The 144,179-nt window shown below is 39.3% G+C and overlaps 7 protein-coding genes, 4 long non-coding RNA genes, 1 other non-coding gene and 4 pseudogenes across 13 annotated transcripts; 6 read left to right on the plus strand and 10 right to left on the minus strand.

Annotated features, from left to right (window-relative positions):
- Positions 1 to 4,170: 4,170 nt before the first annotated feature.
- LOC148293705 (uncharacterized) lies at positions 4,171 to 6,317 on the plus strand. The gene is made up of 4 exons (XR_015836500.1): positions 4,171 to 4,359; positions 5,870 to 6,001; positions 6,076 to 6,133; positions 6,224 to 6,317. It is a non-coding gene; the product is annotated as an uncharacterized LOC148293705 (long non-coding RNA).
- A 3,654-nt stretch (positions 6,318 to 9,971) lies between these two features.
- LOC148293706 (small nucleolar RNA R71) lies at positions 9,972 to 10,078 on the minus strand. The gene has a single exon (XR_015836838.1). It is a non-coding gene; the product is annotated as a small nucleolar RNA R71 (small nucleolar RNA).
- A 10,567-nt stretch (positions 10,079 to 20,645) lies between these two features.
- LOC148293707 (F-box protein At2g26160-like) lies at positions 20,646 to 22,172 on the minus strand (annotated as a pseudogene).
- A 167-nt stretch (positions 22,173 to 22,339) lies between these two features.
- LOC148293708 (uncharacterized) lies at positions 22,340 to 23,484 on the plus strand. Its single transcript, XR_015836502.1, has 2 exons — positions 22,340 to 22,979; positions 23,268 to 23,484. It is a non-coding gene; the product is annotated as an uncharacterized LOC148293708 (long non-coding RNA).
- Positions 23,485 to 23,591: 107 nt separating this feature from the next.
- LOC110763177 (cysteine-rich receptor-like protein kinase 29) lies at positions 23,592 to 26,801 on the minus strand. The gene is made up of 8 exons (XM_088254770.1): positions 25,806 to 26,801; positions 25,406 to 25,549; positions 25,164 to 25,294; positions 24,853 to 25,063; positions 24,489 to 24,726; positions 24,234 to 24,384; positions 23,861 to 24,132; positions 23,592 to 23,793 (listed from the first exon to the last, which is right to left on the minus strand). The coding sequence occupies exons 1-8, from the start codon at positions 26,623 to 26,625 to the stop codon at positions 23,721 to 23,723; spliced, it is 2,040 nt and encodes a 679-aa protein (XP_088110896.1). The 5' UTR covers positions 26,626 to 26,801; the 3' UTR covers positions 23,592 to 23,720.
- Positions 26,802 to 34,435: 7,634 nt separating this feature from the next.
- LOC148293709 (uncharacterized) lies at positions 34,436 to 35,787 on the minus strand. Its single transcript, XM_088254570.1, has 2 exons — positions 34,791 to 35,787; positions 34,436 to 34,473 (listed from the first exon to the last, which is right to left on the minus strand). Exons 1-2 carry the CDS (start codon positions 35,785 to 35,787, stop codon positions 34,436 to 34,438), a joined length of 1,035 nt encoding a protein of 344 aa, XP_088110696.1.
- Positions 35,788 to 38,850: 3,063 nt separating this feature from the next.
- Positions 38,851 to 39,826, minus strand: LOC148293710 (cysteine-rich receptor-like protein kinase 26). Its single transcript, XM_088254768.1, has one exon. It carries the CDS (start codon positions 39,819 to 39,821, stop codon positions 38,997 to 38,999), a length of 825 nt encoding a protein of 274 aa, XP_088110894.1. The 5' UTR covers positions 39,822 to 39,826; the 3' UTR covers positions 38,851 to 38,996.
- A 2,635-nt stretch (positions 39,827 to 42,461) lies between these two features.
- On the minus strand, positions 42,462 to 52,107 carry LOC110767919 (uncharacterized; annotated as a pseudogene).
- A 3,700-nt stretch (positions 52,108 to 55,807) lies between these two features.
- On the plus strand, positions 55,808 to 56,596 carry LOC148293711 (uncharacterized). The gene has a single exon (XM_088254571.1). The coding sequence runs from the start codon at positions 55,808 to 55,810 to the stop codon at positions 56,594 to 56,596; it is 789 nt and encodes a 262-aa protein (XP_088110697.1).
- Positions 56,597 to 57,133: 537 nt separating this feature from the next.
- On the plus strand, positions 57,134 to 67,278 carry LOC148293712 (uncharacterized). The gene is made up of 4 exons (XM_088254572.1): positions 57,134 to 58,483; positions 58,726 to 58,937; positions 59,248 to 61,165; positions 66,985 to 67,278. The coding sequence occupies exons 1-4, from the start codon at positions 57,134 to 57,136 to the stop codon at positions 67,276 to 67,278; spliced, it is 3,774 nt and encodes a 1,257-aa protein (XP_088110698.1).
- Positions 67,279 to 85,345: 18,067 nt separating this feature from the next.
- LOC110774559 (protein CYSTEINE-RICH TRANSMEMBRANE MODULE 6-like) lies at positions 85,346 to 85,638 on the plus strand. Its single transcript, XM_088254769.1, has one exon. The coding sequence runs from the start codon at positions 85,357 to 85,359 to the stop codon at positions 85,579 to 85,581; it is 225 nt and encodes a 74-aa protein (XP_088110895.1). The 5' UTR covers positions 85,346 to 85,356; the 3' UTR covers positions 85,582 to 85,638.
- Positions 85,639 to 89,991: 4,353 nt separating this feature from the next.
- Positions 89,992 to 102,485, minus strand: LOC110746239 (cysteine-rich receptor-like protein kinase 6; annotated as a pseudogene). Its single transcript, XR_015836497.1, has 7 exons — positions 101,469 to 102,485; positions 91,892 to 92,035; positions 91,654 to 91,785; positions 91,346 to 91,556; positions 90,979 to 91,216; positions 90,724 to 90,874; positions 89,992 to 90,620 (listed from the first exon to the last, which is right to left on the minus strand). The product of XR_015836497.1 is annotated as a cysteine-rich receptor-like protein kinase 6 (transcript).
- Positions 102,486 to 104,930: 2,445 nt separating this feature from the next.
- Positions 104,931 to 106,459, minus strand: LOC110745359 (F-box protein At2g26160-like; annotated as a pseudogene).
- Positions 106,460 to 106,626: 167 nt separating this feature from the next.
- Positions 106,627 to 108,302, plus strand: LOC110756128 (uncharacterized). Its single transcript, XR_015836501.1, has 2 exons — positions 106,627 to 107,266; positions 107,976 to 108,302. It is a non-coding gene; the product is annotated as an uncharacterized LOC110756128 (long non-coding RNA).
- Positions 107,736 to 110,851, minus strand: LOC110745360 (cysteine-rich receptor-like protein kinase 29). Its single transcript, XM_021945442.2, has 7 exons — positions 109,933 to 110,851; positions 109,529 to 109,672; positions 109,287 to 109,417; positions 108,976 to 109,186; positions 108,612 to 108,849; positions 108,357 to 108,507; positions 107,736 to 108,255 (listed from the first exon to the last, which is right to left on the minus strand). The coding sequence occupies exons 1-7, from the start codon at positions 110,768 to 110,770 to the stop codon at positions 107,926 to 107,928; spliced, it is 2,043 nt and encodes a 680-aa protein (XP_021801134.2). The 5' UTR covers positions 110,771 to 110,851; the 3' UTR covers positions 107,736 to 107,925.
- Positions 110,852 to 128,138: 17,287 nt separating this feature from the next.
- LOC110747321 (uncharacterized) lies at positions 128,139 to 130,742 on the minus strand. Its single transcript, XR_015836499.1, has 2 exons — positions 130,326 to 130,742; positions 128,139 to 129,885 (listed from the first exon to the last, which is right to left on the minus strand). It is a non-coding gene; the product is annotated as an uncharacterized LOC110747321 (long non-coding RNA).
- Between the last annotated feature and the right edge of the window lie 13,437 nt (positions 130,743 to 144,179).

Raw genomic sequence — 144,179 nt, forward strand, 5'->3', positions numbered from 1 at the left:
AATTCCAACTCATCAAACGAAAATTCTTCTTTTGAGCATTGATTGAGACTGGACTGGTACTGATTTTGAATTTTGAGGATTGATTGAATATTAAATCATTTTTATATTTTATATTTAGCTCTTTTCTTCTTTTTTCTCAGGATTTAGCTCTTTACTTTGGTTTTTTGATAAGAAAGTTTTTAATTTTAATGTATTATATAAGAGAGAGAGAGGGAGAGAGAGAGAGAAAACGTGTGCAAGAAGCTTAAGTTGGACTTTTCTCTCTTTTTTGCCATTGACAAGAGAGAGAGAGAGGTGGGTGTGGCCCTGTGGGGTAGGATGGAGCAGTGGGCACATGCATCAGTGCCTACGTTCACAACTATTCACACGGTACAAGTCCGTGCCTTTAGAACCACTCATTAAACGTTGGAGAAAAACTTCCCTGGCACGGGGATACCAGCGTCAGCCATCCACGTAAGTATCCCCTGCCAATTAACTCTTGACAGCTGTCAAATACTTTTGAGGCTTCTAAATTTTTCTTTCACGCCTGCACCATCGTCCCTGTTCCCCTCTGCAACTCAAAGCCCTCTTTTCTCTCTCATCTCTCCCTTTCTTTCTCTCTCTTCTAACCGATTCTCCCTTTCATCTCTCCCTATCTTCCCCTGAAACTCAAATCCCCTTTCTTTCTCTCTGTTCTCAGTGAGTCTCCCTTTCATCTCTTCCTCTCTTCCCCTGGAACTCAAATCCCTTTTCTTTTCATCTCTTTCTCTATTCCCCTGGAACTCAAATCCCATTTCTCTCTCTCATCTCACTGACGCTCTCTCTTTCTCTATTCGCGTCGTCAATATTGGAGCCACACCTCAAATATTTATTTCGCTACATGTGTAATACTGTTTTCTTTGAAGAGGGTTAAAAAATTTCTTTCACTTCTTTCTTAGAATTGCATTATGGGTTTCTGATAATTGGTTAAATTATTCTTTGAATTTCTTCTGTGATATATGGGTAAGTGATATCTTTCTCGAAAATTTGGTTATGGTTGTATATATCGGTGGTTTGCATTATTCTTGATAAAAATTGATATATTTTTTAATTTGTATTGGAAATCAAAGGGAGAGATTCGACCAAGAAAAAAAGATAGGGAGTGATACTGATAAAGAGAGTTGGGAAAGATAAAGAAAAGAGAGATATGAAGGTGAGATATGAGAGAAAAGCAGGGGGTTTAAGTTCAAAAGGGAATACGGATGGAGCGAAGGCGTGAAAAAAAAAACATTTTGAGTGAGAGGGAGAGAGAGGTAATTTTAGTTGTAGGGAAGAGAGGTTGAGATGAAAGGGAAACTCGGTTAGAAGAGAGAGAGGGAGAGATGAGAGAGAAGAAGAGGACTTTGAGTTGCAGACAGAGGGGAACAAGAACGATGGAGTAGGCGTGAAAAAAAAAAATTAGAAGTGTAAAAAGTGTTAGATAGCTGTCATGAGTTAATTGGCCGGGTATACTGACTTGGATGGCTGACCTGGCATCCCCGTGCCAGGGAAGTTTTTCTCTAAACGTTGGCCACATCCATTTGTATTTGTGTTAACTACGTAATCGGGGTCAAAGGAAAGGAAAATTCCACAAAAGAAAAGGTGACGTAGTTTTGATCGAACTTTTAAATCCATTTGTATTTGTGGTATATTGATTGTACCAGTACAGCCACTTATCCAAAGGCTGAATTTGCATTTTAAAAATGGATGACTGAGATTGAATGACTGAATAACCTATTCAGCCCATAGCCCTTTGTTATTGAACACGGGAGTCATATGTGACTATGAGAAAAGGTAACATAACCCACTGGCGGACCCATAAATTTTTTAACAGATGTGCAATATTGACTAAGTATGAAAAATGGTTTTTCAGAATAATCATTTTCTCAAGATAATTTTTGACGGCTTTTATTCCTTACACATCAAATAAGAAAACTTGATTTAATTTAATGGGATTTTAGTATGAAGTATATATTGACTTAATGAGTTATCATTTTTAGCTTAAATCGTATTTTGCACTAAAACCGATTTTTCATATTTTGATTTGGTGGGAATTTGATTTTTCTAGTATTTTTATTTGAATCTAAATAGGGTGTACTTCCTTATTTACATTGTAAACTTAAGTAAATGAAGTAATATAAAAATAAATGAAAGTAAAAGGACAAAGACATTTACTTAAATGTTGAAAATGGAAATAAGGTAATCTGTACACCAGTTGAGCAAATGGGCAATTTAAAGCACCTACAATGGTTTTTCTAGCGAGAGGAGGTGCAATGCAGAACCCAGACGCACGCAATAGATCCGCCACTGACAGAACCCAGACGCACGCTCTGGAGGTTGAAGACGACGCTCGCTCCAACTCTTAATCTACAACAATTAGTGAAAAGTGCAAGAATAGTTGTATGTTTGATGATTACACGCAATATTAGAAGAAGTCTCAAATTTTAATTCTCTTGTCATGTTGATAAAAAAGAAAAAAGAAAAAGAGAGAGCATAATACAGATATTTTACTTTTTAATTCCTAACGTGTAATCTAGGTCATGGGAAAGGAAAATTCCACAAAAGAAACAGTTATATACTTTTGGTAAAATTTTCCATGACAAGTGCTTTATGCATAGGAAGTTGATGAGATTGGGAAAAGATAAATTTTGGGACGTCATACATCTAACTTTATCAGTGGGTCTAGATATTCAATCCCTGAAAACGAAATAGATTTGAAGCTGTCCCTTCCCTCCAATTTTTCCATGCCTACAATAATTTATGAATTAGAATAAATTAATTCGAGATAAAAATTTGTTTCTTTCATCGCATTCAATTTCACTAATATATAAATACTCAAATAGCTTAAAAGATCCTCTACATTCTCTCCACAACGAAAACTACTATTTTTCTGCCCATTTACAATCTCTAAAATCAACTCGCCAAAACTATAGACATCGGACTTAACAGAAAACTGCTCATGCATACATACTCTGGAGCCATATATCCAATATATATACCAATAAGAAGGTCAACATTGACTAGCATGGATGAAGATTTTGGAAATCATTGATATATCATGATATGAGTAAAATAAAAGCCACATATATAGCATGGTTATGTACTTACTAGGTCCCCACAATTCAATTGGTAATGTCATGTGTTTGGTCAAGCATGAACGATCTTGCGATGCCAAAATCAGAAATTTCGGAGTTTTTTCAGTTTCTAAAGAGATGTTACTGGCTTTCATGTCACGGTGAATAGTTCTAAGGTGAGAATCTTCACGGAGATAAAGGAGCCCATGCACAATGCCGACTATGACTTTGTAGCGCATATCCAAATTCAGTTGTGTGCACTTGACTCGATGGGCATAAATTTATGATTAGTGCCTACGTTCACAACTATTCACACGGATAGAAATACGTTGGGCATAAGTTCGTGCCTTTTGACAACAAAAAACATAAAATAAAATTCCGTGCCTTTAGAATTCCCTGCTTGACCAAATCCTGCCAATTCCAATTCATCAAAATACTTCTTTGACCATTTCACACTGTTTTAATTAAAATGTAGATGGAGATTGGACTGGTACTGATTTTGACTTTTGAGTATTGATTGAATATTAAACCATTGATTGAAACAGGAGTGGTTGATGACCAACTTTCTTTCCTCTCTATTGCTTTTTCTTTCTGCAACCAAATTAAACGTTGGCCACATCCATTAGCATTTGTGTTAACTACTGCGTAATCTGGGTCAAAGGAAAGGAAAATTCCACAAAAGAAAAAGTCAGATACAAAAGGTCGCTCTGGAGCCATGCCCAACCTGAAACTACAGTTGATGATATTGCCTCTCCCATAGTATTGGAAATAGCTTTTTTATTTTTTGAAGCCTGCTTTGCATTGGGTTTCATTGACAATTTGTGAGGAACCAGAAGCTAATATTGTTGAATTGCCCTCCTGTTTTCTTGTGGAATATTCCCCTTCCAGCAAAACCGAAGAAAATTATGAATTTCTTTTTCCTTGTATGGCTCAACATATGATCCAATTAAATTGGAATTGGCTCCAAAACCAATAAGCTGGCAGCCTAGCATACAACATAGTAAATTCAGGGCACCGTGCACCCATGCACCATTTGTTGTTTATGAAGCATGTGCAGTGCACATGCCAATTAATTTGTAAAAAAATAAAAAGAAAACCTGCTATAACTGGTGGAGGTAATAGGTTTCTTCTGTGATATTTTAGCGCGCTTTTCCTCAAACTGGTTCAGAACTTCAAAACCCAAAAACCTCTCCTGCATATGGCGATCTCCTCCATGTATCTCCTCCAGTGATCAGTTGATTCCTAAGGTTGAAAACATTGGGTAGCAGTTGATTTGAAGCGTTTTAAGGTTAGTATTGAGCAATCTCAGTTATCTGTTGCTAAGCCCTAACTAACCTCACCTCTTTTTAAGTTCATTATGTTTATGGGTAAACATTAATCTCATCTCTCTCTTGTTAAGCCCTAACCAATCTCAAGAATTTTTAGGTTAATTTCTGTTTAGGGGTAAACCTTAATCTCACCTAAGTTTTCTACCAAATTTGAATTGAATTTGTGTGGGTGGGTAACCTTATTTAAAATTGTAAAATTTGAATGGAAGTTGCATCGTAATTTATCTTTTATACAGAGAAAAAGCAGTGTAAAATTATGCACAAGAATTTCGTTGGATGTATAGAAGATGATTTATTGGAGCACGAATATACAATTGCATAGGGGTCATGCAATTCATAGCTTTCTGTTTGTCAATTGGCATATGTGTTGGCATATTACTATCCAATTGAGTTTGTTTGATATGATTGGCGAGAATGCAATTTCATATATGGTTCAATAAACGTCCGTTTGATAATTGGAATATGAGCAGACATGTTATTATTTTAGTTTATTCGGTATGACTGACTAAAATGGAATTATATTGGGTTCATGCAATTTGTTTGTATGATTTGGCAATTGAATATGAGTTGACATATATTATTTGGTGAAGATTCCTCCATTGATTGGTAGCTATTTACTTAAGGTTTAAAGCACTTAGTTAGAAGTTTTGTAAGGGTAGTATTGAAGAATCTCATTTTATCTCTTCATAAACCCTAACCTTTTGTAAAATATGACTTGTGTTTTGGTAAACCCTAACCTCACCTCTTTAAGTTTATTTTTGAAAACGTAATATGAATTTCATTTTTGTGGGTGGGTAACCTTATTACAAATTGTAAAATAGTCATTACAGTCAGTAGGCTAAGAACAACCATTAAAAGTGTTTCGTGATGCGTCATAATTATATTGGATATGTAGAAGGTGATATAGTATAGCACAAAAATGCAATTGTCTAGGGGTAATGCAATTTCATTGCACCTGGTTGGCAATTGTCTATGAGTAATGCAATTTCATGCAGCTAGTTGGCAATTGACTAGGGCTAATGCAATTTCATAGTACCTCGTTGGCAATTGACATATACATGTTATTTTACGATTGTTTATTTGATAAGACTATTTTTTGTTTTGTTTAATGTGTTGTGTTCTTTGATGTTCGAACTATGGAATGGATTGAAAGATTTAAAAAATAATGGGTTGAAGTTAATTTCGTTCACATATTATTAAACATTGCATGAGAACAAGCATTGAGATTGTTTTGGATCCCTGAGAATTACTTTGAATGGGAGATATATTGAAGCTCAAACATGCAATGCCTAAGGGTCTTGCAATTTCATATCTCCTCACAAAATATATGAGTTCAAATATTATTTTCCCATTGATATGAGTTGACATGTTATTATTTCATATAGTTTGACAATTTGCATATGAGTTGACATGTTATTATTTTTTATTGAGTTTATTTGATATATTAAATGTTTTTCTTGTTTAATGCAGGCTCATCATTAATTGGACTTATGAAATGGTGAAAAAGAACAGTGATGTGCATAGTAAAGGCAAAAATCCAAAAACAACAAAAGATGAGTCCAAGATGATGATTCATCGCAAGACCGGTTACTTTAACTTTCTGTAAGTGTTAAACGGCTCTTGCAGTATATTAAGTACTTTTTATAGGACTAACTAAATGTGAATGTTTTAAATAGGAAAATAAAGGGCGATGAAATGAAGCAACAAAAAATAGTGGAGAAAGTGGATACAAAGGTGATAAATTGTAAACAATACATTTAAGTAGAGACGTTACAGTTCACAACTTATAATGAATTGATTGAATTTTATTATTTTCTTCCTCAGACGAAGAAGGAAATCGCAAATATGTGGCAAAAGTTGGATGCTACTCAGAAAGCAGAGTATGAATCTAAAACAGCTTCAACTAACACATCGAACAATTGCAAGAGCATAGTTGCAGTAAAATCTTTCTGCTTCCTCAAATTTTGCAAACTCTCTCTCCGCTAAATCAGCAATCGTCATATTTTGGAAGTTTAACCCATCATACTCAAACTGTCCGCTTTTCTCAGTAATTTCTTCTGTTCTACTGTCCAAAATCTGTAAAGATTGGGCATTTTCAGTTTCTTCAAGTGACTCAGCCTCTGCAAAATAACCTTCACTGTTAGGTACAGAGTTTTGGCCCTGAATTCCATTCGTTTTACTTGCTTCTGCATCCATTTCCTGAAAATAGGCAACATGTCTTCCATGGCATAATTAATATGAACATAAATGGATACACATCAATTGCATTTAGTAGAAATATAAACATACAATTAAATTATGAAGGAGTAGTCCTTACTGAGAGATTCTACATTTCATACTTGTGCACATATAATGGCAATTGCGCGACAAGAATGCAAAGAGACTATTCTGTTTGTCAGTTGCAAGACTATAATGCAATTAGACGTAACTGTTTGTCAATTGCAAGACTATAATGCAATTAGACGTAACTGTTTGTCAATTGCATTCACAAATCACATATGTTCTCAAAATGCAAGAGGCTACCAATAACATGGCAATATGGATACAATCATTGCAAAATAGGACTAACCAATTGGTAATTGGATTCAAAATGATATATTGAAGTACCTCTTACATTTCCATTACCAAAATGCAAGGCTACAAATATCATCCCATTTGCATTACAATTAATAAATTCTATCTAATGTTTTTCGAATGAGTCACAAACTTTTCAACATCAACAATATGCCCAACATTAAAGAAGAGAAAGATATTGACATTGATCATATTGTGTTTCTTGTCTGTCAAATAACTCAAATTACAATGGTTTTCTTTTCAGCAAATCAAAAACCCATTTACTTCTGCTTAGTTGCTGTTAAGCTCATAATTTCATACATATACATGCCCAATTTACTTACTTATTTTGCTTAGTTTCCTATAATTCTGAGTTAGTTGCCTCTATTTGTGTGTTTTATAGGCCAAAAGAGCAAGAGAGCATAATTCATGCAATTCAAGCATGTTAAGGCCTGATTTGGATGAATGGAAGAAGAGCTTAAAAGACAAACTCATTTTGGCTACAGCCCCCTGCCAGTCCAGTTCCGTAGGTCATATTGCAAGCTTTGTTTCAGCAACATACACAGCTCGGATGAGGCAGCATTCTTCATGAAAGTTGTTCCAATGGGTGTGTACTATAACATATCCACAATTCAGCCCCATTGGATAAATCTAGAGTCCGTTACCTAGCAAACACAGAACCATGCTCAGGATGGATTTTGACAGCAAGCAAAACTGAGTTAGCAATTTGTTTCGGCCTTAACTTCCTCCTCCGAGCTTGGATTGGGCCAATACTTGTGTGGTTGGATCATACACATTCTAAACTTCACAATGGACATCTTAAAGTCTTCATTTGATTCAGCCTAGCCCAAGTTGTAAGCCCTTGAAGTTGCTGGTCATGCTGACCTCAGGATGAGCTGGTTGGAAGCTTGGTCATGGTGAGCTAGGCATGAGCTATTGTAGCTGGTTGGAAGCTTGGTCATGGTGACATGAAGATGAGCTAGGGCTGCTGGTGGGATTTATTGGTGAAGTGCATCAACCAATTCAGATTTTATAATGCAAGTGTTGTACGCATTAGTGAAGTGCATCAACCAATTCATCTTTTATAATGCAAGTGTTGTATGCATTAGCCATATTGAATTCAGATTTATCACTCCCCTCTCCCTATAAATACCACATCCATTCCACATTCAAGACACAACAAATCCTAGGATTCACAACCCCACAATTCACTCCAGCCATCCTCAAACACTCTCAAAATCCCAAACACTCCAACAATCACCAAAACAACTCCAGCAAACCTCTCTTCCATTTCCCTACGAATTTCATCTTCCTTAGCCATCACCACTCACTCAAACTCATCCCAAATCACCTCCATATCCTTCATACATCTTTCTAGAAGTGGGGAAGCTCTTGGAGAAGCATTAGAAGTGGAGAAGCACTTGGAGAAGCCTTGGACACCACAAGAACTTCAGAAAAAGGGTTTTTCTACTCTTATTGCATTCATTATGTTTTCTCATTTCTGTTCAAGTCTCTTTTCCATTATGAGTAGCTAAATCCATAACTAGGGCTTCGATGTAACCTAACATGAATATTCTGGGTTTATAAGTTTGGAGTTTCAAGTTTGATTCATGATTCATGTTCTTATTCATTATGCTTATAAGTTAACATGCTTGTTTGGATGATTGATCACCATTAGAACTTGTTTGTTAACTATCTTGGTTTGAATTAAGAGTATACACCATGCTTTAATTCGAATTGAACTATGAATAGGAAGAGTATGTATGGACATTCGACAACAGGGATTAGATACATACTTGGTTGTTTAAAATGTTCTTCTATGCTTAATGGGTTCCTAATGCTTAATTTTAGGTTAGACAACAAATGATCAAATTAGGGAATTAGGAACACAAGGTTATGACCACACACCATGGCTTAATCATACTTTAGCTAGAATCAATCTTTGAATCTGAATTAGACTTGTTACTTGAATCTTTATAACCCAGAATTGAATTGTTATGGTGATTCGAATGCCCTAGTCTCAAAATCTGTTTTCCAACTCTTAAAACCACTCTTTGTTACATTAGTTTACTTGTTTTTGTTTGCAATTTTATTTTGCTTCTTTTGTTCAACAATCACAACCACTCTTGTTTTAAATTCTGTTTTAGACATAACCTCCTACTTTCTTGAATTTGGTAATCTAAGTACATAACTAATTTGAACTTCTCAGTCTTCGTGGGTACGACCTCGTACTTGTCTTGCTATACTACTAATTGCCCCGTACAATTGCGAGTTAACATATTATTAACAACAAATTTTGGCGCCGTTGCCGGGGACTGAACGAAAGTTCTTCCCTGGTTATGTGCCCAAGGTTACCCTATTCTTTTTAGTGTTTCTAATTAATCTAATTTTCTGTTTCAGGTAGTTTATGTCTAAAAAGCCATTACTTGAACAAGTGAGGTCTTCGTTCCAACGTTCTAGATCTTTGAACGCAGGACCATCATTGCAACCCAGACGAGTGACCTCTGAAATTCAGAATCGTCTAGAAAGGGAGTTGTCAACTGCAAAAGAGCAAGCTCTTGCTACATTTACAAGTCTTGCTCTCCACACTGAACTTCCTGGTTCTTCACTTTCAAATTCGGAAGCATGTTCAGACCAAGAAGAAGAAGAAATGATGGCTGCCATTGAGTTCATGGGAGAACTTGATATCCCAACAATTCCAGCATCTCCTTCAAGCATTTTGCTGCCCACTGTAGCTCGAAATTATGAGCTTAAATCTTCTCATCTTAATATGCTGCCTTCCTTTTATGGTTTACCTAATGAAGATCCATTGACTCATATAAAGGATATTTTTAATGTTGTGAGTTCTTTTCCCTTGACAGGTGTGACAGAAGATCAACTTCGAATGAGAGTGTTTCCATACACTTTAAAGGATAAGGCGAAGTATTGGTTGAATTCTTTGAAGCCTGGTTCACTCACTAAATGGTCTGCCATTCAAAAGAAGTTCCTGGAAAAATACTTCTCCACGCAAAAGACCGACATGCTTAGGGACAAGATCTTGTTATTTGCACAGCAAGATGATGAATCGTTTTGTGAAGCATGGGAGAAATTCAATGGGTTGCTCAACCAATGTCCTCATCATGGGATTCCATTGAAGCTTCAAATGCGTATGTTTTATAAAGGACTAACCCCTTCTAGTCATAATATAGTCACCAATTTTGCAGGTGGTTCTTTTAAAACCAAAACTCCAGAAGAAACGTACGAACTCTTTGAGGAGATAGCAATGGAGACCCAACATACGGATACAAGAGGTAAACGTGTTATTAGTGGTTCTAATGATGCTTCTAGTGTGCAGATTTCAAAACTGGAACAAAAGCTAGATGCTCTTCTTGCATTAAACTCAAGAAGCCCTCCGAAGGAAGTGTGTAGCATTTGTGAATCTCATGACCATGCTACCACAGCTTGTCCACTTGGGGCTGGATATCCAGAATTTGTGCAAGAGCAAGCTAAGTTGGTAAATTCCTACAACCAAGGTCCAAGAAATGATCCATACTCTCAAAGTTATAATCCAGGTTGGAGGAATCATCCAAACTTTTCATGGAGAAATACCCAGAATCAAGCAAATCCCCCTTCATTCCAAAGGCCACAACAATCATCATCATCATTGGAAGATATAGTGAAGCAGATGGCAATCAACCAATCCAATTTTCAGCAAACTACACAAGCTGCCATCTCCAAATTGGAAGTCCAATTAGGCCAAATAGCTGCTGAAATAACTCAAAGAGTGCCTGGGAAATGGCCAAGCCAAACTGAGATCAATCCAAAGAACCCAGAAGCCAAGGCCATTCATGTGCTCAGATCAGGTAAGATCATTGATAATAAAGATGATTCTAATCTTTCAAATGATGTTGTGATTGTAGAAAATGAAGAGGAGGAGACCATGGCCACGGAAGGAGAACAACTCAAAACTTCTCAATCTGCTCCTAAGGCCAAATCAGATTCTCAGAAATCCGATCAATTCCAATTGCATAAAAGGGATGACAAATTTGTGCCACCACATCTTCAAGAAGATAGATACGTGCCACCCGCTCCATATGTTCCACAGATTCCATTTCCAGGCCGTCTTAAGAAAGCAAAGCAAGATAAGGCTTTTAAAGAGATTTATGATATTTTGAGTAAAGTTAATATCAATTTGCCTTTGCTTGATCTTATTGAACAGATTCCTGCATATGGAAAATTCATCAAGGACTTGAAAACTCACAAGCTCAATTTCGCTCCAAATGAAGGAGTAAAGCTCGACCAGAATGTAAGTGCTGTGTTGCAAAGGAAGCTTCCACCAAAACTAGATGATCCTGGCAGCTTTGACATTCCCATTAACATTGGAGGCAAGAAGGTTGGAAGAGCCATGTTGGACTTAGGAGCAAGCATCAATGTTTTGCCATATTCAGTTTATAAAGAGCTTGGCTTAGAAGGGATGAAGAAGACTTCAATGCGACTTGAACTAGCTGATCATTCTATAAAATATCCAAAAGGTATTGTAGAAGATATTCTAGTTCAAGTTAATACACTAATTCTCCCTGCTGATTTTGTAGTGATGGACATGGAAGACAATCCAAATGGAGATCGTGTTGATCCCATTCTCCTAGGCAGGCCATTCATGGCCACTGCAGACACAATCATCAAAGTGAAAGATAGCACCCTCTCCATGACTGTTTTGGGTGAAACTGTTGAATTTAAAATGCTTAATGCTCTATCTCAACCTTCTATCTCTCTTGATTCTTGCTTTTCAATTGATGTTGTGGATCATGAGGTTTCTTCCATAATTTTGCAGAGAAAGTCTAATGATGCTCTAGAAGCTGTCTTAACACAAGAAGAGGAAGATCTTTGTGAACCGGAGTTCCAAGAAGTGGTGGCTGCCTTAGAAGTGTTTCCGCCATACCCACCATCCTTTAGGCCACCAATCGAGCCTCTTGGACAATCATCCACGAAATTGGAGCCATCCATTGTCATCCCACCAAAGCTAGAACTTAAACCTCTTCCTAATAATCTTAAATATACATATTTGGGTGCTAACGAAACTCTCCCTGTTATAATTGCTGCAGGTCTCTCCTCACATGAAGAAGAGAGCTTAATTAAAGTTCTAAAAGAGCATAAAACAGCCATTGGGTGGACCATAGCAGACATCAAAGGAATTAGTCCAAGCATGTGCATGCACCGGATTTTAATGGAAGAAGACAGCAAACCATCTCGTGATGCCCAAAGGAGGCTAAACCCCAACATGAAAGAGGTGGTTAGAGCTGAAGTTTTAAAGCTACTCGATGTAGGAATCATCTACCCAATTTCAGATTCTAAGTGGGTGAGCCCTGTGCAAGTTGTTCCAAAGAAGTCCGGAATCACCGTTATGAAGAATGAGAAGAATGAGCTAGTTCCTACACGAACTGTCACTGGTTGGAGAGTTTGCATTGATTACAGGAAGTTGAACACATCCACTAGAAAAGATCATTTCCCCTTGCCTTTTATTGATCAAATGCTTGAACGTTTATCTGGCCATGCTTACTATTGTTTTCTTGATGGTTTTTCAGGTTATAATCAAATTCCCATTGCTCCGGAAGACCAAGAGAAAACCACATTCACATGCCCATTTGGTACGTTTGCTTATAGAAGGATTCCATTCGGTTTGTGCAATGCCCCAGCAACTTTCCAAAGATGCATGATGTCAATCTTTTCAGATATGGTGGAACGATTCATTGAGGTATTTATGGATGATTTTTCAGTTTTTGGTTCCTCTTTTGATAATTGTCTTCACCACTTGTCTCTAGTGCTTAAAAGATGCCAGGAAACAAATCTGATTTTGAATTGGGAGAAGTGTCACTTCATGGTGAGACAAGGCATTGTACTAGGCCATGTGATTTCAAGCAAGGGAATCGAAGTGGATAAAGCCAAGATCGACCTCATCTCAAATCTTCCACCCCCTACCTCTGTTAAAGGAATTAGAAGCTTTCTAGGTCATGCTGGATTCTATAGAAGGTTCATCAAAAATTTCTCAAGCATTACAAGGCCATTGTGTAATCTCCTTGCTAAGGATGCTGTTTTTGAGTTTAATGAAGCTTGCATGGAAGCTTTTTCTACCTTGAAGAGGGAGCTAACTTCAGCCCCTATTATCATAGCTCCGGATTGGTCTTTACCATTTGAAATAATGTGTGATGCCTCTGACTTTGCTATTGGTGCAGTTTTAGGTCAAAAGAAGAACAAGCTACCCCATGTGATTCATTATGCTAGCCGGACCTTGAATGATGCTCAAATCAACTACTCCACAACAGAGAAGGAGTTGCTTGCTGTGGTTTTTGCTTTAGAAAAATTTCGTTCTTACCTTGTTGGTTCTAAAGTAATTGTTTATTCTGACCATGCAGCCCTTAGATACTTGCTCACTAAGAAGGATGCCAAACCACGTTTGATTAGATGGATTCTCTTGCTGCAAGAATTCGATTTGGAGATTCGAGATAAGAAGGGATGTGAGAATGTGGTAGCTGATCATTTGAGCAGAATTGTGGTTGAAGAAAAAGGAGGAGTTGTGCTACCCTTGAATGAGACTTTCCCTGATGAACAACTATATGCTGCCCAAGTCAAAGAGCCATGGTATGCTGATTTTGTTAATTATCTTGCTTGTGGTGTTCTTAGAAATGATCTAACTTCTCAGGACAAGAAGAAGTTCTTTTCCATGGTGAAACATTATGTCTGGGATGAACCTTTCTTATTCAAGCATTGCCCGGATCAACTCATCAGAAGATGTGTTCCAGAAGAAGAGCAAGAAAGCATACTTAGGCATAGCCACGAATTGGCTTGTGGAGGTCACTTTGGAGCTAAGAAAACAGCACTTAAAATTCTGCAATCTGGTTTCTTTTGGCCCACTCTATTCAAAGATGCGTTTAATTTTTGTGTTAAGTGTGATAGGTGCCAAAGGATGGGGAACATAAGTCGCAGGAATGAAATGCCATTGAATAACATACTTGTTGTGGAGCTCTTCGATGTGTGGGGTATTGATTTCATGGGACCATTCCCATCTTCCTTTGGTTATACTTACATACTTGTTGCTGTTGATTATGTGTCTAAATGGGTGGAAGCCATAGCCACCAAAACCAATGATTATAAGGTGGTGCTGAAGTTCTTGAAGGATAATATTTTCACAAGGTTTGGTACTCCAAGGGCTGTCATTAGTGATGGAGGCAGCCACTTCTGTAACAAGCCATTCGAAGCACTCATGAAGAAGTACAACATCACCCATCGAGTCTCTACACCATATCATCCGCAAACTTCTGGTCAAGTGGAAATAAGCAATAGAGAAATTAAGCACATCCTGGAGAAGGTGGTGAACAATACAAGGAAAGATTGGGCAGCTAAGCTCAATGATTCATTATGGGCTTATAGGACTGTATATAAGACTCCCATTGGAATGAGCCCTTATCGTCTTGTGTTTGGGAAAGCTTGTCACCTGCCAATGGAGCTTGAACACAATGCTTTTTGGGCCATCAAGAAGTTAAATTTTGATCTAGACAAGACAGGCCATGCAAGAAAGTTTCAGCTCAATGAATTGGAAGAAATTAGACATGAGTCTTATGAGAATGCAAAGCTTTACAAAGAACGAACCAAGAGTTACCATGACAGAAACATTCAACGGAAAGAGTTCTCCAAAGGTATGTCAGTTCTTTTGTTTAACTCACGTTTGCGTCTCTTTCCAGGAAAATTGAAGTCTAGATGGCAAGGCCCATTCACCGTGGTCAAAGTTTCTCCCTATGGAGCTGTGGAGATTCAAAACCCTAAAGATGGCTCGACTTTCAAAGTAAATGGACAACGTTTAAAGCCATTCTATGAGGGAGTTTCAGCTGGCATCCAAACTGGCCATGTGGTAGATCAACTTCCCTTCGTACCATCAACTTAGCTGATTGCACAATGTCTTGCCAAGACAGTAACTAAGGCGCTTCTTGGGAGGCAACCCATGTGTTCAAGAAGAAGGTGCTTGGTAGCAATCGACCTAATCGCATCAAGGGGAAGCATTTCAATCCTTTCTCTTTACTTGTTTTGTTTTTATTTTAGTCATTTTAAGTTTCTGTTCCTTTTTATAAATAAATAAATATAAAAATAAAATAAAAAAATTTCATATAAGCTAACTTTTGGTAACCCCAGTGAGCACCTCCGTCAATACAGTGTCTAGGAGTTCTTTAGGCGACACCTTCGGTGTCTAAGAAGTTTGGGTTTTAAGCGGGACCATTGTGACCCCTCCAACCTTCCCGGATCCCCTGGCTGTGTTTTCTGAGGCCCTTAACTGGTCATCCATGAGTTGCTTATATATTCATTTTTTTTTAATTTTTATTTTTCCTAAACCTTCTTCTAAACTTTTCCCTTTATCATTTGTTTGTTCTCAATCATCTTTTGTATGCTTTCACATTGAGGACAATGTTCAATTCAGGTCTGGGGGGAAGGTTTTCAATTTCAATTTTCTTATCCATTTGTGTTTTCAATTTTCGTTCTCTTGTCACTATTTTTTTTATTTTTTTTAAAGAATGTCATACAATCAATGCTATGGAGCTGCTATTTGAGGTTTTCATATCAGAATTTTGCACTTCACAAAGCTTTTGCTCTTAGAATTCTGGTGGCTAAAGTACCATGCTCAAATTCTTGAAGGAAAATAGTGGAGACTACCCTAGTGAGCTATATCGAGCCTAATTGCTTTCTTGAGAGGGTTTAAAGTGTTCTATTTCTCATCCATACTTATTTTCTTCAATTCACTCTAATTGATCTCATCATTTCATTTTGATTGAATACGTCGATGATTCTCTTTTACAGATATCATGTGCTTGCTCTCATTCATGAATGAACTCATTGAAGTGATGCTAGGCTATGTGTGTATAACTATTCTATGTGCTTTCTTTTCACCCTACCCATATGTGTGTTCCATTAGCCCTCTTGAAGCCAAACACTTAAAGCCTTTTTCTTCTATCACCCTCATCATTTCCCTACCTTTGTATCTCAATCTGAGATACTTGACCTATTGTAGCCATACCCTAGTAACTTAGAAATATACCAAGGTTTGCCAACATAAAGTTTGAAGCAAGGAAGTTGCAGCCATGTACCTAAATAAAGATGATGTGAATCTGTGCAATGAAGTTAATGAAGATGCAGATCAAATCAACGAAGATGAAAGTGTTTCGATTTGATCTAAGTGTGAAAAATAAAGTCCATGCCAGGTGATACCATGAAGTTTGCTGTCATGCCAATCTAAATCAATGATACCTTGCAGATTAATGAATCATGCAACCTTGGTGTGTTCTTAAGTTACTTGTTTTTCCTTCCAATTCTTCCATTTCCCCTAAACCTTAGCCTTTCATTACAACCTTGTGAAAGACCTAGCTGATCTTTGAGGATGTATTCATGGGTGCTGGTATGTATATGTGTATCTATTTTCTTAGTATTTGATTCCTTTCATGAGATCTAACCAAATTTGTGCTTCTATTTCATACACTCACTTATGCTCTCTTGAGAAAATTAAACCATAGGTTCTGAGTGATTGAGTGTTATCTGTGAGAATTAGAGTCGAAGCATGTTCTCTATTCAAGGTTTGAGTATGCTTGCTTTGAAACTGTGTGCCTTTGAGCTATAGCTTCCACTTGTACACACTGATTGATGACCTATCTTGGCAACTCTATGGTGTTGGAGGTATGACTAAAGTTTTCTTTCATTTTCATTAGTTGATTTCGAAGTTTATTTTTCTAACCACTTTGTTTTGTAGACTCAGTAAAGCGTTTGTGGGTATCGTATCTGTTAAACCCTCAGGAGACACAACTCCTCCTACTAGGGATGCCTAGAGGTTTAAAGGCTTGTTGCATTCGCTCAATGCAATCGAGTTACCTACGAAAGTGGTCTAGTTAACTTCTTATTTTGTTTTTATCTTTGTTTTTCTTTTGTTTTGCTCGAGGACTAGCAAAATCTAAGTTTGGGGGTGTGTTAAGCTCATAATTTCATACATATACATGCCCAATTTACTTACTTATTTTGCTTAGTTTCCTATAATTCTGAGTTAGTTGCCTCTATTTGTGTGTTTTATAGGCCAAAAGAGCAAGAGAGCATAATTCATGCAATTCAAGCATGTTAAGGCCTGATTTGGATGAATGGAAGAAGAGCTTAAAAGACAAACTCATTTTGGCTACAGCCCCCTGCCAGTCCAGTTCCGTAGGTCATATTGCAAGCTTTGTTTCAGCAACCTACACAGCTCGCATGAGGTAGCATTCTTCATGAAAGTTGTTCCAATGGGTGTGTACTATAACATATCCACAATTCGGTCCCATTGGATAAATCTGGAGTCCGTTACCTAGCAAACACAGAACCATGCTCAGGATGGATTTTGACAGCAAGCAAAACTGAGTTAGCAATTTGTTTCGGCCTTAACTTCCTCCTCCGAGCTTGGATTGGGCCAATACTTGTGTGGTTGGATCATACACATTCTAAACTTCACAATGGACATCTTAAAGTCTTCATTTGATTCAGCCTAGCCCAAGTTGTAAGCCCTTGAAGTTGCTGGTCATGCTGACCTCAGGATGAGCTGGTTGGAAGCTTGGTCATGGTGAGCTAGGCATGAGCTATTGTAGCTGGTTGGAAGCTTGGTCATGGTGACATGAAGATGAGCTAGGGCTGCTGGTGGGATTTATTGGTGAAGTGCATCAACCAATTCAGATTTTATAATGCAAGTGTTGTATGCATTAGTGAAGTGCATCAACCAATTCATCTTTTATAATGCAAGTGTTGTATGCATTAGCCATATTGAATTCAGATTTATCACTCCCCTCTCCCTATAAATACCACATCCATTCCATATTCAAGACACAACAAATCCTAGGATTCACAACCCCACAATTCACTCCAGCCATCCTCAAACACTCTCAAAATCCCAAACACTCCAACAATCACCAAAACAACTCCAGCAAACCTCTCTTCCATTTCCCTACGAATTTCATCTTCCTTAGCCATCACCACTCACTCAAACTCATCCCAAATCACCTCCATATCCTTCATACATCTTTCTAGAAGTGGGGAAGCTCTTGGAGAAGCATTAGAAGTGGAGAAGCACTTGGAGAAGCCTTGGACACCACAAGAACTTCAGAAAAAGGGTTTTTCTACTCTTATTGCATTCATTATGTTTTCTCATTTCTGTTCAAGTCTCTTTTCCATTATGAGTAGCTAAATCCATAACTAGGGCTTCGATGTAACCTAACATGAATATTCTGGGTTTATAAGTTTGGAGTTTCAAGTTTGATTCATGATTCATGTTCTTATTCATTATGCTTATAAGTTAACATGCTTGTTTGGATGATTGATCACCATTAGAACTTGTTTGTTAACTATCTTGGTTTGAATTAAGAGTATACACCATGCTTTAATTCGAATTGAACTATGAATAGGAAGAGTATGTATGGACATTCGACAACAGGGATTAGATACATACTTGGTTGTTTAAAATGTTCTTCTATGCTTAATGGGTTCCTAATGCTTAATTTTAGGTTAGACAACAAATGATCAAATTAGGGAATTAGGAACACAAGGTTATGACCACACACCATGGCTTAATCATACTTTAGCTAGAATCAATCTTTGAATCTGAATTAGACTTGTTACTTGAATCTTTATAACCCAGAATTGAATTGTTATGGTGATTCGAATGCCCTAGTCTCAAAATCTGTTTTCCAACTCTTAAAACCACTCTTTGTTACATTAGTTTACTTGTTTTTGTTTGCAATTTTATTTTGCTTCTTTTGTTCAACAATCACAACCACTCTTGTTTTAAATTCTGTTTTAGACATAACCTCCTACTTTCTTGAATTTGTTAATCTAAGTACATAACTAATTTGAACTTCTCAGTCTTCGTGGGTACGACCTCGTACTTGTCTTGCTATACTACTAATTGCCCCGTACAATTGCGAGTTAACATATTATTAACAACAGTTGCTTCCTGGGCTGCATTAATTTCTGCTTAGTTTTTCTGGTTTTCTTTTCATAACATAATTACTTGATTTCATAGAGGGAAAATTACCCATAGAAATAGCTGGTTTTCTTTGAGCAGATCAATATAGCAAAATGTTATATTGCTGGTCTTTGGGAACTCAAGTGTGGACAAGGATAATAAAAATCATGTGGTAAATTTTCATTTTCATTTTTTATTTTTGTTAAACAAGAGAGATACCATCAAGAATTCAACATTTTAATATATGCTTAGAATACAAAGATTTTTTTTTTTTTTTGGGGTTCTTTTTTCGGGATTGAAAAGTTTGGTGTCCTCTTTGTGCATGCTTAAACTAATAAACTTAATCACTCAATCAGTTGTTGGGTTTGATTATTGAGAAAATTACAGAAAGCTGTAGGGAAAGCACAGAATCTTGCAACAGCCAATCCAACCGACCCCATTTCCATTCATATGGAAAATGCAAGCTTAGAAAAAGCTGGGAACTCAAGTATGGACAAGGATAATAAAGCTATTAATTTTACCTTTGCAATGGCCACTTAAATTCGTTTCAGCAACAGCAACTCGTTTCCACCGATTTTTTGTGAACCACGCAAAATGCCCAGCCACCGAGATTTAAGATCTTCTCAATTCATCTCCAGAATCAAGCGATTCAGATGTAGGGGAAGAGAGGGAGAGATGAAAGAGAGAGCGCCGTTCTTGGAGAAGCCTCAGCAGCAGTTCACGATCTTCCCTTCTCCCTTTCTTTTTCTGTTTTTCTTTTCTTGTTTTCTTTCTCTTTTTCTGTTTAATTTTTATTTTATTCACTTTTACCTACACCAACCCTTTTAACAGGTTACCAGCAGTCAATGGTGTGGATTTAACCCTCATCTCCACTTACTCATCCAATGGCTGATATTTTGGGCGCATGGATACACCACGCCCATTGTAGAATTTTCCGTAAATTCAGTAGCAAAGTGGCACTATGCTATCTCAAAAAGTCATATATCAAATGTCAGAAGTTTTGTTTTCTCTGTAGTGGTAAGCCAAAATAAAGAACCCCACAGCTAGCCACATTGCTTTCTCTGTAAATGTGGCCATCCACCACTTTCCTACATATCATTCAAATTGCTTTCTTTCTTTACTATTATAAATAGTGAGTATGGTTTTCCCAACAGATATATAGTGGTCTATATTCGAATATAAAGACTTGGTGAAAATTAGACTACTGCCATATAAACTTTGCGTCTCTTGTATTTCAATTCACATTAAACTTCCATTATCCATCTCAAGAGCTATTCATTATAATTTGTCAAAACATAGAGAATATTGAGAGGAGAGAGTGGAAAGTGTAGAGAGAATGAGAGTTGTAGAATATTTTCTGATTTTCACTTATGTTTCATTACTTACAATCAACACATATATATACAAGTAATCAAGCCCACAATGTTAGGCAAGCCCCCAAAGTTAGGCAACTTGGAATTCCCAAGGTCAAGCCTACAAACATTGTAGGCTACCAAACATTGTAGGCTACCAACCTAGTCAAGCCTCCAAACATTGTAGGCTACCAAACATTGTAGGCTACCAACCTAGTCAAGCCTCCAAACATTGTAGGCTACCAACTATTGTAGGTGCCAAACTACTCCTCATTAATTGACTATTGCTAACATAATTTATATACAGAGTTGCGGTGTAAGAACATGTTGCTAAAATGCGTTGCGGTGTAAGAACATGTTGCTGTGTTAGTTTTATTACCATCTTCAAGGGTTATACAGAGTTGGAAGCTCAATGTCCTTATAAGAGATGTTTGGAGCTTACATTTAGAATGGCAAACAAATGAAAATAGAGCTTGAAAGAACAAAACTGGAACTATCTTTTCACACCATAGAGGGCAAGATCCAAATTGCTGGTGGCATGTACTTCTGCGAACGATCTAAGCAGTAATGTATTCCCATGCTTCTGTTTTCCAAGTTGAAGACACCCATGTCATGAGGCCCTTTAGGTTTATGGCATTCTACATCCACACAATCATCAGTGAAGTATATGGAATTTGGCTGACAACCTGGAAAGTCCAGCTCAAAGACACACATGGATTGATTGGTACCCAAAAACAGTGCTTCATTTCCAATACTTTCAATCTCAACCCATCGGGGTCTCTCCCCATGAGCACAGAACAACTTGAAAACCTTGAAGCTCAGAATCTCCGTAAAACGATCATAACCATTTACTCGTTCAAACTTTAACCTTTCAAACTTGAAAAACTTGAAGTTGAGAGACTTCATAAACCTCTTACAATAATTTACTCGTTTGAACTTCCTAACCAGCAAAGATCTCCCTGGGATGATTGCACAAGGTATGTTTTATTGTCAGTGCCTGGATCCATTGGCACAACTAAGCTTACATGGGGTTTAGTAGAGTGTTCCCTGCTAACATTCATCGAAAAAACACTACCACCCAAACTAACACCTAGAAACTGGCCTTTATAATAAATTACATCATCGAATCCAATCACTTGATCTATGCTAGTCCAAGCATCATCCCCTGATTTAAAATGGGCTATTTGTTTCCCATAGCCATCATCATAGATGACCCATACTTCATAGTCATTAGGAAGAAAAGAAGGGTCTGCAGACAATACAACTTTATTAATGTAGTAATCACATCTATAAGCCGTCGATCTCCAAGTGGATTTGGGGACTGGTGGAAGGCTAATGGCACGCCCGGTAAAAGGGTTTAAGAGGGTAACTACCAGATTCTCATCCACACAGGCCAACCAACCATGGGAAGAACCGCAGAGCCTTTTATTGTAAGGCACATGCAACTCAAGTCTTACCTTGTGTCACACTATACAAGCCACGCCTTTCGCTGCTACCGTGTATGGTGGGAATTATGAGCATAGGAATCTGCTTGTGACATGATTTGATGCGCTGCTTCATACTATGTAAAGCGACTGATTGCCAATGCTTGCAAACCGCACTAAATCGGATATAGTCAGAGATTGGGATCAACTTTTCTAGAATCAAATCCAGAATGTTGCTTGGAAGCCGTGCCCAGCCTGAAACTAAGGTTGGGGCATCTTCCATTGTGCTACATTTGACTTATTTAGGTGGCTAGCTTGGAATTGGTTTTCATTGACAATTTATGAGGAATCAAGAGGCTTTCCTTAGGCTACAGTTCCTCAGGCATGAACATTGGTGAGCTGTCCTCCCCAGTTACGACATTAGAATATTCCCCCTTTCCTGCAAAACCGATGAAATTGTGATTGTTTGATATACGGTCATGTTTGATTTAGAATCCTTTTCCTTGTATATAAGATTCAACATGGGTCATGTCTAATTTAGAATTTTAGAAGGTTCCAAAAGTAGCAAGAAGAATCATAAGCCTGTGACATAATAATAAATTAACTAATAACTAGCTTCACTGCATAAGGTTGGAGACGGCATCATAAGCCGATCGAAAAGCTCCCTCTACCCCGTCTGTGTAGAGAGGTCCATCAAAGACAAGAAGAATCAACTAACCGACTAGGCCAAATCTTTTGTCCCCAAATCTCCATCCATTCACCCCACCCCTAATCACACCAATCCCAACCCTACACGTGACGTGGGTCACCATTTCCACAGTAACCCTTCATTCTCAATCCAGCCTTTAGTCAACGAAATCTTCTTCCCCTTCTGTCTCTAAACATAAAACCTCTGATTTGTCCTTCTGCCCTTGGTCTGAGAACCGAGCAGAGTGCTCTGTTTTCAGTCCAAACAGAGATTGGAAAATGAAAACAGAGGTTGTGACATTTTTGTTGGTGAACCTAGCAAGTAGTATGCAGAGAGCTGACGGGTCGTTGTTGCCAGGGGTGTACAAAGAGGTGGGGGCCACTCTGCACACCGACCCAACTGGGTTGGGCTCACTCACTCTGTTCAGATCCATTTTCCAGTCTGCCTGCTACCCACTTGCGGCTTACCTTGCTATGCGCCACAACCGAGGCCATGTGACCATGTCATTGCTCTTGGTACCTTTCTCTGGGCTGCTGCCACCTTCCTTGTTGGCTTTCCACCCACTTTCCTTCAGGTCTCTCTCTCTCTCTCTCTCTCTCTCTGGTTTCTTATTTTCTATGGTGTTTTCAAGTTGCAACTTTCTTTTCAAAAATGAAATATGGAATAATTATTTTGGTCATCTTTGAGGATCTAAGAGAACCCATGATTTGGATTGGTTAGTTTAGTTAGGCTAGTGATTTTGTTAGTGTTTTATGTTGAGTTGTTTCTCAAATGGGCAATACAAAATGCTGTTTCATGTCTTGTCCAATAATGTTTTTGGGCAACTGTGGAGTTCAATCTTTATTGGTGGCTCAATGGACAGGGATTTTATTGGTATCAATGCTTCAAATTAAGGATTTGGGGGGAAAATCATTGAACTCGGCAAACTTTCAAGTTTGAAGAGAGCAACCGGGGTACAGCAAACTTTCAAACTTTCATATTAGAGTGTACTTTATTGTTTTTGTGAAATTGTGATGATTCTGTCTGATGGATGTCCTTTTTACAATAATGGGGATTCTGGATAGTTTACAATTAGAAAAGTTTTGAGGAATCAAGCACATTGATGTACAAGAGCATAGAAAAGTAGGACACTTTAAGGAATTCAAAGCAACAATCAAAGCAACAATATAAGTTTGAAGACGGCATAGAAAAGTAACACTACGAACTTTAAGATATCTTAGGAAAAATGAAGAACCACTACATTTACAAAAAGATAACTACATTTATTTAATAAATTACATTACAATTTCAGAAAGCGGCATGTCCGATCCAACCACTAGCGAGGATGTGGTTCGGTAAAAGTCTCATATTCCATTACTTTGACAGGGTTACTCTTGGATCGATTTGACCTTGTTGCCCCTGAATTATATTCAGATTGTAACGGCATGTCCATTCCAATGCTCGGATCGATCTGACCTTGTTGCCCCTGAATTATATTCAGATTGTAACGGCATGTCCATTCCAATGCTGTTATGCAAATAAAATGCAGGTTGGGAGGGCACTGGGAGAGTGAGGGAGTAGCTATTCAGCATGAGAATAACAGAAGCCATTGATGGCCTATCAGCCACATTTTCTTGCACACATAATAATCCAATGTGGATGCATCTCATTATTTCTGTTCTTGAACCAGTCCTTAATGTGGGATCTATTAGATTTGAAGCTGTCCCTTCCCTCCAACTTCTCCAGGCCTGCAATGATTTGTGAATTTGATCAGAGATAAGTTTTCTTTCTTTGATTCGTTGAACTAAATTGTATTGAGATACCAAAACTATATTATATTTTCACTTACGAAGCTTAGAAGATACTCCTCATTTTCTCCATGCTGGAAGCCACTATGTTTTTGTCCACTGACTATCTCTAGAACTAACACGCCAAAACTGTAGACATCGGACTTAACAGAAAAGTGCCCACGCATTACATACTCTGGAGCCATATACCCACTGCATATCAACAAAAAGAATGTCAGCGTTCACCAACACATATGGAAAGGAAATTGTTGACATAACAAACATAGGCCCACAGGCAGTTAAGTGCATATTCTTACTAGGTCCCAACAATCCGACTTGTATTGCCTTGCGTTTGATCAAGCACGAACAACCTTGCCATGCCAAAATCTGAAATTTTGGGGTTCATTTCTGCATCTATCAAGATGTTACTAGCTTTGAGATCACGATGAATAATTTTAAAGCGAGAGTCTTCATGGAGGTAAAGGAGGCCTCGAGCAGTGCCTACTATGATTTTGTAGCGCCTCACCCAATCTAGTTGTGCACGCTTTGTTGGGTCTACAAATATATTAATGCAAAATCAAGATTTCAATTACAATGTTTGCTTGCATACATGTCACACAATTGGAATTTTATAATACACATTCGAAGTTAAACGAAAACAATGCATAATTCTAGACATACCAAATATGATGTGATCGAGACTTGCATTAGGGACAAATTCATAGACAAGAAGCCTTTCACTTCCTTCTAAGCAGAAACCTAAGAGTCTAACTAAATTCCGGTGTTGAAGTTTAGCCACTAACAAGACCTCATTTTTGAATTCTAAATCTCCTTGCCCAGAATTTGTAGAGAGCCTTTTTACAGCTATATCTTTTCCATTGAGAAGCCTACCCTGAAAAAATATATAGGTACAGAATGAAAAAACAAAAATGAGATAAGTGGCATTCAAGAAATATCAAAGTTACAAGTTCTTGGTATTAACTTGTCATTACCCTGTAAACAGATCCAAATCCGCCCTGTCCAAGTTTATTTGCTTCAGAAAAGTCATCTGTGGAAACTCTAATGGTGGCCAAGTCAAATTGCAAGGATTCTGCAGATCCAATTTCATCTGTATCGTCGCCGCCTGAGGAACAATTTAACAAAAACTAAATTAAGCTGTTGTAGCATAATAAAATCTAAAAATGCCTATCAAATGGAATAATATGATTAATGTTCACTAGAGTTGCCTGCTTACTTGGAAGTAACTTCTTAGTTTCAAGTTTTTTCTTTGTCCTCCTTACTCTTAAACAAATGCAGAAGAATATAACTATTAGTACCACAGAAACAACAATTGGCACAACAATAATGATGACAGTCCGAGATCTACGACTCTTCGATCCTGCAAAAATCAGAAATCTCATTGGCGTTAATTTGAATACATACATACATCTGTATATGAACCTAACAAAATATGCATTAGAAATCTCTTTGACCAAAATTGTTGTAGTGTGAATTATAGCAATGGTGCCTGAACTTGTATATGACACGACTACATCAACAAAAACTTGAATTGAGATAATCAAATGTAACTCGTGTACAAATTCATGGACAATTGCTCTAATTAAGCGAACTTTATTTGTTCAAAGCATATGTACCTCCTGTACTGGTTGATGGTGGCGGCGGGGATGACGGCAACGGCACCACAGTTGTAAGGTCATAGAAGCGATTGACTTCATACCTAACGGTACAGCTGGGGTTCTGAACTCTACAACCTTGCTTCCTGTCACAATATGCTGTGATCTCTCCCATAGCAGCATCCAAGCATTCACTGCAGGCCTGCTCGGCCAAATCCGGCGTGCACTGCGCAAGTCCATATATTGTTTGCAAATTGGGAGCGGTTTTGTTCCCTACCGCGAACTTCCGAAGAGAACCGTTCGCCGCAGCTTGACCACTTAGGTCTTTCAGCAGCTTCCTCATCTCTTGAAAAAACCCGTCGACGTCGGAGGAGGACAGGTTGTGTATGTTCCACCACAACGGGAAAACAGGGTCCTTTTCCATGGCGCCGTAGATGGAGCGGTTTGCGTAGCGCAGCATGCACTCATCGTAAAAGCCGATAGCTTCCTTCGGATTGTGACAGACCTGTGTGAGCTTTTGTGTGGAGTTACTGATGCAGCCACTGCAAGTGTCCGCCATGACATCGCCTCGACAAAGAGCGATTGCGTGGACCTGGTCGGCGTTTTCTCCAAAGGAGGAGTTGTAGAAGCCGTAGCCATTGCCATTGTTGGAGGGGGAAGAAAGAGAAGAGAGAAGGGTGTTAAGGTTTGTTTGGTAGGTGCTGCCTGTGGTATAGTTGCCTTTCTCGTAGAAACAGCTATGGCTTGGAAACTCAGGCTGAGCAAGGGATTGAGAACTTATTATTAACAGAATGGGAGAGAGGAAGAAAACAAATCTTAAAGAGGCCATTAATGGCTCCATTCTGTCTTGTATATTATTGTTGGTTAAGATCAAAACTGTATTTATATACTTTATTTCTCAAATGATATATGTCATGTAATAAGACTCAGACCAAATCCTGCCAATTCCAATTCATCAAAATACTTCTTTTGAGGATTGATTGAGACTGGACTGGTACTGATTTTGATTTTTGAGGATTGATTGAAACGGGAGTGGTTGATCAACACACACCATTTAATATTGATCGACACACCATTTAACGATGACGTTTAAGTGTCAACTGCCACTATGAGGAGAGGACCAACTTTCTTTTCTCTCTATTGCTTTTTCTTTCTGCCCCCAAACTTGAATATAATTGCAGAAGCACCCTTGTTCACGTGGGTGCCCTCTGGATCAAAGGTCATTCAATCATTCATTCTTCATTCAAATGTGTGGACAATTTCATAGAATTCACGTGGGTGCCCTCTTGAATATAATATTAAATCATTTTTATATTTTATATTTAGCTCTTTACTTTGGTGTTTTGATAAGAAAGTTTTTAATTTTAATGTATTATATAAGAGAGAGAGAAGGAGAGAGAGAGAGAGAACGTGTGCAAGAAGCTTAAGTTGGACGATGCAGCAGTGGGCACATGCATCAGTGCCTATTTTTTCACCCAGATTATGAATTTCAACTGACAAAAGAGATTAGTGCCTACGTTCACAACTATTCACACGGTATAAGTCCGTGCCTTTAGAGCACTTATTTGATTAGCAAGTCAAGTAAACCGGGATTATCACCTAGTATGTAGTCCACCTGAAAAGCATACTTATTTCTCAAAAAGAAAATGTAATTTATTTCTCAAATGATATATGTCAAATCAAAGGAATGGCTTTTAGAGATGATGATGAATCTTGTGACTCCTCCAATTGACGCAATTTCGTTGAGTTGTTGAAGACTTTTGCAAGAATGAATGTAAACATTGAAAAAGTTGTGTTATAAAATGCTCCTTTAAATGCCCAATATATTTCAAATAAGATCCTAAATATATATGCTACCAAAATGAGAAATATGATACACAATGAAATTGGGGAAGATGAGAAATTTTGTATTCTTATTGATGAAGCACTTGACGACTCTAAGAATGAACAAATGACTATTATCCTAAGATTTGTTGGTTGTGATAAGCATATTCAAGAAAGGTTTTTTGATATTGTGAGCGTTCATGTCACTAACTCCTCATCGTGACATCAATATTATTTATAAATTTTGAAAATATTTTAAACCGAATATTAAACAGAAAAACGTAAGTTCTTCATGTGTCGAAATTCCTAACAAAGGGAAGGGTCATGTCAAGGCAAGGAGATATTGCAAGGAATTTTCTGCTGTGGACTAACTGCTTCTTTCTTTACCAACTTAATTAAGTGGGCATACGCTTAATCCTGGTCAAAGGAATGGAAACTTCTAAAAATGAAAAAAAGATTAAAATGTAGTGCTTTCTTCCAAATCTAAAGCATATGAAGTTTATGAAATTGGAAACATCTAAGCTGAAACTCAACGTCCATTTAGGGATACGAGGTCAAGTCAAGCATCTTTTTTGTTTGTGGAATGTGCTAAGTGCCCTTTCATTTTCTTTTCTCTCTTTTTTGCCACTGACAAGAGAGAGAGAGAGAAAGGGAGGTGGTGGGTGTGGCCCTGTGGGGTAGGATGCAGCAGTGGGCACATGCATCAGTGTCTATTTTCACCCAGATTTTGAATTTCATCTGATAAAAGAGATTAGTGCCTGCGTTCACAACTATTCACACGGTATAAGTCCGTGCCTTTAAAGCAGTTTTCTACTAGTGGGACCAACTTTCTTTTCTCTCTATTGCTTTTTCTTTCTTGAACCACTCATTAAACGTTGGCCATATCCATTTGTATTTGTGTTGACTACGTAATCGGGGTCAAAGGAAAGGAAAATTCCACAAAAGAAAACTTGACATAGTTTTGATTGAACTTCTAAATCTACGAAAATTCTATCATACGCTAGGAGCATGGATGCGCCCAAATTTCAGCCATTTAATCACTTTGAATCTATTTTAATCCCCAACCCGAATCCTCCGAATATATATTTATATAAATTTTTTGATGAGGTATATATATATATATGTATTATAGTATATATAAATATGTTATTAAAGTGATTGTACCGACTAAGTTTTATATTTTTCATTATTATATTATATACTTATATAATTTATACAAATCTTAAGCCACACTACTTATTTATTTAGTTAATTTTCAGTACATATATGAACATTCTTATATTGTCTTATAGTATATATTATATATATTTATTATCTTGCCTTAGTACTTTTTTTCTTTCAACAAAGTAGTTATATATTGGTTATTCCTTTGGAGCGGGTCGGGGAACCCATTCCCCAACGAAGGTGGGGATGAGGGAAAAAGCTAACGGGGATGGGGATGAGAATTGCATACCCACCCCCAATTCGACCCATTGCCAACCCTATATACATATATATACTCAATTACAATAGGACTCAATAAATGGGTAAGTAATCAAAATCTTAACTAAATAAGGAACCAAAATCCTAACTAAATAAATATTATAAACCAATCAAATGCCTTTTTTGTAATTTTCTTTGTAGGAATTAAAGTTGAGTAACGAAGAATGAATCTAGATTTTTATATAAATTTAGCATGCCTACTTCATATATATACATATATATATATATCCTCATCCTATATTCATTCATTCTCAAAACTTAAATTTCAAGTTTATATAGCAAATAATTTACATAATGTTGATAAATCTACTCACAGTTGCGGTGCTCTTCTCTCATATCGTTAGAGATAGGTTTGATACGGGCGATGCTTGATGAGGCATCCCATTGGAAGAACCCAATGATGAAGGGTCTTGATGCCTTCAAACGCAAGCATGGCCCCCTTTTGGTGGGGACGGTGGCTCCACTGCTCCTGTGTATGGCAATTGATTATGATACTATACAAAGCTGTAAAGCATGTATTGTACGACTTCCAATTCTACCACACCGTCATTGTATCTATTCTCTTTTATTCTTCTAAGTTCTATATACATATACATTTCTCAAATAAATAATCTACGATTTTCGTCTTTCTTTTTGTTCACATGGATAGAATTCATGTGAACAAAAAAGATATAACTCCGCATGTTAATACATGTATATACATATATTATCTTTTTGTTGAAAAAAGATAATATATGTTATTAGAAGATATCACTCCACATGGATAGAATTCTCAAGAAAAACATCAATAAACAAATTGTTAGGGACCCCCAAATCCTTCCACACACTTTGATATTGTTACATATATGTTACGCCACGTACTTTAAATTGCATGATGAAAAGTTCAACATTAGTTGATTAGTATGGTATGGTATGGCACGAAACGATTTTCTTGTATGATCGATCATGTCAAATCTCTATTATCACATATCAAGTTGTAATTATGTATATAATTTTCTCATTTTTCTCAATGTATATACTCCAATACGTAGTTTTCCTTTTTACCCCTTTACCTTGAGTTTCTAACATATATATGCGTGTGGGTGCAGCGGTTTTGTTCAACCTTGTCTTGCTGATGGCCAATGTATACAAAACTTTAAACAGAATCAAAGCCTCATCAGAAGAAGAACATAATAATGCTATCTTGAAGGCAACACTCAAAGAAGAATAATTATAGCGTCTACATATCAAGAAAGAAAACAGTTTGAGTCGTTTTTTACTTAGGAGGTGTATTCAATTAAGATTTTAAAAGAGTTTAAAAGAGTTTAAAAGTTTGGGTGTATTCAATTCAGATTTTAAAAGAGTATGTAAAAGTTTGGGTGTATTCAATTCAGATTTCAATTGATAATAAAAAAATACATCGAAATCTAGGTGTATTCAATTATGACTTTTTAAAAGTCAAACAAAATTTAGGTGTATTCAAAAAGTAATTTATTTTGAAGGAATTAATAAGTTGCCCGATTTCGTTAGAAATTAAAGTGGCAAGTATATATAGAAAAGGCCCTGACAAATCTTATGTCAACCCTAGAAACTTTCAATGTGCTCTACGTTTTCCCGTCCTTGAACGTGTGTGCTTGTCAAGTGGAGGTAAAAATCTCTTTTCTTTTTCAACGTTTTCGCATATGGATGATCTTTCATCGTGTGTTTGAATATTTGTTGATTTTCTACATCACCATATTTCGATGAACAGTAGCATATATATATATCGATGTACATCATAATATGAACAGTTGCTGCTTGAATGGTTGTTGTTGTTGCCATCGTCATATATAGATCAACGTCAACATATTTGTTGCTGTAAATATTTGCTGCTGTACATATTGCTGAACATCAACACATTTTTGGTTGCTCTTATTATTATTTTTTTATACTATTTTATCATATATAGGGTTTAGGGTTGCTGTTATTATTATATGTTTTTGGTTGCTATTATTATTATTATTTTTTTATTTGCTGTTTTTTTTTTTGGTTTCTGTACATCACAGCCTTCTTCATCGATCTATAGCCATCCTTTTTTCTTCATCGATCTTGCCTTCAAACGCAAGCATGTCAAATGCAGAGTAGTTTTATTTCAATATTCCTCCAAATGGGGAGGTCAATATATATACACATTACAAAGTGAAAGTGCTCCATAAAAGTATGGAGATAAAGATAAGCTAGTTGTCTAAATCATTCCTAACACATGCTAACTGTCTGCCATAAAACAATATTCTCTAAACAAGCTAACGTGCCCACACGTGTTGACCATACAACCATATTTTCCAACTCATGCCAACACTCCCCCTCAAGTTGGTGCATAGATGTCTCGCATGCCCAACTTGTCAAGTGAGTTGGAAAATGCAGTGGTGGAAACAGCATGGGTCAAGATATCAGCTAACTGGTCTTCTGTCTTCACAAATGGCACATCAATAATATGAGCTTCCAACTTTTCTTTAATAAAGTGTCTATCCACTTCCACATGCTTGGTACGGTCATGTTGCACAGGGTTGTGAGCAATAGCAATGGCAGCTTTATTATCACAGTACAATGACATAGCAACTCTAGGTTTGTAACCTAGTTCTTTCATCACATTCTTGACCCATAACAATTCACAAATACCTTGGGCCATCGCCCTGTATTCAGCTTCAGCACTCGAACGAGACACAACCTTTTGTTTCTTACTTCTCCAAGTAACCAAATTTCCACCAACAAAAGTAAAGTAGCCAGAGGTAGAACGCCTGTTAGTATTATCACCTGCCCAATCAGCATCAGTATATCCTTCAATAGTTAAGGATTCATTTTTGGTAAATATAATACCCTTTCCAGGAGTACTCTTCAAGTATCGTAGAATCCTGTTGACAGCATCCATATGTCTTTCACTAGGAGCATGCATGAACTGACTAACAACACTTACAGCATAAGCAATATCGGGTCTAGTATGAGAGAGATAAATTAATCTACCCACCAGTCGTTGATATCTTTCCTTGTTGGTGGGAACATCACCAGGATTTTCTTGTAACTTATGATTCTGTTCAATTGGAGTGTCAGCTGGTTTGCACCCAAGCATACCTGTGTCAGTTAAGAGATCTAAAACATACTTCCTTTGGGAAAGAAATATGCCCTGGTCTGATCTGGCCACTTCTATCCCAAGAAAATACTTTAATTCTCCCAACTCTTTCATCTCAAATTCACTTGACAGATATTTCTTCAATTTATCAATTTCATCATCATCACTTCCAGTCAATATCATATCATCCACGTAAATAATTAAAGCAGTTACCTTATCTTTCTTATGCTTCAGAAATAATGTGTGATCTGAGTTACTCTGTTTGTACCCAAACTTCCTCATTGATAGTGCAAATCTTCCAAACCAACATCGAGGAGACTGTTTTAATCCATATAATGCCCTTTTTAACCTGCATACCATTCCTGTCCTTTCTGGAACACCTGGTGGAAGATCCATGTACACATCTTCTTTCAACTCCCCATGTAGGAAAGCATTCTTAACATCATATTGCAATAGAGGCCAATCATAATTAGCAGCTAAAGACAGTAATATACGCACAGTATTGATCTTAGCTACAGGAGCAAAAGTCTCATTGTAGTCTACACCATATTTCTGAGTATAACCTTTAGCAACCAGTCTAGCTTTGTACCTCTCGACAGAGCCATCAGCTTTATGTTTGATGGTGAAAATCCATCTGCATCCAACAGTCTTCTTTCCTGGAGGCAAATGAACCACATCCCATGTTTGATTCTTTTGTAGAGCCCTCATCTCCTCTGCCATAGCTTCAGTCCATTTAGCATATGCTAATGCATCCTGCAACTGTCTTGGAATAGATACAGTAGATACTTGATATAGGAACGACTCATATGACTTGGATAATCTATGGGTTGACACATGATTACTGATGGGATATTTGGCTTTAGCATTTAGGTCTGCAGTATATTGAGGTTTGGGTTTACCACGGTTTGTTCGAACAGGCAATTGATATTTTGATGGTTGAGACTCAAAATTGTTATTTAAATTACCTAAAACATCATTAGTTTCAGGAGTTACCTCATGTGGGACCTCTCGAGTAGGTTGGATGGGCCGTGGAGAAAGAGGGGAATAAGATGGTGTTTCCATGGTGTTTTCAGTTTCTGGTGTCTGAAAGTTGAATTCTTGGTCATCAATGATAGCCTCAGTGTGAGCTTCAGCATCCACACATGGGACAGAATCCGAAGCTTCAGTTTCAACTTGAGCATCCAGACATGGGACATTATTAGACTTAGATGCAGAAATTGTAAGCCACTCATGGCTATTCTCTTCTACACCATCATTCTCCCCCTGAAGAGGAGAGCCATCAATGGAAAAATAGGATAAATCCTCATGAAATGTGACATCCATAGTAACAAACATCTTGCGAGTAGGCGGGTGATAACAACGGTAGCCTTTCTGATGGGAAGCATAACCCACAAAAAGACATTTGATGGCACATGGGTCGAGTTTACTTCGCTGATGAGGAAGTACATGAACATAGGCAACACACCCAAACACCTTTGGAGGAAGGTTAGTGACAGGAGGCATGGTCTTCATTTTAGCTTGAAGAACCTGAAGCGGGGTTTGAAATCCAAGTACACTGGAAGGCACTCGATTTATCACATATATAGCAGACTGCAATGCTTCCCCCCATAGATACTTGGGAACATTGTGATGAATCAGAAAGGCTCGGGTAACCTCCAAGAGTTGGCGATTGCGACGCTCAGCAACACCATTTTGTTGTGGAGTGTAGGGACATGATGTTTGATGAATCATTCCTTGGGAGATAAAGAATTCAGCAAGATCACGATTAACATATTCACTGCCATTGTCAGAACGCAACACTTTGATAGTGGTAGCAAATTGAGTTTGAACCATCGTACAGAATTCCTTAACAATACGACTCACATCGCTCTTGTGTTTGAGCAAATAAATCCAGGTGATACGTGTGCAGTCGTCAATAAAAGTCACAAACCATCGCATACCACCACATGTAGTAGTTTGAGAAGGACCCCAAACATCAGAATGGACCAAAGTAAATGGCATCAATGCCTTGTTATCGCTCGAGGAAAAAGTAGTGCGATGACTTTTGGCGAAAATACAAGTCTCACATGTAGAGCATTTAAACTCTTTATTACAAGAAGCAAACAAAGAAGGTAAAAGGTGCTTTAAATATCCAAATGATGGGTGTCCTAACCGTTGATGCCACAACCAAATCATCTTCTCATTCTCCAGAACTTGCTTATTAGCTTGATGTGCAACAATGTCTGAATTTGAACCATGAAAGTACCATAAATCCCCTCTCCTAAAACCACGACCCACCTCCTCCTGAGTGTGAAGATCCTGAAAATAACAATGTTGTGGGAAAAAATGGGAAGAATACTCTGCCGTAAGTTTGGACACAGATAATAGATCCTTATCTAATGTAGGAACAAGAAGGACATTAGTTAAGGTCATGGAAGGGGTAATTTTAACAGTGCCAATGCCAGTGACAACATTTGTTTCTCCAGTAGCAGTTTTCATGATATATTTTGAACATGTGGAAGTAAAGGTAGTGAATTTCCTAGGATTATTAGTCATATGATCAGTCGCTCCAGTATCAACTACCCATGCACTATCACAAGCAGAAGTAGAAGTACATAAAGCATAACTAAATTTACCTTGCTTGGCCTCCTTAGTGGTTACATCACCTGATTCATCCCCAGTGGTTTGAGTGGTGACATGAGCAGCACTGCTTCTATGTTTCTGGGCAATCAAATCATCAGCCCATGCAGGTCGTCCATGAAGTTTCCAACACTTATCAATAGTATGGTTTTTACCACAATAAGTACATTTGTGCTCATCTTTAGTAGGAGATGATCCATTGTGCTTGACAGAGGACTGTAACGGTGCAGAGGATCTCTCAATGACTGGTTTTGAAGCAAAGGCTGGTTTAGGAGGGTGTGCAAAAGAAGTACGATCACGATCTGGTCCTTGGAATCCCTTGCGTGCAGCCATGGCACTTCCACTAGTCTTCTCTTCACTCCACATGGTTTTTAGTCGGACATCTTCTTCACAAATCATAGCATAAGTTTCTAAGACATCAGGAAGAGGATCAGAGCGGAGCACATATGCACGGGCTGCATCAAGATGTGAATCCAGCCCTGCCAAGAAGATATATACACGGAAATTTGTGACAGTTACCAAATGAGTGCAGAGATCAATTTCATTCTTGATTTGAGGTGGATTGATAGAATCAAGTTCTTGCCAAATGATTTGCAATTCCTCATAATAAGCCTCCAGGGTGCGTCCTGCTTGCACGGTGTTGACAGATCTCTTGGTCAACTCATAAATCTTTGAGGAGTTATTACCCACAGAATAAGTTTTCTCTACAGCATTCCAGATTGCTTTGGCAGTAGCAAGACGATCGAACAGAGCACGGACATGTTTTTCCATGGCATTGAGAAGCCATGTTTGAACAGTACAATTTTCTTCTTCCCAATCTTCATAGGCATCAACATCTTCCTGTTTAGGAGCTTTCTTGGTACCAGTAATATAGCCGAGCTTCTTCTTGCTGGCTATGGTCATGCGAGCAGCACGAGCCCAGGAATCATAATTGACTCTTCCAGTCAATTTCTCAGGAGCAATTTGGAAGTTTTCAAATTTATCACCAGCCATAGGTAAATGAATAAAGAATATTATTCAAAAAACTTTGGTTTGAAAAGGGAGACAAGGTTGTCTCGGATGGGAAATAGAAAGATAAAAAATTATGGGAAAAGGAGAAAAAGGTTAATATAGTTTATGGGAAAGAGAAAAGTAAAGAATGATGGGCATGTGGGAATGTGGAAAAGATAAAATAAGATAATATAAAGTTATGGGAATGTAGAAAAAAGAGACGGAGAGAAAGAGTTTGGTAAAGAGAAGAGGATTGGATCAGTTAGACGGTAGCAGCAAGCTATAGAGCAGTTCTGGCAGTGGGTAGTGGGAGAGTTTAGATATGCAGTGGGCAGTTGGATAGTTTAGATATTCAGTTGGCAGTGGTAATCTTTTCTGGGTCTGGATATGAGTAATAGCAGCGGAAAACAAAATGGTATGGAAAGCTAGGATAGATCAGTTCAGGTCTCAAGAGCTTAACGCTCTGATACCATGTCAAATGCAGAGTAGTTTTATTTCAATATTCCTCCAAATGGGGAGGTCAATATATATACACATTACAAAGTGAAAGTGCTCCATAAAAGTATGGAGATAAAGATAAGCTAGTTGTCTAAATCATTCCTAAATCATTCCTAACACATGCTAACTGTCTGCCATAAAACAATATTCTCTAAACAAGCTAACGTGCCCACACGTGTTGACCATACAACCATATTTTCCAACTCATGCCAACAAAGCATGGCCCCCTTTTGGTGGGGACGGTGGCTCCACTGCTCCTGTGTATGGCAATTGATTATGATACTATACAAAGCTGTAAAGCATGGATTGTACGACTTCCAATTCTACCACACCGTCATTGTTTCTATTCTCATAGGTAATTCTCTCTTTTATTCTTCTAAGTTCTATGTACGTTTGTGTGTGTACGCATATGTATATACATATACATTTCTCAAATAAATAATCTACGATTTTCGTCTTTCTTTTTGTTCACATGGATAGAATTCATGTGAACAAAAAAGATATCACTCCACAAATGAGTATGGGTTTTAGTATGCTACTTTGTTAACTCCGAAAACTTGAGGGCGTAGCACGTAGTCATTTTCATCATCTTTGTTCCCTGTGCTCAGGCACCTTCTTTTGTATTTGTTGATGAAATTGTGTCAATTGAAAAGCTCCCTTCTCCTTTCTACTTTTGTTCTGTGTTTTAACTGCTGCCCTGTTCTTCCTTATGAGTTATCAATCTAGTGGGATGATGTTTCTTTCTGGATAATGAATGATCATTTATATTTCCCCTATTTGGTCTATCTCTGATGCTGTGAATTATTTTCTGAGAATCAAGTGCCACAAATTGAAGAACAACTTCAAAACATATTTGTTGGAAGTCAATTTTGGTGTGGCATAGCTGAGAAGAGAAAAAAGAGAAACTATACCAAGTATTAGAGCTCAGTTTTTGGCCTTAATTCAGTGGCTCGGACCTATGATTACTTTCCAATAATGTTGGCTTCTGGTTCCTCACAAATTGTCAATGAAACCCAATGCAAAGCAGGCTTCAAAAAATAAAAAAGCTATGTCCAATACTATGGGAGAGGCAATATCATCAACTGTAGTTTCACGTTTGGCATGGCTCCCGAGCGAGCTTTTGTATCTGATAGAAAGAGATAAAGGTTCCATCTATATGCAGCCATAACCAAGTCTAAGAGAATATGCCACATGGAAGTCTACCACACATAAAACCTTCTCATAATTCTCTAGAATATTTTTTTGACTTGGTAAAGGTATCATCATGTAACTGAAGGAAACACTGCCTCACTGTTAAGCACCTAACTCTAGACAACTTATAAATTGTAGCACGTATTCTCAGGATTTCACTATCAATAATGAACAGGACGTTAAGCCACTATAGATTTAATACAAAACTAATTTCAGGATGTCTTTGACTACATAATTGAAAAATTATTTCAACTTTAAATAAATCATGGACATTAAAAATAACCATTCTTAATTTTTTTCTACTTTGTTTTGGCCAGATATAAAGTAAGTCTTAGGGGGTGTATTCAATTGAGATTTTAAAAGACTATTTAAGGATAAAAAAATCCAGTGGATTTAATCAGAATGTAATAACTTATAGGATTTTATTGATGGATTTGTATAATCAGGATTTTTAACTTTTGGATTTTAAAGATTATATCATATGATTTTATAAGATTTGAAAGGACCACATGGATTTATATTGTGGCCTGACTAAATAGGGCTATAGCCCAAATCAAAATTTGAAACTTTTTTAAATATCGAGCACGATAGATATAGTGAACCCAGAATTTCATACCCTTAAAAGAAAAGAAAAAAGGTAGCCCATGCATTATCCACAAGTACAGCAGCCGACCTTGACAAAAAGGTGTTTGCTCCCAGGTAGGCCTGAGCGCGAATCGGTTTGGAAAGGTAGAGGGCTCTTCCGTTAACCAAACCAAAGACTTCGGTAGACCATTTTCTCTTCCGTTAACCAAACCAAAGACTTCGGTAGACTTCGGATCGGTTAACCTAACATTCGGTTCAAAACGGATCGGTAGGCCAGTAGCACCGTAATAAAAACATACTAATAAAAATACAATTTATAATAATTTCACATAACATAAGTTCTTGAACAAATACCCAAATTATCAAATAACTTAGTTTTAAAGTTACAAACGAACATTAAAACTACATAATAAAATAGCAAATAACGTTACAAAACAATAAGAAATTAGTTTAAACGCTTCAAAGAACCAAAAATTGCAACATAGAGGCCTAGTAATCTTCAATCCAAATCTGATTTGTGTACTACTGTCAAATAACAACAAAGTTAAGAATAAATATCAAGTACATAGGCATTTATTTGGGATAAAGGAATGGCATTTGTTGAAATATCCACAGTTTGTGCAGAGGTTGGTGTAGGAGTTGAACTTGCATTTGACATAGGACTAGTAGATGAACTGAAGGTTCTTGCAATTGAAACACAAATGAATTAAATTAAATAAAAAGACATGAGTGATATTACATATAGCTCTCTGCAATTGAAACTAAAGATTAAAACTATAAATTATTCATTCCTTACAATATTTAAATACTAAAATTCCTTGTGCACATTTGAAAAGTCAAACATATATTCCAATTCATATAGCTTTAATCATGCTGTACCAAAAAAGAAAGACGAGAAGTTGCAGGTCTATGCAACTTTCATCTCCTCTTAGTTTTTCTCATGTACTGGTTGATGGTGGAAGAGGACTAGACAGTGGCGGCGGGGATGACGGCAACGGCACCACAGTTGTAAGGTCATAGAAGCGATTGACTTCATACCTAACGGTACAGCTGGGGTTCTGAACTCTACAACCTTGCTTCCTCTCACAATATGCTGGGATATATCCCATAGCAGCATCCAAGCATTCACTGCAGGCCTGCTCGGCCAAATCCGGCGTGCACTGCGCAAGTCCATATATTGGTTGGAAATTGGGAGCGGTTGTGTTCCCTACCGCGAACTTCCGAAGAGAACCGTTCGCCGCAGCTTGACCATTTAGGTCTTTCAGCAGCTTCCTCATCTCTTGGAAAAACCCGTCGAAGTCGGAGGACGACAGGTTCTGTATGTTCCACCACAACGGGAAAACAGGGGTAGTTTCCATGGCGCCGTGGATGGAGCGGTTTGCGTAGCGCAACATGCACTCGTCGTAAAAGCCGATAGCTTCCTTCTGATTGGGACAGACCTGTGTGAGCTTTTTTGTGGAGTTACTGAGGCAGCCACGGCAAGTGTCCGCCCTGACATCTCCTCGACAAAGAGCGATTGCGTGGACCTGGTCGGCGTTTTCTCCAAAGGAGGAGTTGTAGAAGCCGTAGCCATTGCCGTTGTTGGAGGGGGAAGAAAGAGAAGAGAGAAGGGTGTTAAGGTTTGTTCGGTAGGTGCTGCCTGTGGTATAGTTGCCTTTCTCGTAGAAACAGCCATGGCTTTGAAACTCAGGCTGAGCAAGGGATTGAGAACTTAGTAGTAACAGAATGGGAGAGAGGAAGAAAACAACTCTTGAAGAGGCCATTAATGGCTCCATTCTGTCTTGTATTGTTGGTTAAGATCAAAACTGTATTTATATACTTTTTATTGTAGCAACGGTCAAGAAAAGATTTGTCGTGTGAAATTTTTCCAAGATGCATTTAATGAGGGTTTTCTAATATTTGAGCAATTGAGCGTGAGATTTTGTTTTTCATTGAAAAATAATTTATTTATTTTTGGTCAAATGTACTTTCCATTAAACAACAGACAATATATCAAGGTGAACATGACATACTTTTTCTCTAACAAATAGAGTACCCGGAATATTTGTTGTGCAAGAATAATTGTCTGTCTGATCATTACACGCAATATTAGAAGAAGCCTCAAATTTAAATTCTCTTGATAAAAAGAAAATTTAAATTCTCAAGGTTAACACCTAATTTATTTTGTATCAATATTCCAAGAACATCATTAATTGGATGCAACTTTTTTGGTTGAGTTAGTTGGATGCATTATTTTTGCAAAATTAAATATCTGAGTATATATAAAAACAATCGTGTACCACTTTACTAACCACATTTTTATCTTTCAATGAAAACAATAAATTTCAAAAAGACAAACCAAAATTTTAATTTGACCCTAATTGTCATTATGGTGGTTTTGCTGCTAGCTGGGTCACATTTGCATATGACTCTGTTCTTTAAAGAAATTGTACTGGTCATGTACGTAATAAATTTTCAACTATAATTTTTATTCTACTTTTTGCAATTTGATCTTTTTTATTTTATTTTTGTCATTTGATAGGGAGGGAAATGGGGGCGTATTATATTGGGTTGCCTCAAGATTATCTTTTACGTGAATCGAACTCCGGTGCACTCAGGGCCAGTCTTTAGATTTTGAGGGCCCCGTGCTAACCTTAAACTGGAGCCTCACATAAGCTAACACAAACTTACACCATTACGTAATGCCATACAATAAATGTTTTTTTTTTCTTAAAGTAAAAATCATCATCAATTAGCATGCAAATTACAAATTAAATCATCTTTCATTATATAACCAATCAACATGATAATGGAGTAAGTCATTTAGTATATATAAATTGAAATTTAGAGACATACTTGAATTTCAATTTAGATTTAAATCTGACTATTTTCTTTTGAGTGACATTTATCAATTTTTTTGGTCGATTTTTTGTGTTGAAAATCCTTGAAATTGAAAAAAAAAATTGTCAAAGGATTAAAAAAGAGAGCCAAGGAGAGATATTGGTGATGATTATTACTTACAGAAAATAACGTGTTTGCCTTTTTAATTATTATGATTATTAATTGTTGTTACCAAAAAAAAGTAAAAAAGAACTAAAACTATGATCTACACAAGCGGGTTTTGAAGTCGCGCGCTGAATGGAAAGTTGAGGCCCTGCAAACCAACACAACTAGAAATGTCTTTGTGTGAAAAATTTGCTCGCTTAGTATATATATAACATTTATTAATATATACATATATTTTACACATTAAAAAATTCTACGCATATGTATATACATATACATTTCTCAAATAAATAATCTACGATTTTCGTCTTTCTTTTTGTTCTTATGTTGAGAAAAGATAATATATATTATTAGAATTCTCAAGAAAAACATCAATAATCAATTTGTTTAGGGACGACCCCCAAATCCTTCCACACACACTGGGAGAGGCAATACCATCAACTGTAGTTTCACGTTGGGCATGGCTCCCGACCGACTTTTTGTATCTGATAGAGAGATAGAGGTTCCATCTATATGCAGCCATATGCCACATGGAAGTCTACCACACATAAAACCTTCTCATAATTCTCTAGAAAAAAATTTTGACTTGGTAAAGGTATCATATCATGTAACTGAAGGAAACACTGCCTCACTGTTAAGCACCTAACTCTAGACAACTTATAAATTGTACCACGTATTCTTAGGATTTCACTAACAATACTGAATAGGACGTTAAGCCACTACAGATTTAATACAAAACTAATTTCAGGATGTCTTTGACTACATAATTGAAAAATTATTTCAACTTTAAATAAATCATGACACTAAAAATAACCATTCTTAATTTTTTTCTACTTTGTTTTGATCAGATATAAAGTAAGTCTTAGGGGGGGTGTATTTAATTGAGATTTTAAAAGACTATTTAAGGATAAAAAAAATCCAATTGATTTAATTAGAATGTAACGACTTATAGGATTTTATTGATGGATTTGTATAATCAGGATTTTTAACTTTTGAATTTGAAAGATTATATCATAAGATTTTATAAGATTTGAAAGGACCACTTGGATTTATATAATAGGATTTATATTTGGGCCTGACTAAATAGGGCTATAGCCCAAACCAAAATTTTAAACTTTTTAAAATATCTAGCCCCATAGATATGGTGAACCTAGAATTTCATACCCTTAAAAGAAAAGAAAAAAGGTAGCCCATGCATTATCCACAAGTTCAGCAGCTGACCTTGACAAAAAAGTGTTTGCTCCCAAGTTGTGGCTTGATATTGATGTGTCATTTTACGGGGTTAGAAGAATGCGTTTCCTTCAAGGATGAAAATAGGAATGACAACATTCAAGGCTACAATAGTGCATTCTCATGGATGACAACCAACATAAATAAAAGCAAATATTCGAAGGTAGAAGTCAATGAAATAAGCTAGTCTATAATTGTTCTTGAGGTTCCCCCACCCCCCACTTCATTAAAAAAACAAAACAAAAATCCGTTGGTTCAATTGGAAATTCATCAAAACAACACTCTTTCCGAAGAATGTTATGTAGTGCTACACATGCCAACACAAGCTCTGCTTGTGTCTTAAATAGAAATGGAAGCGCTGGCTTAAAAATTATGAACCGTGATTTAAAAATACCAAATATCCTCTCAATCACATTCCGCAAGGACGCATGACGAAGATTGAACAATTCATTTTCACTTTGAGGGTCATTACCATGACCTGCAAAATCTTAGAGATGATATCGCACACCTTGAAATGAAGCTAAAAATTGGCGCTGATTAGGAAATTCACAATCCACCAAGAAATATTTACCTAATTATTTATACTATACATATAAAATTAGTATGAAAAGTTAAAAATAAAATAAAATTATCATTTAAAAAATAAGTACTTACCTTGGGGCACTTTAAGTCCGTTCCTCCTTGATAAAGCATCACTTAGTAGCTTTGAATCATTTAAAAAATAAGTACTTACCCTAGGGCACTTACAAGCTGCTAATACATTTTGTGATATCTTTCCATGACGATTACGATAGCTGCTTACATCTTGTCCCCTCACCATTGTCGGAATATGTGTACCATCAATAGCTCCGATGCAATCCTAAAATTATTCATATGTAAATATAACTATATTATGAAAATACATATTATAATAATGACAATTATAATTACAATATTAATATAATTAGATAATCATCACATATCTTGAGCAAAGGGTAAAATTTTGTGCTTTCCCTTATTTTAGGGGGCACAACGGGTCTTGGTTTAGCCATCAAATCAGATGCTACTGAGTTCAAGGCCTTCAAAATCTTGTGAAAATTTTCACTTGCAGCAAATTGTGATCGGCCAAATATATTACGAATTACACAATATCTAGTATTTTGGCCGACGATTTGTAGGAACACTTTAAGCATTTCTTCAACATAAATAAATCTTGTATCCTCCAAAAGTGTTTTTTCTCTAAGAATAGTGCATAACTTCCGGAATACATTTTGTATACTTGCCGGAAGATTGCAGGATCATCATTCAATGCTTGATGTATATAGTCATATCCAATGCTAATAATTCATCGTTGAGTTAGTGGACGTTCAATTTGTTCACCATGCATCATAATCAGAAATTGATTTAGCACATGTATTACTCATAAATTGCCATCACTAAAATACTATTGGCTTCATCAAATTCTTCATCAAATTCTTCTTTATCTATTTCGTCTTCATCTATTTCTTCGTCATCAATTTTTTCTTCTTCTATGTCATTACCTTCATACAGCTTGATTGTGACATTACCTGCCAGTTAACCAAAACTCATAAGACAAGTTTCAGGTGAAATTACTATATCGCCTATAATATTCAGAATTAAGAACTATTGAACATCTTCATTCAATATGAACAAACATGACTTGCACCACGATTGCCGCTGCATTACATATGAATAAACAGGACTTGCACCACGATTGCCACTGCATTACAGAATCAACGGTAAACAAACAATATTTTGAGAACTTTATGACCATGAATTGTAGTCTCTGGCAGCCTATAGATTTTCCTATTGACACTTGGGATTGACACATATCCCTGAATAACAGAGGAAAGCTCTGTGTCTGTGATGGTACTTTATGTTAGGCAAAACATAGTCCAAAATAGACAAAAGCATTGCACAACCCAGAAATTAGTTCACAAAGCTCAGTTGATAGATTTATGAAGCAAGTAAAATCCAATCAAATTGCAAATGAACCAAAAGCATATAACCACAAGCATTCAATTAGTTTAATCAAATTACAACCAAAATAGTTCAACCAAATTATAACTTAAAAAGTTCAACCAAAGTATAACCAAAATAGCACAAACAAAATATAGTTACAAAATCCAAGATGATCAAAATACATTAATCATCCTAACTTGAAGACTATCTAAAATGAGCGCTCTTCGAGTGACATCTTCGGAGATTGGTATCAACTTATCTAGTATCAAATCTAGAACTTGGCTTGGGAGCCATGCCCAACCGGAATCAAAGGTTGATGATAATGCCTCCGCCATATATAGTTCTCGTTAATTTCCACACACTCAAAAAATCAATAGTTGTACGTATTTGTAGGCCTAGGCTTTGCCATTTTATATAGAAGTAGTCCCAACAATCCTAAACCGCGTAGAAAACTATCACATAAAGCGTCTCAATCCTAGTTTGATTTGAAATATCAATCCGAAACCAGAGGCGGATCGACGTTGGGACAAGAGGGGGCTCAAACCCCCTTGGAATGCTGAAAAATTGGGAAGGGACTCCATGAAAGCCCCCTTAGACTGCTGCTGGAAGCCCCTGCACACCAACTGCTCTACGAAATTCCCAGCCGAACTCTTCCTCTGCTGCTGCGCATTGCGCACGCTGCGCGCTAATTTTTTTTCAAAACCTGCCTTGCCAAACGACGTTGTTTGGTCCAAGGCTCAGTCAATTTTTTTTTTAATTGACCTGGCCTCAAAACGACGTTGTTTTGGGCCAGGTTTTAAAAAAAAAAAAAAAAAAACAGCATCACTTACACCCGATTCTGCACAGCAGCTCCAAACTCTTCATTTCCAATTTCACATCTTCATTGCCATATGTATGTGTTATTATTCTGGTCTAATTTGTGAAACAGCCTGCAAATAAAATCAGGAAACGACTAAACTAAAGATAGAAACCTGGAACTTACCCTTGTATATAAGTCTGAAGTTGATCTGGAAATTTGACTTTTAGTGACGAAAAATCTGAAGAACACCGTCGCAGAAAATTTTTAGCGACGAAAAATCTGATGAACATCTGTCGCTAAAACCTTTTGGTGACGAAAAAGCTTCAAATTTCTGGGCAAAACAGCAGCTGGGTTTTTATAGTTCAATTTGTTTATGTTATTCCCTTCCATTTTCAGTGCTCGCCTTTATGTTATTCCCTTTCATTCATGCTTCCTCTTTTTCTAGCCTCCGCCATTCATGCTTCCTCTGTTTAGAAAAATTTTGGAACTTTTACACTAAGCCCCCTTGGCCACATAATCCTGAATCCGCCACTGAATGAATGGTATGTATCCAGAAGATTGCATTACTTGGTACTTGGTTCTCTATCCTCATATAAAAACAGGTGACACTGGATCTCAATCTCCCATGATGCACCTAAGTCCCTATATAAATGATGAGCATCCAAAAGTTTGAATTGATCTGTTATGTGTAAAAAAAGCCTCTAATATTAATCGTTAATTAAATATAAATATTCAATTGATATACTTGTAACCAAGCAAATCGGTAATTAAGTAGTGTATAATATTTTCCTGATAAGTAAAAAAAAAAAGTAGTACAATCCTCTCCAAACACTAATACATACAAAAAGTTAACAAGACCTACATCCGATTAGAGTTAGAGGGGAATTAGTTGCAACTATTGCAATCTACCTGACATCTCGAAAATTAGGGAACACAGTCATGCTTGGGACTTTCGAACATTGGATGGTTGGACAGGTCAGTTCTTGGGTTAGGTTGGATCTCTGATCAAAGACCCGATGATTGCCAACACCATGGTTAGGGTCACTTCAATATGCAGGGTTTGGTTTGTATATTTGTGAATGCATCCCTTCCTAGTTGTAAAGTTGCATTATTTAATAAACCAACTTGCCACATTTGTGGAAAAGAAGGCCCTTCACTTTTTGTTTGGTGACAAATTTCATCAACAGAAATGGATTGGTATTGAAATTTGCCAACTAAAATGGTCAAGCCCTGTTAAGACTTATGTGGCAATTTCCGAACGACAAGTTGCTTAGGAACATAACTAGCATGCCCTATTTCATGGGGCACCTGAACCACCTATCCAGACGGCATGTCGAATATCCCAAAAGCAACCAGATCACTATAACTCACAAAAGTCACAACTTATAATCCTAGTACCATACTCACTCAACAAGATGAAGAAAAAAAAAAACTCAGTAAGACTGCTGAGGTTGCAATGCATATATATCTGACAGTTTAGCATTGAAGAATCACTTATGTTTCACGTAACCACCCAAGAAAAGCAAATGATTTAAACAAAGTAATTAACAAATAACAAACAGTAAAAGTAACATTAAACTGATGATCAAAAATAAAATTATGCTAAGAAGTGATATGATGGGTTAAATTCAAAGTAAGAGGAGGGGCAACCTCATAGCTGGAAAAGATTGTTGGCTGGAGTTGCTTTATGTCAAATGCTGGAATGACAACGTTAGTTAATGTCTGGTCTGGTATAGTTTTTTGTCACCAAGTTTTTGCCCAACCAAGTCATCATGTAGGTACGTTCCATTGTATTTTGGTCATGCTCTAGAGCTTTGATAATCTTTGTAGTATGAAAAAAATACTGGACAGTTGTTGTCTAAAAAATTAATAATGCTTATATCAGAATCTATTTTTACAACAATGTTCTATATCAATATTTAACAAAAATTTGACTTTTAACTTGTAAACATTACTGTTTTTGGGGGAAGATTTTGGGGCAGTGGGTAAGCAAGACCACCAGTGCGTGTTCCTGCAATCACATCGAAATAATTGGTGATTCTTGCATCTTCACATTGAATATCAATCTTTAGGTGATGAGGTTTCCATAGGTTGGGGCTTGCAAAGGTATACTATTGGTTCTGTCCATGAGACTAGAGAGTTTGATATGCACTATATGTGTGTGTGTGTGTGTGAGAGAGAGAGAGAGAGTCTAAATTCTGGAAGAGGGTTTAGACAAATATATAGCTAGAGTTCTTTGGTGAGGTTTCCTTTGACAGAAGTTCAGGAGGATTTATAAACTCCTACACTTATTTTCCGAGAATCAACCAAGTAAATGGATATAAATGTGATTCAAATTTTGGAATCAGTTCTCTAGTTTCTTGGATATAGTTGGATAGCGTGGAAAATGTTCATTTGTAAATAAATCTTGTATCCTCCAAAAGTGTTTTTTCTCTAAGAATTGTGCATAACTTCCAGAATATATATGGATACATTCTATATACTTGCCGGAAGATTGCAGGATCATTATTCAATGCTTGATGTATATAGTCATATCCAATGCGAGTAATTTGTCGTTGAGTTAGTGGATGTCCAATTTGTTCACTATGCATTATAATCAGAAACTGATTTAGCACATGTATTACTGCATAACTTGCCATCACAAAAATATTAATGGCTTCATAAAATTCTTCATCTATTTCATCTTCATCTGTTTCTTCGTCATCAATTTCTTCTTCTTATATGTCATTACCTTCATACATGCTTGATTGTGACATTACTTGCCAGTCAACCGAAACACATAAGACAAGTTTAAAGTGAAATTACTATATCGCCTATAATATTTGGAATTGAGAAATATTGAACATCTTCATTCAATATGAACAAACAGGACTTGCACCACGATTGCCGCTGCATTACAAAATCAACGGTAAACAAACAATATTTTATGATCATGAACTGTAGTCTCTGGCAGCCTAAAGATTTTCCCATTGACACTTGGGATTGACACATATCCCTGAATAACAAAGGAAAGCTCTATGTCTGTGATGGCACTCTATGTTAGGGAAAACATAGTCCAAAATAGACAAAAGCATTGCACAACCCAGAAATTAGTTAACCAAGCTCAACTGATAGATTTACGAAGAAAGTAAAATCCAATCAAATTGCAAATGAACCAAAAGCATATAACCACAAGCATTCAATTAGTTTAATCAAATTACAACCAAAATAGTTCAACCAAATTATAACTAAAATAGTTCAACCAAAGTATAACCGAAATAGCACAAACAAAAGTATAGTTACAAAACTCAAGATGATCAAAATACATTAATCATCCTAACTTGAAGAGTATCCAAAATGAGCGCTCTTCGGGTGACATCTTCGGAGATTGGTATTGTCTGCCGCGCAAATCTCACGGCCTGGGGTTCTGGGCCGAGGGGATGTGCGTTGACACGCGGTTTCCTGCTTTTAGGTGCGGTGCTGTTGTGCGCGGGCGTGCCAGCACGGTCTATTGTGCGTCGAGTTGGTTGATGGGGATAGAATGGTTAAGTGGTGTACCTGTTTGAACTCGTTTTCTAATCAAACGATTGTAGCCGAAAGAGGAACTAGTCTCGGCTGTTAGGTTCACGGCCTGAACTACAAGGCCGTTGAGTGATGGTGTTGGTAGTGGGTTTAGGGCGGTGCTCTGGCGCGTTGCTCGGGGAGCGACGGTCGTATGATATATGGGGTGAGTGAACGAACAACAAGGATGGTGCTCCGGCGCCTTGAAAATCAAGGGTCGTATGATATATTTGATGAATGAAATTTCCTTACAGTCTAACACTACTCCTAGGAAAGCAAGTAAAGATATTGAAAGTGCATTACAGGAAAAATAAGTTGCTCCGTGGGAGGCTTTGGTTTGGTGTTTGAACCCGTTGAATGTAGATCGAGCCTTATATTTATAGAAAGAGTTCTTGGAGGAGTACTCGAAGCTGAAAACCCTCATGGTGGAGCCTGATTAGAGCAAGTGGGTGTCTAATCGACATTTGGGATCGTGAAGTATGGTGGTGTGACCCTTTAAATCCTGGTGAATCTCGGCCGCCGCCCTGATCGTGGGTTCTGAGCTTCTGGCCGTGGAGACGCATTTATTACTCTGATAGCTAGTGACCTAATATCTCAAGCTGCCAGAATTCTTGTGAGAATGTCTACGTCTAATTACTTTGATCCTCATCACCAAATCCTGACTTCAATCACTTCCCACCTTCCCTCATGCATTAAATGCTTATTTGTGGCCAGTGGGTTTGCTGCATTAAACAGGCACTACTTCATTAAATGAAGCATGGGACCCTGTTGTCACGTGATGATTCGCATTTAATGCCTCTGGCTGTGATTTCGTTCGGCCTCGGCCTCGGCCTGCACTCGAGGCCGAGATGATCATGCCTTTGCATTCTTCTTTTGTCTTCAGGAAGGCAAAGCACCTTGTTGAAACGCTGCGTTCCAGTTTTACGAGCAAATGCCAGGGCCGAGAAAAGGGGCTCCTTCGGCCGGCTCATGGCTGTGATTTATTAGGCACAAACATTGCCCCCACATCCCTGGATTCTTCGGCCTCGGCATGGGTAGGGGCCGAATGGATTCCAAGGGATGGACCCTTTGTATTCCTTCTGAAGTGACTGACAACTGGGGCATTAAATGCGCAGGCCAGTCGGCGCATTTAATGCCTCAAGCACGTCGTGTAGGCCATCATTGCCCAGGGCGTCGCTTCGCCTCGTCCAGTGAAACGACGGTCTCTGGATTTTCGACGCGTCATCGTGCTTTCAATTCGTACGAGCCATTATTTTGCCCTGCTAATCGAAATGTCGGCCGCCATGTCTCTGTCATAATTTCGCGTGCTCTGAGTGCGCTGTCAGGCCGTTTTATCTTTCGAGAATCATACTCCTGTGTTTTGAACTCTAGCGCCAGTATAAAACCCAAACTCCTTCGCATTTTCCTTCACACTCCCAAAATCTCTGAGTTCATGTTCTTTGAAGGTTCACACTGACTTTCCCCAGTTTTCTCAGCCCTCTTTTCATTACTCAGTGACCTTCCTTCTTGCTTTAATCACTCTGGAGCCCTCCTTCGATTCCTGGGCTTCGTTCTCCCTTATTTCAACCTGCCCTAATGATCCTCATTGCAGACTCCTCGAAACCAGGGAGCCATATCTGCTGAGTCTCATGACTTGGCGATTTGGCCTGGTCCAGATGACTTGGCAGTTTGATGAGGGCGAGAGGACCTGGGATGATGACCCCATCGTGGCCGAATTTATGCGGCTGGGTACCCTGGTCGCATCCATGGCAGGAGTAACGGCCCTTACCATGGCTAGAGTGATGGCTCCTATCATAACCGGAATGACGACCGCTTACCATGTCCAGAGTGATGGCCGCTTCCACGGCCTGAACGACGGCCGCTTCCACTGCCGGAATGGCGACTGCTTACCATGGTTGGAATGGCAGTTGCCATTCGTGTCCGGAGTGGCGGCCCTTGCACTTTCCATGGTCTGGAGCGAAGCCCTGGTTTTAGGCTGGCCGTGGCTGATGGCGATCTGAGTGGCGAAGGTCCTGCCTTGGGGGAAAGCGTCTGGTTGTCTAGCAAGAAGACAATGGAGCCGAAGCGCGTAGATTTAGGATGTGATTTTTCTTATGTGTGTTTGTACTCGGCCATGACCTGGCCGTTCCTTTGTAAACGTGTCCCCTTTTTTGAACTAAATGAATAAAATGAAGTATGATTTCCTTTAGTTTGTCTTTGTCGTGCAGCATACTCTACTTTTGAAATTTTGTAAATCTCATAACTCTTTCACGGCCGTCTGCCATAATGACGGGGCATATCTCTTCAAATATTGGCCGTTGATCGGCAGGTTGCCATACTAGGAAGCACGATAATGAACGGCCCTTCCCAATTGGGCGAAAACTTGCCGAACCGAGGGTCCTTTGTCCCAATAGGAAGCATGGCTCGCCATACTAGGTCGCCTTCGGCGAAAGCTTTTTGTTTAACCCTTTTGTTGTAAGCCCTCGCCACAATTTGCTTCTGTGCCTGCATTAGGTTATAGGCATCGAGTCTAGATTGCTCCAAATCTTCCAACTCTTGAACCATGGCTTGTGCATAATTCCCTTTTTCTTGTTCAGGTTGTTCGGCCACACGAAGAGACCGAACCTTTAACTCCATTGGGACGATGGCGTCATGATCGTAGGTTAAGGCGTAAGGGGATGTGCCCGTGGCCGACCGCTTTGAGATTCGGTAAGCCCAAAGAGCTTCGGGGAGCAAGTCGTGCCACGCTCTAGGTTTCTCCTCGATCATCTTCTCAAGGATGCCCTTAATTACTTTGTTACTTGCCTCGGCTTGTCCGTTAGATTGAGGGTAGTAAGGTGTTGAGTGGATCAATTTGATCCCCATTTTCTCAGTGTACTCCCGTGTCTCGGCCGATGCGAATACCGGGCCATCAAGTAATCGTCTAACCGGCTTACCTGGGCTTTTTCCTCAGTCGTCAGGCCAAAGATAGTGTCCGCCGGAGTCACAGTAAAATACTGGCAGAGATACTCTAAATCGCCCTTGCTGAAAGGGACTCTAGCTTCTGATCCGCTGAGTGCGGGCTGGTAACTTGGCAGACCTCTCGCTCTGGCTTCCCTGTTTGCCTGGTATACGGCCTTAATGGCCGAGTCAGAACTGCTGGTGATGAGGAGCGCTTCCGCCTTTGTGTTCTTGAGGGCCAATTCCACGATTTCACGGCTCTCAGGGGTCATGCCGTACAGATCCGTGGCCGAATGGTCCTTATGGAATTCTTTGAGAAAGGAAAGACCGTTGGTCGAAAAAGGGGGGTCCCTCCCGCGGTAGATGTCGACGATACCCTCGTCTGTCCTCTCCATGACCGTGGCCTTTGGCTGAACTGAACTGGCCGATGATCCGCGGGGGCTCTCGCCTTGCTTAGGGCGCCACATCCTCAAAGGCTTGGTGCTGACTGTTTTTACCGCCGGGGGAACAACCGATTTGGATGATGACCCGTCCGCAGTCGCCACTTTTTTTTGGCGCTTGAAGCCTTCGGCCTCGGTTGTCTGCACTCTGGCCTGCGGAACCTGTCTCTGCATTCTCCTCAGCTGGGTTTTCGTCAGCGGTTCGGCCCTGCCCCCAGGCCGTGCATGGTACCAACGGTCATCTTTTATGACCGGTGGTTTGAAAGTTTTTATCGACCTAGGGGCGGCCTCTTCTTTGTGGCCCACCGAGGTGCTGGGGGTTTGTGGCCCCAACCGGCTGAAAACGGCTCGGCTAGCCGGCCGTCGGTCGTATTGGCCATCGAATTTCTTTATGGTCGTTTGAGATGGCTCGGCGGCCTTCCTCTTGTTTTCCTATGGCCTGGGTTGGCCGATTTCATACTTGCATTGCTCTCAAAGCAATGGTCTTGATTCGGCCAATGATCCCTTTTCCTTCGCCGTCCAACGAGCCTCCCCTTTTCTGGCTGGGAGTTGGGCGTCGACCATGTTGACGACAGGTGGAGGGAACGGCCTGGAGTCAACCTGCATGGCCGCATTCTCCGGAAACTGAAGCTTCTTCTCGTCTATCAATTTCTGGATGACGTCTCGCAAGACAACGCAGTTGTTGGTGTTGTGAGACAAAGAACTGTGGTATTTGCAAAAATGTTTTCCCTTTGAGCTCTTCGGGTTTCGGAATTTTATGGCCGAAGGACAATTTGACCTTTTTCTCGGCCAACAGCAGGTCGAAGATAGCCTCGGCCCTCGTTAAATCAAACGTGTAGGCCTTCGTTTCCCGTGTCGCGAACTTGGCGTCGGGTATTTTTGTGCGGCTGTTGTCAGTTTTAACAAGCCCTTTGCAGACGAAGGGTTTATATATGTTGACTTCGGCCGAGCTCATCTCTACCTCATCGCTCTCGGCCCTTGCTGAGCCGTCTGCTTTGGCGTAGCTAACGATGGGATTCCTGTAGTAGGTCCCTTTTGAGGCCGTCTTCTTCTGCATCTCTTCCTTTAACAAGGACGCATACCTGTCCACCTTGTTGGTCAAGTCATGCATGTCCCGGAATTCGATTCCCTGAAATTTCTTCCGGTATTCGAATTCCAGTCCTTCCTCGGCCATCTTGACGAACTCCCTTTCTGGCAGGTTCGTGCGGCACCAATTCCTACATGTTTTGAATCAGTGTAGGTAATCGCGAGGCGATTCGTCCGACGCCTGGCTCATCCTTGCTAGCTCGGCGACCGTTATTTCTCGGTTGGTCTGATAGAAATGTTCGTGGAATACCCTTTCCATATCAGACCAATCCCTTATTAAGTTCGGCGGAAGGTTTATAAACCACGAGAACACAGCGCCGGTCAAAGAATGAACAAACAAACGGAGCCTCTGGGCGTCCGAATCGGCCTCTCCACACTGGGCCGTGAAACGGCCTATGTGTTCAATGGAGGAGGCCTGCCCATCCCCAGAAAAAAGCATGAATTCCGGCAATCGATAGTTCCGGGGGAGAGGGGTCCGGTCAATTTCTGGCAGGTATGGCCTCATATATCTGGGCGCGTCCGGCCGCCTCTGAGCCAGGCCGTCTTCGATCATCCGCGCGTGACCTGTAGCACCTCGTTCTGTGGCCTTATCTGCTGGGCCATTTGAACAAGGGGCTCGGCCGGGATGACCGAGCTGGTCGGCGCCAGATGAGCACCGTGGGTTGGGCCAAGGTGCGTATGCGCTGCCGTTGGAATGGCCGACCCGTAGTGAAGGTGAGAGCCCAATGGACACGACGACACCTGCAATGGTGGTGAGACGGTCGGATTGCCCTGACCGTACTGTTGTGATGATATAGCGGTCGCGTTGCTTGGACCAGGATGGGTGTGGACGGCCGCAGTATGAATTGGGCCGAGCGGGTGGCTCGCAGGATGCGCGAGGCTGCCGTGCCCTAGTGATACGGCCAAAGCATGGAGCGGTCCGCGCGCTGACTCTGCCGAGTAGGTTGGCCCAGAATTCGCCCACGTGGGCTGGGACTGCCCCCAGCTGTTTGTCGGTGGCAGAGAATGCTGGCCGTAGCCTGATGCTTGGGTGTGGGCCGAGACGCCGAGGCTGCTGCTTTCGCCGTAAGGCTCGATTCTCTCGCGCTCTTGGCTCCTCGGTCCGGCTCTAGGAGGTGTCGCGGGCGAGGCTACCGGCATCCTCTCCTGAAAAAGCATTCTCAGTTCTGAAGAGAACCTGTCCATTGCGGCCATGAAGGACGTTTCTATCCTGTAGGCCTGCTTGGACATCAGCTCCTCCACTACTGCCTGTTCCTGCATGGACTCGGCCGTGCGATCCGTCGTTACTGGAACGCCGGTCGAGATCGTGACCATTTGTTCGGTCTCGGTGATAGTGATTGGCGAAGCGGACTCAGGAGTCTTAGAAGTCATTTCGACTGCTTTGTTTTTGAGCTTTGCCTGTGCCCTAGTTTCCACCATAAGTTTTTGACAAGAGTCCCACCGGGCGTGCCAAAAGTGTCTGCCACGCAAATCTCACGGCCTGGGGTTCCGGGCCGAGGGGATGTGCGTTGACATGCGGTTTCCTGCTTTTGGGTGCGGTGCGATTGTGCGCGGGCGTGCCAACACGGTCTAGCGTGCGTCGAGTTGGTTGATGGGCATAGAATGGTTAAGTGGTGCGCCTGTTTGAACTCGTTTTCTAATCAAACGATTGTAGCCGAGAGAGGAACTAGTCTCGGCTGTTAGGTTCACGGCCTGAACTACAAGGCCGTTGAGTGATGGTGTTGGTGGTGGGTTTAGGGCGGTGCTCCGGCGCGTTGCTCGGGGAGCGACGGTCGTATGATATATGGGGTGAGTGAACGAACAACAAGGATGGTGCTCCGGCGCCTTGAAAATCAAGGGTCGTATGATATATTTGATGAATGAAATTTCCTTACAGTCTAACACTACTCCTAGGAAAGCAAGTAAAGATATTGAAAGTGCATTACAGGAAAAATAAGTTGCTCCGTGGGAGGCTTTGGTTTGGTGTTTGAACCCGTTGAATGTAGATCGAGCCTTGTATTTATAGGAAGAGTTCTTGGAGGAGTACTCGAAGCTGAAAACCCGCATGGTGGAGCCTGATTAGAGCAAGTGGGTGTCTAATCGACATTTGGGATCGTGAAGTATGGTGATGTGACCCCTTAAATCCTGGTGAATCTCGGCCGCCGCCCTGATCGTGGGTTCTGAGCTTCTGGCCGTGGAGACGCATTTATTGCTCTGATAGCTAGTGACCTAATATCTCAAGCTGCCAGAATTCTTGTGAGAATGTCTACGTCTAATCACTCTGATCCTCATCACCAAATCCTGACTTCAATCACTTCCCACCTTGCCTCATGCATTAAATGCTTATTTGTGGCCAGTGGGTTTGCTGCATTAAATAGGCACTACTTCATTAAATGAAGCATGGGACCCTGTTGTCACGTGATGATTCGCATTTAATGCCTCTGGCCGTGATTTCGTTCGGCCTCGGCCTCGGCCTGCACTCGAGGCCGAGATGATCATGCCTTTGCATTCTTCTTTTGTCTTCAGGAAGGCAAAGCACCCTGTTGAAACGCTGTGTTCCAGTTTTACGAGCAAATGCCAGGGCCGAGAAAAAGGGCTCCCTCGGCCGGCTCATGGCCGTGATTTATTAGGCACAATTCACGGCTGCTTTCAACGGTGTCTGTTTCATCACACGTACAGTGTGGAATACGGCGGAACTATTGTTCAAGCGGGTTTTGGGTGTTGCCTTCGGCGTACAGGGGGAAGCACTTTTGTTCAAGCGGGGTTTGGGTGTTGCCTTCGGCTTACACAGGGAAGCATTGAGTGGATGATGGCGGCTGTTGATGAACTGGTATCAGGTCTCACCTCTTCCTTGGCAATTTCAGAATCTGAATCAGTGGAGGTTGTCGGGTTAGAGGATCTGGGAAACTTGAAGGCTGAACGGTTCTTGCTTGTTGGGAAATTGCTCACTTCAAAGGCGTTTCATAAGGAGGCTTTATTTGGCACGTTGAAGAGGATTTGGCATACCAGGGAGGAGTTCACTGCGGTGTCTCTGGACGACCCCAAGAGGTTCTTGTTCTCTTTCAAAACAGATTTCGATAGGAAGAAGGTGATGAGGGGCTCCCCTTGGACTTTTGATAGGGCGCTGTTGCTACTGGCGAGCACTGATGGTGAAGTGGATCCTATGTCCGTTTCGGTGGATTCGCAAAGTTTTTGGGTGCGTGTGCGCTGTATTCCGCTGATTTTTCTGACCCTGGCCATGGGAGAAAAACTAGGTAATTTTTTGGGTACGTTCTACATGGTGGATCGTGGCTTAAATGGAGACTGCTTGGGGAGCTTTCTACGTATCAGGGTGGGTTTGAAAATCAATGAGCCGCTGAAACGATGTGTCACACTGCGTTTGTCGGCAGATGAACTGGCAAAACAGTATGAAATCGAATATGAGCGGCTCCCGTATTTCTGTTTATATTGTGGGCGACTGGACCACGTGGGTGCTGCATGCAGTGTCAAGGCCTCAGGGGCTATTGAAGTTGAACAATACAGACGGTGGAAAACGATAATGAAGGATGTGTATAGTATCCGGGCCTCAGTTAACAGGCCAGCGGCTAGGTTTGTTTGATGACGAACCTCAAAAGGATGACACGGCTTCGATGCCGTCCAAGCGTACGGGGGTGGTTCGATCCTTCGACGACGCCTTTGACGGGCAAGGAATGATGAAGATGGATAGTGGGATGGATTGCCCCTTGGCGCAAGTCTTTAAAAGGCGTCGAGTGCACAAGGAAAAGGAGGTCACGGTCTCCTCACAAGGGGCCGATGGTGATGTGGTTGGCCACAGGGAAGGTAGGGTGCATCTGAACCAAGGGGTCACTGAGGCTGCGAGGTCGGATATGGGTCCCCTGCGGCTGGATGAGGATATCTCACAGATTCTTCATACTGCTCCAAGGCATTTGGACAAGGGCAAAACAGTTTTGGGGGAAGATATCACTGCGGCTTCTGCTATCTTGGGGCCGCCAACCTCATTCTGCAAAGGTAGTATACGACGTGGCTTTCAGCGAGGCCGTGCCAGGCCTCGGGGGAGTCCGGTGATGACTGATAATACATCTGGTGCTAAGCGCACACCCGTGATGGGTCCCGGGGGTCGGGCCCATCACGAGCAATGACAATCTTATGCTGGAATGTTCGGGGTCTGGGCAACCCACGAACATTCCGAGCTCTGAGATTCCTTCTCAGAGATAAAAAGCCTCGTATCATCTTTTTGTCGGAGACCAAAAAGACGGTGCGCCAGATGGAGTGTGTGCAACGGCAGTTGGGTATGATGGGGTGCTTCAGTGTGGGAAGAGAAGGAAGGGCGGGGGGTTTAGCTTTGTTATGGCAACACGGAGTGGAAGTATCTATTCTTTCTTCTTCTCCAGGGCATATTGACGCTATTTTAAAGGGTGTGGATATGGAGACTTTCCGCTTTACTGGGTTTTATGGTAATCCTGAAACGAGGTTACGACGGCACTCTTGGGATTTGCTACGACGAATTGCAGGGACTGTTCAAGGGCCATGGCTTGTAGGTGGGGATTTCAATGAAATACTTGAGGCTCATGAGTACTTGGGTCGCCGTTTCCGACCAATGTCACAAATGAGGGCCTTTCGGGAAGCTTTGGAGGAGTGTGGTTTGACAACTATTCGGTTTCAGGGGTATAAGTTTACATGGTCTAACCGGTGGCAAGGTGATGGGAATGTAAAGCTTCGGCTGTATAGAATGGTGGCTAATGGTGACTTTGTTAGGACCTTTCCTGAGGTCACAACGCATCATCTGAATTCTATGGTGTCTGACCATCTCCCTTTGTTGTCATATTTGAGACCAAGTACTTGGGCACGGACGCATAAGCGGTTTTTGTTCGAGGAAATGTGGACTACTGTTGAGGGTTGCCAAGATGTCATTACGCATGCTTGGGAGTCTGAGACTGGAACTGTCGTGGAGAAATTGAAGGCATGTCAAGGGCCTCTGCGGACGTGGAATAATGACCATGTAGGCCGAATACCCACAAAGCTCCGAAGTCTGCAGCGGAAGTTAGATGACACCCAAAGCAGAAGGTCTTCTCCAATAGTTGAGGCTCAACAGAGAGATATTTGTAGGGAAATGGATGTGTTACTAGAACGAGAAGAGATGTTGTGGAGGCAGAGATCGCGGGTCTCATGGATGAAATATGGGGACAAAAATACTAGATTTTTCCATGAACATGCAAAAATGCGGGGACGACGGAATCTAATTAAGACTATTGTAGATGATCAGGGGATATGGCGTACATCTACGGAAAGTATTGGCATTGTTTTTTGTGATTATTTTCAAGGCTTGTTTGCTTCAAATGGACTTCATGAGGCAGGGGCAGTCACTGAGGTGGTCAAACCGATACTCACTCAATCTCAAAATTTGCGCCTCAACCAAGTTTTCTTAAGGGAGGAGATCGAAACTTCTTTGGGTCAAATTTTCCTACTAAGTCTCCAGGAGTGGATGGTATGTCGGCACTGTTTTATCAGAAGTATTGGGGGGTGGTAGGCAATGATGTGGTAGGGTACTGCCTTAATGTATTGAATGGGGGTGCCAGTGTGAAAGCAATTAATCACACACTTTTGACGCTCATTCCTAAGGTTGACAATCCGGTAAAAGTTACGGAGTTTCGGCCGATTAGTTTGTGTACAGTAATCTATAAGATGATTTCCAAGACTATAGTTAACAGGTTGAAGCCTATTATGCAGCTTATCATCTCCGAGTTTCAGAGCGCGTTTGTCCCTACACGGCTGATTATGGACAACATTCTTGCTGCTTTTGAAAGCATCCATGCTATTAAACGGCGTGGTGGGAGTAAGCTGAAGAAAATGGTACTAAAGCTGGATATGTCTAAAGCTTATGACAGGGTGGAATGGACATTTATTGAGGCTATGCTTAAGCGTTTGGGCTTTACCGATAGGTGGGTGGAGCTAATCATGGATTGTATATCCACTGTTACATACTCTGTTCAAGTTCGGGGGGTGGCGTCGGGACTGATTGTGCCATCAAGGGGGCTGCGTCAGGGAGATCCTCTCTCTCCTTATTTGTTTTTAATTTGTGCGGAGGGACTGTCTGCTTTGCTTTCTAACGCACTCAGAATCAAGCGTATTAGCGGCATTTCCGTGGCTCAGGGAGCACCTACTATTTCTCATTTATTTTTTGCAGATGATAGCCTATTTTTTTTGTAATGCCCATCTTGCTGATTGTGCTTATTTGCTTCAAATTCTCAGCATGTATGAGAGAGCATCTGGTCAGAAAATAAATTTTGATAAGTCTGCAGTTTGTTTTAGCCCCAACACTGATCCGGTGATGAAGCAACTGATTGCTGAAATGCTTGGAGTGCCGATTGTTATATGTCATGAACGCTACCTTGGGCTGCCCACCTTAGCTCAACGCAGTAAATCCCGGATGTTTAATCATGTGCGAGAACAAGTGTGGCGCAAGCTTAATACTTGGGATACGAAGTTGCTGTCAGAGGCGGGCAAGGAGGTCTTAATTAAGGCGGTTGGTCAGGCACTACCTACTTATACAATGGGAGTATTTCAGCTGCCAAAATCTTTGTGTCAGGAATTATCTGCTATGATTGCAAGGTACTGGTGGGCGAAGAGTGGTAGGAAAGGAATTCATTGGTTGGGTTGGAGAAAATTGTGTAAACCAAAATGGCTGGGAGGCCTTGGTTTCAGACACTTTGAAGCTTTTAATAAAGCCATGGTCGCAAAACAGGCTTGGCGAATTTTAGAGAACCCCACCTCTCTGGTGGCTAAGATGCTTAAAGCCCGATATTTTCCAGATGATGATTTTATGCAGGCTAGTTTGGGGAGTTCGCCGTCACTGATATGGAGATCTATTCTGTGGGGACGTGAGGTTATTGAGGATGGCTTGGTTTGGAGGGTGGGCAATGGAGCTTCTATCCGTGTTCTCCAAGATAAGTGGATTCCAAAACCTTTTACGTTTAAACCATTGATGACTAGAGGGCTGGAGCAGACGTCTATGGTCTGTGACCTTCTAACGGCTTCTGGATCTTGGAATTTGCCACTGTTAGAGCAACATTTTAGCTTGGAAGATCGGGATATCATTTCTGGCATCGCTTTGGGATCAGTTTCACAGCTGGGTGACAGCAAATATTGGTTTTTCTCAAAGAACGGGAAATATTCCGTTAAAACTGGGTATCGTGTGGCGGTAAGGCAGTGCGATGAGGATTTTGGAGTGGGAGGATCGGATCAGAGTGCTCAAGAAGGCTTCTGGAAGCGAATTTGGAAGCTAGCTGTCCCCAACAAAATTAAGATGCTGCTGTGGCGGGCATGTACTGAAATTCTGCCAACTGCAGTCAATTTATTTAAGAAAAGGGTGCTTCCGTCTCATGTGTGCTCAAGGTGTGGGAACTATCCTGAAGATGCTTTCCACGCTTTGTGGTCGTGTAAAATGAGTCAAAAGCTATGGAAGTGTACCCATTTCATCCGGCGAATTAATATGGCGGGGGGCACCTTCGCTGATGCTTTTGAGGCTGTGGCTTCAATGCTGTCGAAAGCTGACTTAGAGCGCTTTGCTTGTTGTGCGTGGAAACTACGTAATGATTCTTTGCATGGGAAACAGATTACACGGGTGGATAATATGGTGGAAAACACGATGGAAATGCTGGAAGTGTTTAAATCTTATGAGGAGCGGTCCAAGCTCCCCCTCGTCTCTCCGCAGGCACATTGGTTGAAACCACGGGTCAATACTCTTCTCCTTAACTGTGATGGGGCTGTGGGACGTGAGCAAGGTGATCGGGGTCTGGGGGGAGTTTGTCGTGACCACGCTGGAAACTTTATCTGTTGTTTCGCATCGTTTGGTCCACCTGGTTTGGATGTTTTGGGCACGGAGTTGGTGGCTGTCCGGGAAGGGTTATTGGTGATGGGATACATGGGTTTTACTCGGTTTACCATTGGTCTTGATTCTCAAGAAGCTGTTTCTATTCTTAAAGATGGTTTGGATTGGTGGAGTAATATTGGTAATGTGGTGGAGGATGTTCGTCGGTTAATGGTTGATCGAGAGGTGGCTGGAGTGTTCTACCAACACCGGCAGGGTAATGGGGTGGCACATAGTCTAGCTCAGCATGGGTTGAGAGTGAGATCTCGCCTTTTTTGGAAAGACCGTGCTCCTCCATGGGTAAGCATTCTTTTAGATAAGGATATAGCTATGGTGTAATTCATTGTTTGTTTTTGAGATGCGGTGGTACTCTTTTTCCTTGACCGGATTTTCCCCCATTGGGGGTTTTGGATGACAAGGTTTTAATGAGGCCACACTAACGCTCTCCATTCATTTGTAAACGTTATCATTGGTTGGTGCTACGGTTGAATGAATCTTTCTATTTGATCAAAAAAAAAAAAAAATCTAGAACCTGGCTTGGGAGCCATGCCCAACCGGAATCAAAGGTTGATGATAATGCCTCCGCCATATATAGTTCTCGTTAATTTCCACACACTCAAAAAATCAATAGTTGCACAACTTGCACGTATTTGCAGGCCTAGGCTTTGCCATTTTATACAGAAGTAGTCCCAACAATCCTAAACCGCTAGAAAACTATCACATAAAGCGTCTCAATCCTAGTTTAATTTGAATTATCAATCTGAAACCCATAGTATATTGTTAAGCTCATAATTTCATACATATACATGCCCAATTTACTTACTTCTTTTGCTTAGTTTCCTATAATTCTAAGTTATTTGCCTCCCTTTGTGTGTTTTGTAGGCAAATAGAGCAAGAGAGCATAATTCATGCAATTCAAGCATGTTAAGGCCTAATTTGGATGAATGGATGAAGAGCTTAAAGACAAACTCATTTTGGCTACAGCCCCCTGCCAGTCCAGTTCCGTAGGTCATATTGCAAGCTTTGTTTCAACAACCTACATAGCTCGAATGAGGCCACATTCTTCATGAAAGTTGTTCCAATTGGTGTGTACTATAACATATCCAAAATTCAGCCCCATTGGATAAATCTGGAGTCCTTTACCTAGCAAACACAGAACCATGCTCAGGATGGATCTTATCAGCGCGGAAAATGAGTTAGCAATTTGTTTCGGCCTTAACTTCTTCCTCCGACCTTGGATTGGCCCAAATAACATATGGCTGGAAAGAAGACATTCTGAACTTCAATTTCGAGTGCTTAAAGTCCTAATTTGATTAAGAGAAGCCCAAGTTGTAAGCCCTTGAAGTTGCTGGTCATGCTGACCTCAGCATGTGCTGGTTGGATGCTTGGTCATGGTGAGCTAGGTATGAGCTATCATTTCTGGTTGGAAGCTTGGTCATGGTGACATGAAGATGAGCTAGGGCTGCTGGTGGGATCTATTGGTGAAGTGCATCAACCAATTCAAGATTTTCTAATACAAGTGCATCAACCATTTCAGATTTTATAAAACAAGTGTTGTATGCATTAGCCATATTGAATTCAGATTTTCACTTCCCCTAGGCCTATAAATAGGGAAGTTCTCTAAGCTTGTAAACACACCCCAAGGGGGGGGAGCTCTCAAACACTTCTCTAGAGCTCCCTTCCCTTCTCTCCCTCAAATTCTCTTAGTTTTGCTTTCTAGTTCTCAATTCTAGCTTTCTTTAATGTTTTCTTAGTTGTAATTTATTTTTCTTTGTTATGTAAATTCTTTTCTTAAGTTTTCAAGTTGAATTAGTTTCCAAGTTTCAATTATGGTTTTTGTTCTTATTCATTATGCTTATAAGTTAATATGCTAGTTTGAATGATTGATCACCATTTAGGCTTGCATGTTAGCTATCTTGGTTTGAATTAAGAGTATACACCATGCTTTAATTCGAATTGAACTATGAATAGGAAGAGTATGTATGGACATTCGACAACAGGGATTAGATACATACTTGGTTGTTTAAAATGTTCTTCTATGCTTAATGGGTTCCTAATGCTTAGTTTTAGGTTAGACAACAAATGATCAAATTAGGGAATTAGGAACACAAGGTTATGACCACACACCATGGCTTAATCATACTTTAGCTAGAATCAATCCATTAATCTAAATTGAACTTGGGAACTTATTTGCTTGAGTTACTTATTTCTTTCTTCCTTGTTTTATGTTCTTTGTTTTTGTTTCTATTTTGTATAGGGAAACTAAATTGGATCATTCAATCACCAATCCTCGTGGGATCGACCTCGCACTTACATACGCTATACTACCGAACGGCTCGTGCACTTGCGAGTATCACAAGTTGAGGATGCAGTTTAATCCATTTTGGTGCAGCTGGTATCTACGCAACATATATCAATATCCATAAGGTTTGCTTTTATCCGTTTGGAAATCAAAGAGTTCAAACCCCACCAATAGTGTTTTTCTTTTAATTGATGGGGTTTGAGATTCGAATTTGGAATATTGGGAAGATAAGCATCACTAAACTAATTGCTAGTTATTGAGACTTTAAACTTTTCCTTCCTTTTCTAAGTCAAACTGATATTGTTAATTACATGTTGTGATTTCTTTTTAATAGGATTTTGTCTCATGGGATGGCCTCTTTATTTTAAACCAATGTAGGAAACTAGCATTTGTGAAAATTTTAATTGGGAAATTTGCATAAATACCACCTAAACTTTTAGGCATGTATGCCAATTATAATGGTTGAACAACTAATGAATGGCATGTATCCAGAAGATTGCATTACTTAGTACTTGGTTCTCTATCCTCGTATAAAAACAGGTGGCACTGAATATCTATCTCCCATGATGCAACTAAGTCCCTATATAAAAGATAAGCATCCAAAGTTTGCATTGATTGATCTGTTATGTGTAAAAAAAAAGGCTCTACTATTAGTCGTTAATTAAATATAAATATTCATTTGATATACATGATTGTAACTAAGCAAATCGGTAATTAAGTAGTGTACAATATTTTCCTGATAAGTAAAAAAAAAGTAGGGCAATCCTCTCCAAACACTAATACATACAGAAACCTAACAAGACCTACATTTGATTAGAGTTAGAGAGGAATTCGTTGCAACTATTGCAATCCACCTGACATCTCGAAAATCAAGGAACACAGTCATGCTCGGGACTTTCGAATGTTGGATGGTTGGATAGGTCAGTTCTTGGGTTAGGTTGGATCTCCGGTCAGACTCGTTGATTAAGCCAACACCATGGTTTGAGGGTCACTTCAATATGCAGGGTTTGGTTCGTATTTTTGTGAATGCATCCCTTCCTAGTTGTGAAGTTGCATTATTTTTACCTGGTGGCCAGTGGCAGGCTCAGTTCCGCTAGTGGGGATTAGTCGAGGTGTGCGCAAGTTGGCCCGGATACCTCATGGTAATTACCAAAAAAAAAAAAAGTTGCATTATTTAATAAACCAACTTGCCTCATTTGTGGAAAAGAAGGCCATTCACTTTTTGTTTGGTGACGAATTTCATCAACAGAAATGGATTGGTATTGAAATTTGCCAACTAAAATGGGTCAAGCCTGTTAAGACTTATGTGGGAATTTCTGAACGACAAGTTTCTTAGGAACATAACTAGCATGCCCTATTTCATAGGGCACCTAAACCACTTGTCTAGACTAGACGACATGTTGAATGGCCCAAAAGCAACCATATCACTATATCTTACAAAAGTCACAACTTATAATCCTAGTACCATACTCACTCAACAAGATGAAGAAAAAAAAAACTCAGTAAGACTGCTGAGGTTGCAATGCATATATGTCTGACAGTTTAGCATTGAAGAATCACTTATGTTTCACCTAACCACCCAAGAAAAGCTCATGATTTAAACAAAGTAATTAACAAATAACAAACAGTAAAAGTAACATTAAACTGATGATCAAAAATAAAATTAAGCTAAGAAGTGATATGATGGGTTCCATTGTATTTTGGTCATGCTCTAGAGCTTTGATAATCTTTGTAGTATGAAAAAATACCGGATAGTTGTTGTTTAAAAAATTAATAATGCTTATATCAGACTCTATTTTTACAACAATGTTTTGTATCAATATTTAACAAAAATTTGACATTTAACTTGTAAACATTACTGTTTATGGGGGAAGATTTTGGGGCAGTGAGTAAGCAGGACCTCCAGTGCTTGTTCCTGCAATCCCATCGAAATAGTTGGCAATTCTTGCATATTCACTATCCAGTTTCTGCAACATGATCAAACAAGAGCCTCAGGTTGAATATCAATCTTTAGGTGATGAGGTTTCCATAGGTTGGGGCCTGCAAAGGTATACTATTGGTTCTGTCCATGAGACTTGAGAGTTTGATATGCGCTACGTGTGTGTGTGTGTGTGTGAGAGAGAGAGAGAGAGAGAGAGAGAGAGAGAGAGAGAGAGAGAGTCTGAACTCTAGAAGACGGTTTAGACAAATATATAGCTAGAGTTCTTTGGTGAGGTTTCCTTTGACAGAAGTTCAGGAGGATTTATAAACTCCTACACTTATTTTCCAAGAATCAACCAACAAGTAAATGGATATAAATGTGATTCAAATTTTGGAATCAGTTCTCTAGTTTCTTGGATATAGTCGGACAGCGTGGAAAATGTTCATTTCTAAATAAACCTTAGCATCTTGTTACAGGATATGGTTAACTCCATGAGACTCCTAATTGTAGAATTGTAGGTGAGACTCCATGAGACTTGCACGTGAAAATGTGAAGCCATATTGGAGGGTAATAAACATGATGCTGGTTAGGCCAATCCCTTAAATCAAACCTGTGTTAAGCATGCAGCCAATACTTTAACTTATTATACATTTCAAGTTTTTTTTTGGTGCTTCTACATAGAATGAAGGCACATCATGATATAAGATTCCTTGTCAAAGGATTAAATCTTTACGCGTTATGATTTGATTCATGGGAGATACATTGTTTAAGTCACTTTCAACGTGAACGCATTGTTTAGGTTGACATATAAATAAAATGAAAACAAAGCTTGAAATTATTCTACCATGTGGAACAGGTAACAAAGAACAAGTGGAACCATCTTTTCACACCATGGTGGGAAAAATCCAAATTGATGGTGGCATGTACTTCTGTGAAGGACTTGAGCAGTAGTAATTTGTTCCAAATTTTCTGTTTTCGAAATTGAAGACTGCCATTCCAAGAGGCTCTTGAACTTCATCATAAGCAACACCCACCCATTTATCAATGCAGAAGTATATGGAATTCGGATGACAACTGGGAAAGTCTAAAGCTGAGACACACATGGAGTGATTATTGCCACCTAAGAAAAAAGCATCGTTTCCAATACTATCAATCTCCTCAATTCGTTCGCTTCCGATTTTATCCCCACAATCAGAGAACAGCTTGAAAACCTTGAAGCTGAAAGTCTCAGTAAAACATTCAACATAATTCAAACTTTGGAACTTCCTAACCAGCAATAGATCTCCCCTAGACGATTCCACAAGATATGTGTGGGAGCAAATTTCCTCCCACGGGAATATTCGCCTAAAGATTCCTTCGTCTTCTAGAAAGAAGATGGTGGCTAGGGTTTGTGAAGGATAATTTCTGCAGAGTTTCAGTAGGAATTAAGACGTACCTTAACCCTTGTGTGTAGCTAGGTATTTATAGGAGCCTCGGAGGCTAGGGTTTCAGAGGAATAATTCCATAGATGGAAAGGAATTATTCCTCCCCTATTAGGTGAGATTTGATTAATTAGGGATTTGATTTATCTGATTTAAATCAAATCCCTAATTAGGGTAGGAATCAAATCAATCCCCATTTTAATTAGGTAATTGCCAATTTAATTGGGTAACTCCCAATTAAATTGAGTAACTCCCAATTAGGTCAAATAATACCCAAATGGAAGGAATTATTTGACCTAGGGTGATTTAATTCGGTTCCCACAAATGCCCCCCAGCTTCTGCATGGCATGTGGTGGCATGTAGGAGATGTGAATTATCTGTTGGGCTGTCCAGCTGTAACTGGGCTTCCTTCTTGGATTTGGGCTCCAGAGTTGAGGAGGTATTTGACTTGCCAATTGGACTTTGGCTTGGGCAGTCTAGCTGTAGATCTGCCCACGATGAAGTCGCAGTCTCACGATCAAGGAATACGTCTCCACAGCCAAAGCAGCCGAGACCTTCTTCTGCCACGAGCAAGTCTTCCTCAAGGAGGGCCTCGTCTGCTGAGAATGTCCTTATGGGAGTTGCTTCTGCCTCATTTGCTAGGATCAAGCGCCTCGTTAGCGTGAATAGTAAGCATGTCAATAGCATACAGGAGGTTCGGGATATTCTGCTCAAGTCTCCGGTTGAACTGCCCAAAACCAGTGATCTGCCTTATAAAGAGGCTGCATAGAAGCAAGGTTTGGGTTGCCTGCACTAATCCGGGGATCAAACTGAGAAGACTGTGCCTCTATTCAGCAGTCACGACTCGTCTGCAAAGCCACGAACAGTGAAGTGCGGAGCTGACTCAATGTTGCAAGTTGTAGCCAAGAGAGATAAAAAGTCGTCTGCTCGAGCAAAAAGTCCTTCAGTTGCGCAAACTACCGATTCGGAAGTCGGTGAGAGCTCTGCTGGTCAAGTTTGACACTCATGTTGAAGCCACGGAGGCATCCAAGCATGAAATTGCTGCTAATGCATACAAGCTGGGATACTTGGACTGCAGAAACGGTGCTCCTCCTTGTTGCTCTCTCGAACATGAAGATGGTGAGTAGCTCTATCTTGACTTGCCCCTGCTCAAAGTGAGCAGTTCAATGCTGTGGATGTAGAAGCAGTTGAAGAGCAGGTAGCTGATGAAGCTGCAATGCAGGAAGATGACGCCAAAGGTGGCGCGACTGATGAGATTAGGGCAGATGCGGAGGAGGAGGCAACTGGGGCTGCCGAGCAGATGATGCCGGTTGAGCAGAATCAGGCTCATTTCTTGTTGAACTTGGCTGGTTGGCAGCTTTGTAATGGAATTTTCAGTTGTCTTTCAAACTTCAATTCTCATTGTATCTTGTAAGTGTATGTCCGGAGACATAGCGCTTGAAAGAGACTCCATTGAGTTTGTACTCGAGAAGTAGCTTGCCTACAATGGAGGTAAGGCTTGTAGCGTGTGTGCGTATGTCGGGGACATAGCGTTTGTAAAAGGCTCCATTGAGTTCGTGCTTCGAGGAGCAGCTTGTCTGCAATGGAGGTTCCATTGAGTTCGTGCTTCGAGGAGCAGCTCGTCTGCAATGGAGGTGGGGCTTGTCGCCTGCGAGCGTATGTCAGGGACATAACACTCAAAAATTTCTCCATTGAGTTCGTGCTTCGAGGAGCAGCTTGTCTGCAATGGAGGTTCCATTGAGTTCGTGCTTCGAGGAGCAGCTTGTCTGCAATGGAGGTTGGGCTTGTCACCTGCGAGCGTATGTCGGGGACATAGCACTCAAAAAATTTCTCCATTGAGTTCGTGCTTCGAGGAGCAGCTTGTCTGCAATGGAGGTTGGGCTTGTCGCCTGCGAGCGTATGTCAGGGACATAACACTAAAAAATTTCTCCATTGAGTTCGTGCTTCGAGGAGCAGCTTGTCTGCAATGGAGGTTCCATTGAGTTCATGCTTCGAGGAGCAGCTTGTTTGCAATGGAGGTTGGGCTTGTCGCCTGCGAGCGTATGTCAGGGACATAACACTCAAAAATTTCTCCATTGAGTTTGTGCTTCGAGGAGCAGCTTGTCTGCAATGGAGGTTGGGCTTGTCGCCTGCGAGCGTATGTCGGGGACATAGCACTCAAAAAATTTCTCCATTGAGTTCGTGCTTCGAGGAGCAGCTTGTCTGCAATGGAGGTTCCATTGAGTTCGTGCTTCGAGGGGCAGCTTGTCTGCAATGGAGGTAATTTGTGGGACATAATGCTCGGAAAAAATACTTCATTGAAAAGCTTGCTTTTGTATTGATGTCGGTGTGACTACATTGCTTTATTGAATAAAAGAAATGGACAACATAGATAACATCGAAAGCAGTTTGTCTTCAATGGAAGTGAGGGAGGCCTGTCGCCTGCTAGGAGCCCAGCTGGTGAGCGAAGGGCTTCATGGATAGTATCTCCGAAGGTGGTGTGCATTCCATTGTCTTGGAATTTCCTTTCCTTCTAGAGTGTCTAGGGTGTAACTTCCTCTGCCCCCAGGTCGGCTGATCACGTAGGGGCCTTCCCAGTTGGGCTTCATCTTCTTTGACCCTTGCCTTGGTGCCGTGATGAAACTCTTTCTGAGCACAAGGTCCCCAGGTCGAAACTGTCTGACCTTGGCCTTCTTATTGTAGTAGGGTGTCAGCTGCTGCTGGTAGGCTGCCACTCGGACAATGGCCTTTTCTCGTTCTTCCTCAAGCAGATCAAGGTTGACTTTCATCTGCTTGCAGTTTTGGTCAAGACTGCCCACCTCGATGCTCATGGAAGGGACTGTGATGTGTGGGGGGATGATTGCTTCTGTCCCATAAGCTAGAGAAAATGGTGTCTCGCCAGTTGATCTCCTTTTGGTTGTGCGATAAGCCCACAGGACTCCTGGTAGCTCGTCAACCCATTTTCCTTCTGCGCCTTCCAGTCTTTTCTTCAGGCAGTCCAGCACGATCTTGTTGGACGCCTCTGCTTGGCCATTGCCTTGCGGGTATCTGGGAGTTGACAGGTGCTGTTTGATGCCATACTTCGCAAAGAATGCGGTGATCTGCCTGCCTACGAATTGCGTACCATTATCAGTGACTATCGATTGCGGGCAACCGAATCGGCAGATGATGTTCTTCCATATGAACCGTTCGACATCTGCCTCCTTTGTAGATGATAAAGCCTCGGCCTCGATCCATTTGGTGAAGTAATCAGTGGCCACGATCATCATCTCCTTTTGGGCTGGTGCCATTGGCATAGGTCCCACCAAGTCAATGGCCCATTGCACGAATGGCCATGGGCTGTTCTGTGGATGGTACTCTTCGGCTGGCAAGCTGGGGATGGGCTTATAGCGTTGGCATCGATCACATCTTTGAGCATACTCCGTGGAGTCTTGGCGCATGGTAGGCCAGAAGTAGCCTATGCTGAGAGCCTTCTGGGCAAGCGATCTGCCCCCAGCGTGATTTCCACATTCGTCGTCGTGTATTTTGCAAAGAACCTCGAGGGTCTGTGGGTACTTGATGCAAGTAAGGTGAGGGCCGGAGTATGATCTGCGAACAAGCATGTCACCTTTCATGTAGTACCTCGCAGCCTTCTGTTTGATTTTCCGAGCCTCGGACTTGTCATTGGGTAAGTTTTCGTTAACCAGGTAGTCAATGATGGGGTCTTGCCAGCTAGGACCCTCGTCGATCTGCATCAGGCTTGGCTGTTCTGCCTCTTCTATGCTTGGCTGGTCAAGGTGCTCGACCGGGATAGAGCGTCTGAACTGGGTATCAAGCGCTGATCCTAAGCTCGCTAGTGCGTCTGCGTGTGCGTTCACTGCTCGAGGCACTTGTTGGATGGTGAAGGTAGGAAACGCCTTCAACAGCTCTTGGACTTTGTCAAGATACAAGATCATCCTTGGGTGCTTCACCATGTATTCTCCTGAGGCTTGATTTGTGATCAGCTGGGAATCTAAGTAGATGGCCAGCTTCTTGATTGACAGCTCCTTTACCAAGCGCAGGCCAGCGAGCTATGCCTCGTATTCTGCCTCGTTGTTTGAGGCTGGGAAGCCAAGCGTGATAGCTTGCTTCAATAGGGTTCCATCCGTAGTGATGATGACGACGCCTGCTCCAGCTCCTTTTTTTGGTTCGACGCTCCATCTACGCGCAACTGCCACATGTCTCTAGGTTGGTCAGGTTCAGCGGAGGTCTTGTCTGCTCTAGAACTTTCCTTCTTTTTGCTGACCAGCTGATCGGTTCATAATTGTATATTATTTCTTACCCTTCTAGCTTATGATTTGGTTATGTTTTTGAGTTAAACTTGTGCTTTTAATCCTTTTTGTGTTTATCTTTCAGTTAATTGAGCTTTAGGTAACAATGATGGCTTTGGAGAACATAATTCATGCAATTCAAGCATGTTAAGGCCTAATTTGGATGAATTGATGAAGAGCTTAAAGACAAATTCATTATGGCTACAGCCCCCTGCCAGTCCAGTTCCGTAGGTCATATTGCAAGCTTTGTTTCAGCAACCTACATAGCTCGGATGAGGCCACAATCTTCATGAAAGTTGCTCCAATTGGTGTGTACTATAACATATCCACAATTCAGCCCCATTGGATAAATCTGGAGTCCGTTACCTAGCAAACACAGAACCATGCTCAGGATGGATCTTATCAGCGCGGAAAATGAGTTAGCAATTTGTTTCGGCCTTAACTTCTTCCTCCGACCTTGGATTGGCCCAAATAACATATGGCTGGAAAGAAGACATTCTGAACTTCAATTTTGAGTGCTTAAAGTCCTAATTTGATTAAGAGAAGCCCAAGTTGTAAGCCCTTGAAGTTGCTGGTCATGCTGACCTCAGCATGTGCTGGTTGGATGCTTGGTCATGGTGAGCTAGGTATGAGCTATCATTTCTGGTTGGAAGCTTGGTCATGGTGACATGAAGATGAGCTAGGGCTGCTGGTGGGATTTAGTGGTGAAGTGCATCAACCAATTCAAGATTTTCTAATACAAGTGCATCACCCATTTCAGATTTTCTAATACAAGTGCATCAACCATTTCAGATTTTATAATTCAAGTGTTGTATGCATTAGTCTTATTGAATTCTGATTTTCACTTCCCCTAGGCCTATAAATAGGGAAGTTCTCTAAGCTTGTAATAACACCCCAAGGGGGGGAGCTCTCAAGCACTTCTCTAGAGCTCCCTTCCCTTCTCTCCCTCAAATTCTCTTAGTTTCCCTTTGTAGTTCTCAATTGTTGTAATAAGATCATTCTATTAAATTTTCTTTGTACTAAATATCAAACACTTTTCCTTTCTCTTCTTCTAAATTCTTCAAATACTCTCTTCTCCAAACACTTCCCAAACACTTCTCCCATTTCCTTCATCAAATTCTCTAAAGCTTTCAAACACATGTTCTTCCAAAATCCTCAAAGTTCTCAAACATCTCTCTACTTCCCTTCTCTTCCAAAAGTCTCCATGTCTCAAACACTTCACAAACACATTTCTCTTCCTTCCCTAAGTTCTCAAATTCTCCAAGTTCACAAACATCCTCCAAGTTCTCAACCACTCTCTTCCAAATTCTCAAAGTTCCTAAACACTCTCTTCCAAAATCCACAAAGCTCTCAAAACACCTCTCTACTTTCTTCTCCAAATCCTCCAAGTTCTCAAACACTCTCTTCCAAATTCCCCATGTCTTAAACACATTCCCTTCCAAAATCCTCAAAGCTCTCAAACACATGTTCTTCCAAAATTCTCTAAAGTTCCCAAACACTTTCTTCTCCCTCCTCAAAGTTCTCAAACACTTCCTTTCTTCCTCAAAGTTCTCTTAGTTTCCTTAATGTTTTCTTAGTTGTAATTTATTTTTCTTTGTTATGTAAATTCTTTTCTTAAGTTTTCAAGTTGAATTAGTTTCCAAGTTTCAATTATGGTTTTTGTTCTTATTCATTATGCTTATAAGTTAATATGCTAGTTTGAATGATTGATCACCATTTAGGCTTGCATGTTAGCTATCTTGGTTTGAATTAAGAGTATACACCATGCTTTAATTCGAATTGAACTATGAATAGGAAGAGTATGTATGGACATTCGACAACAGGGATTAGATACATACTTGGTTGTTTAAAATGTTCTTCTATGCTTAATGGGTTCCTAATGCTTAATTTTAGGTTAGACAACAAATGATCAAATTAGGGAATTAGGAACACAAGGTTATGACCACACACCATGGCTCAATCATACTTTAGCTAGAATCAATCCATTAATCTAAATTGAACTTGGGAACTTATTTGCTTGAGTTACTTATTTCTTTCTTCCTTGTTTTATGTTCTTTGTTTTTGTTTCTATTTTGTGTAGGGAAACTAAATTGGATCATTCAATCACCAATCCCTGTGGAATCGACCTCGCACTTACATATGCTATACTACCAACGGTTCGTGCACTTGCGAGTATCACAAGTTGAGGATGCAGCTTAATCCATTTTGGTGGAGCTAAATCTACGCAACACCAGCTTCTCTTCTTCGGCCGATGGCGTGAATTCTGCGACAAAGTCTGCTAAAGCCCGGGCTTTTATTGCAGTCTTCGGCCGGTAGAGGAGGTCGTATTGGCTTAATTCTATAGCCCACTTCATGAGTCGTTGAGATGCGTCAGGGCTGTGCAGGATTGACCTCAAAGGAAAGTCGGTCATGACGATGACTTGATGAGCTTGGTAGTAGGGTCGTAGCTTTCTCGCGGAAACTACAAGGGCCAAAATGAGCTTCTCCAATTTTGGGTAGCGAGTCTCTGCATCGAGAAGGGCTTTTGACGTGTAGAATACTGGATGTTGGGCCCCCAGTTCTTCTCGGATGAGAGCTGAGCGGATGGCTGAGTTGGACACTGCCAGGTACACGAACAAGTCTTCACCAGCAACTGGCTTCGAGAGTAGGGGGTGAAGTGAGGTAAGTCTTTAGATTCTGGAAAGCTTCTTCACACTCCTCGTCCCATTTATCTCTTTGCCCCTTCTTTAAAGCCTTGAAGAATGGTCTGCACTAGTCGGTGGATCTCGAGAGGAATCGGTTGAGGGCTGCTGCTCTGCCCGTCAGACTTTGTATTTCCTTTATTGTTGAAGGTGACTTCATCTCGAGAATGGCCTTGATTTGGCGTGGGTGCGCCTCGATACCTCGTTGAGTTACTAGGTATCCCAGGAATCGGCCGGACGATACATCGAACGTGCACTTACTTGGATTCAACTTCATGTGATACTGGCGGAGCAGGCTGAACGCCTCAGTGAGGTTCTTGATGTGGTCTGCTCGCTTAGGGGCTTTGACCAGCATGTCATCCACGTAGACTTCCATGGTTTTGCCGATCTGCTCCTTGAAAATTTTATTCACGAGCCTTTGGTAGGTTGCTCCAGTGTTCTTCAGCCCAAAAGGCATGACCTTGTAGCAGTAGGTCCCTCTCTCTATGATGAAAGAAATCTTCGCCTTGTCATCCTCGTACATTAGGATTTGATTATAGCCGGAGTAGGCGTCCATGAAGCTGAGCAGCTGATTGCCGGAAGTTGAATCCACGAGCTGGTCGATTCTCGGCAATGGGAAGTTGTCTTTAGGGCAAGCTTTGTTGAGGTCGGTGTAATCGACACAAACTCTCCATTTGCCCTTTTCTTGTTTCGCCACCAGTACAACGTTGGCCAGCCACTCTGAGTAGGAGACCTCTTCAATGAAGCCGGCAGCTAGAAGCTTATCGATCTCGGCTTCGATGATTGCAACTCGCTCGGGAGCGAAGTTGCGTCTCTTCTGCACCACGGGTTTGCTGGCAGGGTTGACAAGGAGTCGGTGGCAGATGATGTTCGGGTCGATGCCAGGCATGTCCGACGACGACCATGCGAACATGTCTTTGTTCTTTTGGAGGAAGGTGGTCAGCTCCACCTTCTCGTCTAAGCTTAGGCGCGAGCCAATCCGCGCTTTTCTGTCTGGCTGGTCAGGATCGAGGGGTACTAACTCAACGTCTTCCTCAGGCTTCCAACCTTGTTCAAGGGAGCCTTCCGGGCAGATTCCCTCATCTCGATCCTCCTTGTCTGGATTCTGGCGCGAGCCGATCTGCGCTTCTTTGTCTGGCAGGTCAGGGTCGAGGGGTACTAACTCAACGTCTTCCTCAGGCTTCCAACCTTGTTCAAGGGAGCCTTCCGGGCGGATTCCCTCATCTCGATCCTCCTTGTCTAGATTCTGGCTCGAGCCCATCTGCTTTTCTTTGTCTGGCAGGCCAGGATCAGGGGGTACTAACTCAACGTCATCCTCAGGCTTCCAACCCTTTTCAGGGGAGTCTTCCGGGCGGATTCCCTCGCCTTGATCCTGGCTCCTTAATTGCTATTTTGAGGTAGCAACTTCCTTCCCGTTCGGGCTTGCTTGTCTGCTGGGAGTGTTTCCTGCCTCGTCAGTAGCCTGCATTACTGGTGTGAATTGCAGCTGTTTGCTCTTCTTGAGTCCTTGGGCTGTGCATCTCCTTGCCATGGCTTGGTCACTGTTGATCTGTCCGATCCCGCCACCAGGGATGGGGTAGCGGATCTTCTGGTGTAGAGCAGATGTGATGGCTTCGATCTTGTTGATCCACGGTCGGCTTAAGATTCCGTTGTAGGGGGAGATCTCGTCAATGACCATAAAGGTTTACGAGCAGACCACCGGGGGTGAGTGGATGTCAAGGTCAATCGTTCCCACAGTGATAGATGTGGCCCCATTGAAGCCGGTGAGTGACCTAGCAAGTTTGTTGATCTTGGGCTCCAATCCCATCTGTTGGATAACAGATAGTTGCAGGATGTTGGCTGCGCTTCCCTCATCCACATGAACTCGCTCGATCACAGCTTGTTCAATTTGGATGCAGATGACTAGGGCATCATTATGTGGTAGATCAAGCCCGATCAAGTCCTTCTTTTGAAAGCCGATGATGGGTGAATCTTCAATGACTGGATCGATAGTTAGGACTTGGGAGATATAAGTCGCCTGCGCGATCTTTCTCTTACGCTCCTTGGTGGTAAGTGTTGCGTAGATACAGCTCCACCAAAATGGATTAAGCTGCATCCTCAACTTGTGATACTCGCAAGTGCACGAGCCGTTTGGTAGTATAGCATATGTAAGTGCGAGGTCGATCCCACGAGGATTGGTGATTGAATGATTCAATTCATTTTCCCTACCCAAAACAGAAATGAAAAAGAAGGGAAATAAATAAAACAAGGAAGAAAGAAATAACTAACTCAAGCAGATAAGTTCCCAAGTTCAATTAGATTAACGGATTGATTCTAGCTAATGTATGATTAAGCCATGGTGTGTGGTCATAACCTTGTGTTCCTAATTCCCTAATTTGATCATTGGTTGTCTAACCTAAAATTAAGCATTAGGAACCCATTAAGCATAGAAGAACAATTTAAACAACCAAGCATGTATCTAATCCCTGTTGTCGAATGTCCATACATACTCTTCCTATTCATAGTTCAATTCGAATTAAAGTATGGTGTCTACTCTTAATTCAAACCAAGATAGCTAACATGCAAGCCTAAATGGTGATCAATCATTCAAACTAGCATATTAACTTATAAGCATAATGAATAAGAACAAAAATCATAATTGAAACTTGGAAACTAATCAAACTTGAAACTAAAGAAAAGAATTTACATAACAATGAAAATTAAAGTAGAACTTGGAAAGACTTAAAGGAAAATTTCAGCACAAAGATCTCATTATAACAATTGAAAACTAGAAAGAGAAACTAAGAGAATTTGAGGGAGAGAAGGGAAGGGAGCTCTAGAGAAGTGTTTGAGAGCTCCCCTCCCCCTTGGGGTGTGTTTACAAGCTTGGGAAACCTCACTATATATAGGCCTAAGGAAGCTGAAAATCTGAATTAAGTATGGCTAATGCATACAACACTTTGTTTTATAAAATCTGAAATGGTTGATGCACTTCACTAATGCATACAACACTTCCATTATAAAATCTGAAATGGTTGATGCACTTCACTAATAAATCCCACCAGCAGCCCTAGCTCATCTTCATGTCACCATGACCAAGCTTCCAACCAGAAATAATAGCTCATCCTGAGGTCAGCATGACCAGCAACTTCAAGGGCTTACGAATTGGGCTTCCCTTAAGCAAATTAAGACTTTAAGCACTCAAACTTGAAGTTCAGAATGTCTTCTTTCCAGCCATATATCATTTGGGCCAATCCAAGGTCGGAGGAGGAAGTTAAGGCCAAAACAAATTGCTAACTCATTTTGCGCGCTGATAAAATCCATCCTGAGCATGGCTCTGTGTTTGCTAGGTAACAGACTCCATATTTATCCAATGGGGCTGCATTTTGGATATGTTATATTACACACCCATTGGAACAACTTTCATGAAGAATGTGGCCTCATCCGAGCTATGTAGGTTGCTGAAACAAAGCTTGCAATATGACCTACGAAACTGGGCTGGCAGGGGACTGTAGCCAAAATTGAGTTTGTCTTTAAGCTCTTCATCCATTCATCCAAATTAGGCCCTAACATGCATGGATTGCATCATTTACTATCCAAAGCCCTCATTATTACCTAAAGCTCAATGAACTGAAAGATAAACACAAAAAGGATTAAAAGCACAAGTTTAACTCAAAAACATAACCAAATCATAAGCTAGAAGGGTACAAAATGATATGTAAATATGCACCGATCAAATACCCCCAAACCTAGATTTTGCTAGTCCTCGAGCAAAACAAAAGGAAAACAAAGATAAAAACAAACAAGAAGTTAACTAGACCACTTTCGTAGGTAACTCGATTGCATTGAGCATATGCAACAAGCCTTTAAACCTCTAGGCATCCCTAGTAGGAGGAGTTGTGTCTCCTGAGGGTTTAACAGATACGATACCCACAAACGTTTTACTGACTCTGTAAAACAAGGTAATTAGAAAACTTAAAAGATTGTTAGTCCTTAAGCAAAATAAAAAACAAAAACAAAAAAAAATAAAAATAAATAATTACATTAACAAAAACAGAACAAAACAAAACAAAAAAAAATTACAAAAATAAAAAGAACTCAAAACAATCTTTCCGAACATTTTCTGAAGAGAAATGACTCATGCACATGACTCAAAAGTTTTAACAATAAAAGCTCAATTTTAAACATTATTCACAAAGCGGCAAAGTTCAAAACATAATATGCTCAAAGTGTGGTAGTGTGATAGCCAAATGCAACAAATTCCCCAATCTTAGTTTTCACACAATTTCAAAAATCATACAAAGCACAAGTTCAACTTCAAATCTCACCAAAGTTGTCCTCTCACAAATGAATCACTCGGAAGAAGGCTACAATGCAATACTCAGTTATAAACATGAGGTTAGAGTTAAACCATAAGGACTTAACTCGAAATAAAAAGATGAAGGACTTGCATTAATATAATCTCAAAAAGGATGCCAAACACTTAAAAGTAGAAAAATGAATGCAATTCAACCACATGACATTTAAGATCAATTTAGGTCTTTAGCATAGGTTGTAATGGGGCCAAGGGTGTAAGGTGAGTAAGAAATGAAGGGTATGGATAAAACAAAGTCCAAGAAACTCAAAATATAAGAGCATAAAACAATTGTTTACAAGACTTCGAATCATCACGATTAGATTTTTTCTTTTACACGATCAAAACTCCTTATACCTTCATTTACAATGATTCATACTCCTTTCCTTGAATTGAACAAACACCAATTTATTTTGAAGGCCCAAAAATGAAACCCAAAAATGAAATTTCATTCAACCACCACTTAATCACAACTTTTCTCGTTTCTTTCACCAATTGTGTGATTTTTTTTTTCAATATGTAACACCAATTCCCAAACTTAGTATGAAAAACACATCCCAATTAAAGCTCATGAGTTCCTTAGAAAGGTAAATATTTGTTTTTCAGGCTAAGGCGAGGAAATATAATTGGTAAAATAAAAGAAAAGGTTTACATGTAGGCTCAAAATGGTTAACAATGGAAAGTCATGCTTAAACATGCATAAGGTTAGCTTGAAAGGCACAAACGATCCAAAGAGGGCCTTAATATCATTTCTTAAATGTCATGAGATCAAATTGCAAAAGAATGAATGACTTTTAAGTGTTCAACCAAATCAATGAATAATGAGATCAAACAACAACTTAGATGACAAGAAATTAAGAGTATGTGTATATAACACTCATGAAATGAAGTACAAGGCTCAAAAGCTCACATTATATGGTTATATAAGTCTAATTTATGATTCATACAATTCTTTAGATCATGCAAATCCTTTAATTGGAAAATTATGAAACAAATGGCAAGTGCAAAGAAGGTTTCGAACATGTCATGCTAGAACGATGCCAAATTAATTAATTAATTAATTATTATTTTTTACAATAAAAATTTACAAGGAAAAAAAATAAATAAAATTCAATTTTTTATTTAAGTCATGCAACATTTATCACATCAAATGTGTTCGGAAAGTGACTAAACAAAACAAGATTCAAAACAAGAACGAAATTTAAATTTTTTTTATTTATTTATAATTTTAAGAAAAACCAAGTTTACTTGCTAAACTCCAATACCCCCAAACCTAGAAATGAGCATTGTCCTCAATGTTTAAAAATTAGCCACAAACAATGTCATAACAACAAATGAAAGGTATTAAAGCAAAAAAAAAAAAAAATCACAAAATCACAAAAGAAAACAAAAACAAAATAATTATAAAATAAAAATTACAACACAAACAAACAAACAAACAAACAAAAATGAAACAGTAAACCCTAATCACACAATTCTGAAACCCAAAAAAAATTTTGAAGCCCAAAGCCCACAATTTTGAAACACAAACCACGGTGAATTTAACCCACTTTGAAACCCAAACTAAAGTGAAACCCGACCCACAATTTGTTTTCATTTCCGGCTTTTTATTATTATTTAGTTTTGTAAAAACAAACTATCGAACCGTGATTAGCAACACAAAGAGCGGGATTTTAACATGGGTCATGATGTCTCGGTTCAGTGTAAGGGACCAACAGACAGGGCGAGACACGTGTCGACGCATAGAGGCGCCGCAGATTCCACAAGCAAAAATTACGGGCTCATGGAAAGGCGCGAAGACTTTACTGAACGCGTTCGTTCAGAAAAGACACGTCGTGATAAATGAGTTGGGTATGGTTGGAAGGCGAGAAGGTTGTGGGACTCAAGGAATGCTGGAGATTCAGAAAATGCTCAGATGCTGTAATGGCTAGGGTTTGTCAAAGACTAAGTCTATAAGAAAGGGTGAAAAAAAAAAAAGCAAACTCAGAAACACACAAAAGAGAAAAGAAAGAAAGAAGAAAAGAGAGTGAGAAATCAAATGGCCTCTAACTACCCATTTTCGTTGGATCTCAACCTAGCTCCACCGACTCAGACACGAGGCCAAGCAGCGGCACCAGTATGGATGCCCTACTTTGCTTCCGCACGGGGGCCTGTGACAGTAACTGACTCAATACTCCTGGACAACGATGTTGCCATTAGAGTGGCTAGAAATCTGGTGACTCCTAAAGATATACGTGTTCTGGGGACAAGGGATGACAACCGGGTCGTGAGCGATGCCCTGGCACTGAGCGTGCAGAGTACGGCAACAGTCGCAAGTTTGGGTCATCGCCTACTTGCGAAGTCCCATGAGGTAGAGGTGCTGAAAGGTCAGTTGGCGGCAGAGCGAAGTATGGTTGAGGAGTGTCAGACTGCTATAAAAAGCTTGAAAAGGGAGAGGTCAAGGATAGTGGAGGTGAATCGACACCAGCTAGAAGTATTGCGGGACGAGAATAAAAACCTATCAAAAATGGTAGAGTTGTACTCTCGCGACATGCGAAAACAGCTGGAAGACCTAGACCGACCGGGTAAACGCAAACAAGCAGATCGCGAGAGTAGTTACGCTCAAGCTAAGATTGCGATCTTTGGGAGCTCAAGTGATGAGCCCCAAGAAGCTGTGCGTGAAGCCCCGGAAGAGGACAGCCAGAGGGCCAAACTCAAAGCTCCAATGGTCGAGACACCAAGCACTGAGAAGAAATGATTTCCTACTGCATTATTGTTGTTTTTATTTTATTTTGTTGTTTTTGTATTTTCGTTATTTTGTTTCGGAAATAAAAGAGTAAGGTTGCAGAAAGAAAAAGAAAAAGAAAAAGAAAACAAAGACGACAAACGGAAAAGAAAACACATTTCCCAAACTAAAATAAGATAAAGATGATAGCCGAAAGGGAAAAGCAAAAACACAAAGCTCTAGAAAATGAAAGTAACGGGCAAAAACATTAAACACCAGAAAACACGGAAAAAAGAAAAGTAAAGTAAAAGTAAAGGTGCTCCCCCTTGAAGCGATTAGGTCGAGCATGCCCGGGAAATCCGAAATGGTGTTGGCTCTCTCTCATCAGCATATGTCTATTTAAACCACACTTCTGCAAGCGGATGATACCCAGCATTTCTTCCTGCAACTCAAGGAAAAACATCAAAAAATCCAGAAACAGAAAAAAAAATGGCATCCTCATGCACTCACCTTGATGATCTCAACCTTGAGCTCTCACTTGCACCACCGAATGCCCAGACAAGGGCTCCTCCAAACACTGTCTTTCCAAACTCCACATATCATCACGGCACGGCCTCAAACTTTGCTGAGGCAATACCGAATTTTTCTGAGGCACTGTCGAACAGAGCAGTGCGGCTAGGAGGCATGATTAGCAGCAAGCTCACCCCGACAGATCATCTGCATGTGGCACAGAGGTCTGATAAGGCAGCGGTAGAGGAGTCCCACAATTTAACTGTGCTCCACGCGGTCTCCGCTACCAATTTGGGCATGCGATTACTGGCGAGGACAAGGGAGTGTGCCGCGATGAGCGAGGAAATAGCTTCCTTGAAGGCTATGGTGGCGGACTTGCAGAAGCGGCTCTACTGTGCCAATCAGCACGTGGAAGCACTGCAAAAAAAAAATGAGGACCATGTGGAGCTGCTGCAGATTCTACAAGTGCGAGAAAATAGAGGCAAGCCATGATGATGAAGAAGATGAAGAATATTTCTTTTTTTTGTTTTTTTGTTTTTTTTTTTTATTGTTTTTGTTTTTATTTTGTTTTTGTTGTTTTGTTGTTTTTTTTTTTTTTTTTTTTTTATGCAATGTTTGAAATAAAAATGTGTTTTAACACTCAGAAATAAACTAACCAACCAAACCACGTAAATAAAAACATAAACTAACTTACGAAACAAAAACAAAAACAAATCAAAAACAAAGACTCAACAGAAAAGAAAACAAAGAAAATAAAAATAAACTTAATTTAAAAACACACGAATATACAAGCAACTCACGGATGACCAGTTAAGGGCCTCAGAAAACACAGCCAGGGGATCCGGGAAGGTTGGAGGGGTCACAATGGTCCCGCTTAAAACTCAAACTTCTTAGACACCGAAGGTGTCGCCTATAGAACTCCTAGACACTGTATTGACGGAAGTGCTCACTGGAGTTACCATAAGTCAGCTCATATGAAAAATCTTTTTAAAATTTTTAAGATAAGAAACAAAAACAAATTAAGATAAAATGGAACAACAAACCATAAACGAAAATGAACTAAGTACTCTAAACAAATTCAAACAAACAACATAAATTGTTGTACTAAAAGAAACAAACCAATAAACCAAAGAAAAACACAAACAGCACTTTCTATCACCCGTTTATCACCATTTGGACAGATTCGTTTCTCTGTTTTTCAGCTTCGACCTGTGTTCAGTTTTTAGGCTATAACTTTCCAACCGTAAGTCCAAATTTCACGTTCTTTATATGGTTGGATTCAGCACAGAAAAACAAAGAACTCAACGCAGACCAAAAGGTAAAAACAATGACGTAAATAAACATAATTCAAAGAAGAGAAATGATTGAAATGCTCCCCCTTGAAGCGATTAGGTCGAATGTGATGCACTTGGAGGTCGCGACTTCTCCCATTGCTCCACACTTCCCATTCTTATGATTGAGGTTGCCATCTCTCTCCATTTTTATTAAGCTATCATAAATTGCTAAAACAAACACACAAACTTGAAATGGAATTAAAAGGATTATGAAATAAAAACTAAAATGAAAAGGAAAATCAACACACATCCAATTCCATGCTTCAAAGCAACAAGCACCAATGGTTTGTGTAAGCTGGGACTTAAACCCAGTTCTCTTGCTTGTTGGGCAATTGTCCTTTTCTGTTGGACTACAAACACAACTTGTCCATTAACGTCATTAACTTTAAAACTTGAAATTATCTAGAAAAACATGAAAATGAAAAATAAAAATAAAACAAGTAGGGAAAAGAAATAGAACCAAACTATGTTGCCAATCCCCGGCAACGGCGCCAAAAACTTGTTGCGTAGATACAGCTCCACCAAAATGGATTAAGCTGCATCCTCAACTTGTGATACTCGCAAGTGCACGAGCCGTTTGGTAGTATAGCATATGTAAGTGCGAGGTCGATCCCACGAGGATTGGTGATTGAATGATTCAATTCATTTTCCCTACACAAAACAGAAATGAAAAAGAAGGGAAATAAATAAAACAAGGAAGAAAGAAATAACTAACTCAAGCAGATAAGTTCCCAAGTTCAATTAGATTAACGGATTGATTCTAGCTAATGTATGATTAAGCCATGGTGTGTGGTCATAACCTTGTGTTCCTAATTCCCTAATTTGATCATTTGTTGTCTAACCTAAAATTAAGCATTAGGAACCCATTAAGCATAGAAGAACAATTTAAACAACCAAGCATGTATCTAATCCCTGTTGTCGAATGTCCATACATACTCTTCCTATTCATAGTTCAATTCGAATTAAAGTATGGTGTCTACTCTTAATTCAAACCAAGATAGCTAACATGCAAGCCTAAATGGTGATCAATCATTCAAACTAGCATATTAACTTATAAGCATAATGAATAAGAACAAAAATCATAATTGAAACTTGGAAACTAATCAAACTTGAAACTAAAGAAAAGAATTTACATAACAATGAAAATTAAAGTAGAACTTGGAAAGACTTAAAGGAAAATTTCAGCACAAAGATCTCATTATAACAATTGAAAACTAGAAAGAGAAACTAAGAGAATTTGAGGGAGAGAAGGGAAGGGAGCTCTAGAGAAGTGTTTGAGAGCTCCCCCCCGCTTGGGGTGTGTTTACAAGCTTGGGAAACCTCACTATATATAGGCCTAAGGAAGCTGAAAATCTGAATTAAGTATGGCTAATGCATACAACACTTTGTTTTATAAAATCTGAAATGGTTGATGCACTTCACTAATGCATACAACACTTCCATTATAAAATCTGAAATGGTTGATGCACTTCACTAATAAATCCCACCAGCAGCCCTAGCTCATCTTCATGTCACCATGACCAAGCTTCCAACCAGAAATAATAGCTCATCCTGAGGTCAGCATGACCAGCAACTTCAAGGGCTTACGAATTGGGCTTCCCTTAAGCAAATTAAGACTTTAAGCACTCAAACTTGAAGTTCAGAATGTCTTCTTTCCAGCCATATATCATTTGGGCCAATCCAAGGTCGGAGGAGGAAGTTAAGGCCAAAACAAATTGCTAACTCATTTTGCGCGCTGATAAAATCCATCCTGAGCATGGCTCTGTGTTTGCTAGGTAACAGACTCCATATTTATCCAATGGGGCTGCATTTTGGATATGTTATATTACACACCCATTGGAACAACTTTCATGAAGAATGTGGCCTCATCCGAGCTATGTAGGTTGCTGAAACAAAGCTTGCAATATGACCTACGAAACTGGGCTGGCAGGGGACTGTAGCCAAAATTGAGTTTGTCTTTAAGCTCTTCATCCATTCATCCAAATTAGGCCCTAACATGCATGGATTGCATCATTTACTATCCAAAGCCCTCATTATTACCTAAAGCTCAATGAACTGAAAGATAAACACAAAAAGGATTAAAAGCACAAGTTTAACTCAAAAACATAACCAAATCATAAGCTAGAAGGGTACAAAATGATATGTAAATATGCACCGATCAGTAAGCCCGGACTCCTGGGAGTCAGCTAGAATGGTGTTGATCGATCAATTTCCTTGTGCAGGGCCTCGTCCGTGCTTCCTTTAAGTTGGAGACTTTGGAGTCGGTCATTCACCAACTTCTCAACATCTTCTGCCCGCAGGGCTGGTGGTTCGGGTCAATGTCTTCAGTGTCTCGAGCGCCGCTGGTTAACTTCCTCCTCGGTTCCCAAGGGTCGATCCTCTTGGTTGTTCTACCCGTGGGGCAGATTAGGAGATTGAGCTTGTGAGGAGTCCTCTACGGCTTGTTGACGTGTGTTGGTCCTCGAGCGGGCTGGTGAGGGTCGATTGTTGCGCTCGTCACGCGATTGTTCACGAACTCGAGCTCCTTGTGAGCCCAGCCTGGATTGGTTACTTCCTTGTGGGCCTAAGCGGGCGTGGACATTGGACTGTGGGCCCAGCCTTTCGCGTACATTGGTCCTTGGACCTAACCTCGAACGGATCGTCAACCGGCTCAGAGTGCGACTTGCAGATGTCTGCGTCTCGTCAGCACGATCTTGTTCTCTCCCCTGCCCGTTTGCCCTTGCCTGACCAGCTTGGGACCTCTCGAACTGCTCGCTGACATGCTCGTGTGTCCTCCTCTCCTCGTCACGGGGTCCAAGGTTAGGGCCTTGGTTCAAGTTGATCTGCCTGAGTAGCTGGCCAATCAGGTTGTTCTGATCGTCGACTCTTTGTGGTTGCAGAGAGGCTTCCACCACGAAACCGTGAGACGGGCCCGTCGTGGTGGTGTTACTCTTCGAACGTCTTGTATCGACCATGGTTGATTGGAAAAAGTTGTGGAAAATGAATACTTTGAAGGCCCTTAGAAATATTATTCAAAGATGAGTTCATCAACTAACTCTGGAGCAGCATACCCTCCCCCACCTTGTTCTACAGCGCCGGGTCCTTATCATGTGCAGGCTCCACCACCTGCTGGTTATCCAACAAGAGATGCCCCAAATCCCCATGGACATGGAGCTGTAGAAACAAAGTCAAAAGGTGATGGCTTCTGGAAGGGATGTTGTGCTGCCTTGTGCTGCTGTTGCGTTTTGGATGCCTGTTTTTGAGCATCATCCAGGAGATTCTTGAATTGAGAGCCCAATAATCACATATATCTTTCATTTGTGAACTCTATTTTACACACATTTATTTCAGTTTTAACGTTGTTATACTTATATGAGGAAGGGACCATGTCGATTTCCCATTTAGTGATACTACGTACCGATTGTCCAATTCTTTTTATTGTATAATGATTCTTATAATAAAATTTCTTCATTTGCAGCTAATATTGTTGAATTGCCCTCCTGTTTTCTTGTGGAATATTCCCCTTCCAGCAAAACCGATGAAAATTATGGTTTTTCTTTTTCCTTGTATGGCTCAACATATGATCCAATTAAATTGGAATTAGCTCCAAAACCAATAAGCTGGCAGCCTAGCATACGATAGTAAATTCAGTAGCAAAGTGGCACTATGCTATCTCAAAAAGTCATATATCAAATGTCAGAAGTTTTGTTTTCTCTGTAGTGGTAAGCCAAAATAAAGAACCCCACAGCTAAATGTGGCCATCCACCACTTTCCTACATATCATTCAAATTGCTTTCTTTCTTTACTATTATAAATGGTGAGTATGGTTTTCCCAACAGAGTGGTCCATATTCGAATATAAAGACTTGGTGAAAATTTGACTACTGCCATATAAACTTTGCGTCTCTTGTATTTCAATTGACATTAAACTTCCATTATCCATCTCAAGAGCTGTTCATTATAATTTATATTAGTTCTGCCCCTAAAATGCGTTGCCGTGTAAGAACATGTTGTTGTGTTAGTTTTATTAGCATCTTCAAAGGTCATACAGAGTGGGAAGCTCAATGTCCTTATAAGAGATGTTTGGGGCTTACATTTAGAATGACAAACAAATGAAAATAGAGCTTGAAAGAACAAAACTGGAACCATCTTTTCACATCATAGAGGGCAAGATCCAAATTGCTGGTGGCATGTGCTTCTGTGAACGATCCAAGCAGTAATGTGTTCCCATGCTTCTGTTTTCCAAGTTGAAGACACCCATATCATGAGGCCCTTTAGGTTTATGGCATTCTACATCCACACAATCATCAGTGAAGTATATGGAATTTGGCTGACAACCTGGAAAGTCCAGCGCAGAGACACACATGGATTGATTGGTACCCAAAAACAGAGCTTCATTTCCAATACTTTCAATCTCAACCCATTGGGGTCTCTCCCCATGAGCACAGAACAGCTTGAAAACCTTGAAGCTCAGAGTCTCCGTAAAACGACCATAACCATTTACTTGTTCAAACTTTAACCTTTCAAACTTGAAAAACTTGAAGTTGAGAGACTTCATAAACCGCTTACAATAATTTACTCGTTTGAACTTCCTAACCAGCAAAAGATCTCCCTGGGATGATTGCACAAGGTATGTTTTATTGTCAGTGCCTGGATCCATTGGCACAAGTAAGCTTACATGGGGTTTAGTAGTTTGATCCCTGCTAACATTCATCGAAAAAACACTACCACCCAAACTAACACCTAGAAAGTGGCCTTTATAATAAATTACATCATCGAATCCAATCACTTGATCTATGCTAGTCCAAGCATCATCCCCTGATTTATAATTTGCTATTTATTTTCCATAGCCATCATAGATGACCAATACTTCATAGTCATTAGGAAGAAAAGAAGGGTCTGCAGACAATACAACTTTATTAATGTAGTAATCACATCTATAAGCTACCGTCGATCTCCAAGTGGATTTGGGGACTGGTGGAAGGCTAATGGTATGCCCGGTAAGAGGGTTTAAGAGGGTAACTACCAGATTCTCATCCACACAGGCCAACCAACCACGGGAAGAACCGCAGAGCCTTTTATTGTAAGGCACATGCAACTCAAAGCTGCAAGTCTTACCTTGTGTCCCACTATACAAGCCACGCCTTCCGCTGCTACTGTCTATGGTGGGAATTATGAGCATAGGAATCTGTTTGTGACATGATTTGGTGCGCTGCTTCTTACTATGTAAAGCGACTGATATATTCAACATGGTCACGTCTAATTTAGAATTTTAGAAGGTTCCAAAAGTAGCAAGCTGGCCTGTGACGTAATAATAAATTAACTAATAACTAGCTTCACTGCATAAGGTTGGAGACGGCATCATAAGCCGATCGAAAAGCTCCCTCTACCCCGTCTGTGTAGAGTTCCATCAAAGACAAGAAGAATCAACTAACCAACTAGGCCAAATCTTTTATCCGCAAATCTCCATCCTACACGTGTCAGACAAGCCCAAATCTTGGATACCAAGTTGTTGTGAAAAATGGACAAACACTTTCACTCACTCCCCTAATGATCTTGTTGTTGATGGACTTTGTGACACACACAATGATGGATGAATCACACACACACACACTTGAGACAAAACAACCAAGCACAAAGTGACACAAGCATTTATAGAGGTTCAGCAAATGCCTACATCCTCTTGGTGATCCCCTTGAGAAATTCACTTCATGAAAGAATAAGTTACAACTTTGGTGCACTTGTGAACACTCTCACAACCCTTGGTGTTTCCCTCCTTTGTGTCTAGACTCTCAAGACCCCAACTCAGCTCTAAACTTGAACTGATTGCTCTCTCTCACGTTCTCCCTTGGTGAGTTAACCTCCTTTGAACACAATAGCACCCAGCTACTTGACCACCTTGAGATTAACCACACCTAACTTCAACTTGCTTTCTCATCTTATAATGTCTTGCTTCATTCCCCATTACTTACACAGACCAATGGACATAAGATAAGGCACCATCTTGTCTTCCACGTTCCTTCCTTTAGTCTCCCACTTAGACTAAAGATCAGATCATGCAAGTAAACAACTCCCACTTCAGCCACCTTCCACTAAACCAGAAAATGGAGAGTGAATCCTTCAAAGCAAGACAACCAATTGGCAATGAGTGCTCTCCCAACTATCCAGCAGGTAGTCCACCTTCTTTTACCTCAGAAGTGACCCATTAAGCCCCTGCAATCTTGTGGAAAGCGATAGCCACCGAAAAAGTAGTTGAAAACACGTAAGGAAAACATCAGCACAGCACAGGGGCGACCGGTCGCTGATACCTTGCGACCGGTCGTCGCGACCATTTGGATACCTAGCGACCGGTCGCAGATACCTTGCGACCGGTCGCTGCCTGTGAATTCTTCAGACTTCGAATCTGTGCCAGGGCGACCGGTTGCAAATGTCTGGCGACCGGTCGCTCGTCGACTTCGTTCCAGACTTCGTTTCTGTGTTAAAACGACCGGTCGCATTTCCCTTGCGACCGGTCGCTTCCTCCTTCACTTGCAACCTTAATGTGAGCCAAATTTCCAACACAAGTCTCACATTTGACCCAAAAAAAAGAAGTCCCACATTCAACGTGGGTCATCATTTCCAAAGTACCCTTCAGTCTCCATCCAGCCTTTAGTCAACGAAAACTTCTTCCCCTTGGTCTGAGAACCGAGCAGAGTGCTTTGTTTTCAGTCCAAACAGAGATTGGGAAAATGAAAGCAGAGGTTGTGACATTGTTGTTGGTGAACCTAGCAAGTAGTATGCAGAGAGCTGACGAGTCGTTGTTGCCAGGGGTGTACAAAGAGGTGGCGGCCAGTCTGCACACCGACCCAACTGGGTTGGGCTCACTCACTCTGTTCAGATCCATTGTCCAGTCTGCCTGCTACCCACTTGCGGCTTCTCTGGGCTGCTGCCACTTTCCTTGTTGGCTTTTCACCGACTTTCCTTCAGGCCTCTCTCCCTCTCTCTCTCTTGTTTCTTATTTTCTATGGTGATTTCAACTTGCAACTTTCTTTTCAAAAATGAAATATGGAATAATTATTTTGGTCATCTTGGAGGATCTAAGAGAACCCATGATTTGGATTGGTTAGGTTGAGTTGTTTCTCAAATGGGCAATACAAAATGCTGTTTTATCTTGTCCAATAATGTTTTTGGGCAAACTTTCAAATCCCAAAATGCCCACAAAGTCACCTTTCCCATTTCTGCGAGTGCCATGTCCAAAATGGTAAAAGCAAACCACTTCTTTGGGTAATTGGGTGGGTGAAAAATTTAATTTAAAATTGTAAAAGAAGTTGGGATGAGAGAGGCTCGAACTCTCGACCTCAGAATAACTCAGAAGCTATGAGACCTACGCGCTAGCCAACTGAACTTAGGCACCACCCTAAGGATTACATTGACTCTTTATATATTAACATAGGCAGTCTACACAGTAATAAAATAATAACTTTTCATACAGGGTCTCTGATATTTTACTAACACAGTACTTGTTAGATGCTGGAATGTTCCAGGAAGTGAAGCATCCAACAATGAACAAGACCAGCCTATGGCTCAACAAAACAGCTGCTAAAGGAATGGTTAAACCGGAGGTCATCAGCAATGTTATTCTATATGCATGAATCATGGCAAAAACAGGATATTCATTATACAGAATTGTCATAAAAATATAATAAATTACACTCTAGTTTGATTCACATTGATCCAGATCCTGAAAATCAACAGACTTGGATAATTTTCTACACAAATCCATCAGAAGTAAATGCTTTGCTATATACCACTTCCTCTGTTATTGTATCAAGAATGTGAAGCCTTATTCAGAACCCTACTTGAACAATTAATCAATGAACCACAACATATAGAATTAGAGAAGAAAGAATTAAAATGAATCAAAAGGGATGCTAATAAATTACATTACAATTTCCGACAGCCAGTGTGATCTCCAACCACTAGCGAGGATGTGGTTCAGTAAAAGTCTCATATTCCATTACTTTGACAGAGTTACTCTTGGATCGATCTGACCTTGTTGCCCCTGAATTATATTCAGATTGTAACGGCATGTCCATTCCAATGCTGCTATGCAAATAAAATGCAGGTTGGGAGGGCACTGGGAGAGTGAGGGAGTAGCTATTCAGCATGAGAATAACAGAAGCCATTGATGGCCTATCAACCACATTTTCTTGCACACATAATAATCCAATGTGGATGCATCTCATTATTTCTGTTCTTGAACCAGTCTTCAATGTGGGATCTATTAGATTTGAAGCTGTCCCTTCCCTCCAACTTCTCCAGGCCTGCAATGATTTGTGAATATTTGATCAGAGATAAGTTTTCTTTCTTTGATTCGTTGAACTAAATTGTATTGAGATACCAAAACTATATTATATATTCACTTACGAGGCTTAGAAGATCCTCCGCATTTTCTCCATGCTGGAAGCCACTATTTTTTTGTCCACTGACTATCTCTAGAACTAACACACCAAAACTGTAGACATCGGACTTAACTGAAAAGTGCCCACACATTGCATACTCTGGAGCCATATACCCACTGCATATCAACAAAAAGAATGTCAGCGTTCACCAACGCATATGGAAAGGAAATTGTTGACATAACAAACATAGGCCCACAAGCAGTTAAGTGCATATTCTTACTAGGTCCCAACAATCCGACTAGTATTGCCTTGCGTTTGATCAAGCACGAACAACCTTGCCATGCCAAAATCTGAAATTTTGGGGTTCATTTCTGCATCTATCAAGATGTTACTAGCTTTGAGATCACGATGAATAATTTTAAGGCGAGAGTCTTCATGGAGGTAAAGGAGGCCTCGAGCAGTGCCTACTATGATTTTGTAGCGCCTCACCCAATCTAGTTGTGCACGCTTTGTTGGGTCTGCAAATATATTAATGCAAAATCAAGACTTCAATTACAATGTTTGCTTGCATACATGTCACACAATTGGAATTTTATAATAATAAACATTCGAAGTTAAACGAAAACAATGCATAATTCCAGACATACCAAATATGATGTGATCAAGACTTGCATTAGGGACAAATTCATAGACAAGAAGCCGCTCACTTCCTTCTAAGCAGAAACCTAAGAGTCTAACTAAATTCCGGTGTTGAAGTTTAGCCACTAATAAGACCTCATTTTTGAATTCTAAATCTCCTTGCCCAGAATTTGTAGAGAGCCTTTTTACAGCTATATCTTCTCCATTGAGAAGCTTACCCTGAAAAAATATATAGGTACAGAATGAAAAAACAGAAATGATATAAGTGGCATTCAAGAAATATCAAAGTTATAAGTTCTTGTTAACTTGTCATTACCCTGTAAACAGATCCAAATTCCCCCCTGTCCAAGTTTATTTGCTTCAGAAAAGTCATTTGTGGAAACTCTAATGGTGGCCAAGTCAAGTTGCAAAGATTCTGCAGATCCAATTTCATCTGTACTGTCGTCGCCTGAGGAACAATTGAATTCTAAAAATGCCCATAAAAGTAGTAGTTCTTGTCTTCCCCATATCAAATGGAATAATATGATTAATGTTCACTAGAGTTGCCTGTTTACCTGGAAGTAACTTCCTAGTTTCAAGTTTTTTCTTTGTCCTCCTTACTCTTAAACAAATGCAGAAGAATATAACTATTAGTACCACAGAAACAACAATTGGCACAACAATAATGATGACAGTTCGAGATCTGTTACTCTTCGATCCTGCAAAAATCAGAAATCTCATTTGCATTAATTTGAATACATACATACATACATTTGTTTATGAACCTAACAAAATATGCATTAGAAATCTCTTCGACCCAAAATTGTTGTAGTGTCAATGGTAGCAATAGTCCTTGAACTTGTACACGAGACAACTATATAACTAAAAATTGAGGTGAGGGACTAAAGTGTAACTCGTCTACAAATTCCTGGACAATTGCTCTAGTTAAGCCAACTTTATTTCTTCGAAGCATAATATATTGGGATATTGTTGGAAATTTGGCTCACCTAAGGATACAAAGTCCTCTTTTGTGTGCTATGGATTTCTACCTAAATTCCATGACATGGTTGACTCATTTCTAGAAGAATTTTGGAGTTGCCCATGTGAGTAAATATTGGCTTGCCATCTTTGTCAAAAATAGGTGACTTGTTTGGTGGCACAAAATGGTGGAATGTTTGGTAGCCATCCATGGTTAAGTTTGGTAGCCAACATTTGAATAGTGTGAGGTTGCATTCACACTCTTGCATATTTGGCTATATAAAGGGGTTTAGCATGCAAGAAGCAAATCATGGCTTAAGAGTTCTCTAGTGTATCAAAGTGTAGAGCAAGGGGTGAGAGAGAAAAGAGAGCTTGGGGAGAGAATAGAGTTCTAAGGGGGTTTCTTTGTAAACCAAAGTTGTAACTTATTCTTTCATTAGTGAATTTCTCAAGGGGATCACCAAGAGGATGTAGGCAATTGCTGAACCTCTATAAATTCTTGTGTCATTTTGTGCTCGGTTGGTTTCTCAAGTGTAGTGTGTGTGATTCATCCATAATTGTGTTTGTCACAAAGTCCATCAACAACAAGATCATTAGGGGAGGGTGAGTTGAGTTTTGTGCTCAATTCACAACAAGTGGTATCAGAGCTGTGTTGGAGCAGCAAGTTGCTAGAGTGTTGAAGATGGCAGGTGACAAGGAAGCTGAAGGTGAAAGTAGCTCTATGCTGCAGAGGCTGCCACAATCTGTCAACATGAAGGTGGAGTTAAAGCCCTTCACAGGGAAGGAGAACTTCATGCTTTGGCAAAGGAGGATGAAGTCAGCCCTTACACAACAACATCTCCATGTTGTGTTGGTGGGCAAGGAAAAGAAGCCAACAGGTATGACAGATGATGAGTGGGGTGTACTTGACGAGTTAGCCAGAGGAGCCATCGAAAACTACCTCTCCGATGAGGTGCTCATCAACGTGTTGAAGGATACAGCGAAGCAAACATGGGAGAAGCTCGAAGAGATGTTTGCAGGGAAGTCGCTGTCCAACAAGCTCTTCCTCAAGGAGGAACTCCTAAATCTTCGGATGGCGGAGGAAGGAAATCTAATGGAGCATTTGAGCAGCTTCAATAGATGTGTTGCTGACTTGCAGAGAATGGACGTGTTGTATAATACGGAGGATAAGGCACTCATGTTTCTAACATCCTTGCCTCCGTCTTATAAGCATTTCCGAACGACACTTATGTTTGGGAAAAGTACTTTGAATTTTGAGGAGGTGGTGCAAGATGTGATGACGCATCACAGGATGTCTCAACGTTCGGAGGAGAACTCTCAAGATGTTGGTTTGATCGCAAGGAGTCGTTCAAGCAAGCGTGAAGGCAAGAGAAGCAACGAGAGGAATGCTAAGTCCAAGGACAATGAAGGGTGCTTCGAGTGTGGATCTATGGATCATTGGAGGCGAGATTGTCCGGTATGGAAGGAGAAGCTGAACAAGATGAAGAAAGCTGGAAGTTCAGCCCACGTGTGTGATAAGGACACATGTGATGAACTCTTGACGGTTACGGAGGAAAGTAACGGGGAAGTCATGGCAAGTTCTTCGTGTAAGAATTCTTCTTCAAGTTGGATTTTAGATTCCGGGTGCTCATATCATGTGTGTGCAAATAAGTTGATGTTTGACACGTATGAGGATAAGGATGCATGCAAGATTATGTTGGGAGACAAAACTACATGTGAAGTTTTGGGCATAGGGACTGTGAAGATCAAGTTGCAAGGTGGTGAAGTTTGGACTCTTAGTGAGGTAAGGTTTGTACCTGCACTAAGAACGAATCTAGTCTCTCTTGGTTCTTTGGATAGAGAAGGTTGCTCTTACAAGGCCAAAGGAGGGAAGATCATGATCACACAAGGTTCTGTTGTGGTTATGAGGGGGGAGATTCAACCAAACAACACATACAAGCTCTTGGGTGGTGCAGAGATTTGTACCAAGGAAGAGCAAGCAACAAGTCATAATGTCAAGGAGACGGTCCAACATAATGTAGCTGCAAGTGTGCTCAAGAGAAGTTGGGCAAGGAAGGTTAGTCAAGGTTGTATGACTAACGGTTCATCATCAAAGGTGCTTGATTTCAAAGCTGCAGAAAGTGTGGAGAGGAATATCCACAAAGGTAAAATCAAGACAAGGAATGATGGGGAGGATGTTGTTGAAGAGAAGCTTCTTGCCAAGGTGGTCATGGAAGGGACTCCATTTGAGGTGGAGCTTGACACAAGGGCTGAAGAAGGAAGGCAACAACAACAAACTCACAAAGGGGTTCTACTTGAGGTGGAGCCATCATCAAATGCAAGGTCCGGGCCCAAGGAATCCATCAAACCGTCCCTAGGTTTTGGATGGATGGACCAAGAAGTTCCAGCCACGTTTCAGAGTGCTATAGGGAGCATGAAGCGGGAAAGTTGGAGAGGTGCATTGATGAAAAGAAGTGTGTTCTTAAATCCAAGAGCAAGGTTGGCTATGTGGGGATTTAGTGAACAAAGGTTTGGTATGTGGTTCGCATATCAAGGCATGTCCAAGATTCAAGGTTCCAAGAAGGCAAGGAGCAACGAATTTGGCATGGGGGATCTCTCTTCTGCACAGGAGGTCCAAGTTACTAAAGTTTAGACTTGGGTAGAGCACCTTCCACCAAAGGTACATTGAGGCAAGAGGTTAATTGCCATGGTGGAGCTTTTGGAAATTACTAGAACAATTTCTAAGAGGTTGAAGAGGTTCTAGAGGATAACAATGGTTCACGAGGTGATTAAGGTTCGCCAAGGTGGAGATTGTTGGAAATTTGGCTCACCTAAGGATACAAAGTCCTCTTTTGTGTGCTATGGATTTCTACCTAAATTCCATGACATGGTTGACTCATTTCTAGAAGAATTTTGGAGTTGCCCATGTGAGTAAATATTGGCTTGCCATCTTTGTCAAAAATAGGTGACTTGTTTGGTGGCACAAAATGGTGGAATGTTTGGTAGCCATCCATGGTTAAGTTTGGTAGCCAACATTTGAATAGTGTGAGGTTGCATTCACACTCTTGCATATTTGGCTATTGTTGCGTAGATACAGCTGCACCAAAATGGATTAAGCTGCATCCTCAACTTGTGATACTCGCAAGTGCACGAGCCGTTCGGTAGTATAGCGTATGTAAGTGCGAGGTCGATCCCACGAGGATTGGTGATTGAATGATTCAATTCATTTTCCCTACACAAAACAAAAACAAAAACAAAGAACATGAAAGAAGGAAGAAAATAAGAAAGTAACTCAAGCAAATAAGTTCCCAAGTTCAATTTAGATTAATGGATTGATTCTAGCTAAAGTATGATTAAGCCATGGTGTGTGGTCATAACCTTGTGTTCCTAATTCCCTAATTTGATCATTTGTTGTCTAACCTAAAATTAAGCATTAGGAACCCATTAAGCATAGAAGAACATTTTAAACAACCAAGTATGTATCTAATCCCTATTGTCGAATGTCCATACATACTCTTCCTATTCATAGTTCAATTCGAATTAAAGCATGGTGTCTACTCTTAATTCAAACCAAGATAGCTAACATGCAAGCCTTAATGGTGATCAATCATTCAAACTAGCATATTAACTTATAAGCATAATGAATAAGAACATGAACCATAATTGAAACTTGGAAACTAATCAAACTTGAAACTAAAGAAAAGAATTTACATAATGAAAAATAAATTACAACTAAGAAGCAAAAGCAAAGCTAGAATTGAGAACTAGAAAGCAAAATTAAGAGAATTTGAGGGAGAGAAGGGAAGGGAGCTCTAGAGAAGTGTTTGAGAGCTCCCCCCCTTGGGGTGTGTTTACAAGCTTAGAGAACTTCCCTATTTATAGGCCTAGGGGAAGTGAAAATCTGAATTCAATATGGCTAATGCATACAACACTTGTTTTATAAAATCTGAAATTGTTGATGCACTTGTATTAGAAAATCTAAATTGGGTGATGCACTTGTATTAGAAAATCTTGAATTGGTTGATGCACTTCACCAATAGATCCCACCAGCAGCCCTAGCTCATCTTCATGTCACCATGACCAAGCTTCCAACCAGAAATGATAGCTCATACCTAGCTCACCATGACCAAGCATCCAACCAGCACATGCTGAGGTCAGCATGACCAGCAACTTCAAGGGCTTACAACTTGGGCTTCTCTTAATCAAATTAGAACTTTAAGCACTCAAAATTGAAGTTCAGAATGTCTTCTTTCCAGCCATATGTTATTTGGGCCAATCCAAGGTCGGAGGAAGAAGTTAAGGCCGAAACAAATTGCTAACTCATTTTCCGCGCTGATAAGATCCATCCTGAGCATGGTTCTGTGTTTGCTAGGTAACGGACTCCAGATTTATCCAATGGGGCTGAATTTTGGATATGTTATAGTACACACCAATTGGAACAACTTTCATGAAGAATGTGGCCTCATTCGAGCTATGTAGGTTGTTGAAACAAAGATTGCAATATGACCTACGGAACTGGACTGGCAGGGGGCTGTAGCCAAAATGAGTTTGTCTTTAAGCTCTTCATCCATTCATCCAAATTAGGCCTTAACATGCTTGAATTGCATGAATTATGCTCTCTTGCTCTTTTTGCCTACAAAACACACAAAGAGAGGCAAATAACATAGAAATCTAGGAAACTAAGCAAAAGAAGTAAGTAAATTTGGGCATGTATATGTATGAAATTATGAGCTTAACACACCCCCAAACTTAGATTTTGCTAGTCCTCGAGCAAAACAAAAGAAAAACAAAGCTAAAAACAAAACAAGAAGTTAACTAGACCACTTTCGTAGGTAACTCGATTGCATTGAGCGTATGCAACAAGCCTTTAAACCTCTAAGCATCCCTAGTAGGAGGAGTTGTGTCTCCTGAGGGTTTAACAGATACGATACCCACAAACGTTTTACTGACTCTACAAAACAAAGTAGTTAGAAAACTTAATAGATTTGTTAGCCCTTAAGCAAAACAAAACAAAACAAAATACAAAAACCGTTAACCTTCCAACCGGACAAAAATGTTAAACTTCATAGACATGGCTCAACAAGGAACAAAACAAGCACTAAGGAAGTTCTAAACATTATTCAAGTGCTACCACAATCTCACAAAAAATCATGCTCAAGGTGTGTGTGTGAAATAGCCATGAAGATACAACTCATGCTTCTCAAACAACGATATGAATTCCTGCAAGAATGAACACAAGTTTGCCAAGCTAAACCAAAATCAATAGGACTTTACTCATGGATGTAATGTAATGGTTAGAAAAGGAATGGATATTGAAACACAAAGTCTAAGGAACAAAGTAGAGCATGTCATATAAACAAGATCATTGACATTTGAAATGTAAGGCACATAAATTGAATAGCTCACAACTCCAGATTTTGCAATTGAATCACTTCACAATTTGATTTTGATATTTACACACTTTGTATAATATTTGGCCCAATTTTGCGGCTCTTTACCCTAGATCACCTTGATTTCTCCTTATATCACCCTAGGGTCGTGACTACATTGGCCACACTTCTTTTCTCTTTTTATTTTCCATTTTTTATAGCTCATTTATTGCCTTGAATACATTACAATCTCAAATACAATCATACTCTACATGTTCCCTAGATGGTAGGATGTTTAATGGATGATAAGGTGATAGAAAGAAATGGCTAAGTGTTTGGGCACAAAAGGGTTTACAATGGAATATGTATTGTATGGGTTGATGGAGGAAAAAGAAAGAGGCTTAACAAAGATGGCCTAAATCATATCTTAGTTATAAACTTGACATTCCAGTGAATCACACAAGCAAAAATGCATACAATTGGGTAAGACATGCAAGAGTTGTATAATCATGGCTAAAGTGCATAGAAAGCTCAAGCATAATTATGTGAGACTTAGCTAGCAAAAGAATAAGATTCAGACCTAACATAATGCTTATCAAATTCCTAAGAGCCATATTAGAAGTTAGACTCAAGATTTATCATTGGTGTGGGAAGGAAAACTGAAAATGACTCAAAGAAAAGAAACATAAAAGAAAAACGTGAGGTTTCAAATTGCTATTCTGCTCAATTTCAACATATAATCTGTTTTGACATGTAACTTTCAAACCACTTGGTCAAATTTAACGTTCTTTACGTCGTTGGATTCAGCATGAAAAAATGAAGAACACAACGCAGACCAAACTTTCAAAACAGTAGCAGAAAAAAAAACTTGTAGCAATGAAGAAGCCTACGTTTTCAAACACAAACACACAAACTAAAAAAACTTTCCAGCACCCCCAAACTTAAATGAAGCATTGTCCTCAATGTTAAAGCAAAGTAAAGATGATTGAGAACATGTAAATGATAAGGGGAAAAGTTAAGAAGAAGGTTTAGAAAGAAAAAAAAATGAATATATAAGCAACTCACGGATGACCAGTTAAGGGCCTCAGAAAACACAGCCAGGGGATCCGGGAAGGTTGGAGGGGTCACAATGGTCCCGCTTAAAACCCAAACTTCTTAGACACCGAAGGTGTCGCCTAAAGAACTCCTAGACACTGTATTGACGGAAGTGCTCACTGGAGTTACCATAAGTCAGCTCATATGAAAAATCTTTTTAAATTTTTAAATTTTTTATTTTTTTAAATTTTTATAAAAAAAGAAACAGAAATTTAAAATAATAACAAGTAAAGAGAAAGGATTGAAATGCTCCCCCTTGAAGCGATTAGGTCGAGCGTGATGCATTTGGAGGTCGCGACTTCTCCCACTACTCCACACTTCCTATCTTTGAAGTTGCCATCTCTCTCCATTTTTATTGAGCTATTTACATTGCTAAAACAAACGCACACAAAAACTTGAAACGGAATTAAAGGATTACGAAATATAAAAAAAAAACTAAAAATGAAAAGGAAAAATCAACACAAGTCCAATTCCATGCTTCAAAGCAACAAGCACCAATGGGTTGTGTAAGCTGGGACTTAAACCCAGTTCTCTTGCTTGTTGGGCAATTGTCCTTTTCTGTTGGACTACAAACACAACTTGTCCATTAACGTCATTAACTTTAAAACTTGAAATTGTCCAGTTAAGAAAAAAAAAATAAAGTAGGAAAGCCAAATAGAATCAAACAATGTTACCGATCCCCGGCAACGGCGCCAAAAACTTGTTGCGTAGATACAGCTGCACCAAAATGGATTAAGCTGCATCCTCAACTTGTGATACTCGCAAGTGCACGAGCCGTTCGGTAGTATAGCGTATGTAAGTGCGAGGTCGATCCCACGAGGATTGGTGATTGAATGATTCAATTCATTTTCCCTACACAAAACAAAAACAAAAACAAAGAACATGAAAGAAGGAAGAAAATAAGAAAGTAACTCAAGCAAATAAGTTCCCAAGTTCAATTTAGATTAATGGATTGATTCTAGCTAAAGTATGATTAAGCCATGGTGTGTGGTCATAACCTTGTGTTCCTAATTCCCTAATTTGATCATTTGTTGTCTAACCTAAAATTAAGCATTAGGAACCCATTAAGCATAGAAGAACATTTTAAACAACCAAGTATGTATCTAATCCCTATTGTCGAATGTCCATACATACTCTTCCTATTCATAGTTCAATTCGAATTAAAGCATGGTGTCTACTCTTAATTCAAACCAAGATAGCTAACATGCAAGCCTTAATGGTGATCAATCATTCAAACTAGCATATTAACTTATAAGCATAATGAATAAGAACATGAACCATAATTGAAACTTGGAAACTAATCAAACTTGAAACTAAAGAAAAGAATTTACATAATGAAAAATAAATTACAACTAAGAAGCAAAAGCAAAGCTAGAATTGAGAACTAGAAAGCAAAATTAAGAGAATTTGAGGGAGAGAAGGGAAGGGAGCTCTAGAGAAGTGTTTGAGAGCTCCCCCCCTTGGGGTGTGTTTACAAGCTTAGAGAACTTCCCTATTTATAGGCCTAGGGGAAGTGAAAATCTGAATTCAATATGGCTAATGCATACAACACTTGTTTTATAAAATCTGAAATTGTTGATGCACTTGTATTAGAAAATCTAAATTGGGTGATGCACTTGTATTAGAAAATCTTGAATTGGTTGATGCACTTCACCAATAGATCCCACCAGCAGCCCTAGCTCATCTTCATGTCACCATGACCAAGCTTCCAACCAGAAATGATAGCTCATACCTAGCTCACCATGACCAAGCATCCAACCAGCACATGCTGAGGTCAGCATGACCAGCAACTTCAAGGGCTTACAACTTGGGCTTCTCTTAATCAAATTAGAACTTTAAGCACTCAAAATTGAAGTTCAGAATGTCTTCTTTCCAGCCATATGTTATTTGGGCCAATCCAAGGTCGGAGGAAGAAGTTAAGGCCGAAACAAATTGCTAACTCATTTTCCGCGCTGATAAGATCCATCCTGAGCATGGTTCTGTGTTTGCTAGGTACCGGACTCCAGATTTATCCAATGGGGCTGAATTTTGGATATGTTATAGTACACACCAATTGGAACAACTTTCATGAAGAATGTGGCCTCATTCGAGCTATGTAGGTTGTTGAAACAAAGATTGCAATATGACCTACGGAACTGGACTGGCAGGGGGCTGTAGCCAAAATGAGTTTGTCTTTAAGCTCTTCATCCATTCATCCAAATTAGGCCTTAACATGCTTGAATTGCATGAATTATGCTCTCTTGCTCTTTTTGCCTACAAAACACACAAAGAGAGGCAAATAACATAGAAATCTAGGAAACTAAGCAAAAGAAGTAAGTAAATTTGGGCATGTATATGTATGAAATTATGAGCTTAACAGCTATATAAAGGGGTTTAGCATGCAAGAAGCAAATCATGGCTTAAGAGTTCTCTAGTGTATCAAAGTGTAGAGCAAGGGGTGAGAGAGAAAAGAGAGCTTGGGGAGAGAATAGAGTTCTAAGGGGGTTTCTTTGTAAACCAAAGTTGTAACTTATTCTTTCATTAGTGAATTTCTCAAGGGGATCACCAAGAGGATGTAGGCAATTGCTGAACCTCTATAAATTCTTGTGTCATTTTGTGCTCGGTTGGTTTCTCAAGTGTAGTGTGTGTGATTCATCCATAATTGTGTTTGTCACAAAGTCCATCAACAACAAGATCATTAGGGGAGGGTGAGTTGAGTTTTGTGCTCAATTCACAACAGATATATATGTACCTCCTATACTGGTTGACGGGGGAGGAGGACTAGACAGTGGCTGTTGAGGAGGACTAGACAGTGGCGGCGAAGAAGGCGGCAATGGTCGGACAGTTGTAGGGTCATAGAAGCGATAGATCTCATACGCAACATTACAGCTGGGTTTAAAAATTCTAACCCCTTGCTTCCCCTGACAACATCCTGGGATATCTCCCAAAGCACCAAGCAAGCAATCACTGCAGACCTGCTCGGTCAAATCCGGCGTACACTGCGCAAGTCCATAGATTGTTTGGAAGTTGGGAGCGGTTGCGGTCCCTACCGCAAATTTTCGAAGTGAACCGTTCGCCGCAGCTTGACCACTTAGGTCCTTCAGTAGCGTCCCCAGCTCTTGAAAAAACCCTTCGACGTCGGAGGAGGACACGTTCTGTTTGTTGAACAGAATGAAAGCAGGGAGAGTTTCCATGGTGCCGTAGATGGAGCGGTTGGCGTAGCGAAGCATGCACTGGTCATATACGCCCAAAGCTTCCTTTTGATTGGGACAGACCTGTGGGAGCTTTTGTGTGCAGTTGCTGAGGCAGTCACGGCAAGTGTCCCCCGTGACATCCCCTCGACATAGCCCGATTGCGTAAACCTGGTCGGGGTTTTCCCCGTAGGATGAGTTGTAGAAGCCGTAGCCATTGCCGTTGTTGGAGGGGGAAGCAAGAGAAGAGAGAAGGGTGTTGAGGTTTGTCTGGTAGGTACTGTTGGGGGTGAAGCTGACTTTAGCGTCGAAACACCATTGGCCTAAAAAATCAGGCGGCTCAGCAAGGGATTGAGTGCTGATCATGAGGAACAAAACGGGAGAAAGGAAGAACAGAAATCTTAAGGAGAACATTAATGGCGCCATTCTGATGATTAGATGTACAATGAAAACTCTTACATCTACAACAATTAGTGAAAAGTGGAAGAATAGTTGTCTGTCTGATGATTACATCTACAACAATATTAGAAGAGTCTCAAATTTAAATTCTCTTGTCTTGTTGATAAAAAGAAAATAAAAAGAGCATAATACATAAAAAAGAAAAATGTAATTTATTTCTCAAATGATATATGTCATATAATAATACTCAGACCAAATGCTGCCAATTCCAATTCATCAAACGAAAATTCTTCTTTTGAGCATTGATTGAGACTGGACTGGTACTATTTTGAATTTTGAGGATTGATTGAATATTAAATCATTTTTATTTTTTATATTTAGCTCTTTACTTCTTTTTTCTCAGGATTTAGCTCTTTACTTTGGTTTTTTGATAAGAAAGTTTTTAATTTTAATGTATTATATAAGAGAGAGAGAGAGAGAGAGAGAGAGAGAGAGAGAGAGAGAACGCGTGCAAGAAGCTAAAGTTGGACTTTTCTCTCTTTTTTGCCACTGACAAGAGAGAGAGAGAGAGAGAGAGAGAGAGAGAGAGAGAGAGAGAGAGAGAGAGAGGTGGGTGTGGCCCTGTGGAGTATGATGGAGCAGTGGGCACATGCATCAGTGCCTACGTTCACAACTATTCACACGGTATAAGTCCGTGCCTTTAGAATCACTCATTAAACGTTGGCCACATCCATTTGTATTTGTGTTAACTACGTAATCGGGGCCAAAGGAAAGGAAAATTCCACAAAAGAAAAGGTGACGTAGTTTTGATCGAACTTCTAAATCCATTTGTATTTGTGGTATATTGATTGTACCAGTACAGCCACTTATTCAAAGGCTGAATTTGCATTTTAAAAATGGATGATTGAGATTGAATGACTGAATAACCTATTTAGCCCTTTGTTATTGAACACGTGAGTCACATGTGACTCTGAGAAAGGGTAACATAACCCACTGGGGACACAAAATTTTTTTAGCAGAGGTGCAATATTGATTAAGTATGAAAAATAGTTTTTCAGAATAATCATTTTCTCAAGATAATTTTTGGCGGCTTTTATTCCTTACACATCAAATAAGAAAACTTGATTTTATGGGATTTTAGTATGAAGTATATATTGACTTAATGAGCTATCGTTTTTAGCCTAAATCGTATTTTGCACTAAAACCGAATTTTCATATTTTAATTTGGTGGGAATTTGATTTTCTAGTATTTTTATTTGAATTCAAATGGGCGGTACTTCCTTATTTACATTGTAAACTTAAGTAAATGGAGTAATATAAAAATAAATGAAAGTAAAAGGACAAAGACATTTACTTAACCCAGACGCACGCTCTGGAGGTGAATAATTCTAAGGCGAGAATCTTCACGGAGATAAAGGAGCCCATGCACAATGCCTACTATGACTTTGTAGCGCATATCCAAATCCAGTTGTGTGCACCTGACTCGATGGGCATAAATTTATGATTAGTGCCTACGTTCACAACTATTCACACGGATAGAAATACGTTGGGCATAAGATTGTGCCTTTTGACAGCAAAAAAAAAAATAAAATTCCGTGCCTTTAGAACAGTTTTCTACTAGTGGGACAATGTAAGAATTCCCTGCTTGACCAAATCCTGCCAATTCCAATTCATCAAAATACTTCTTTGACCATTTCACACTGTTTTAATTAAAATGTAGATGGAGACCGGACTGGTACTGATTTTGACTTTTGAGTATTGATTGAATATTAAACCATTGATTGAAACAGGAGTGGTTGAGGACCAACTTTCTTTCCTCTCTATTGCTTTTTCTTTCTGCAACCAAATTAAACGTTGGCCACATCCATTAGCATTTGTGTTAACTACTGCGTAATCTGGGTCAAAGGAAAGGAAAATTCCACAAAAGAAAAAGTCAGATACAAAAGGTCGCTCCGGAGCCATGCCCAACCTGAAACTACAGTTGATGATATTGCCTCTCCCATAGTATTGGAAATAGCTTTTTGTATTTTTTGAAGCTTGCTTTGCATTGGGTTTCATTGACAATTTTTGAGGAACCAGAAGCTAATATTGTTGAATTGCCCTCCTGTTTTCTTGTGGAATATTCCCCTTCCAGCAAAACCGAAGAAAATTATGAATTTTCTTTTTCCTTGTATGGCTAAAAATATGATCCAATTAAATTGGAATTGGCTCCAAAACCAATAAGCTGGCAGCCTAGCATACAACATAGTAAATTCAGTAGCAAAGTGGCACTATGCTATCTCAAAAAGTCCCATATCAAATGTCAGAAGTTTTGTTTTCTCTGTAGTGGTAAGCCAAAATAAAGAACCCCACAGCTAGCCAAATTGCTTTCTCTGTAAATGTGGCCATCCACCACTTTCCTACATATCATTCAAATTGCTTTCTTTCTTTACTATTATATAGTGGTCTATATTCGAATATAAAGACTCGGTGAAAATTAGACTACTGCCATATAAACTTTGCGTCTTGTATTTCAATTCACATTAAACTTCCATTATCCATCTCAAGAGCTATTCATTATAATTTATATACAGAGTTGCGGTGTAAGAACATGTTGCTAAAATGCGTTGCGGTGTAAGAACATGTTGCTGTGTTAGTTTTATTACCGTCTTCAAGGGTTATACAGAGTTGGAAGCTCAATGTCCTTATAAGAGATGTTTGGAGCTTACATTTATAATGACAAACAAATGAAAATAGAGCTTGAAAGAACAAAACTGGAACTATCTTTTCACACCATAGAGGGCAAGATCCAAATTGCTGGTGGCATGTGCTTCTGCGAACGATCCAAGCAGTAATGTGTTCCCATGCTTCTGTTTTCCAAGTTGAAGACACCCATGTCATGAGGCCCTTTAGGTTTATGGCATTCTACATCCACACAATCATCAGTGAAGTATATGGAATTTGGCTGACAACCTGGAAAGTCCAGCGCAAAGACACACATGGATTGATTGGTACCCAAAAACAGAGCTTCATTTCCAATACTTTCATTCTCAACCCATCGGGGTCTCTCCCCATGAGCACAGAACAACTTGAAAACCCTGAAGCTCAGAGTCTCCGTAAAACGATCATAACCATTTACTCGTTCAAACTTTAACCTTTCAAACTTGAAAAACTTGAAGTTGAGAGACTTCATAAACCTCTTACAATAATTTACTCGTTTGAACTTCCTAACCAGCAAAGATCTCCCTGGGATGATTGCACAAGGTATGTTTTATTGTCAGTGCCTGGATCCATTGGCACAACTAAGCTTACATGGGGTTTAGTAGAGTGTTCCCTGCTAACATTCATCGAAAAAACACTACCACCCAAACTAACACCTAGAAACTGGCCTTTATAATAAATTACATCATCGAATCCGATCACTTGATCTATGCTAGTCCAAGCATCATCCCCTGATTTAAGATGGGCTATGTGTTTCCCATAGCCATCATAGATGACCAATACTTCATAGTCATTAGGAAGAAAAGAAGGGTCTGCAGACAATACAACTTTATTAATGTAGTAATCACTTCTATAAGCTACCATCGATCTCCGAGTGGATTTGGGGACTGGTGGAAGGCTAATGGTACGCCCGGTAAAAGGGTTTAAGAGGGTAACTACCAGATTCTCATCCACACAGGCCAACCAACCATGGGAAGAACCGCAGAGCCTTTTATTGTAAGGCACATGCAACTCAAAGCTGCAAGTCTTACCTTGTGTCACACTATACAAGCCACGCCTTTCGCTGCTACCGTCTATGGTGGGAATTATGAGCATAGGAATCTGCTTGTGACATGATTTGATGCGCTGGTTCTTACTATATAAAGCGACTGATTGCCAATGCTTGCAAACCGCACTAAATCGGATATAGTCAGAGATTGGGATCAACTTTTCTAGAATCAAATCCAGAATGTTGCTTGGAAGCCGTGCCCAGCCTGAAACTAAGGTTGGGGCATCTTCCATTGTGCTACATTTGACTTATTTAGGTGGCTAGCTTGGAATTGGTTTTCATTGACAATTTATGAGGAATCAAGAGGCTTTCCTTAGGCTACAGTTCCTCAGGCATGAACATTGGTGAGCTGTCCTCCCCAGTTACGACATTAGAATATTCCCCCTTTCCTGCAAAACCGATGAAATTGTGATTGTTTGATATACGGTCATGTTTGATTTAGAATCCTTTTCCTTGTATATAAGATTCAACATGGGTCATGTCTAATTTAGAATTTTAGAAGGTTCCAAAAGTAGCAAGAAGAATCATAAGCCTGTGACATAATAATAAATTAACTAATAACTAGCTTCACTGCATAAGGTTGGAGACGGCATCATAAGCCGATCGAAAAGCTCCCTCTACCCCGTCTGTGTAGAGAGGTCCATCAAAGACAAGAAGAATCAACTAACCGACTAGGCCAAATCTTTTGTCCCCAAATCTCCATCCATTCACCCCACCCCTAATCACACCAATCCCAACCCTACACGTGACGTGGGTCACCATTTCCACAGTAACCCTTCATTCTCAATCCAGCCTTTAGTCAACGAAATCTTCTTCCCCTTCTGTCTCTAAACATAAAACCTCTGATTTGTCCTTCTGCCCTTGGTCTGAGAACCGAGCAGAGTGCTCTGTTTTCAGTCCAAACAGAGATTGGAAAATGAAAACAGAGGTTGTGACATTTTTGTTTGTGAACCTAGCAAGTAGTATGCAGAGAGCTGACGAGTCGTTGTTGCCAGGGGTGTACAAAGAGGTGGGGGCCACTCTGCACACCGACCCAACTGGGTTGGGCTCACTCACTCTGTTCAGATCCATTGTCCAGTCTGCCTGCTACCCACTTGCGGCTTACCTTGCTATGCGCCACAACCGAGGCCATGTGACCATGTCATTGCTCTTGGTACCTTTCTCTGGGCTGCTGCCACCTTCCTTGTTGGCTTTCCACCCACTTTCCTTCAGGTCTCTCTCTCTCTCTCTCTCTCTCTCTCTCTGGTTTCTTATTTTCTATGGTGTTTTCAAGTTGCAACTTTCTTTTCAAAAATGAAATATGGAATAATTATTTTGGTCATCTTTGAGGATCTAAGAGAACCCATGATTTGGATTGGTTAGTTTAGTTAGGCTAGTGATTTTGTTACTGTTTTATGTTGAGTTGTTTCTCAAATGGGCAATACAAAATGTTGTTTCATGTCTTGTCCAATTATGTTTTTGGGCAACTGTGGAGTTCAATCTTTATTGGTGGCTCAATGGACAGGGATTTTATTGGTATCAATGCTTCAAATTAAGGATTTGGGGGGAAAATCATTGACTCGGCAAACTTTCAAGTTTGAAGAGAGCAACCGGGGTACTGCAAACTTTTAAACTTTCATATTAGAGTGTAATTTATTGTTTTACAATAATGGGGATTCTGGATAGTTTACAATTAGAAAAGTTTTGAGGAATCAAGCACATTGATGTACAAGAGCATAGAAAAGTAGGACACTTTAAGGAATTCAAAGCAACAATCTAAATGGAAGATGATGCCATGGAAGATATAAGTTTGAAGAACCACTACATTTACAAATAGATAACTACATTTATTTAATAAATTACATTACAATTTCAGAAAGCCTCATATTCCACTAGCGAGGATGTGGTTCAGTAAAAGTCTCATATTCCATTACTTTGACAGGGTTACTCTTCGATCGATCTGAATTATATTCAGATCGTAACGGCATGTCCGATCCAATGCTGCTGTGCAAATAAAATGCAGGTTGGGAGGGCACTGGGAGAGTGAGGGAGTAGCTATTCGTCATGAGAATAACAGATGCCATGGTTGGCCTATCAGCCACATTTTCTTGCACACATAATAATCCAATGTGGATGCATCTCATTATTTCTGTTCTTGAACCAGTATTCAATGTGGGATCTATTAGATTTGAAGTTGTCCCATCCCTCCAACTTCTCCAGGCCTGTAATGATTTGTGAATTTGATCAGAGATAAGTTTTCTTTCTTTGATTCGTTGAACTAAATTGTATTGAGATACCAAAACTATATTATATATTCACTTACGAAGCTTAGAAGATCCTCTGCATTTTCTCCATGCTGGAAGCCACTATTTTTTTGTCCACTGACTATCTCTAGAACTAACACACCAAAACTGTAGACATCGGACTTAACAGAAAAGTACCCATGCATTGCATACTCTGGAGCCATATACCCACTGCATATCAACAAAAAGAATGTCAGCGTTCACCAACACGTATGGAAAGGAAATTGTTGACATAACAAACATAGGCCCACAGGCAGTTAAGTGCATATTCTTACTAGGTCCCAACAATCCGACTAGTATTGCCTTGCGTTTGATCAAGCACGAACAACCTTGCCATGCCAAAATCTGAAATTTTGGGGTTCATTTCTGCATCTATCAAGATGTTACTAGCTTTGAGATCACGATGAATAATTCTAAGGCGAGAGTCTTCGTGGAGGTAAAGGAGGCCTCGAGCAGTGCCTACTATGATTTTGTAGCGCCTCACCCAATCTAGTTGTGCACGCTTTGTTGGGTCTGCAAATATATTAATGCAAAATCAAGACTTCAATTACAATGTTTGCTTGAATACATGTCACACAATTGGAATTTTATAATAAACGTTCAAAGTTAAACGAAAACAATGCATAATTCCAGACATACCAAATATGATGTGATCGAGACTTGCATTAGGGACAAATTCATAGACAAGAAGCCGCTCACTTCCTTCTAAGCAGAAACCTAAGAGTCTAACTAAATTCCGGTGTTGAAGTTTAGCCACTAACAAGACCTCATTTTTGAATTCTAAATCTCCTTGAACAGAATTTGTAGCGAGCCTTTTTACGGCTATATCTTCTCCATTGAGAAGCCTACCCTGAAAAAATATATCGGTACGGAATGAAAAAATAGAAATGAGATAAGTGGTATTCAAGAAATATCAAAGTTATAAGTTCTTGTTATTAACTTGTCATTACCCTGTAAACAGATCCAAATCCGCCTTGTCCAAGTTTATTTGCTTCAGAAAAGTCATCTGTAGAATCTCTAATGGTGGCCAAGTCAAATTGCAAGGATTCTGCAGATCCAATTTCATCTGTATCGTCGCTGCCTGAGGAACAATTTAACAAAAACTAAATTAAGCAGTTGTAGCATAATAAAATCTAAAAATGCCTATCAAATGGAATAATATGATTAATGTTCACTAGAGTTGCCTGCTTACTTGGAAGTAACTTCTTAGTTTCAAGTTTTTTCTTTGTCCTCCTTACTCTTAAACAAATGCAGAAGAATATAACTATTAGTACCACAGAAACAATAATTGGCACAACAATAATGATGACAGTCCGAGATCTACGACTCTTCGATCCTGCAAAAATCAGAAATCTCATTTGCGTTAATTTGAATACATACATACATACATCTGTATATGAACCTAACAAAATATGCATTAGAAATCTCTTTGACCAAAATTGTTGTAGTGTGAATTATAGCAATGGTGCCTGAACTTGTATATGACACGACTACATCAACAAAAACTTGAATTGAGATAATCAAATGTAACTCGTGTACAAATTCATGGGCAATTGCTCTAATTAAGCCAACTTTATTTGTTCAAAGCATATATACCTCCTGTACTGGTTGATGGTGGAAGAGGACTAGACAGTGGTGGCGGGGATGACGGCAACGGCACCACAGTTGTAGGGTCATAGAAGCGATTGACTTCATACCTAACGGTACAGCTGGGGTTCTGAACTCTACAACCTTGCTTCCTCTCACAATATGCTGTGATCTCTCCCATAGCAGCATCCAAGCATTCACTGCAGGCCTGCTCGGCCAAATCCGGCGTGCACTGCGCAAGTCCATATATTTTTTGCAAATTGGGAGCGGTTTTGTTCCCTACCGCGAACTTCCGAAGAGAACCGTTCGCCGCAGCTTGACCACTTAGGTCTTTCAGCAGCTTCCTCATCTCTTGAAAAAACCCGTCGACGTCGGAGGACGACAGGTTGTGTATGTTCCACCACAACGGGAAAACAGGGTCCTTTTCCATGGCGCCGTAGATGGAGCGGTTTGCGTAGCGCAGCATGCACTCATCGTAAAAGCCGATAGCTTCCTTCCGATTGGGACAGACCTGTGTGAGCTTTTTTGTGGAGTTACTGAGGCAGCCACGGCAAGTGTCCGCCATGACATCGCCTCGACATAGCGCGATTGCGTGGACCTGGTCGGCATTTTCTCCAAAGGAGGAGTTGTAGAAGCCGTAGCCATTGCCGTTGTTGGAGGGGGAAGAAAGAGAAGAGAGAAGGGTGTTAAGGTTTGTTCGGTAGGTGCTGCCTGTGGTATAGTTGCCTTTCTCGTAGAAACAGCTATGGCTTGGAAACTCGGGCTGAGCAAGGGATTGAGAACTTATTAGTAACAGAATGGGAGAGAGGAAGAAAACAAATCTTGAAGAGGCCATTAATGGCTCCATTCTGTCTTGTATATTATTGTTGGTTAAGATCAAAACTGTATTTATATACTTTTTATTGTAGCAACGGTCAAGAAAAGATTTGTCGTGTGTGAAATTTTTCCAAGACACATTTAATGAGGGTTTTCTAATATTTGAGCAATTGAGCGTGAGATTTTGTTTTCCATTGGAAAATGCTTGACATACTTTTTCTCTAACCCGGAACATATACAGATATTCAATTCCTCTAACTTTATTCAGCGGGTCTAGATATTCAATTCCTCTCCACTTCCAATTAACAATTTGGGTTATTTATAAAATTATTTGGGCGAAGCCAAGAACCCATAACCCTAAAAATAATATTTCTAAAAGATTACACTCACATACCTAAACAATGAAGAAACCATCAATATATGAATCGAAGGGATCCTAAATTACATCAATATAATTTCTTTTTCATATATTAGATTCCATAAATCATCAAGTACTATCGAGTATATAATTAATGAAGCCTCATTTTCTGGTGCTTTGTTAGAGTTGTTCTTGTATTGATCCAACCCTGTTGCTTTGTTAGAGGATATAATTAATGTGGATGCGTCTCATTATTTCACACTACTACAAAAATTGAAATAGACGACGGGGAAACGCCGTCATCTTTTTCTTTTTCAAACCGTCGTTAAATCGACAGTTGTCTTTCTGAAAGTCAAACTACAACGGTAATTCACCGTCGTCTATTATATGTAAAAACGACGGTTTTTAAAAGAACCGTCGTCTATTACATGCAAAGACGACACTTTTTCTGAAAAAACCGTCGTTATTGAATGTAAAGACGACACTTTTTTTTTATATAATCGTCGTCTATTAAATATAAAGACGACACTTTTTCTGAAAAAACCGTCGTCTATTTAATGTAAAGACTACACTTTTTCTGAAAAAACCGTCGTCTATTTAAATGTAAAGACGACACTTTTTCTGAAAAAACCGTCGTCTATTTAATGTAAAGACGACACTTTTTCTGAAAAAACCGTCGTCTATTTAAATGTAAAGACGACACTTTTTCTGAAAAAATCGTCGTCTATTTAAATGTAAAGATGACACTTTTTCTTAAAAAACCGTCGTTTATTATATCCAAAGACGTCTATTAAATCTAAAAAATACGGTTTTGTTCCAAAAAATCGCCGTTTATTATCTGTAAAAATGATGTACTAATTTCATTTTAGATATCCTAAAAAATTATTTCTTTCATAAAACTTGAAGATTCAATTGTAATTACATTGTTTACCAATCTTGATTCCTACTATATCCATACAAAATACCATATTTATAACATTATAACCTATAATTACAAAATACCATATCCAAAGCATTAACCTATGGTTGTTGTATCTTCCACAATTTGTACTTGTTCTCCACATTCAGCTGTCATCTTGGAGTAGTGTTCTAAGTCATCTTGGTCAAATGGATCTTATATTCTTCTAAGTTGTCATCTTGGCCTTTGAGCTGCACTTGATATAAGCTGCAGCACCTATTTGCCATGTCATCTTACCTGAGCAATCAAAAACCACAATAAGATTACATTATCTTGCTGTCATTTTAACTAACAAAAAATATGCATAAGCTTATGCAGGAAAAGTTCATTTGTAACACAATACAGAAGAACATTTTGACTAACTTAGAGTTTCTTTTGTGACGTGTGTTGTGTAGATTCAGCTGCACCAAAATGGATTAAGCTGCATCCTCAACTTGTGATACTCACAAGTGCACGAGCCGTTCGGTAGTATAGCGTATGTAAGTGCGAGGTCGATCCCACGAGGATTGGTGATTGAATGATCCCATTCATTTCTCCTACACAAAACAGAAATGAAAAAAAAGGAAATAAATAAAACAAGAAATAGGAAATACCTCAAGCAAATAAGTTCCCAAGTTCAATTAGATTAATGGATTGATTCTAGCTAAAGTATGATTAAGCCATGGTGTGTGGTCATAACCTTGTGTTCCTAATTCCCTAATTTGATCATTTGTTGTCTAACCTAAAATTAAGCATTAGGAACCCATTAAGCATAGAAGAACAATTTAAACAACCAAGTATGTATCTAATCCCTGTTGTCGAATGTCCATACATACTCTTCCTATTCATAGTTCAATTCGAATTAAAGCATGGTGTATACTCTTAATTCAAACCAAGATAGCTAACATGCAAGCCTAAATGGTGATCAATCATTCAAATTAGCATATTAACTTATAAGCATAATGAATAAGAACAAAAATCATAATTGAAACTTGGAAACTTATCAAACTTGAAACTAAAGAAAAGAATTTACATAACAATGAAAATTAAAGTGGAACTTGGAAGGACTTAAAGGAAAATTTAGTAAAAGGATTTTTGTTACAATCAATTGAGAACTAGAAAGGAAAACTAAGATAATTTGAGGGAGAGAAGGGAAGGGAGCTCTAGAGAAGTGTTTGAGAGCTCCCCCCCTTGGGGTGTGTTTACAAGCTTAGAGAACTTCCCTATTTATAGGCCTAGGGGAAGTGAAAATCTGAATTATACAATAGAGTTCACTAACCACACTCACTTCACCAACTTACAACACTTAATTCACCTAACACACTATTGCATTTGAAAACAATTCTTCTTGTCATTAAGCTTAGTGTTGCATCATCCACTTCAACTTCAATTAATTCATTTGGCTGCTGCAAAATTCCACTCAAAAATAGGTATTGAATATGCTTCACCAAACTTTCCCACAATCAACAACACTTCATCATGCATATGTCATGCATGACAATGCATTGCAGCCAGCTTGTGGGCTCGTTTTGGGCTTGTGGCTCCAATCTGAAAAATCTGGAAAAATATGGATCTTGAAACTCTTTGTCTTATCTTTCCAAGCATATGCAGCCCATCTCAAGGAAAAATCGGAAAGCCCTTCAAATGTGATTTTTGGCCCAGTAACGCAGATGCTGCCGAATTTGACCTTAAGTTGCCAAAACATGTATAACTTTCTCTAGAAGACTCGGAATCATGAACCGTAAAATTATACAGAAACTAGACTTCCGTATCTTTCCAATGATGTATGGCTCATCATCTGGTTCTTCTTGAGCAAGTACAGTCCAATCCGTGAAGTTGACTGATCTGCAGACACCGTTTTGAGCTAACTTGTCTCCAAAATGCAATTAGTGATTCTCAAGCTTATCACACTGAAATAAACACAAAACTTATTAAAAGCACAAGTTTAACTCAAAAACATAACCAAATCATAAATTAGAAGGGTACAAAATGATATGTAAATATGCACCGATCAGCGTGGATGGCGAGCTCACCAAGAAGGCGCGATGGAGATCTGTCATCGAACCTCAAGCGACATCGAAGACCAAATCTGATGTTCTAGGATTTTCCCATCTCGCAAGGTCTCTAGATCTGTTTTCAAGGTCATCTTAACTAACAAAAAATATGCATCATCTATACGAGCATAAGCTTATGCAGGAAAAGTTCATTTGTAACACAATACAGAAGAACATTTTGACTAACTTAGAGTTGCTTCTGTGACGTGGATGGCGAGAGCTCACCAAGAAGGCGTGATGGAGATCTGTCATCGAACCTCAGGCGACATCGAAGACCAGATCTGATGTTCTAGGATTTTCCCATCTCGCAAGGTCTCTAGATATGTTTTCAAGGACATCGTCGTCGTTGACTGTGAATATGGCGTCGATGGCGGCTAGTGATGACTGAAGAACGATGGCGTTGATGGCGTCGCTGCGTCGATGGCGTTGACGGCGTCGCTGCTTTGATGGCGTCGATGGCTGGTAGGTACGTATGAGTAGTAGAAAGGTGAGAGATGGAGTGTTTCAGATAGCTCAGGAGGGTTTCAAGAAGAGAGGAGCTCAGGAGGTTTCAAGGAGGGAGAGATAAAGTTTTCAGAGACGGGGGAAAATCTGAAAATTTGTCGAGCGCGAATTCACTTAAGTGGCCTTTTTTTAGCGTGTTTTAAAAGACGACGCTTGTTAATGAGAGATAAGGTTTTCAAAGACGGGGGAAAATTTGAAAATTTGTCGAGCGCGAATTCACTTAAGCGGCCTTTTTTTAGCGTGTTTTAAAAGACGACGCTTTTTATAAAAAAATCGTCATCTTTACATATAATAGACGACCCTTTTAAAAAACAAAACTGTCATCTTTACATATAATAGACGACCCTGTTCATAAAAAACCGTCGTCTTTACATAATCCGTCATTCGTTTGTTTTAAAATTAAGTCGTTTATTATGATTTACAACGTCTTTAATTTCTTAATGCCGACGTGGTTTGTGGGTTTTATTAATAATATTTTATTCTATTTAATTCGAAATATTCATAATAAATTTAAAATAAATCCAAAAAATGCAACGTCAACTCCTATGAAGTCATTGAGATATTTTCTTCCCCCTTAAGCTTTAAAAAATTAAGTTTGAGTTATACAAATTTAAAATTACCACAAAAAAGAAAAATGTTTTCATGAGTCACACTACTACAAAAATTGAAATAGACGACCGGGAAACGCCGTCGTCTTTTTCTTTTTCAAACCGTCGTTAAATCAACAGTCATCTTTTTGAAAGTCAAACTACGACGGTAATTCACCGTCGTCTATTATATGTAAAAACGAAGGTTTTTAAAAGAACCGTCGTCTATTACATGTAAAGACTACACTTTTTCTGAAAAAACCGTCGTTATTGAATGTAAAGACGACACTTTTTTTTATAGAACCGTCGTCTATTAAATATAAAGACGACACTTTTTCTGAAAAAACCGTCGTCTATTTAATGTAAAGACGACACTTTTTTTGAAAAAACCGTCGTCGATTTAAATGTAAAGACGACACTTTTTATGAAAAAACCGTCGTCTATTTAATATAAAGACGACACTTTTTCTGAAAAACCGTCGTCTATTTAAATGTAAAGACGACACTTTTTCTGAAAAAACCGTCGTCTATTTAAATGTAAAGATGACACTTTTTCTTAAAAAACCGTCGTTTATTATATCCAAAGACGTCTATTAAATCTAAAAAAGACGGTTTTGTTCCAAAAAATCGCTGTTTATTATCTGTAAAAATGATGTACTAATTTCATTTTAGATATCCTAAAAAATTATTTCTTTCATAAAACTTGAAGATTCAATTGTAATTACATTGTTTACCAATCTTGATTCCTACTATATCCATACAAAATACCATATTTATAACATTATACCCTATAATTACAAAATACCATATCCAAAGTATTAACCTATGGTTGTTGTATCTTCCACAATTTGTACTTGTTCTCCACATTCAGCTGTCATCTTGGAGTAGTGTTCTAAGTCATCTTGGTCAAATGGATCTTATATTCTTCTAAGTTGTCATCTTGGCCTTTGAGCTACACTTGATATAAGCTACATCACCTATTTGCCATGTCATCTTACCTGAGCAATCAAAAACCACAATAAGATTACATTATCTTGCTGTCATTTTAACTAACAAAAAATATGCATAAGCTTATGCAGGAAAAGTTCATTTGTAACACAATACAGAAGAACATTTTGACTAACTTAGAGTTGCTTCTGTGACGTGGATGGCGAGAGCTCACCAAGAAGGCGTGATGAAGATCTGTCATCGAACCTCAGGCGACATCGAAGACCAGATCTGATGTTCTAGGATTTTCCCATCTCGCAAGGTCTCTAGATATGTTTTCAAGGACATCGTCGTCGTTGACTGTGAATATGGCGTCGTTGACTGTGAATATGGCGTTGATGGCGTCGCTGCGTCGATGGCGTTGACGGCGTCGCTGCTTCGATGGCGTCGATGGCTGGTAGGTACGTATGAGGAGTAGAAAGGTGAGAGATGGAGTGTTTCAGATAGCTCAGGAGGGTTTCAAGAAGAGAGGAGCTCAGGAGGTTTCAAGGAGGGAGAGATAAAGTTTTCAGAGACGGGGGAAAATCTGAAAATTTGTCGAGCGCGAATTCACTTAAGTGGCCTTTTTTTAGCGTGTTTTAAAAGACGACGCTTGTTAATGAGAGATAAGGTTTTCAAAGACGGGGGAAAATTTGAAAATTTGTCGAGCGCGAATTCACTTAAGCGGCCTTTTTTTAGCGTGTTTTAAAAGACGACGCTTTTTATAAAAAAATCGTCATCTTTACATATAATAGACGACCCTTTTTAAAAAAAAACCGTCATCTTTACATATAATAGACGACCCTTTTCGTAAAAAACCGTCGTCTTTACATAATCCGTCATTCGTTTGTTTTAAAATTAAGTCGTTTATTATGATTTACAACGTCTTTAATTTCTTAATGCCGACGTGGTTTGTGGGTTTTATTAATAATATTTTATTCTATTTAATTCAAAATATTCATAATAAATTTAAAATAAATCCAAAAAATGCAACGTCAACTCCTATGAAGTGATTGAGATATTTTCTTCCCCCTTAAGCTTTAAAAAATTAAGTTTGAGTTATACAAATTTAAAATTACCACCAAAAAGAAAAATGTTTTCATGAGTCACAACATCACTTATACTTTAATGGTTTAGGGTTTAGGGTTTAGGGGGATAAAGGTTTATTTTTGGGGTTTAGGGTTTATGGTTAATATATATTAGGCCGTAAAACCATAATCCCTTTTCTAAAATTATTTAAACATATATATATATAATTTAGGGTTTATATTTTATGGTTTAGGGTTTAGGGTTTAGGGTTTAGGGTATAGATGTAATAAGCGTCATGTTTATTTATATTGTTAACGACGGTTTTTTTGTTTTCCGTCGATGATTATCGAAGAGCGCATTTCTAAACCATGATTTCTTTAAAATGACGTTGTACACACATAACAACGTCATAGTTTTTTAAAAAGCGACGTAAAAGGTTTTTCAAACCGTCGTCTTTACATATAATAGACGACCCTTTTTATAAAAAAACCGTCGTCTTTACTTATAATAGATGACCCTTTTTATAAAAAAACTGTCGTCTTTACTTATAATAGACGACCCTTTTTATAAAAAAACCGTCGTCTTTACTTATAATAGACGACCCTTTTTATAAAAAACCGTCGTCTTTACATATAATAGACGACCCTTTTTATAAAAAACCGTCGTCTTTACATATAATAGACGACCCTAAACCCTAAACCCTAAACCCTAAACCCTTATAAAAAACCGTCGTCTTTACATATAATAGACGACCCTTTTTATAAAAAACCGTCGTCTTTACATATAATAGACGACCCTTTTTATAAAAAAACCGTCGTCTTTACTTAATAATAGACGACCCTTTTTATATGAAAACCGTCGTCTTTACATATAATAGACGACCCTTTTTATATGAAGACCGTCGTCTTTACATATAATAGACGACCCTTTTTATAAAAAAACCGTCGTCTTTACATATAATAGACGACCCTTTTTATAAAAAAACCGTCGTCTTTACTTAATAATAGACGACCCTTTTTATATGAAAACCGTCGTCTTTACATATAATAGACGACCCTTTTTATATGAAAACCGTCGTCTTTACTTCATAATAGACGACCCTTTTTATAAAAAAACCGTCATCTTTACATATAATAGACGACAGTTCTTTCAAAACAACCATGTCTTTACCAAAAAAAGGACACTTGATTTTTAAAAGACGACGCTTGTCATACTTGCTGTCGTTGTTTTTTGGTCAGATTTTAACTCTAAAGAAAAGCTTTTTAATAAGACGACGCTTTTTTATTTGTGTGCGTCGTTATAAAAAAATTCTCAACAGTATCTCCATTTTTTAGTTGTTTAAGTCACTTATCCACGACGGTTTTTTGTTACAGTCGTCTTTTTAAAAACAACGACGGTTTTTTGTTCTACCGTCGTCTTTTTCTGGTCGTCTTTTGCCCTTTTTGTAGTAGTGTCACAACATCACTTATACTTTAATGGTTTAGGGTTTAGGGTTTAGGGGGATAAAGGTTTATTTTTGGGGTTTAGGGTTTATGGTTAATATATATTAGGCCGTAAAACCATAATCCCTTTTCTAAAATTATTTAAACATATATATATATATATATATATATATATATATATATATATATATATATAATTTAGGGTTTATATTTTATGGTTTAGGGTTTAGGGTATAGATGTAATAAGCGTCATGTTTATTTATATTGTTAACGACGGTTTTTTTGTTTTCCGTCGATAATTATCGAAGAGCGCATTTCTAAACCATGATTTCTTTAAAATGACGTTGTACACACATAACAACGTCATAGTTTTTTAAAAAGTGACGTAAAAGGTTTTTCAAACGACGCTATTTTTCAAACCGTCGTCGTTACATATAATAGACGACCCTTTTTATAAAAAAACCGTCATCTTTACATATAATAGACGACCTTTTTTATAAAAAAACTATCGTCTTTACTTCATAATAGACGACCTTTTTTATATGAAAACCGTCGTCTTTACATATAATAGACGACCCTTTTTTATAAAAAAAAAATCGTCGTCTTTACTTATAATAGACGACCCTTTTTATAAAAAAAAACCTTTTTTATAAAAAACCGTCGTCTTTACATATAATAGACGGCCCTTTTTATAAAAAAAAACCGTCGTCTTTACATATAATAGACGACCCTTTTTTATAAAAAACCGTCGTCTTTACATATAATAGACGACCCTTTTTATATTAAAACCGTCGTCTTTACATATAATAGACGACCCTTTTTACATGAAAACCGTCATCTTTACATATAATAGACGACCCTTTTTATATAAAAAACCGTCATCTTTACATATAATAGACGACAGTTCTTTCAAAACAACAATGTCTTTACCAAAAAAAGGACACTTGATTTTTAAAAGACGACGCTTGTCATACCTGCTGTCGTTGTTTTTTGGTTAGATTTTAACTCTAAAGAAAAGCTTTTTAATAAGACGACGCTTTTTTATTTGTGTGCGTCGTTATAAAAAAATTCTCAACAGTATCTCCATTTTTTAGTTGTTTAAGTCACTTATCCACGACGGTTTTTTGTTACCGTCGTCTTTTTAAAAACAACGACGGTTTTTTGTTCTACCGTCGTCTTTTTCTGGTCGTCTTTTGCCCTTTTTGTAATAGTGTCACTTCTTGAACCAATCCTCAAGGTGGGATCTATTAGATTTGAAGCTGTCCCTTCCCTCCAATTTTTCCATGCATACAATAATTTATGAATTAGAATAAATTAATTCGAGATAAAAATTTGTTTCTTTCATTGCATTCAATTTCACTAATATATAAATACTCACATAACTTAAAAGATCCTCCAAATTCTCTCCACAACAAAAACAAACTATTTTAATTTCTGCCCACTTACAATCTCTAAAATCAACACGCCAAAACTATAGACATCGGACTTAATAAAAAATTGTCTATGCATTACATACTCTGGAGCCATATATCTGATGATTAGATGTACAATGAAAAGTGGAAGAATAGTTATGATTACATCTACAACAATATTAGAAGAAGTCTCAAATTTAAATTCTCTTGTCTTGTTGATAAAAAGAAAAGAAAAAAAGAGCATAATACATAAAAAAAAGAAAATGTAATTTATTTCTCAAATGATATATGTCATATAATAATACTCAGACCAAATCCGGCCAATTCCAACTCATCAAACGAAAATTCTTCTTTTGAGCATTGATTGAATATTAAATCATTTATATATTTTATATTTAGCTCTTTACTTCTTTTTTCTCAGGATTTAGCTCTTTACTTTGGTTTTTTGATAAGAAAGTTTTTAATTTTAATGTATTATAAGAGAGAGAGAGAGAGAGAGAGAGAGAGAGAGAGAGAGAGAGAGAGAGAAAACGTGTGCAAGAAGCTTAAGTTGGACTTTTCTCTCTTTTTTGCCACTGACAAGAGAGAGAGAGAGAGAGAGAGGTGGGAGTGGCCCTGTGGGGTAGGATGGAGCAGTGGGCACATGCATCAGTGCCTACGTTCACAACTATTCACACGGTATAAGTCCGTGCCTTTAGAACCACTCATTAAACGTTGGTCACATCCATTTGTATTTGTGTTAACTACGTAATCGGGGTCAAAGGAAAGGAAAATTCCACAAAAGAAAAGGTAATGTAGTTTTGATCGAACTTTTAAATCCATTTGTATTTGGGGTATATTGATTGTACCAGTACAGCCACTTATCCAAAGGCTGAATTTGCATTTTAAAAATGGATGACTGAGATTGAATGACTGAATAACCTATTCAGTCCTTTGTTATTGAACACGTGAGTCATATGTGACTATGAAAAAAGGTAACAGAACCCACTGGCGGACCCAGAAATTTTTTAGCAGAAGTGCAATATTGACTAAGTATGAAAAATGGTTTTTCAGAATAATTATTTTCTCAAGATAATTTTTGGCGGCTTTTATTCCTTACACATCAAATAAGAAAACTTGATTTTATGGGATTTTAGTATGAAGTATATATTGACTTAATGAGTTATCATTTTTAGCCTAAATCGTATTTTGCACTAAAACCGATTTTTCATATTTTGATTTGGTGGGAATTTGATTTTTCTAGTATTTTTATTTGAATCTAAATGGGGGTACTTTCTTATTTACATTGTAAACTTAAGTAAATGAAGTAATATAAAAATAAATGAAAGTAAAAGGACAAAGACATTTACGTTGGCCATATCCATTTGTATTTGTGTTGACTACATAATCGGGGTCAAAGGAAAGGAAAATGCCACAAAAGAAGACGTGACGTAGTTTTGATTGAACTTCTAAATCTACGAAAAATTCTACCATGCGCCAGGGGCATGGATGCGCCCAAATTTCAGCCATTTAATCACTTTGAATCTATGGCTCTTAACAAACATTGAAATTGAATCCCACCAACTATGAATACTTCTTTGACCATTTCACACTGTTTCAATTAAAATGTAAATGGAGCCTGGACTGGTACTGATTTTGACTTTTGAGGATTGATTGAATATTAAACCATTGATTGAAACAGGAGTGGTTGAGGACCAACTTTCTTTTCCCTCTATTTATTTTTCTTTCTGCAACCAAATTAAACGTTGGCCACATCCATTAGCATTTGTGTTAACTACTGCTTAATCTGGGTCAAAGGAAAGGAAAATTCCACAAAAGAAAAAGTGATGTAGTTTTGATCCAACTTCTAAATCTAAAGCAAAATATAGATTAACTATCAACGTATCGAAATTAGTCTCCTCTCGCAAGTCCTCAAAGACATCTTGGTGTCTTGACCTTGGGGTGGGATAGCCTCCCCTTCCCCTAAACTTTTTCTCCCTCACGACCTGACCATCCCACCCCAACCCACAGCCCCAGCCCCAAGGCCCAAGATTCTAATTCGGGCAAAAAATTGAGGAAATGATATCGCCCAAAACTCAAGAGCGAGGGATGCTGAACACACTATTTCTTTGATTTGGTTTTCATCCAATCTATCCCCAAAGCACATTAAAACCAACAAGCAAAACATGGCGTATTGCAAATGCTCGACCACTCTGACACCTTTGGTTTAGGATTGAGAATTTGTTTCAAGCCAGTCCCCTAGGATGTTGAGAACCCATTTGCAGGCCCCACCAGGTGAGGTTGCGGATAAGGAGACGCCACGTGGGACCGCAGATGGCAGAGTCATGTTGTGTTTGTTGCTGCTTATGTTCTCGTAGAGGAGAAAAAAAACAGAGGGGAGGTGGGGGAAGGGGGTGGAAGGGGAGAGGGAGAGCTGAGAGCTGAGATGGGTTTTACTTTATTAATATTTTAGTTTATATGGACGGTTTTATCCCTCAATTTAACAATAAAATTGACAGATTTTGACGGTAGGATCAATTTGATACTAATTGGTTTGCTTGGTGACTACACAAAGAATCTCCTATATCTTTTTGGTAAGAAACCAATTCCTTGACGAACAAGGAAATAAATTCGTACATTTTGACTACTGCTTAGGGAGCTCTACATGAGGTCCATCCTGCTCATGATTTAGAATATCAGCAAGACCAAGTGCTATATATGGAAGTTTCAATTCCCTAGCGAGAGTTTATATATAATGTTTACAAAATCCTTTATCCACAATGGCATATGCATTCTCCAACAATCCACATTTGACCAAGTGTGATGCTGCATTTTTTTTTTTTTTTATGGATACAAGTCGATATACGTACCTCAACATGTCATGCCTAACAAAACTAGGAAAGTTAGTTTTAGTTTCCTTGTTTATATTGATTGTAATTCATTTGGAGTAGTCTACAAGTAATAATCTAGTTAATTTTCTTTGTAAATTTAGCTTGTAAACTTTGTATATATATTAGGGATGAAATTTTCCCCGTGGGTAAAGGTCTTCGCGGGGATTCGACCCTAATGGGTCGGGTATGGGGATGGGTATGGGGAATTTCTTGGCTATGGTGTTTGGGGAGGGCGTGGGATGGTATTTTAATCCCTGTTGTGTGGATTTCAGCTGCACCAAAATGGATTCAGCTGCATCCTCAACTTGTGATACTCGCAAGTGCACGAACCGTTGGTAGTTTAGCGTATGTAAGTGCGAGGTCGATTCCACAGGGATTGGTGATTGAATGATCCAATTCAGTTTTCCTACACAAAACAGAAACAAAAACAAAGAACATGAAAGAAGGAAGAAAATAAGAAAGTAACTCAAGCAAATAAGTTCCCAAGTTCAATTTAGATTAATGGATTGATTCTAGCTAAGTATGATTAAGCCATGGTGTGTGGTCATAACCTTGTGTTCCTAATTCCCTAATTTGATCATTTGTTGTCTAACCTAAAATTAAGCATTAGGAACCCATTAAGCATAGAAGAACAATTTAAACAACCAAGCATGTATCTAATCCCTGTTGTCGAATGTCCATACATACTCTTCCTATTCATAGTTCAATTCGAATTAAAGCATGGTGTATACTCTTAATTCAAACCAAGATAGCTAACATGCAAGCCTAAATGGTGATCAATCATTCAAACTAGCATATTAACTTATAAGCATAATGAATAAGAACAAAAACCATAATTGAAACTTGGAAACTAATCAAACTTGAAAACTTAAGAAAAGAATTTACATTATAAAGAAAAATAAACTACAACTAAGAAGCAAAAGGAAAGCTAGAATTGAGAACTAGAAAGCAAAATTAAGAGAATTTGAGGGAGAGAAGAGAGGGGAGCTCTAGAGAAGTGTTTGAGAGCTCCCCCCCTTGGGGTGTGTTTACAAGCTTAGAGAACTTCTCTATTTATAGGCCTAGGGGAAGTGAAAATCTGAATTCAATATGACTAATGCATACAACACTTGTATTATAAAATCTGAATTGGTTGATGCACTTCACCAATAAATCCCACCAGCAGCCCTAGCTCATCTTCATGTCACCATGACCAAGCTTCCAACCAGAAACAATAGCTCATCCTGAGGTCAGCATGACCAGCAACTTCAAGGGCTTACAAATTGGGCTAGGCTGAATCAAATGAAGACTTTAAGATGTCCATTGTGAAGTTCAGAATGTGTATGATCCAACCACACAAGTATTGGCCCAATCCAAGCTCGGAGGAGGAAGTTAAGGCCGAAACAAATTTCTAACTCGTTTTGCTCGCTGACAAAAATCCATCCTGAGCATGGTTCAGTGTTTGCTAGGTTACGGACTCCAGATTTATCCAATGGGGCTGAATTTTGGATATGTTATAGTACACACCCATTGGAACAACTTTCATGAAGAACGCGGCCTCATCCGAGTTGTGTAGGTTGCTGAAACAAAGCTTGCAATATGACCTACGGAACTGGACTGGCAGGGGGCTGTAGCCAAAATGAGTTTGTCTTTAAGCACTTCTTCCCTTTATCCAAATCAGGCTTTAACATGCATGGATTGCATCATTTCCTATCCAAAGCCATCATTGTTACCTAAAGCTGAAAGATAAACACAAAAAGGATTAAAAGCACAAGTTTAACTCAAAAACATAACCAAATCATAAGCTAGAAGGGTACAAAATGATATACAATTATGAACCGATCAATCCCCAACCCGAATCCTCCGAATATATATTTATATAATTTTTTTGATGAGGTATATATATATATATATATATATATATATATATATGTATTATAGTATATATAAATATGTTATTAAAATGATTGTACCGACTAAGTTTTATATTTTTCATTATTATATTATATACTTATATAATTTATACAAATCTTAAGCCACACTACTTATTTATTTAGTTAATTTTCAGTACATATATGAAAATTCTTATATTGTTTTATAAGTATATATTATATATATTTATTATCTTGCCTTAGTACTTTTTTTCTTTCAACAAAGTAGTTATATATTGGTTATTCCTTTGGAGCGGGTCGGGGAACCCATTCCCCAACGAAGGTGGGGATGGGGGAAAAAGCTAACGGGGATGGGGATGGGAATTGCATACCCTGTAAACAGATCCAAATCCACATTGTCCAAGTTTATTTGCTTCAGAAAAGTCATCTGTGGAAACTCTAATTGTGGCCAAGTCAAATTGCAAGGGTTCTGCAGATCCAATTTCATCTGTATCATTGCCGCCTGAGGAACAATTTAACAAAAACTAAATTAAGTAACTAAATAAGAACAATTTCATCTGTTAAACAAATGCAGAAGAATAATATGATTAATGTTCACTAGAGTTGCCTGCTTACCTGGAAGTAACTTCCTAGTTTCAGATTTTGTCTTTGTCCTCCTTACTCTTAAACAAATGCAGAAGAATATAACTACCACAAAAACAACAATTGGCACAACAATAATGATGACAGTCCGAGATCTATTACTCTTCGATCCTGCAAAAGTCAGAAATCTCATTTGCATTAATTTGAATACATACATACATCTGTATATGAACCTAACAAAATATGCCTGAACTTGTATACGAGACGACTACATCAACAAAAACTTGAATTGAGAGAATCAAATGTAACTCGTGTACTAATTCATGGACCATTGCCGTAATTAAGCCAACTTTATTTCTTCAAAGCATATGTACCTCCTGTACTGGTCGATGGTGGAAGAGGACTAGACAGTGGCTGCGGGGATGACGGCAACGGCACCACAGTTGGAGGGGGAAGAAAGAGAAGAGAGAAGGGTGTTAAGGTTTGTTTGGTAGGTGCTGCCTGTGGTATAGTTGCCTTTCTCGTAGAAACAGCTATGGCTTGGAAACTCAGGCTGAGCAAGGGATTGAGAACTTATTATTAACAGAATGGGAGAGAGGAAGAAAACAAATCTTGAAGAGGCCATTAATGGCTCCATTCTGTCTTGTATATTATTGTTGGTTAAGATCAAAACTGTGTTTATATACTTTTTATTGCAACGGTCAAGAAAAGATTTGTCGTGTGTGAAATTTTTCCAAGATGCGTTTAATGCGGGTTTTCTAATATTTGAGAAATTGAGCATGAGATTTTGTTTTTCATTGAAAAATGCTTGACATACTTTTTCTCTAAGAAATAGGGTACCCGGAACATTTGTTGTGCAACCTGCAAAAACACCGGACACTGGCAAAGTGTCACTACATTTCAAGTGTTAACACTAATATATCTCTAATGAAAACTCTTAATCTACAACAATTAGTGAAAAGTGCTAGAATAATTGTCTGTCTGATCATTACACGCAATATTAGAAGAAGTTTAAAATTTAAATTCTCTTGTCATGTTGATTAAAAAAAAAGAAAAAAAAAGAGCATAATACATAAAAAAGAAAATGTAATTTATTTCTCAAATGATATATGTGATATAATAAGACTCAGACCAAATCCTGCCAATTCCAATTCATCAAAATACTTCTTTTGACCATTTGACACTGTTTTAATTAAAATGTAGATGGAGACTGGATTGGTACTGATTTTGATTTTTGAGGATTGATTGAATATTAAACCATTGATTGAAAGGAGTTGTTGAGGACACACCACTTTTAGTGATGGCGTTTAGGAGTAAAGGACACTTATTATGGTGTCTATAGTCAAACTGATCATCATACGGCCACTATTTCCTTGTCATCAGTTATCTAAAAAACTGATCATCATCACACGCTAGTTTTTGTTTTTTTCTCAGGATTTAGCTCTTTACTTTTGTTTTTTGATAAGAAAGTTTTTAATTTTAATATATTATATAAGAGAGAGAGAAGCTTAAGTTGGACTTTTTCTCTCTTTTTTGCCTCTAACGTAGACGTGGCAATATTGTACACGATCCGTTAACACGACACGAATTCGCACAAAAAATTTAGTATTCGGGTTTGAGTTATCGTGTTGTGTTGATATCATGTTAACCCGTTAAGCTATCGTGTCGTGTCGTGTCAATTCGCGAATACACGCTAACTCGTTAAGCTCAGGGGCATTTTTGTAAATTTATCTCTTTCTTTTTTTTCTTTTCTTTTTTTCCTTCTTCTCTTTCTTCTCTTTTGTCTCTTCTCTTCCTCCCCCATTCCCCCGATTCTCTCACTACTCCATCTCTCTCTCACTCTCTCTCTCTCTCTTCAAAACCCAGCAACCTTTTAGCTTTCTTCTTCTCTCAACTTGAGAGTCTTAAGCAGCCATCACACCACCCAACCACCATGAGCCATCCCAGCCACCTCCCCCGTCTGTCTCCCTCCCTCACCAATTGATCCCACCTATTCCCTCACCTTCTCCGATGACTCTTCCTCCTCCACTCCCACCATCTCCACTGCCCAAACCTTTGAGGGCCACTCGCAGGGCATTTCCAATCTCACCTTCGAGCTCGTCTATAGATTGTGTTTACTTTTTTTTTGGCACTGTGGTTGATTTTTTAATTGTTTAAAATTTCTGTTTTTATTTATTTATTTATTTCTTAACAGATTATCGTGTCGTGTCATTTGATTCGCGAATTGTAATGAGTCGTGGTCGTGTTTGTGTTTGACATTTTCAACCTATTTTCTTATCGTGTCGTGTTAATCCGTTAAGAAAAGCAGGTTGACACGAAAACGACACTAACATTGAAAAAACGACACGAATGCCAGCTCTACTCTGACGAGAGAGAGAGAGAGAGAGAGAGAGGTGGGTGTGGCCCTGTGGAGTAGGGTGGAGTAGTGGGCACAGGCATCAGTGCCTATTTTTACCCAGATTTTGAATTTCAACTGACAAAAGAGATTAGTGCCTCCATTCACAGTGGGTATAAGTCCGTGCCTTTAGAGCAGTTTTCTACAAAAGAAAAAGTTATGGAACTTCTAAATCTAAAGCATATATAGGAAGTTCTTGAGATTGGGAATAGATCAATTTTAGGACGTTTTTTTTGGTCGAAATGCAAATTCATTGAAAACCCACAAAAGGGCAAGGAACACAACAAAAGGGCCAAGTAGGAGCACCCGCAAAGGACTAACGCAACAGCACCCAAACAGGACCAGATCTAACTAAAACCCCGGTATAGGCATAGCATGAAGATCATGATCCCGTCCGAAAGAAAATTAAACAGGCATAAAGCCAGCAGTAAAACAAAATCCACACCTAACATGTGGTAGTAACACCAAATTGAAACAATAAAAATTACAGATAATACAGACCCACATCACAGATCTAACCCAAAATCCAGTAACTCTCAGAGCAGTCCAAAGGCACAAGAGTAGTAACCAAGTAACAGGAAGGAGGTGGTGCAGGCACCAGAGTCGGAACGTTGTCGCGGCTCGACACACCTTCCGAGGGGTACGCGAAAGCTCGCGGTTTGGGTTGACCGTAGTCTCCAAGTGATGAAGTCGGTTAGAAAGGGAAGTGGGGGGATCTGGGTTTTGACCAGCAACAACCCAAGAAATCGCATCTTCACCGGAATCGTAGACATCGACGCACCAAGGGGAAACCAGCAACCAAAGAGACGACGGCCACAGGACAGCTCTGAGGAGGATGGAACGGTGGATATATGAGGGATCTAAATAGATAAGAGGCATGAAGCCTACGATACAAGCAGGGTATGCTCGAACGACGTCACCCGCTCTCATCCAAGGAGAGAGCGAAGGGGCCAGCAAAATGGGGACACCAGATGCTAAGAGAAGAACTCGGTAGACCAGCAAAACACAACAGGGGGTGAGGGGGGAGGGGAAAGACCCGAAACTGCAAATAGCTCTAAAATCAACACCGAAACTGCAAACAAAAACACGAAATCAAGCAGCAACCAAAGTCGGCGATCTGCAAAGTAACCAACAGAGGCAGCAAAGTGGTCCCAAAGCAACTCAAAAATTGACAACTCCGGATCTGCAAAACAGAAAACCGAAAAACCAAAAGAGCCAGTCACACAATCCCAGCCCAAAACTGCGAGGAAGGGAAGGAGCAAAAGGAAAGGAGGGACAAGGAGGAAGGGCGGGTGAGAAGCAGAGGGGACGGGTATAAGGGAGGGAGGAGAGGGGAGAAAGATGGGGAGAAGAAGAGAGGAAAGGAAAAGGGAAGAGCTGGGAAAGGAGTAGGGGAGGGGATGAGGGGACGATGGTAGAGGAGAAGGGATCGGGGGAGGAGGGGGAGCCAACCACCTACCCCCAAAGGGGGCGGCGGCTGCTGTAGGTTCCTAGGGTTTTTCTCTCTTCAAACTTGGTTACCGAAAATTTGAGAGATTGAATGTGTAAGGTTCAATTTTAGGACGTTAAACATCCAATCATTTGAAAACAAAAATAGTTTAACCATCCACGTATCAAAATTAGTCTCCTCATAAGTCCTCAAAAAGGCCTTAATAAGCCATGATAGCCTCCCCAACCTTTGAACTTTTTTTCATAAAAAAAATAATTAGTCTCGTCTCCCCTTCTAATTAACAATTTGAGTCAATACAAGACCAATGCATTCTTCAATAATTGAGGTTACAATAATGAATGGTGACAAATAATTTTTCGACGTGATTCAGAAAATATATTTAACTTGGAATAACATCAAGGAAGGTCCTACATAACCTGGGTTGTAGCCTAGGTGAGTTGATATTTTGTAGATTAAAATAATACCACAGTCCAGATGACATCCCCATCCCAGCCAATTAAAATCCTATTAACAAATCTACCCTATGTCTGACCAATAAGTTACTAACAATAAAAAATTACAACCCATGACAAAAAAAAATACAGGCAAAGCACCAAACCTATTCACTTGTATTAGTTAAGGGATGTTTTGCAGCTCCAATAGCTTCTCCATCATCCTCGTTCCAATTCGACAAAGCGCCAAACCTGCATCCTGATCAAATATCACAACTATGGAATATCATAGCAGGAAATTATTAGTTCTGCACAAAATGAAAAAATCTAAACCATTGAAAAACAAATATAGACGAGTCAATCAATCAATAAATAATTAATTCAATAAAAAAACTAATTAACCCAAATATTAGCATTCTTTCATCAATAAGATGCTAACACAGACATGCTGCAGAAGGAAAAAAATGGAGAAAACAAATAAAACAATGAATGCATTTAGTCAACAACGAGTTAAGCAGATTCATGCCAAAAAATAAAAACAGATTCAGGGCAACTCAATTAAATAAATTGAAACAGATTCAAGGCTAACAATCGAAACTAAAATACACAGTTCAAAATCAGAAATTAAACTAAATCCATGATCAGAAAAGCAACACTAGATTATAACATAACTTAACCAAAACACAATTGGTGACTTACTAGTTCTCATCCACTGTCTTCTTCATGGTCTTTGTGGGCCGATTGATAACCAAAAGTGATGGCTTTAACCGAGATGGATCTCGGTCTTCTTGAGCCATAAATTCTAAAAAGGCTTATTCTTGGAGTAGATGACCCAAAAGATACCTGCAACCAAACGAAATCAAAACTTATTATCAGATTTGTTCCAAAACAGAGAAAAGCAACCAAACCAGATTCATCCAAAACGAATGACAAATTAGGTCGAGAGAGAGAGGAGATGAGGTCGACGGAGAGGGTGAGGTCGAGAGAGAGAGCGAGCGATCATGCCGATGCCGATGCCGACACCGACGTCATCGCGCGTCGATTTGGTGAGGTATCCAGGGCAGAAAGAAGATAGGCTGAGAGAGAGAGAGAGAGAGAGAGATAGACGGGTGAGTGAGTGAGTGAGGGTTTTGGAAAAAACAAAAAATTTGAGTGAGGGTATTGATACAATGCAAGCAGACTCACCATAGACTCTTCTTTGGGCCAATCAGAAGACGACACATGGCAAATGTATATATCATTAAACATAGGCGGTTCAGGTCAGGTCCAACGGTTCCAAATTTGTTTTACCCGAAGCCTGAACCTAAGTCAATGCTTCGGGTCAAGTCCAATGTTTACTTTTTTGATTTGGTTAAGAGCAAGTCCAGCAGTGGGGTTTGGACTAAGGCAAGGGGGGGTTTGGAAGAAAAACGGCCTCCTGCAGTGGGGTTTGGCCCGAGTTGGTGGTGGGGTGTTGTTAATAATATGTTAACTCGCAATTGTACGGGGCAATTAGTAGTATAGCAAGACAAGTACGAGATCGTACCCACGAAGACTGAGAAGTTCAAATTAGTTATGTAATTTAGATTACCGAATTCAAGAAGTTAGGAAGTTAAATCTAAAACAGAATTTAAAGCAAGAGTGAGTTTAAAAACAAATGCAGCAAGATTAAAATGAACTTTGAAGTGAGAATGCTTGTGATTATAGAAAGAAATGAACAAACTGAAATTGCAACGGAAAGCAAGTAAACAAAAGTAACAAAGGGTGGTTTTGAAGGTTAAAACACAGATTTGGAGACTAGGGCATTCGATTCACCATAACAATTCAATTCTGGGTTATAAAGATTCAAGTAACAAGTCTAATTCAGATTCAAAGATTGATTCTAGCTAAAGTATGATTAGGCCATGGTGTTTGGTCCTAACCTTGTGTTCCTAATTCCCTAATTTGATCATTTGTTGTCTAACCTAAAATTAAGTATTAGGAACCCATTAAGCATAGAAGAACATTTTAAACAACCAAGTATGTATCTAATCCCTGTTGTCGAATGTCCATACATACTCTTCCTATTCATAGTTCAATTCGAATTAAAGCATGGTGTATACTCTTAATTCAAACCAAGATAGTTAACAAACAAGTTCTAATGGTGATCAATCATTCAAACAAGCATGTTAACTTATAAGCATAATGAATAAGAACATGAATCATGAATTGTTCGGTTCATTTTTTCACATGATTTTTCATGTTATTCACCTATTATTTTGAGTTAGTTCTTGACATTTTATAGCTTTTTACTTCCTTGTTGTGTTTTCTTAGATTTTACCTTGGTTAGAATGAAAATGAGCTAAAAGTGCATTATTGGTTATAAATTCTGTTTTTGTTCATTTTCGTAGGTCAACTTCTTGGCCTGGGATCAACATGCTCTGGTGCTCGGATGAGGTGAAGATCTTCATGAAACTTGTTCCAATGGATGTTAACTACAACATATCCAAATTTGAGCTCCATTGGACAAGTATTGCCTATCCAACCAATCCAGCATGTTACCACAGCTCTGGAAATCCGAAGTAGTCCAGCTTTTACCTCCAATGTGTCACTTGATTCTTCTTGTTACCATAACACTTGGTAACAAGAATTTACCTTAGTGAAAGAGATATTTTCTGAGGCAAAGAGCATATTTTCAAGGACAAAGCTTCATCATGGCAAGGGGACAATGGGTGAAGGCTTTGGAGGAAAGAATGACTTTTATATTCAAAGTGTGAGCTGTAAATTGATGGGCAAAGCAAAGGGAAGTGCAATCTGAAGTTGGAGAGGTTTTGAACGTGGGTAGCCAATTCAATTCTGAATTCTACAGATTGAGAGCAGATTTTGGAGAGTTTTTGGAGCTTGGAGAAAGCCAAGGTGCAGCCAAGAAAAGTGGAGAAGAAGACTTCCACCATTGATGATCTTGAAGCTTTCATCATTTTCTGAAAATCTGTAAACTCTTTCTAATTTCATTTTGAGTTTGTATTTGAAATAAGTATGAGCAACTAAACTCTATAGCTAGAGCTTAGGTTGAAGCCCTAAACATGATTACCTTATTGTTTTGATGCTTGAGTGTATGAATTTCTAAATATTGTTGATGAATTCCAATTCACCAAATTAATCTATCCTTGATGTGTGTTTTTCCTTGGTTGGCCATCTTTGAAAGCATGCCTCTTGAGATTGCTGGGATTATGTGTATCTTCATGTTTTCCTAAGCAATAGATGGATGGAGTAAGAACCATCCATGTGAATTGGTTTCTTGAATACCTAATGTAAACACCATGCTATTAGGATTCTTGTGATGTTCATATTCTCTTTGAACTTAATGGGTTTTCCTTGTAATCGAATCGAAGTACGAACCATACCTAGGTTCGGTTATGAGGAGAGCACAAGTATTGTAGCACGAACCATGCACTTTACGTATATTAGAGAGAATCAATGCGTCTTGAGCCACGACCCATGGTCTTGATTGCGAACATCTTCATCAACACGTTTAGAGTTCATCACTTGAGTATTCATGAACTTTGGTAGAATTGTTTAGGGTGGATTCCGAAACCCTAGTGTTTGTTACATTTTTAATTCCACTCTTTGATATTTCATCTCTGCTTTTCTCATTTAAATTCAAAGTCCATTTACTTTCATGCAATAGAAATAGGTCACTTGAACCAAATCAAAACCCCCCCAATGTGTGTGTGAGTTGTGTGTTTGATACGTGGTGTGTCTTTGATACTGAATTTTAAGTGTTCTTTACGTACTCAAATTAGAACTTATAGGGAGCCGACAAGTTCTTCGTGGGATCGACCCCGTACTTACATAATCTATACTTCATTAGATTCGTGCACTTGCGGGTATTTTTAATTGGTTGTTTGCACATTAATTTGTGTCCTTTTAGGAATGCAACAATTTTTGGCGCCGTTGCCGGGGAACTGGCACGGTTGCTTATGTGTTTTGTTTGAGTATGTTTAGAGTACTTAGTTTTATTTTTGTTTATTGATTGTTGTTTCATTTTATCTTGATTTGTTTTTGTTTCTTTTTCTTATAGGAATATCCGAGGAGTCACCTCCACCATACCCACACCAACTTCATTGCACTGAAATTGTGGAACTTACTATGCAAGAATACTCCAATAAATTTGTGATGGAGGAAGCAAATGTTTTTGGCTCATTTCATAATGAGTTGCCTATGAATGAATATTTCCGAAAAACATACAATCCGGAGTGGAGAAATCAGTCAAACTTCTGGTGGACCGACAATCCAAATTTTCAACAAGGGTCATATCAACCATATCAAGGCCAACATAATACTTGTCCACCTTATGGTCAACCCCAATATTATAATCCACCACCGCTTAGTCAATCTCACCAACCACCTCAAGGACCAACTTTGGAAGAAATTGTTGCTTCAATGGTTAGAAACACAGATAATTTCATCATGCAGAGGAATGACACCCACATGCAGAGGAATGATACCCACATGCAGAAAATGGATAAGGCCATTGCCAATCTAGAAAATCAAGTGGGACAAATTGCAACAGCTTTGAGTCAAAGGGAAGTTGGGATGATGCCTAGCCAACCAGTGATTAATCCAAATGGGCGTGAGCAAGTTCAAGCAGTTACCTTGAGAACTGGTAAGGTAATTGGTGAGGTTGATAATTCTGAAAATTTGATTCACAATGTTGATGAAATGCAGGTTGAACAAGTGACTGAGCCTAAGGAAAAGGATGAAATCAACATGAAGGAAAATACACAAGCAGCATCTCCACCTGAGTGGATCCCAAAGCATGAAATTGCAAGAAGGGCAAGAAAGGAAAAGGTATGTCGTGAACCTACTGATGAAGATATCTCACGTGCTCCTTTTCCTCACAGGTTAATGAGTTCTAAAAATCAACATGCCAAGGACATATTGGAAACTTGTAGGATGGTGCAAGTCAACATTCCTCTCTTGGAGGATCTTTGTACCAACAAGAGGAACTTCAAAGATGATGAAACAGTTGCACTAACGGAAGAGGTTTCTGTTGTTTTGCAAAGGAAGCTTCCTCCCAAGTTGGAAGATCCAGGAAGTTTCACAATTCCATGTGTAACTGGTGATAAATTGTTTGAGAAATCTTTAATTGATTTAGGTGCTTCAATTAATCTAATGCCTTATTCTGTTTTTGAAGTACTAGAGGAAGACAAGCTGAACATCCATGTTCCAAGTACCAATCACATGACCAATGCCATCCTTTCTACTCAAGTGAAAAGGCTACCTAATCTTGAATATGTGCCTCCTCCATCTAATCCACGTATTGAAGAGCGCTTAAAATTGCTTTTGAAATCTACTCATGCGTATAAAAATAAAAGAATACGAAATGGGTTGATTAGATGGCAAAGAGATTTGAAGAAACTTCATGTTCAGCACAAGGAGGCGATTGAGCCAAAACCTCCCAAGTGACCACAGTATGTTGGAAGTCCGGCAAAAGACTTTAAACTTAGCGCTTCTTGGGAGGCAACCCAAGGTGAATAGAAGAAGTTTGTTGTCGTCCTAATCGCTTCAAAGTGGAGTTTCTCTAGACTCAAACTTTCTTTTATTTAATTTTATTTATTTAATTTTTGTGTTAGGGTTACAATTTTCCAACCAAGGTAATTTCGAATTTCTTGTTGTTTCTCTTTGTTTTTCTTACTCTTTCTTTCTTTTATTTGTTTGTGTTTCTATTTTGTTAGTAAGTTTGGGAAGTAGATTGCTTCATGATTGCACACTCTGAACTTTGGCTCAAATGCTTATTCCATTTCATAACATGTGATTACATTTATAAACTTGAAAATGCATACATAAAATTCCTAATCACACGTTCATTGTTGCATTCTGCGCCACCTGAGGCTTCTGCTAATTGCCTCTATCTGTTCTTGCTTGTAGAATCTGCAGCAGCTCTACATGATCATCATTCCTTTTTTGCAGCATCTCTACATGCTGGTTGGCACTGTAGAGCCGCTTCTGCAGGTCCGCCACCAGAGCTTTCAGGGCCGCCACCTCCTCACTCAGTGCCCCGCACTCTCGTGTTCTTGCCAGTAGGCGCATGCCCAAATTTGTGGCCGAGACCGCGTTGAGCACGGTTAGATTGTGGGACTCGTCCACTGCCATCCTGTCAGACCTCTGCGCCACATGCAGATGATCTGCAACTGTAAGTCTGCTGACAGTCATGCCTTCCGGCAGTACTGCCCTACACGGCACCACCTCAGAGAAGTTTGAGGCCGGGCCATGGTGGTATGAGGAGTTTGGGAAGATAGGGTTTGGAGGAGCCCGTGTCTGGGCATTTGGTGGTGCAAGGGACAACTCAAGGTTAAGGTCATCAACAAGCATATCTGGGGATGCCATTGATTTTTCTGTCTGGGCTTTTTGATGGTTTTTCTTGAGTTTGCAGGTTGAAATCCAGGATGCTCCTTCTTTCAACCGAGAAGTGGTTTAAATAGCCATATGCTCATAAGGGAGCCGACACCACTTTGCATTTCCTGCGCAATTTGCGGTTGCGTCCGGTTAAAAGGGGAAGCATTTCTACTTTCGCTTTGCTTTCTTTTCCTCCCTGTTTTCTGGTGCATTATGTTTTGATTTCTTTTCAGTTTGTCGTTTTTGTTTTATTTCAGTTGGGGAAGTGTGATTTGTGTCTTTTTCGTTTGTCGCATTCCTTTTATTCCGGTTTGGGGAAGTGCGTTTTGTTTTTCTTCTTTGTCTTTTGCAACTTTCTTTTCTTTTTATTTCCGGAAACGAGAAATTTAAAATTAAAAATAAATTAAAATAAAATAAAATACACGGAAAGGGCAAAGACAACCAGGCACACCACTAATACATTAGAAATTATTCTTTCACAGTGCTCGGTGTCTCGGCCATTGGACCTTTGAGCTTAGCCCTATGGCTATCCTCTTCCGGGGCTTCACGCACAGCCTCTTGGGGCTCATCACTCGAGCTCCCAAAGATCGCACTCTTAGCTTGAGCGTACCTACTCTCGCGATCTGTTTTCTTGCGTTTACCCGGTTGGTCCAGGTCCTCCAGCTGCTTTCTCATGTCATGGGCGTAAACACTTACCATCTTTGAGAGATTTTTGTTCTCTTCCCGCAACGCCTCCAGCTGGTGTCGATTCACCTCCACTATCCTTGCCCTTTCCTTTTTTAAGCTTTTAATAATACTCTGGCATTCTTCCACCATACTTCGCTCCGCCGCCAACTGACCTCTCAGCACCTCCACCTCATGGGACTTCGCAGGTAGGCGATGACCCACACTTGCGACTGTTGCGGTGCTTTGCACGCTTAGTGCCAGAGCATCGCTCACGACCCGGTTGTCATCCCTTGATCCCAGCACCCGTATATCCTTGGGAGTTACTAGATTTCTAGCAACTCCAAGGGCAACATCGTTGTCCAGCAGTATCGAGTCGTTCACTGTCACGTGCCCCCGTGCAGAGGCAAAGTAGGGCATCCACACTGGTGCCACTGCTTGGCCCCGAGTCTGAGTCGGTGGAGCTAGGTTGAGATCCAGCGAGAATGGGTAGGAAGAAGCCATTTGAACTTTCTTTTCTTTTGTTCTTTCTTTCCTCTGTTGTGTGTTTCTACGTTTGTGTGTTTTTCCCCAACTCTTTCTCTTCTTCTTTTATAGAGTTAGTTTTTACATAACCCTAGCCACTGCGCTTCTGCGTTTTGCGCGGCCCTTACGGCCTATCCCCTTAGGTCACCCCACCTGGTCCCCAACCCTTTTAATTACAGTTCCGCCTTTCAGCGTTTTTGAGAAACGAAAGTCGTCACGCCTTCCTATGAAGCCAATAATTCTGGCTTGGGACCGTGAGAGAGACCTCTGCTTGTCGACACGTCTCTCCCTTTGTTTCCCGTGACTCACAGGTGTCGAGACTTCAGGGCCCACTTTTTCTATTTTACTGAGTCCTCGCTCTTTGTGCTTCTGACTTGGTTTCTTTGTTTTATTTACTTTCTTCGCTTTTGGGCTTTCGTTTGGGTTGGGCTTTCATTTGGTTTATGCGTTTCATTGGGTTGGATTTCTGCATGTGTAAGACTGTTGTTAGGGCTTACTGTTTTATTTGTTTCTGTTTGGTTTCGTTTTTGTTTTTGTTTTTGCAACCGTGTTGTAGTTGTTTTTTCGTGTTTGTTCTTGTATTTAACTGCTTTATTCCCTTTAATTCTTGTTATAACGTTGTTGATGCCTGAATTCTTTAACATTGAGGACAATGTTTATTTCTAAGTTTGGGAAGGGATAGCAAGTCTTTTTCGTTTCGCTTTAATTCTTGCTTTAATTTGTTCTGTTTTCTTTTCAGTTTTGAGTCTTTGTGTTTTCAAGTCACTTTCCGGACATATATGATGAGATTGTGATGAATGTTTAAATGACTTGATTGAAAATGCTCTAAAAAAAATAAATTAAATTAAATTAAAAAAAAAATTAAATTTAATTAAATTTTAAAAAAAAAAAATTAAAAAATTTGTTATTCACTAAATGGCATCGTTCTAGCATGATATGTTTGAAACCCTCTACGCACTTGCCATTTGTTTCATAATTCTCCAGTTGAGGGACTTGCATGATCCAAAGAATTGTATCAAGCATGAATTAGACTTGTATAACCATATAATGTGAGCTTTGAGCCTTGTGCTTCAATTCATGAGTGTTATACAGATATTCCACTTTTCTTGTCATCTGAGTTGTTGTTTGATCTCATTATTCATTGATTTGGTTGAGCACTTAAAAGTTACTCATTCTTGTGCAATTTGATTACATGACATTTGAGAAATGATATTAAGGCCCTCTTTGGACCGTTTGTGCCTTTCAAGCTAACCCTATGCATGCTTAAGCATGATTTTCCATTGTTAACCACCTTGAGCCTATATGTATGCCTTTTCTTTCAAGTAACCAATTATTACTTCTAGCCTTAGCCTGAAAAACAAGAATTTACCTTTCTAAGGAACTCGTGAGCTTTAATTTAGATGTGTTTTTCATGCTAAGTTTGGGAAGGGTTATTAATCTTTAAAAAAAAAAAAAAAAAAAAAAAAAAAAAGAGTACTTCACTCAAAGGGTGAAAGAAAAGAGAAAAGTTGTGGTTAAGTGGCAATGGTCTCAAATTCAATTCCATGTTTCTTGGTTGTTCGAATGGAAGGAAGGAGTGTGAATCATAATTGGTGGAGGTATAAGGCTTTGTGGTCTTTTTGATCACCAAAAAAATGAGTGAAAATCTCAAGCGTGATGTTTCAAAGTCTTTTAGTTAACGATTATATGCTCTTACATTGTGAGTTCCTTGGACTTTGTTGTATCCATATCCTTCATTTCTTACTCACCTTGCACCCTTAGCCCCATTACAACCTATAATAAAGACCTAAATTGATCCTAAATGTCATGTGGTTGATTTGCACGCATTTTTCAGCTTTTAAGTGTTTAGCATCCTTCTTGAGATCATATTCATGCATGTTTTTCATCTTGCTAATTGTGAGTTAAGTCCCTTATGGTTTAACTCTATTCTCATATTTATTATTGAGTGATGCATTGTAACCCTCTTCCGAGTGATTCATTTGTGAGAGGACAACTTTGGTGAGATTTGAAGTTACATTTGTGCTTGGTATGATTTTCGAAGTTGTGTGAAAACTGAAATTGGAGAATGAGTTGAATTTGGCCATCACACTACTACACTTTGAGCATGTTGTGTTTTGAACTTTGCTGCCTTGTGAATGATGTCTAAACTGAGTTTTTGTTGTGAAAACTTTTAAGTCATTTGCATGAGTCGCTCTCTTTTTGGAAAGTGTTCGGAAAGTTTTGTTTTGAGTCTTGTTTTAGTTTCTGTTTTGCTCGAGGACTAGCAAAAGATAAGTTTGGGAAGTTTGTTCGGTTCATTTTTTCACATGATTTTTCATGTTATTCACCTATTATTTTGAGTTAGTTCTTGACATTTTATAGCTTTTTACTTCCTTGTTGTGTTTTCTTAGATTTTACCTTGGTTAGAATGAAAATGAGCTAAAAGTGCATTATTGGTTATAAATTCTGTTTTTGTTCATTTTCGTAGGTCAACTTCTTGGCCTGGGATCAACATGCTCTGGTGCTCGGATGAGGTGAAGATCTTCATGAAACTTGTTCCAATGGATGTTAACTACAACATATCCAAATTTGAGCTCCATTGGACAAGTATTGCCTATCCAACCAATCCAGCATGTTACCACAGCTCTGGAAATCCGAAGTAGTCCAGCTTTTACCTCCAATGTGTCACTTGATTCTTCTTGTTACCATAACACTTGGTAACAAGAATTTACCTTAGTGAAAGAGATATTTTCTGAGGCAAAGAGCATATTTTCAAGGACAAAGCTTCATCATGGCAAGGGGACAATGGGTGAAGGCTTTGGAGGAAAGAATGACTTTTATATTCAAAGTGTGAGCTGTAAATTGATGGGCAAAGCAAAGGGAAGTGCAATCTGAAGTTGGAGAGGTTTTGAACGTGGGTAGCCAATTCAATTCTGAATTCTACAGATTGAGAGCAGATTTTGGAGAGTTTTTGGAGCTTGGAGAAAGCCAAGGTGCAGCCAAGAAAAGTGGAGAAGAAGACTTCCACCATTGATGATCTTGAAGCTTTCATCATTTTCTGAAAATCTGTAAACTCTTTCTAATTTCATTTTGAGTTTGTATTTGAAATAAGTATGAGCAACTAAACTCTATAGCTAGGGCTTAGGTTGAAGCCCTAAACATGATTACCTTATTGTTTTGATGCTTGAGTGTATGAATTTCTAAATATTGTTGATGAATTCCAATTCACCAAATTAATCTATCCTTGATGTGTGTTTTTCCTTGGTTGGCCATCTTTGAAAGCATGCCTCTTGAGATTGCTGGGATTATGTGTATCTTCATGTTTTCCTAAGCAATAGATGGATGGAGTAAGAACCATCCATGTGAATTGGTTTCTTGAATACCTAATGTAAACACCATGCTATTAGGATTCTTGTGATGTTCATATTCTCTTTGAACTTAATGGGTTTTCCTTGTAATCGAATCAAAGTACGAACCATACCTAGGTTCGGTTATGAGGAGAGCACAAGTATTGTAGTACGAACCATGCACTTTACGTATATTAGAGAGAATCAATGCGTCTTGAGCCACGACCCATGGTCTTGATTGCGAACATCTTCATCAACACGTTTAGAGTTCATCACTTGAGTATTCATGAACTTTGGTAGAATTGTTTAGGGTGGATTCCGAAACCCTAGTGTTTGTTACATTTTTAATTCCACTCTTTGATATTTCATCTCTGCTTTTCTCATTTAAATTCAAAGTCCATTTACTTTCATGCAATAGAAATAGGTCACTTGAACCAAATCAAAACCCCCCCCAATGTGTGTGTGAGTTGTGTGTTTGATACGTGGTGTGTCTTTGATACTGAATTTTATTTGTTTCCGTAATTTTTTTGGACTTTTGGTCCGCTTTGTGCTCTTGCATTTTCTGTTCTGAATCCAACCGTATAAAGAACGTGAATTTTTGACGTACGGTTAGAAAGTTATAGGCAAAACACTGGACAGAGGTCGAAACTGAAAAACAGAGAAACGAATCTGCCCAAAAAAAGACCGGTCGTTACTGTTCACGACCGGTCGCTCATCACACGTTTATTGAAATTTCGACTCTGCCGAAAAACGACCGGTCGTCACTGTTCACTGTTCACTGTTCACGGCACTGTTCACAGGTGATAAACAGGTGATAAAATGGCGATAGAAAATGCTGTTTGTGTTTTTCTTTAGTTTTCTTGTGTTGTTTCATTTCTTTTGCACTTCTTTACTTATTTTTAGTTTCCATTTTGCATTTGCGTATTTGTGGTGTGTCAATTAAGTGTTCTTTACGTACTCAAATTAGAACTTATAGGGAGCCGACAAGTTCTTCGTGGGATCGACCCCGTACTTACATAATCTATACTTCATTAGATTCGTGCACTTGCAGGTATTTTTAATTGGTTGTTTGCACATTAATTTGTGTCCTTTTAGGAATGCAACATGAATCAAACTTGAAACTCCAAACTTATAAACCCAGAATATTCATGTTAGGTTACATCGAAGCCCTAGTTATGGATTTAGCTACTCATAATGGAAAAGATACTTGAACAGAAATGAGAAAACATAATGAATGCAATAAGAGTAGAAAAACCCTTTTTCTGAAGTTCTTGTGGTGTCCAAGGCTTCTCCAAGTGCTTCTCCACTTCTAATGCTTCTCCAAGAGCTTCCCCACTTCTAGAAAGATGTATGAAGGATATGGAGGTGATTTGGGATGAGTTTGAGTGAGTGGTGATGGCTAAGGAAGATGAAATTCGTAGGGAAATGGAAGAGAAGAAAGCTGGAGTTGTTTTGGTGATTGTTGGAGTGTTTGGGATTGTGAGAGTGTTTGAGGATGGTTGGAGTGAATTGTGGGGTTGTGAATCCCAGGATTTGTTGTGTCTTGAATGTGGAATGGATGTGGTATTTATAGGGAGAGGGGAGTGATAAATCTGAATTCAATATGGCTAATGCATTCAACACTTGCATTATAAAATTTAAATTGGTTGATGCACTTCACTAATGCATACAACACTTGCATTATAAAATCTGAATTGGTTGATGCACTTCACCAATAAATCCCACCAGCATCCCTAGCTCATCTTCATGTCACCATGACCAAGCTTCCAACCAGAAACAATAGCTCATGCCTAGCTCACCATGACCAAGCTTCCAACCAGCTCATCCTGAGGTCAGCATGACCAGCAACTTCAAGGGCTTACAACTTGGGCTTCTCTTAAGCAAATGACAACTTTAAGATATCCATTGGGAAGTTCAGAATGTGTCTGATCCAACCACACAAGTATTGGCCCAATCCAAGCTCGGATGAAGAAGATAAGTCCGAAATGAAATTCTAACTCAGTTTGCTCGCTGACAAAAATCTATCATGAGCATGGATCTGTGTTTGCTAGGTGACGGACTCCAGATTTATCCAATGGGGCTGAATTTTGGATATGTTATAGTACACACCCATTGGAACAACTGTCATGAAGAATGCGGCCTCATCCGAGCTGGGTAGGTTGCTGAAACAGATCTTGCAATGTGACCCACGAAACTGGACTGGCAAGGGGCTGTAGGAAAAATGAGTTTGTCTTTAAGCTCTTCTTCCATTCATCCAAATTAGGTCTTAACATGCTTGAATTGCATGAATTATGCTCTCTTGCTCTATTGGCCTACAAAACACACAAAGGGAGGGAAATAACTTAGAATTATAGGAACTATGCAAAAGAAGTAAGTAAATTGGGCATGTATATGTATGAAATTATGAGCTTAACATGGGGTCTACAAAGTTGGGCTGGCCCGAGGGCAGGTCCAGCCCTAGGTCCAAAACTCGGGGGAGCTGACGTCATCGATGACGTCAGCAGCAAAAAAAATTTAAAAAAATCGAAAACAAAAACAAAAAAAATTCAGATTTTTAAAAAATAAATACTTAGTCATATTTTTCACTTCCCACACCAAAAATCTTTAAAAACGTATTGTTCAAATTAATTGTTTAGGTAAACAAATATGTGAAAAAAACAAAAAAATGAATAGTATTTGCCCTAAACTAGGGCAACTGTTGGAAACCAACATTGCTTTTTGCAAGGGCAGCCACTATTCACATGAATAGTGGCTGCCCTAGCACCCCCCCTTGCCATGGCTAAGGGCAACTGGTGGAATTGCTCTAAAAAAGCCTCATTTTTCAGTTTGGCTTGGTCGGTCGTTCAGTTTATCGGTTTTTATGCCTACTCCTAAAGACAATCACCCATGTCATTCTTGAAGACTTAATTAAAGGAGGTAATCTTCAATTCTTCATCTTCTTTAATTTTCTTCTCTAAATTTGTTGATGTTGAAATTTTGGAGATTTAGAGTTTATGAAGTATCAATTAGGGATTTACAATTGAGACTTATAAATTATCAATTGGGGATTTTGTTGGTCTATATATTTACATCTTCTATTTATTATTCAATAGGTTATACTTTATAATGTCGGATCAACATCAAAATGTTAAGAGATCAAAGACTCTTACAGATTTTTTAAGAGAAACAATGGTGAATCATCAACTAGCATGCCTTCCCGTTCTTCTCCATCTCCTCTTGTGAGAAGCAACCTCCTTCTCAACCTCAAAGAATTCACTCTAAAAATGTAAGAGTGGAGCCTTGTGATCAAGAAGTTAATACCAATTCTCTTGAGCGTGATCCAGGATTACGTTCTCAAATAGACACATTTCCACCTAATCAAACGTGATAGTGTACGAAGATCTTATATTCTCTTAAGACCATGTCAACCACAATTAAAGGAATTTCCATCACACTTAGGCGGGAAACAAAATGGTCAATTTAATGGTAGTTGGTATAAGCAATACCATTGGCTTGAGTATTCTTTTCATAAAGATAAAGTATTTAACTTTCCATGCTTTCTTTTTTATAATGATCACTTACATAAGGCATTCATTGTGGAGGGGTTTAGAAGTTGGAAAAGTGTTTTCCTTATTCATGTAACCATTATAAATTCACCACATCATTTTGCTATGCAAAAGTGGATGAATTTAAAAAATTCAAC

The sequence above is a fragment of the Prunus avium genome, chromosome 6, assembly GCF_965620075.1.
Source record: "Prunus avium chromosome 6, drPruAviu1.hap1.1, whole genome shotgun sequence".
NCBI classification, from domain to species: domain Eukaryota; kingdom Viridiplantae; phylum Streptophyta; class Magnoliopsida; order Rosales; family Rosaceae; genus Prunus; species Prunus avium.

Bases quoted from the DNA above. Each gene is read 5' to 3' on its own strand.
- LOC110745360 (XM_021945442.2), bottom strand. From the start codon at position 110,770: ATGGAGCCATTAATGGCCTCTTCAAGATTTGTTTTCTTCCTCTCTCCC. The intron at 109,418-109,528 runs GTAAGCAGGCAA...ATTGTTCCTCAG, and splicing joins AACTAAGAAGTTACTTCCAA to GCAGCGACGATACAGATGAA. The intron at 109,187-109,286 runs GTAATGACAAGT...ATATTTTTTCAG, and splicing joins GATTTGGATCTGTTTACAGG to GGTAGGCTTCTCAATGGAGA.
- LOC110774559 (XM_088254769.1), top strand. From the start codon at position 85,357: ATGAGTTCATCAACTAACTCTGGAGCAGCATACCCTCCCCCACCTTGT.
- LOC148293709 (XM_088254570.1), bottom strand. From the start codon at position 35,787: ATGGCTGGTGATAAATTTGAAAACTTCCAAATTGCTCCTGAGAAATTG. The intron at 34,474-34,790 runs GTAAATTTAGTT...TGTTATTTTCAG, and splicing joins CACTAAGGAGGCCAAGCAAG to GATCTTCACACTCAGGAGGA.
- LOC110763177 (XM_088254770.1), bottom strand. From the start codon at position 26,625: ATGGAGCCATTAATGGCCTCTTTAAGATTTGTTTTCTTCCTCTCTCCC. The intron at 25,064-25,163 runs GTAATGACAAGT...ATATTTTTTCAG, and splicing joins GATTTGGATCTGTTTACAGG to GGTAGGCTTCTCAATGGAAA. The intron at 23,794-23,860 runs GTCAGATCGATC...AGGGGCAACAAG, and splicing joins TATAATTCAGGGGCAACAAG to GTCAAATCGATCCAAGAGTA.
- LOC148293711 (XM_088254571.1), top strand. From the start codon at position 55,808: ATGGCGGCTGTTGATGAACTGGTATCAGGTCTCACCTCTTCCTTGGCA.
- LOC148293712 (XM_088254572.1), top strand. From the start codon at position 57,134: ATGACAATCTTATGCTGGAATGTTCGGGGTCTGGGCAACCCACGAACA. The intron at 58,484-58,725 runs GTATGTCGGCAC...CCTATTATGCAG, and splicing joins TAAGTCTCCAGGAGTGGATG to CTTATCATCTCCGAGTTTCA. The intron at 58,938-59,247 runs GTGGGTGGAGCT...TCAAATTCTCAG, and splicing joins CGTTTGGGCTTTACCGATAG to CATGTATGAGAGAGCATCTG.
- LOC148293710 (XM_088254768.1), bottom strand. From the start codon at position 39,821: ATGGCCTCTTCAAGAGTTGTTTTCTTCCTCTCTCCCATTCTGTTACTA.